The 142,826-nt window shown below is 49.0% G+C and overlaps 1 protein-coding gene across 5 annotated transcripts; it reads right to left on the bottom strand.

The window, feature by feature from the left end:
• Positions 1–58,672: 58,672 nt before the first annotated feature.
• On the bottom strand, positions 58,673–141,599 carry CPLX2 (complexin 2). 5 transcript variants are annotated; one of them, XM_063724411.1, is made up of 6 exons: positions 140,947–141,354; positions 132,130–132,297; positions 128,657–128,732; positions 60,047–60,165; positions 59,734–59,909; positions 58,673–58,968 (listed from the first exon to the last, which is right to left on the bottom strand). In XM_063724411.1, exons 4-6 carry the CDS (start codon positions 60,075–60,077, stop codon positions 58,771–58,773), a joined length of 405 nt encoding a protein of 134 aa, XP_063580481.1. In that variant the 5' UTR covers positions 60,078–60,165; positions 128,657–128,732; positions 132,130–132,297; positions 140,947–141,354; the 3' UTR covers positions 58,673–58,770. The 5 variants fall into 5 exon arrangements, with proteins under 5 accessions (XP_063580481.1, XP_054412239.1, XP_063580480.1 ...); XM_054556264.2 differs by lacking the exon at positions 132,130–132,297 and adding an exon at positions 128,333–128,392 and having other exon boundaries at positions 128,657–128,736; XM_063724410.1 differs by lacking the exons at positions 132,130–132,297; positions 140,947–141,354 and adding an exon at positions 141,405–141,599 and having other exon boundaries at positions 128,657–128,736.
• Positions 141,600–142,826: the final 1,227 nt, after the last annotated feature.

Raw genomic sequence — 142,826 nt, 5'->3', positions numbered from 1 at the left:
AGGCAAGCCAGTCTTGGAATAAGTTTGATCCTTTTTTTTTAAAATGTATGTATGTATGTATGTATTTTTTGAGATGGAGTTTCACTTTGTCACCCAGGCTGTAGGGTAATGGTGAGATCTTGGCTCACTGCAACCTCTGCCACCTGGGTTCAAGCTATTCTCCTGCCTCAGCCTCCCGTGTAGCTGGGATTACAGGCTCCCGCCACCACTCCTGGCTAATTTTTGTATTTTTAGTGGAGACGGGGTTTTGCCATGTTGGGCGGGCTGGTCTCGAACTCCTGACCTCACGTGATCCACCCGCCTTGGCCTCCCAAAGTGATTACAGGCGTGAGCCACCTTTGCCTGGCCTGAGATTGATTTTCTTTTTTTTTTTTTTTTTTTTTTTTTTTGAGACAGAGTCTCGCTCTGTCACCCAGGCAGGAGTGCAGTGGTGCAATCTCAACTCACTGCAACCTCCGCCTTCCGGGTTCAAGTGATTCTTCTGCCTCAGCCTCCTGAGTAGCTGGGACTACAGGCACGTACCACTACGCCTGGCTAATTTTTGTATTTTTAGTAGAGATGGAGTTTTACCCTATTGGCCAGGCTGGTCTCGAATTCCTGACCTCCAGTGATCCGCCTGCCTTGGCCCTCCCAAAGTGCTGGGATTACAGGTGTGAGCCACTGCACCCAGCCGAGAATGATTCTTAAGGAAGAGAGACAAGCAGAGATTCTGGGTCTAGCTAGTTGACCACTTCTTCCCTGAAGCCCATCCTATCTCTGGCTCCTCCTGATGCGGAAGTCATAAATCCCCTCTATGGTCTAAAATACGACCACAAGCCTCTCAGCTGACAAGTTAGTCTTGATGCTATTTGAATTCTGGTTCCAGTCAGCTCAAAAGCCAGGTCCATGGGATTTTCCCTCACCAGTGATTTGTTATATGAGTGATTACACTCTTGTTTTTTCTTAAAAAATATATTTTTTAAATTTTAATGGGGCCGGGTGCAGTGGCTCACGCCTGTAATCCCAGCACTTTGGGAGGCCAAGGCAGGCGGATCACGAGCTCAGGAGATCGAGACCGTCTTGGCTAAAACGGTGAAACCCCGTCTCTACTAAAAATACAGAAAATTAGCTGGGCGTGGTGGCGGGCGCCTGTAGTCCCAGCTAATCGGGAGGCTGAGGCAGGAGAGTGGCGTGAACCCGGGAGGCGGAGCTTGCAGTGAGCGGAGATCGCGCCACTGCACTCCAGCCTGGGCGACAGAGCGGGACTCTGTCTCAAAAAAAAAAAAAGTTTTAATGAAAACTTAGAGACATATACAAAAGTAGAATAATATCAGGTTGGTGCAAAAGTAATTGTGGTTTTTGCCATTACTTTCAATCTGTCAACTAATGGCAATGATCCTGATTTGAATCTAATTCAGACATCCAGTTAGAAACTTGACACCGGGCACAGTGGCTCACGCCTGTAATCCCAGCACTTTGGGAGGCCAAGGCAGGCGGATCACGAGCTCAGGAGATCGAGACCGTCTTGGCTAAAACGGTGAAACCCCGTCTCTACTAAAAATACAGAAAATTAGCTGGGCGTGGTGGCGGGCGCCTGTAGTCCCAGCTAATCGGGAGGCTGAGGCAGGAGAGTGGCGTGAACCCGGGAGGCGGAGCTTGCAGTGAGCGGAGATCGCGCCACTGCACTCCAGCCTGGGCGGCAGAGCGGGACTCTGTCTCAAAAAAAAAAAAAGTTTTAATGAAAACTTAGAGACATATACAAAAGTAGAATAATAGCAGGTTGGTGCAAAAGTAATTGTGGTTTTTGCCATTACTTTCAATCTGTCAACTAATGGCAATGATCCTGATTTGAATCTAATTCAGACATCCAGTTAGAAACTTGACACCGGGCACAGTGGCTCACGCCTGTAATCCCAGCACTTTGGGAGGCTGAGTTTTGCCATTACTGTCAATGGCAAAAACCACAACTACTTTTGCACCAACGTAATATAATGCACTTGTTCTCAACCAGGGTTAAGAGGGTGTCAAAAGGGGCAAAAATTAGTTCTTGGGGAGGGAGTGAATAAATCTTAGGCAAATCTCTAAATAAGATTCTTTTAAGGCCAGTCGTGGTGGCTCACACCTGTAATCCTAGCACTCTGGGAGGCCCAGGTGGGTGGATCATTTGATTCCAGGAGTTTGAGATTAGCCTGGGCAACATGGCAAAACCCCATCTCTACTACAAAAAATACAAATATTTACCTGGGCATGGTGGCGTGCACCTGTAGTCCCAGCTACTGGGTGTGCTGAGGTGGGAGGATTGCCTGAGTCTAGGAAGTCAAAGCTGCAGTGAGCAGTGATCACACCACTGTACTCCAGCCTGGGTGACAGAGTGAGACCACGTCTCAAAAAAAAAAAAAAATGATTAAAAACTAGTAACCACAATATTATCATGCCTAAAACATTAAAAATACCTTCTTAATATCATAAAATACCCAATGTTCAAGGTTTTTTTGTTTGTTTTTGTTTTTGAGACAGAGTCTTGCTCCATTGCCCAGGCTGGAGTACAGTTGCACAGTCTTGGCTCACTGCAACCCCTGCCTGCTGGGTTCAAGCGATCCTCAGCCTCCTGAATATCTGGGACTACAGGTATATGCCACCATGCCCGGCTTATTTTTTTGTATTTGTAGTAGAGAAAGGGTTTTGCCATGTTGGCCAGGCTGGTCTTGAACTCCTGGCCTCAAGTGCTCTGCCTGCCTCAGCCTCCCAAAGTGCTGGGATTACAGGCGTGAGCCACTGTGCCTGGCGTCAAGTTTCTAATTGGATGTCTGAATTAGATTCAAGTCAGGATTATTGCCATTAGTTGATAGATCTCTTAAGTCTATTTAACATAAAGTTTTCCATGGTTCTCTTTCTTTTTTCTTGCAATTTACTTGTTGAAGACACTGGGTCATTTGCCTGTAGAGTCTCTCACAGTGTGGATTTTGTAGATTGCATTCTTGTGGTATCATTTAACATGTTCCTCTCTGCTTTAATTTGTTGCTCGGCTTTTATTGGGGTATGGTTGATTGACAGTAAACTGCATCTATTTAAAGTGTACAGTTTTATAAACTTTCACAGATGTATACATCCACGAAACCGTTACCACAATTGAGATAGTGAACATAGCCTTTGTCCCAACGGTGTCCTTTTGACTGTCATCACTCCCCCATGGATGCCACCCTCCCATAAGAAAGCACTGTTCTGACTTGTGTTACTATAATTTAGTTTGCATTTCGTAGTGTTTTAGCTAGAATCATAGGATGTGTACTTTTTTGTCTGGCTTCTTTCACTCAGCATAATTATTTTGAGATTAATCTATGTTGTTGTTTGCATAAATATTTCATTCCTGTTTGTTGCTAAATAATATTCAACTGAATGGCTATATCATGATTTGTTGTTAGCCATTTGAATTTTTTCCAGTTTTTGGCTATTACAAACAAAGTTGCTCTGAACATTTGTGTACACGTTTTTACATGGATATGTATTTCCTTTTCTCTTGGGAATTTCCTAAGAGTGGAATGGCTAGATCATATTGTAAGCATGTGTTTAACTGCACCCACCGTGAGAGTGCCATTTCCTCTACATTCTCACCAATACTTGTTATGGTCAGTCTTTTTCACTGAAACCATTCTATTAGTTTGGTACAAAAGTAATTGCAGTTTTGCTCTCAAAAGTAATGGCAAAAACCACAATTACTTTTGCACAAACCTATAATATGTGAGTAATGTGTGTGTGTGTGTGTATGTGTGAATTCTAGCTCATTTGCTAGAATTTTAAAATTAGCTTGCTAATTTGTACAAAAAAAATGCTTCTTGATATTTTTATTAAGATTGTGTTGCATATAGGGATCAAACCTGGAGAATTGCCATGTTAAATATTGACTATTCTGGCCGAGCATGGTGGCTCACGCCAGTAATCCCAGCACTTTGGGAGGCCGAGGCAGGTGGATCACCTGAGGTCAGGAGTTCGAGACCAGCCTGCGAAACCCTGTCTCTACTGAAAATACAAAAAATTAGCCAGACATGGTGGCAGGTGCCTGTAATCCCAGCTCTTCGGGAGGCTGAGGCAGGAGAATCGCTTGACCCCAGGAGGCGGAGGTTGCAGTGAGTCAAGATCGTACCACTGGGCTACAAGGGTGAAACTCCATCTCAAAAGAAAAAAAAAGGACTATTCTGACCCAATAACCAGGTATATCTTTCTATTTGTTTGTCTTTGAGAGCTTCTTTCAGCAAGGTTTCATAGTTTAGAGTGTACTAGTCTTCTGCATCTTTTGTCAAATGTCTGTTTCAGATTTTTAATGTTTTATAAATGATATTTTAAAAAGTTGTAATTCCTGATTGTTTCTGGCATACAAAAATATAATCTGCCCTGGTCTACACATCTTGTATCCTGCAGTCTTGCGCAAAGTCATTTATTAGTACTAGTAGCTTTTTTTTGCATTTCTTTGGATTTTCTACATAGACAAATACAGTTTTGCTTCTTCCTTTCTAATCAGGATGCCTTTTATGTATCTTTTTCCTTTTATTACTGGCTACGAACTCCAGAACAATGTTTAATAGGAGTGGTGAGAGCTTGTCTTGTCTTGTTTCTGATCTCAGGAGGAAAGCATTCAGTCTTTCATCAGTAAGTGTGATTTTTTGTTGTAAGTGGTTTGCAGATTTTTTTTTTAATTGGGTTAGGTTCCTTTCTGTTTCTAGTTTTCTAAGAGATTTTTTCTAAAAAATCAGGAATGGGCATTGAATTTTTTTGAATGCTTTTTATGTCTGTGTAAGTGATCATATGGTTTCTGTTTTGTAGTTACTATTGTGAGTTAAACATTGATTGATTTTTCTAATAATGACCAACCTTTAATTTCTGACACATAGTCAGTCCAGTTGGTTATTATCCTTTCAGTATGTTGTCAGATTCAAATTGCTAAAATTTGTTTAGACTTTTTTTCCCTATCTGTATTTATGAGCGTTATTGATCTGTAGTTTTCTTTTCTCACAATGTCTTTTTCTGGTTTTGGTATCTGGGTAATGCTTGCTTCATGGAACAAATTGGGGGAATATTTGCTCCTCTTCAATTTTTTGGAAGAGTTTGTGTAGAACTGGCATTTTTTCTTCCCCTAAATATTTGACAACATTCACGATGAAGTGATGTGGACTGGAAGTTTTCTTTGTGGGAAGGTTTTAACTACAGCTGCAACTTCTAAAATAGATAAGGGGCTATTCCCCTTGACTGTTGCTTCTTAAGTGAGCTTTTGTAGTTTGTATCTTTCATGAATTTGTCTCTTTAATCTAAATTTTCAGATTTATTGGCATAAAGAGTACACAGTATTCTCTTATCCTTTTAACATCTATAGAATCTGTACTGATGGCACCTCTCTTATTTTTGATCTTGATAATTTTTATTTTCTTTCCTTTTTTCCTGATCTATCTGGCTAGAAATTTATCAATTTTATTTATCTTTTTAAACAACTAGCTTTTATTTTTATTGATTGTATTGTTTTTCTATTTTGTAGTTTACTGATTTTCATTCTCACTATTTTCTTTGATGATGATGGTGATGATGATGATTGTTGTTATTATGTGAGTCAGGGTCTTGCTTGGTCGCCCAGGCTGGAGTGCAGTGGTGTGATCTTGGCTCGCTGCAACCTCCGCCTCCTGGGTTCAAGTGATTCTTGTGCCTCAGCCTCCTGAGTAGCTGGGACTACAGGTGCATGCCACCACAACTGGCTAATTTTTGTATTTTTAATAGAAACAGTGTTTCACCATGTTGGCCAGGCTGGTCTAGAACTCCTGACCTCAAGTGATCTGCCCGCCTTGGCCTCCCAATGTGCTGGGATTACAGGCATGAGCCACCGCACCCAGCCTCTTTGTTTATTTTAAATTTAATTTCTCTTCTTATTCTAGTTTTGTAAAGGGAAGGTTGGACTCACTGATTTAAGATGTGATTATTTTCTTTTCTTCTTTTTTCTTTTGAGACAGGTTCTTGCTCTGTTACCCAAACCTGGAGTACAGCTCACTGTAGCCTCAACCTCCTGGGCTAAAGCGATCCTCCCATCTCAGCCTCCTGAGTAGCTGAGACTGCAGGCGCATGCCACCATGCCCAGCTAATTTTTAAAGCATTTTTTGTATGCTTTATGCTCTGTGTTGGTCAGGCTGATTGCTAATTCCTGCGCTCAAGTGATCTGCCTTGGCCTCCCAAAGTGTTGGGATTACAGGCAAGAGCCACTGCACCCAGCAGACCTTTATTATTTTCTAATATAGGCATTTAGTGCTATAAATTTCCCACTAAATGATGTGTTAGCAGCCTCCCACAGATTTTGGTATGTTGTATTTTCACTTTCATTCAGTCCAAAATATAAGTGTCTTTTGACTTTTTTCTCTGATCTGTGGGTTATTTTGAAGTATAGTATTTAATTTCCCAACACTTGGGGGTTTTCTAGAGATCTTTTTGTTGCTGATTTTTAATTAATTCTATTTTGGTCAGATAACACACTTTTTATGACTTGAATCCTTCTGAATTTATTGAGATTTGTTTTATGACCCAGAATGTGGTCTATCTTGGTAAATGTTCTATGTACACTTGAGAAGAATGTGTATTCTGTTGTTTTTGGATGGAATGTTCTGTAAATGTCAGTCAGGTCAAGTTGATTGATAGTGTTATTCATCTTCTATATTCTTGTTGACTTTCTATATAGTTGTTCTATTCATTATTGATGATATTAGAATTTCTGACTATGATGGTGGATTTTTAAATTTCTCCCTGCAGTGCTATCATTTTTTACTTCATGTATTTTGAAACTCTGTTATTAGGTACATAGGTGTTTAGAATTGTTATGTTGTTTTGATTAATTGTCCCCCTTTATTACAAAATAAACTTCTTTTTATCTTATAATAGTTTTTGCTCTGAAGTATACCTTGTCTAATATTAATATGGCCACTCCAGCTATCTTTGAACTGTGTTAACATGCTATATAATTTTCTGTCTCTTTACTCTTAACCTATTGGTGTCTTCATATTTAAAGTGTGTTTCTTGTAGACAGCATAGAGTCTGGTCCTGCCTTTTAAAAAAAATGCAATCTGGTAATTCCTGTATTTTAATTGGGAGTGTTTAGATCATTTACATTTAATGTGTTTATTAATATAGTTATTTTTAAGTCTGTCATCTTATTTGTGTTCTATTTTCCATCGTTCTTTGTTTCCTTTTTCCTTTTGTTCTGACTTTTTTGGATTAATTTTCATTTTATTTTTTTAAATTGACAAATAATAATTGTATATATTCATGGAAAACATAGTGATATTTCAATACATATAATGTATAGTGATCAGATCAGGGTAATTAACATATTCATCATCTCAAACATTTTATTGCTTCTTTGTTTTGGGAACATTCAGTATCCTCTTGGATTAATTTTTTTAATGATTCCATTTTATTTATTATTATTGTTTTTGAGACAGAGCCTTGCTCTGTTGCCCAGGCTGGAGTGCAGTGGTGCAATCTTAGCTTACTGCAACCTCTGCCTCCCAGGTTCAAGTGATTCTCGTGCCTCAGCCTCCTAAGTAGCTGAGATTACAGGTATGCACCACCATGCCCAGCTAATTTTTTTGTATTTTTAGTAGAGATGGAGTTTTGCTACATTGGCCAGGCTGGTCTCCAACTCCTGGCCTCAAGTAATGTGCCTGTCTTGGCCTCCCAACGTGCTGGGATTACAGGTGTGAACCACCACGCCTGGCCTGTGATTCCATTTTATATGGTGCACTATTAGTAAATTATTAGCTATAACTCTTTGTTTTGTTATTTTAGTAGTTGTTTTAGGGTTTATAAGGTATATGTTTATTTATCGCAATCTATCGTCAAGCAAGTACTATTATACAACTTCATGTACAGTATAAGCTTAGAATAATGTACTTTTATTGCCTCCTTCCTATTCTTTATACTTATTGTCATGTATCTTACTTTTGCTTGTGTTTTAAAATCCAGAATACGTTGTTAGTATTTTTGTATGGTCAATTTTATGTAAGGAGTTTCAAAAAATTTTAAAAAATTATATATTTACTTACATAGTTACCATTTTTGGTATTCGTCATTCCTTTGTCTAGAACCAGATTTCCGTCTGGTATTATTTTTTTCTGCCCGAAGCACTCACTTTAACATTTCTTATAGTGTGGATCTGCTGGTGATTAATTTCCTCAGCTTTTGTAAGTCTTTAGTTCACTTTCATTTTTCAATATTTTAACTATAGTGAAAATATTTTATTGTCAATTACATTGAGAATGTTTTTCTTTCAGTAGTGTAATGATGTTTATCCGCTGTCTTCTTGATTGCCGTATTTCTGACAAGAAATCTGTGCCATCCTTATTTTGATTTCTCTCTACATGACATGCCTTTTTCTTTTTTCTTTGGCTGCCTTTAAGATGTTCTTTTGCTAACTGGTCTTTACAAATTTGATTATAATATGTAATTTTCTTCAGTTTTTTTTTTTTTTTTTTTTGGTGTGGGTGTGTGCTTGGATTCTTTGAGCTTCTTAGATCTATGGCAAGTTTAGAAAATTTTTGGTCGTTGTTTCTTCAGATATTTTTTCTGTCCCCACCTCACTCCTGTTATTTGGTGACTCAAATTATATACATAATAGGCTGCTTGACCTTGTCCGACAACTCACTGATACTTTTTAAAAATTAATAGACTTTATTTTTTAGAGCAGTTTTAGATGTACAGAAAAATCATGCAAATAATTCCCATATGTCCATTCTCCCCTCTTCTTCCTATAGCTTTTTTAGTGTGATACATTAGTTACAATTGATGAACCAACACTGATCCATTATTGCTAACTCAAGTCCATAGTTTACATTAGGGTTCACTCTTTGTGTTGTACATTCTAGGTATGTTGACAAATGATGATATCATATATCCACCATTACAGTATCATACAGAATCATTTCTCTGCCTTGAAAAAAATCCCCTATGCTCCACCTAAATGTACCTGCTTCCCCTCTCCCTGAAAACCACTATGTTTTATTGTCTCTAGATTTGCCTTTTCCAGAATGTCATATAGTTGGAATCACACAGTATGTAGCCTTTTTCAAACTGATTTCTTTCATTTAGCAATACCCATTTACACTTCCTTCAGGTCTTATTATGGCTTGATAGCTCATCTCTTTTTATCCATCAATAATATTCTATTGTATAGATGTTTGTTTTTACCATTCACCTGTTGAAGGACATCCTGTTTGCTTCCACTTTGGGGCAATTATGAATAAAGCCATAATAAACATTCATATGCAGGTTTTTATGTAGACATATGTGTTCAACCCAATTACTTAAGTACCTAGGAACATGGTTGCTGGATTGTATGGTAAGAGAATGTTTAATTTTGTAAGAAACTACCAAATTGTCTTCTAGAGTGGCTGCAACATTTTGTATTCCCACCAGCAATAAATGAGAGTTCCTGTTGCCTCGGATCCTTGTTAGCCTCTGGTATTGTCAGATTTTTAGTCATTCTGCTAAATGGTATATAGTGCTATCCCGTTGTTGGTTTGATTTGCAATTTCCTAAGGACATATGATGTTGAGCATCTTTTCTATGTTTATTTGTAATTTATGTGTCTTCTTTGATGAGATGTCTGCTTAGATCTTTTGCCATTTTAAATTTGGCTTGTTTGTTTCTTATTGTTGAGTTTTAAAAGATCTTCACATATTTTGGATGCCAGTCTTTTATGTGTTTGGCAAATATTTTCTCCTACTGTGTGACTTGTCTTTGCATTTTCTTATCAAGGACTTTCTCAGATCAGAAGTTTGTAATTTTTAATGAAGTCCAATTTTTCAAGTATTTCTTTCATTGATCAGGGTTTTGGTGTTGTATAATAAAAGTCATTGCCAAACCCAGGGTTATTTAGATTTTCTCCTATGTCATCTTCTAGTAGTTTACATTTAGGTCTATGATTCATTTTGAGCAAATTTTTATGAAAGGTGTAAGGTCTGTGTCTAGAACCTTCCTCCTCCCCCGCCCCCACCTTCCTTCCTTCCTTTCTTTCTTCCTTCCCTGTTGTTTCTGCATGTGATGTTGCATGTCCACTTGTTTCGGCACCATTTGTTGAAAACACTACCTCTTGCTCCATTGCCTTTGCTACCCTTGAATTGCCTTTGCTCCTATGTCAAAGATCAGTTGACTACTTGTATAAGTCTATTTCTGGCCTCTGTTCTGTTCCATTGATCTATTCATCTATTCTTTTACTAATACTACACTGTCTTGATTACTGTAGCATTACAGTAAGTCTTGAAGTCAGATATTATTGGTCCCCTGACTGTTTTTCCTTAGTACTGTGTTGGCTATTCTGGGTCGTTCATCTTTCCATATAAATTTTAGAACCAGTTTGTCAAAATCCACAAAATAACTTGCTGAAATTTTGACTGGGATGGCATTGAATCTATAGATCAGCTGACATCTTGGCAATATTGAGTCTTCCTCTTCATAAACATGAAGTATCTATTTATTTAGATTTCTTTAATCAGTTTTGTAGTTTTCCTCATATAGATCTTATACATATTTTATTAGATTCGTAACCAAGTATTTTTTAATGCTAATATAAATGGTATTGTGTTTGAAATTTCAAATTTCAGTGGTTTGTTGCTGGTATATAGGAAAACAATTGACTTATGTATAAACCTTTTATCCTGGCAAGCTTGCTATAATTGATCATTGGTTCCAGTTTTCTTTTGTTAATTCTTTAGGATTTTTCTATATAAAAATCATGTCATCTGTGAACAAGGACAGTTTTCATTTATTTCTTTCCAATCTGTGTATATTTATCTCCTTTTCTTGTCTTAGGGCATCAGCTAGAACTTCCAGTACAATGTTGAATAGGAATGATGAGAGAGTACATCCTAATCTTAGGGGGAAGACATCCAGTTTCTCATCATGAAGTATGACAGTAGCTGTAGGTTTTTTATAGATGTTCTGTATTAAATTGAGGAATTTCTCCTCTATTTCTAGTTTGCTGAATTTTTATCGAGATGGAGGTTGGATTTTGTCAAATGCTTTTTATCCATTTATTCATATGAGCATATGATTTTTTTCTTTAGCTTCTTGATGTGACAGATTGTATTTATTGACTTTTGAATGTTTTTTAAAACTGTTCAGATACAGTGATGATTTTAATTGCATATGAAATTAACTTTGTTATCTTCAGGCTTATCACATCAAAGGTTTGCTTGCAAAATTGGACCTTTGTTCTTATTCAGTAAATCCATGTTACAGGATGAGCCAGGATTTAGATATGTAAATATATGTAACTTTTTAGCATCTTTCATTTCAAATTAGAACCACGTATTTGGGATTTACTGCTGTAGTCTCGTGATAATGGCTGACATGAGAAGACATTAAAAAAAATCCTGAAGTTATCCATACTTGCTATTTATTTAGTCTTCTTGTTTGGAATGAAAAGTAAATAATTCACAAATACTACCACCTAAGCACCTGTTTCAAATGAAACATCAGTCTTCAGCTGGCAAAATAATGTCTTTATAATTAAGGAAATAGCAGCAGAAAACCTATGCTAGTTGCTTTTTCCTTCCTGGAGAAGTTGACAGGATAACTGCAATCCTAGGGGCATCTCTGTGTTGAATCTGAGATGTGGAACAAAAAGAAAAGTGGCCTTTTCCATTCCAAGCCGTGGAGGTAATGTGTAGAGAAGAGACAACCACATTTCAAGAACAGAGAAAGTAACTGGATAAAAGAAGCAGGACTGCTCGCTTTAGGATACAACATAGAGATACTTGCCACGTCCCGAGTTCAGATTTTTTTTTTTTTTTTGAGATGCATATCAAAGCACCTAAAGTTCGAGAAAAAATGTTCTTCCTGTGATAAGGAAAAAAATGTTCTTCCTGTGATAAGGAACCTGCACTGGGGTTAATTTAAAAAGATGTCAGAAGTCGCAGAGAAGTGGTTCTCAGGCTTTTACGGAACACTCTCCTGTTTAAGAATCTGCTGATATTATGGACCTTCTTCTTTCTACAAAAATGTATAATTGTGCATAAAATTTCCAATAGTTTATAGTCCCCTACTTAAGACCTTTGCTTTAGTGTAGATTATTACTCCCCTCTGTAAGGTAGGGAAGAAAAATATTCCATTCCTTTCCTCTGGTCAGTATCTTTTTTCTTCTTGCACAGTCCAGCAGACACACTCGGCCTCCCAGAAACCAGCTGGCACCCCGGCCAAGAGGCCAGTTTGCAGCAGCGTGATCATTCCACCATCTTTGCTGCCGTTTGAATCTTGAACCAGCTTTGCATACCTGTAATAAATTCCATTTAGCCATGGCATGTAGTTTTTTAAAAATACATTGTTGAATTTGGTTTGCTAATGTTTTGCTGAAGATTTTTGTATTTATGTTCTTGAAAGATGTTGATCTGAAGTCTTCCTTTCTTGTAATTTGTTTATCTGGTTTTGATATTAGGGTAATGCTGGACTCACAGAATAAGTTAAGAAGTGTTCTGGAAGAGATGATAGAGAATTAGTATCATTTCTTCCTTAAGTGGTACAGTTTACTAGTGAAATCAGCTGGACCTGATGTTTTCTGTTTTGGAAGGTTATTAATGCTGGTTAAAGATAGAGGCCTATCAGATTGTCTATTTCTCTTTGTGTGAGTTTTGGTAGACTGTGTCCTTCAAGTAATTGGTCAATTTCAATTAAGTTATTAAATTTTGGACATAGAGTTGTTGATGCTCTTTCTCTTTTTTTCTTTTTTCTTCTGTGTAATTATGGGTAATTTCTATGTCTTCAAGTTCACTAATCTTTTCTTCTGTGATGTCTCATCTGCTCTTAATCTTAGACAATATATTTTTCCTCTTAAACATTATAAATTTTATCTCTAGAAGTTTGATTTGGGTATTTTGTATATCTTCCATATCTCTACCTAATGTTGAATTTACGGAGTATAATTTTCATAACTGTTTTAATGTCCTGTGATGATTTTTTTTTTTTTTTTTTGAAATGGAGTCTTGTTCTGTTGCCCAGGCTGGAGTGCAGTGGCACAATCTTGGCTCACTGCAACCTTTGCCTCATGGTTCAAGCCATTCTCCTACCTCAGCCTCCTGAGTACCTGGGATTACAGGTGCCTGCCATGACACCTAACTTATTTCTGTATTTTTAGTAGAGATGGGGTTTTGCCATATTGGCCAGGCTGGTCTCAAACTCTTGGCCTCAAGTGATCCATCCGCCTTAGCCTCCCAAAGTGCTGGGATTATAGGCATAAGCCACTGCACCCAGCCTTTCTTTGCTAATTCTTACATCTGTGTCAGCTCTTTGTTTGATTTATTGATTATTGTCCTCATTATAGTTTGTGTTTTTCACACCTCTATGCATGCTTGATAATCCCTGATGATTGAATGCCATATGTGAATTTTACTTTGTCAGGTGTTTAATATGTTTGTATTTTTATAAATATTTGCTCTGGAATGCAATTTACTTGGAAATAGTTTGATCTTTCTGGGGTCTTGCTTTTATTATTTGTTAGGAAGGTTTAGAGCAATGCTTAGTCTAGGACTAATTATTCCACATGACTAAAGAAAGACCCTTGTGAGTGCTCCACCCAATGATCCGTGAATTGTTCGATTTTACCGTCTGCCTGGTGTCAATAAGCTGTTCTTAGCCCTGTGTGAGTGCGAGATACTATTGCTTTGAATCCTTTCAGATGTTTTTTTTTTTTTTTTCCACATCCTCAGGTTTCTTTTATATTTTGTTTGTTTTAGAGATGGGTTCTCACTGTGTTGCCCAAGCTAGAGTGCAGTGGCTATTCACAGGCATGATCATCACACACTACAGTCTTGAACTCCTGGGCTCAAGCGATCCTCCCACTTCAGCCTCCCGAGTAGCTGGGACTGTAGGCGTGTGCCCACCATGCCTGGCCTAGCCTCAGGTATTTTTATTGCATACATGAGTTGACCAGTACTCTGCCGTTTCCATGAGGGAGAGACCCACTGCAGATTTCTGGTGCTCTCTCTCTGAGCAGTTACCTTTTCTCTGCAATCTGCTCTAGAAACTCTGCTTTTGTCTCCCTTCCTGGAGTGGAAAATCTTAAGACAAAAAGGAGGTCATAGGTAGATACCAAGAAGAACCTAGTAGAAGAAATTTCTTACTCTCATATGCATCCACAGGCCAATGGAGATATTCAGCCCCGGAAAGTAAAAAGAAGCTTGCTTTCCAAATGATTCATCAGTTAGTGTTTTCTTTCAGTGAATGGAAGATTTTAACACAAACAAGAGTTTGTAGGCAGACATTGAGAAGAAGCTCTATCTCCTCAATTTAGGGAGTCTGCTGGGATCTGCCTCAGTTCGCCTACCCTGGGTTATGGTTGGGAATCTGTTAATACGGTGATTGGGGAAAATTACAGGGTTTGTCTTATTTTGCATCTCTCAGAGATCACTGTCTTTTGTTTTTGTCTGGTGTCCAGTGTCTTGAAAACTGCTATTTCATTATTTTATTTATATATAAATATATGTATTTTATATATAAAATATTATATATATGTATATATATATTTGAGACAGGGTCTTGCTGTGTTGCTCAGGCTGGAGTGCAGCCGCGTGATCTTGGCTCACTGCAACCTCCGCCTCCTGGGCTCAAGCAATTCTTCTGCCTCAGCTTCCCAAGTAGCTGGGATTACAGGCGCCTGCCACCATGCTGGGCTAATTTTTGTATTTTTAGTAAAGACGAGTTTTCACCATATTGGCCAGGCTGGTCTCGAACTCCTGGCCTCAAGTGGTCCACCCACCTTGGCCTCCCAAAGTGCTGGGATTACAAGTGTGAGCCACTGTTCCCTGGCCTATTTCATATATTTTTAATGGTTTCTTGGTTGTTTTCAATGGTAGGATAAATCAGGATTCTGTTACTTCATCTTGGCTAGAAGCAGAAATTCTTTAAGTTTTTATTGTGAGAATTTTCAAAGATACAGAGTCGTTAAAAGAATGACACAATGATTATTTGTATACTTAGCACCTAGATTCAGGAACTGTGTGTGTGAGTGTGTGTGTGGGGAGGGGAGGTGTGTGTGTGTAAGCGTGCACGCCTGCCATGTTTATATATTTGCTGGACCATTTGAAACTAAATTGTAGAGGTATCAGGACATTTCACCACTAAATCACTAAATACATTCACCTAAAACCCCTAAAAATAAGGACAGTCTCCTGCGTAATCACACCACCAGTATCACACCTAAGAAGATGAAATCATTCCCTTTATCATCTGTATTAGTTATCTGCTGCTGGGTAACAAAATACTCCAAAACATAGCATTTAACACCACAAATATTTTTATCTCACAGTGCCAACTGTTAGAAATCTGAAAGCAGCTCAGCTGGATGGTTCTGGCTCAGAGTCTCTCATGAGGTTGCAATAAAGCTTCCAGTTGAAGCAGACATCTCCAGGCTTGTTCAGTGGCTGATGTCTGGAAGCCTGAGGTTCTTTCTCCATTGCCCGATCTAGTCTACCTGAGCATTGTCACAACATGGCAGATGCCTTCACCGAAAGCAAAGGATCTTTGTGCGTGTGTGTGTGTGTGTGTGTGTGTGTGTGTGTGTGAATGACAGTGAGAGAAAGAGAGAGAGAGCAAGTACCCAAGACGGAAGCTGTAGTCTTTTATAACTATTCACAGCCGTGACTTACCATCACGTCTGCAGTATGGTATTAGACACATAGACCAATCCTAGTGTAATGCAGGAAGGACTATGTATGGGTGTGGGGGTGGGGATCACTATGGCCCATCTTGGAGGCTGGCTACCTCACCATCTAATATCTGATTCATCTTCAAATTTCTCCAAATGGCCTAAAAAAAAAAAATAAAAAAATAAAAAACCAGAATCCATTGCATTTGGCTGTTGTATCTCTTTGGTCTTTCTAATCTATGACATTGGCTTTTTGAAAAGGCCAGTCTTCTAGAACATCCCACAGTCTAGGCTTGCTGATTATTTCCTCACTTGACTTGTTCCTCTATCCCCTGTATTTCCTATGGATTGAAAGTTTAGTCTACAGGCCTTTTAAATTCAGGTTAAACATCCTGCCAGGAAGATATAGCCAAAGCTATGTACTTCACCCGGAGGCATATGTCAGGAGGGATTGCTATTGGTGATGCTGTTTGATCATTTGATTCCAACTGCTTCTTAAACAGACTTTCAACCAGACTACCTGCTTTAAGCCCCATCTTCACGCCTCTTTCAGAGGTACTTGGTGCCTTCAATTCCTGAGGCCTTCTGGAGACTTGCAGTGCTAATCGGCCAGCTTCTGAGCTTCCCCACCAGTAGCCTAGGTTTCTGCTTCCTCTGGTCTGCTAAAACAGTTATTATCCATCTAGTTTTATTAGTTTTGTTGCTCTCATCTCCTCTTCTCACTGGAACCCTCTGAATACCTCCTCTAGGCATCTGTTCAGCTATGACTACATGGTTCAAATATTTTAAAGAAAGCTGCCTTTGGTTATATATCTTTTCATAGTTCCTGTTTAGAGATGACTGTCCTTTGGTTTTGTCCCAAACCAAACAAAACCCACATGTTGACTCTCATTTCGATGAACTCCGTGTGGTGGCCCTCATTCTTGGGTCAGGATAGCATTTTCCAGATTCACTTACTAAGATCTACAAAGGATTAGTAAATAGCCCTGTGAGGAAGGAATTTTAGGCTCCACTTTAGAGATGCAGAAATGAATAAGGTAAAGTCTCAACGTCAGTACATGGCAGAATCCAGATTTGAAACAAGATCTGCTTGACTCAAAGTCTTCGCACCAGAGTGTAGTTGCAGTGAATATCACTTTAAATAAATGGAAGCCACTTATTAGAGGTGTTAATCTCTCTCCGGGTAACAGGAATTTATGATTGAGCCATGAATTTGTGTCTTATTAACTTTGTGCTCTTGGATGAGTTTCTTTGCCTCTTGGAGCCTTACTTTTTTCACCTATGATGTAGGTTGATAGTACGTAACTCACAGAGGTTTCTTATGGGCTAAAGAAGATGCTGCTTGCGAACGGGTTTCATGTAGCATTCTAAGGATATAAAATACAGAACCTGACTTCCATGCCTATTGATTCCAGCCTGGAGATGGACATAAATACCACTGTGGGGACTGTGAGGGCTAGAGGCCACATGCTAGTTGCTATTGAAGAGGATGAGGGCAGCTGCAATTCCAGTTCTTCCCACACATGAGAGCTTGAGTCCGGGATATAGAGCTGATTTTCCAAGAGGAGCCAAAAACCTCAATTTGTTTATGAACTCTCCTGATTTTTAAATGTTGGCATCTAATTGAAACAGAAATCATGGGGACTAAACAAAGTTTTTGGCTGCAGGTAACAGTTTTGGCAGCAAAGCTCCCACAGTGCCAGGCTCTGTGCTAGGGTGGCTGGGGACAAAGGCAGGTCAGTCGGTCCTCCCTGGGAGGCTGCGATCCAGGGGTGAGAGCAGCCTTCCATGGAAAAGGGGTACTATAATAGGATTTAGTGAAATGGGATTTGACCCACATTATCCTTGAGCTCCTTAGGCGTGGACCTGCAGAACACTTTTTGTAGCTGAAATTGAAAAAGTAAAACAATTTGCAGCAGGCAGAGCGAATGTCTTGGGAAACGTTTCTAGGGCTTTCATGTCTCCTGAGGGCTTCCCCTATCTCATTTGAGTTATTTCATTAAATGAGCAATAATCCTATTTTCCTGGGCAGGGGGCACTAAGGCTGATAGAAAATAAGGGTCTGAGAGTCATACAAGCTGGGAAAAGGGAGGGGGCCAGCCTGGGACCCAGGCTCAGGTAGGGAAGGGGAATTGGGGCCTGACAATATTTGAACCCCTGATGTTCATACTGATCTCATTGGATCTTCCAGGCAACCATGTAAGGTCAATCTCATTATCCTCACTTTATAGCATTAACTGAGGCTCAGAGGGATGAAATGACTATTCAAAGACACAAACCCAAGACACTCAGGAAGGTAAAAAAGTGTCCATGCGCTCCTGAAATCATCTGCAAAATGTTTTATGTTTGTACTTGTGTCCATTTCCCAGGGTAAAGAGCCTAAAACTTTCAAAGGATTCTCAAAGGGGTCAGTGATTCTCAAAGATTAAGAGCCACTAATTTAAGCCAAGGCTTTTCTGATTCCAAAGCCTGTTCTCTGAGGCCCCCTCTGCCAGACTCTAGTTAAGAGAACGTTCTTAAAAGTCAAACTCATATAAAACCCAGATCTTACTAGCTGTGAGACCTTGTTTCCCCATCTATAAAATAGGGATTCAGCCAGGCATGGTGGCATGCACTTTTAGTCCCAGCTGCTTGGAAGGCTGAGGTGGGAGGATGGCTTGAGCCCAGGAGGCAAGGCTGCAGTGAGCTGTGATTGTGCCACTGCACTCCAGCCTGGGTGACAGAACGAGACCCTGCCTCTTTAAAAAAAAGGATTCATTTATTTCACAAATATTTTATTGAGCTCCTGGCTCTGATTCAGACACCATTCTAGGTGCTGAGGACACAGCAATGAAATAAACAGTGTCTCTGCTGTCATTATTCTTTTTTTTTTTTTTTTCGAGTTGGAGTTTTGCTCTTGTTGCCCAGGCTGGAAAGTGCTATGATGCGATCTTGGCTCATCGCAACCTCCGCCTCCTGGGTTCGAGTTATTCTTCTGCCTCAGCCTCCTGAGTAGCTGGGATTACAGGCATGAGCCACCACACCCAGCTAATTTTGTATTTTTAGTAGAGATGGGGTTTTTCCATGTTGGTCAGGCTGGTCTCAAACTCCCAACCTCAGGTGATCTGCCCGCCTCAGCCTCCCAAAGTGCTGGGATTACAGGCATGAGCCATCGTGCCCGGCCCTGTCATTGTTCTTATATTCTGTGGGAGGATAAAGACAACAAGCAAGCAGATATTTGCGAGATGGTGATAAGTGGTACGGAGGAAAATGAAGAGGGGTCAGTGGGATAGGGCATGCTTCAGGGCTGGGGCTAAATATTTTAGTATAGTCACAGAGTTGTACAGTCATCACCACTGTCCATTTTAAAGCATATCCATTACCTCAAAAAGAAACCCCATTCTTTTAGGCATTACCCAAGCCCCATAATAACCCCTCCACTCCTGCCCTAAGCAACTACTTATTTCTGTCTCTCTATGGATTAGCCTATTCTGGAATGTCTCATAAAATGGAATCATGTAATCTGTAGTCTTTTGTGACTTGAAGCTTCGTCATATAGTCTGGATATAAGAGTTTAAAAATCTGATACACAGTTTGCAAATATGTTCTCTCAAGTCTGTGGATTTTGATTTCCTTCTCTTAGCAACATCTTTTGAAGAGCAGAATTTTGACAAAGTCCAATTTATCAACTTTTTCTTTTATGGGTCATTCTTCTAGTGTTATAGCTAAAAAAATCTCTGCCTAATCTATGATCACAAAGATCAAAGATTTCCCCCTATGTCTACGTCTTCCTTTAAAGGTATTTTTTTCTAAAGAGAGACCAGAAATCTGTTTTCTATGTCCGACGTCTCAATTTGTAAGATTAAAATGAAACACATTAAAAAAACAAACAGACATGTATATGGGCTTAAAAAAACAAACAGACATGTATATGGGCTAGAAAAGGGCCATAGACTCTCAGTTCTCATATATTAGTTTATATTGCATGCAAAATTGCTTATATTTGGCCATTTTTGATCTATAAAAACAGCAGTTTCATGCTAATGGTCTTTGTAGGTTATTAAGTTGTAGGTAATCCAAGTGAGTCACAGGTCTGCATGGGTATCACCACTAAATCACTAAACACATTGGCCTGAAACTCCTAAAAATAAGGACAGTCTCCTGCGTAATCACACCACCAGTATCAAACCTAAGAAGATGAAATCATTACCTTTATCATCTGTATTAGTTATCTGCTGCTGGGTAACAAAATACTCCAAAACATAGCATTTAACACCACAAATATTTTTATCTCACAGTGCCCAACTGTTAGAAATCTGAAAGCAGCTCAGCTGGATGGTTCTGGCTCAGAGTCTCTCACGAGGTTGCAATAAAGCTTCCAGTTGAAGCAGACATCTCCAGGCTTGTTCAGTGGCTGATGTCTGGAAGCCTGAGGTTCTTTCTCCATTGCCCGATCTAGTCTACCTGAGCATTGTCACAACATGGCAGATGCCTTCACCCAAAGCAAAGGATCTTTGTATGTTTGTGTGTGGTCTGTTTGTTTATTTGTTTTCTGGTCGAGGCCCTTGGGTTTGCTGAGCCTTCCCTATTATAGATGAGAAGACCAAGCCCTAATGAGGGGAAACGTCTTGCCTGAGGACACCCAGCCATTCTCTGCTTAGATGCATGCATTATGAAACCCAAAGATCCTCTGGCACTGTGCTCTCCAAAACAGAACCCTCCGCAAACACTGTATTTGAGCTTCACATTTGAAATATGGATTTGAGCATTGTAATAAACAGAACAAAAACCCTTGGATATATTGCATACTAAATGTTTGCATTTGGAGATGGCCAGCACAGTTTCTTCAGCCTTTAACTCAGTTTTCAGCAAGTTTGACACTGAAGTTTGTCCTGCTATCTCTGTACAAGTAAAGAGGACCCTAAAAATTGCAAGCAAAGCAAGGTTATAAATACTGCTAGGATTTTCAACTGTTATTACTTGTTGACCTGGGATTTTCTTAATATATTTGCAATTTTAAAAAGTTTAAAAGTTTTGAAGCTTAAAGTCAGTGCTGAGGTTGAGACATGACTAAATCTGTCATCCATGATATCTAATTTATTTTTGTTTGTTTGTTTGTTTTTTCAGACAGTCTCGTTCTGTCACCCAGGCTGGTGTGCAGTGGTTCAAGCAATTCTCCTGCCTCAGCCTCCCAGGTAGCTGCGATTACAGCGCCCACCACCATGCCCAGCTAATTTTTGTATGTTTAGTAGAGATGGGGTTTCACCATGTTGGCCAGGCTGGTCTCAAACTCCTGACCTCAAGTGATCCACCCGCCTCAGCCTCCCAAGGTTTTGCGATTAGAGGCGTGAGCCACCATGCCCAGCGGAATTTCTTATTCTTTTTGATCTATCAAAACAACCTCATTGTTCTCAATGACTGACCTTATAATAAGTAAATGTTGTAGAACATACAGTGTCATTTTCCTTTTCCAGTAGAGGAAGATTACATTTCCCAGAGTTTCTTGCCTTTGAATGGAGGCCTGTGACTGGATGCTGAGGGCCTCTGGGATGTGGGTAGACATGGGGTTTGTGGCTTCTTCCCCTTACACAGAGGCCAGAGCTGTATCATGGCAGAAGCACAGATGGTGGGAGGGTGGGTCTCTGGACCACTGGTTGAGGGGTAGAGAAGATCTGCTAAGAAGAGTTCCCTGACCTGCACCCAACAATGACAGGAGCGAGAAGCAAACCTTTGTGTGTTAAGCCACTGAGATATTGGGGTTTATTTATTACAGCAGATTCTGGTCTATCCTGACTAATACTGGATCAAACAAACAACGTTTCTTGCAAATCAAAACCACAATGAGATACCATCTCACGCCAGTTAGAAAGGAGATTATTAAAAAATCAGGAAACAACAGATGCTGGCGAGGCTGTGGAGAAATAGGAATGCTTTTACACTATTGGTGGGAGTGTAAATTAGTTCAACCATTGTGGAAGAGTGTGGTGATTCCTCAAGGATCTGGAACCAGAAATACCATTTGACCCAGCAATCCTGTTACTGGGTATATACCCAAAGGATGATAAATCATTCTACTATAAAGACACGTGCACATGTATGTTTATTGCAGCACTATTTACAATAGCAAAGACTTGGAACCAAACCAAATGCCCATCAGTGATAGACTGGATAAAGAAAATGTGGCACATACACACCATGGAATACTATGCAGCCATAAAAAATGAGTTCATGTCCTTTGCAGGGACATGGATAGAGCTGGAAGCCATCATCCTCAGCAAACTAACACAGGAACAGAAAACCAAACACCGCCATGTTCTCACTCATAAGTGGGAGTTGAGCAATGAGAACACATGGACACAGGGAGAGGAACATCACACACCAGGGCCTGTCAGGGGATGAGGGGCCAGGGGAGGGACAGCGTTAGGACAAATACCTAATGCATGCGGGGCTTAAAACCTAGATGATGGGTTGTGATAGGTGTAGCAAACCACCATGACACATGTATACCTATGTAACAAACCTGCACGTTCTGCACATGTATCCCAGAGCTTAAAGTTAAATAAAAATAAAAATTAAACACAAATAACATTTCTAATAAAACACAGCTCTTATCTGTTCTATGTTTTGGGTTCCATGTATTGTTTATTGAAAAGTAAAAAAGTTTTCTGCTACAAAAGGTATCAAAATCAGCAATTGAGTTTGAAGTCAGAATCTTACAGGTGGGGAACTCAAGGGCTGGAGAGGAGAAATAACTTGTCCAGGGTCACATAGCTGAGGCAGGGCTAAAATCTCGCAGAGGGACATCTGTAGTTTTATCCTGTCCTTTCTTTTGGTAACAGCAGCTGTATTTCCTCATCTTCCTGCTCAGGCCACATGCTTCATGTGGGACTCATTCTCATCCCTCAGCTCCAGGCCTGGCGAATCTGTATCATGTATCACCCAAGCCTCAGTGATTAGCTTGAGGATGGATGCATGACCCAGTCCAGACCAATCACAGCGAATCCCTGGGTTTTTGCTGGAGCTGCTCTCCATGGATAGTTGAATCAATAGGATATAAGTCTGGAGCTACTGGGTGCTATCTCAGTATCTCTAGGTTGAGAATGCAACTAACACAGAGGAAAGCAGAGCTGAAATGTGGAGAGAGCCAGACGATGCTTGATGATGTTTGAGCACCTGGATCCAGCCATGCCTGAAGTTGGAGCTTTTAGTCACATGAACCAATAAGTTCCCTTTTGGTTTATGTCAGTTTTGACTGGTATTCTGACTTACACATACGGTTTTGTGCTTTTTTTCACCAAGGGACAGGAACTACTGTATTTTTCTGTTTTACTGATAAGGAAATGGAGGCTCAATCCATTTGTAATCCGATGCTTCAAGTCTCACCAGATTCAAGGCTTGATGACCTCTCTTTTGTGTTGGGAATGCCCCACACAGGAACTCTAGTTTGCTTCTGCCCCCTGCTTCCTTGCAGACACACTCTATCCTGTTTCACAAGGGGATGGTAAACACAATATCCACTACAGAGTAGGTGCTAAAACATTGCTGAAATGAAATAAGGAAAGAATTACCCTTTAAAAAAACGGTGTAAAGTGTATAATGAGGTGGTTCATCAAAAAATGCAAATGACTTAGCCCTAAAAGATACCAACTTCACTAATAATTAAGAAATACAAATAAAACAGCTATCATCTTTCACTCATGAGTTTGTCAAAGAGCTAAAGGTTTCCTGACAAGTGAGGGCAGGGAAATAGGCTCTTCCCTGGGCTGAGGCAGTAGGAGGGGAAGGGTCACAGCCTCTTTGGAGGGCACTGTGGCAATGTCTGTGAAATGTAAACAGTGTACAAGCCATTTGCCCTCCAGTTTAGAATGTATTCTACAAAGAAACTCCAACAAATATGCAGAGATGCAAGTAAAAGACTGTCCAGTAGAGAATTATTTTTAATAGCAAAAACCAAAACCGAAAGAAAACAAAACAAAACTGGAAACAAATGCCCACCAAAATGGGTCTACATGAACCCCAGTACATCCAAGACATGGAAAACATTTTAGCTGCGAGAAAGAATGAGGTAGCCCCAGATGTGTGGGGGTGGAAAGGTGCCCAGGGTATACCATGTCGTTAGAGGAGAACCGGATGTGTGATATGATGCTATTTATGCTGAAAATGAAATCTTACCAAAGTTAAGATGAAGATAAGTTGGGAAGTAGAATTAGGGGGTCAGGGGACTTCTGTTTTCAATGAATTAATCTTCTTTACAATTTGATTTTTTTAAATTATGAAAATATGCACCTTACTATTTGTTTACTCATTTGAATACCCAATAATGCACAAAAATTCAAAAGGCATAAGGTGGAGATGTATAATTCTGCAGTTCTCTCAACTATCTGATATAGAATTTATTTATTCCTGGCATGCATTTAGTGTATTTAGAAGGAGGAGGAGGAGAAGTGAGTGAGAAAGGGTGGAGGACACAGGCAGCGGCTGCTCTGCGATCGGCAGCTGTGGTCAGGTGTGGAGGTGGGCTGCCCTTTTTGGGGTCACTCTATCCTTGGTTTCCTGGCATCAGGCCTTCCTAACCCCGCTGGAGCACTAGTGAAGGCCTTTGGTGATGCCCTGCCCATGGCTCCTGGCTGTGGTTCTTCTAGGTCTGGGTCCTACCTCTCAGGGCTACAGGCAGTGAGGCACTGGAATCCCCCAGGACTGTCCCCCTTCTTGCCAGCTCCCCTCCAGCCAGGCCTGCCTGGCGGATGCCCAAACACTCATTAGGCAAGACAGGTCTGTAGGCAAATATTTATCCCTGTGCAGCTGCGGGCTTTGAGGAGGCAGCAGGTGTGGAACAGAGTCCTGTTTACCTGCCGTTGAGCCTGGCGGGTGCTGCCTATTTGCTGAGCTCCCTTCCTGGCCTGGCTCAGGTTAGGTGAGCTCTGCCCTCTTTCTCCCTCCTCCCTCTGCTGTGCTGTTCAAGGGGGCTAGTCATTCTTCCCACCTCTTTCCTGGGCTGACTGCTGCTTATTCTTGTGTCTCAGCTTCAACACTCCCTCTTCAGGGCTTCCCTGACTACCCTTACTCCAGAGTGGCCGTTGCCACGGCCCACAGTTCCCCACCTACCAGGTTAGTGTTGCTCTTCTCTGCTAGATGCCAGATGAGCAGAGATGGGGACAGTTTTGCTCACCACTGTTTCTCCAGCCCCTCCCTTAGGGCCTGGCACTCGGGAGGTGCTCCTCAAGTATTTGAGTGTCAGCCTGAATGAAGGCAGGCAGAGAGCCCTGCATGGGCAAAGGCACAGAGGTGTGACAGAGGGTAGTGAGGGGAGGGGGGCGGTGACGATGTATGGTGGGGAGCGGCAGGACTGGAGGCTGGAAAGTGAGGTGGGGTACTGAGCACCTCCCTGTCTTCCCCTTACTCGGAAAGCCTTTGAATGCCACATCTGGGAGTTCAGGTTTTATCTGGTCAGAAATGGGAAATTGTTGGGTAAAGAAAATGCAAATAATACAACCAATGAGAGAATGACAAGCCAGATCCTTCATGCTGAATGGTACATTCTGAAGTTCCTACAGTGGCCTGTGAGGCCCTACAGCATCTGCTGCCCACCACACCCCTTCCCCATCTCCTTCCCCTACTCACTGCAGCCACACTGGCCTCCTTGCTGTTTCCTGAACATCGCAGGTATAATTCAGCCTCAGGGCCTGCTGTGGTCCAACTGTGTCCTTCTGAATCTATGTTGAAACCTAATCCCCAGTGTGAGGGTATTAGGAAGGGGGCCTTTGGGAGGTGAGTAGGTCATGAGGGTGGAGCCCTCACAAATGGAATTAGTGCCCTCATCAAAGAGGCCCGCCTTGTCCTTTCCACTGTGTGGGGACGTGGTGAGAAAGTGCCATCTGGGAACCAGAAAGCAGGCTGTCTGTCATTAGACACCGAATCTGCTGGTGCCCTGATCTTGGACTTCGCAGCCTCCAGAATGGTTAGAAGTCAATTATTTGTTTATAAGCTTCCCATTTTATGGTATTTTGTTAGAGCAGCCCCAACAGACTAAGGGCCTTTGCACTTGCCATTTCTCTGCCCAGATGCTTTTCCCTTGGATATCATGGTTTATCTCCTTTCTTTGTTTGAACCTCAGCCTCCTATGGCACCTTACCAGAGAGGCCTTCCATGACACCATGAACAAAGGAGCCTCACCCCACGCCCCCATGCCCTGATCCTGCTTTATTTTCCTCTCTAGTATTTGTGTCTGTTTTACTTGTCTATTGTATGTCTTTTCCCCAGGGATGTCAGCTCTAAGAAGGCAGGAATATGTCATTTCTCTGGTTCCCTGCTGTGTCCTCTGAGTCTAGAACATGTACCTTTAGGCTCAATAAATGGTTGTAGAATAAATGAATGAATGACTGTGTAGTATTAAGCTAAGCCACCCCGGTCCTGGAATGATGTTAACTGTTGCTCACATGCTCTGTCCTGTTGTCAGATCCCACACACAGCTTTGAGCTCCTTTGCTCTGCACATCAGCCAGGTGGGGGGTGCAGGTCAACATTATTATCTGCCTTAAAAAATAATTATCAGTGGCACAAAAACATGATCAGCTGGACAGAAACCAAAATGAAATGCCTGCAGGCTCCTGACTTGAGCAAATCAGTTTCTAAAATATGATGTGCAGGAATTGTGACAAAGAGGGTGGAGTCTGCATTTTGAGGCAGGTTTTCCCTGTGTTCAATTCCCAGCTCAGCTATTTACTTGCTCGGTGACCTGGTACCATTCAGGCCTCTTCTGTGAGCCTCAGCTATCCCTTCTGTCAATGGAGATAATTATTCCCTTGAAGAGATCTAGTGAAGAAGGCATTTGGACATAGGCATTTCCTGGGCTGCACCATCTACTGTGTATCCTTTTTGGTGCCTGCATAATATTCCACCAAGTAGAGTCACGGGCTTTGTTTTAATCAGGTGGCTATTTCCAGACGTGGAAACAATAGCCTCTATTTACTGATCCTGCTAGGCGCCAGGCGAAGCACTGCACCTTCCTCATCTCTCCTTCAGTCCTCGCTGCAGCCCCATCAGGTGGGTGCTGTTAATATTTCCATTTTGCACATGAGGTTAAGCAGCTTGCCCAAGGCCACACAGCCCCCGTAAATGGAAGATATGGAGTTGAAAGCCAAGTTGTCAAATCCAAGAGCTTTCAACTCTGTGCTTTGGTGGGACTTTTGTCCCCCATTTTGCAGATGGAAAATGAGGCTTGGGGAGGCCAGCGACTTGCCCAGGGCAACAGCGAGCAGAGCTGGGATGAGTCGGAATCCAAGTCTACCAATTGAAATGGAGTCTCACTCTGTCACCCAGGCTAGAGTGCAGCAGCGCAATCTCGGCTCACTGCAACCTCCACCTCCTGGGTTCAAGCAATTCTTCTGCCTCAGCCTCCTGAGTAGCTGGGACTACAGGCATGCACTGTGACACCTGGCTAATTTTTGTATTTTTAGTAGAGATGGTGTTTCACCATGTTGGCCAGGCTGGTCTCAAAATCCTGACCTCAAGTGATCCACATGCCTGGGCCTCCCAAAGTGCTAGGATTACAGGCGTGAGCCACTGCGCTGGCTCAAGTCTACCAGTTCTTAACTTGTGCTTTCCTCCAGACCTACCTTCGTACCCTGGAACAGTATCCATGGGTCTCATTTTTCCTGAAGTGGGACAGTTAAGTGGCTGAGGAGGGAGTGACCCTCTAATTTCTGCCCCATACCTAGCTGAAGCCTTCAGGATAAGGAGAATAATCACTGGTGAGCAGAGGAAACCTATTTCTGCTCTGGAAATGGCTCTTCTCTCCCTTTCTCTTCCCCCACCTCTTTCTTTCCTTTCCCTCCCCTCCCCTTGCTACCCCCCAGAGTTCTGTACCAATTAATCAGCAGACAATGGAAGCTCCAGCTGGGACCAAGTGGGCTGGACTCATTAGCGTAGAATGACATTAATATCAAACATCTTTTGAGACAAATGCAATGATTCAGGGCAGACGCCTATGGAGGGCTGGCTCAGAAGCTGGTGTGGGTAATGGTACCGCGGTCCAAGACAGAGAGAACCGTGCATACGTGGGTGGACAACCAGGCCGGGTCCCCAGGATGCCTGAGGGGAAGAGGGGGCAAAGCAGCTCTGCCTTGGGCAGGGTCCCTGTCCTCTTGTGCAGCCTGACTTCTCCCTCCTCCCTGCTTGGGGGGCCTGCGTGGGTCACTGAGTCACTGAAACCCTGGGCACGCTGGAGAGGCAGTGGGGCATGGAGGCCTTCAGGGCTGGATGGGCTGGGGCCGGGTCCCAGCTGCAGCTCCTCTGCCCTCTCCCTGTGGCTCCAGCAACTCACTTCATGTCTTTGGGCCTGTGTTTCTTCATCTGAACTATGGGGTAATGATAGCTGCCTCTCAGGCTGGTGAGAGGATCATGGAATGAGGTGGACACATTTTGTAGAATGTGGACTAGAGGGGAGCGAAGGGCATCTTCACCATCTCCTCCTTCTTCATTGTTCTTTACCAAGTGGGGATAAATATCAAAAGTCTTCCTTTAGGGGCAACAGGAATCAAACCAGCTCCCGCAGGGAGCCTTAGAGATAGAGTTTTGCTTGGTTCCTATGCTCTTCATTTCTTCACTCACTCAGATATTCATTCATTGACTCATCCACTCACACGTGTACCGAGCACCTCTCACATTGGCATCGATGTGGCACTGGGGATAAAATGGTGGATGGGACACCATCGCTACCTCGGAGGGACTCTTCATCTAGTGAGGAGGCTCTTCCTGCCTGGAGGACACGCATGTGGTCAGCGAGAGCTTTGCAGGGGAGAGGCCACAAAGCTGTCCTTGTGGTTTAAGGAGTTTGCCAGGTGGCCTGGGGTGGGGCAGTAGGGACATCATTTATTTGAAAAATATTTATTGACTATCTACTACATGCCAGGCACTGTCCTCAGTGTGGGGACACAGCTGTGGACAGCAGAGATGAAACTCTGCCTTCAAGGAGACGGCTTTCTGGTGGAAGGTCAGAGAAGCCACCGAGCAGTGAGGGGGCAGTGACAGGGCTGCTGTTTCGTACCGGCTGGTCAGGACAGGCCTCGGCGAGAGACGCCATCTGGGCAGAGATCTGCAGGGGCGAGCGGAGTGGCCCACAGGGATACCAGGAGCAGAGGGGATGGCGGGACGCATTCCTGAAGTGAAGGAACTCTCTCTGGGCTCCTGGAAAAGCAGGACACCCAAGCTGCAGGGGAGGTGGGGGGCGTGAGGTACGACGGGGTGCGGGGGTGTCCCCGGTCATCTCAGGCTTTGTAGGTCTGGCTGCTGGAAAATTACAGGATGCCCAGTTACACTGGAATTTCAGATAAACAGCAAATAATTTTTTAGTATAAGTGTGTCCCACGCAAGTTTGCCTTTCTCTGAAATTCAAAAAAAGATTTTTAGTTCCTAATATCCCTTTCTTCTTTTTAAAACATTGTTTTAATTGACCAATAAAAATTGCATATACTTATGGCCTACAATATGATGTTTTGGAATATGTATACATTTATGGGATGACTAAATTGAGCTAATTAACATATGCATTACTTCCCACATTGTTTTTTTTTTTTCCTATGGTGAGAACACTTAAAATCTACTCTTAGCGATTTTCAAGAATGCAGTACACTGTCATTAGCTATACTGCCACAGCGTACCATGGGGTTCTTGCACTTATTCTCCCTAACTGGAACTTTGTGTCCTTTGACCCACAGCTCCCCAGTTCTCACTCCCTGCCCCTCAGCCTCTGGTAACCACCACTCTACTTTCTGCTTCAATGGATTTGGCTTTTTCAGCGTTTGCATGTCCATGTGAGATCACGTGGTATTTATTTTTCTGTGTCTGGCTTATTTCACTTAACATGTCCTTGAAATTCAAACCTAACGGGCATCCTGCCTTTTTGTTTGTGAAATCTGGCCACCCTAGCTGTGGCCTCCCCAAGACTTTGGCTTTACTCTGAGATGGAAGCCACTGGAAGCTTTGGGGTGCAGGAGAGATGGGGCGTGACCAGTTTTAAAGGGTCCTAGGGCGTGAGCGGACTGTGGCTGGCAAGGGGGGGAGCTGCTGGAGGTGGGAGGTGGGATGGAGGCGCCAGGAGGCAGTGTGCAGGTGCTGAGGGGAGTCAGTGTGTGTTTTGAAGACAGAGCTGACCCCATTTGCTAATGGGTTGGTTGTGAGATGGCAGGTGGGGCACATGGAGGACTCCAAGGCTTTTGGCCCGAGCAACTGATCAGATTGCAGGAGGATCCCGTGTGTGTGTGTGTGTGTGTGTGTGTGTGTGTGTGCACGTGTGCTTTTGGACATGGTTCAGAGATGCCCACTGGACAACCAGGAGGAGACATGCAGTGGGCAGGAGTTCAGAGAGAACTCATTCATTCGTCATCAGCTTGGATATCATTTAGAGCTGAGCACCTGCCCGAGGGCAGAGGAGGTGTGTAGGTAGGAAAGCAGCCCTACTCCAACATCTGCAGAGGCCTGGAGGCTGGAAGGCCCTGGTGCACACTGATGGTCAGGCCCAGGTAGTGTGGGAAATGAGACTGGCATGGCCTGGCGGCAGAGAGCCATGGGGAGTTCCGAGAAGCAGAGTGACTCCTCAGATGTGTGTGTTTTAGAAGGTGCCTCCGGGGCAGGGTGGAGGGGATGGAGCAAGGCCAGGAGGGCAGAAAGGGGACTGTGGCACCAGCCCTGCCCCAGGACAGCAGCCGGGGACTTGGTGGTGGGTGGTGCAGGGAGACACAAGGGAGGGTGATTTGTGTATGGCGCTGCGGACAGGGCTGGGCAGCAGGATGGATGTGGGGTGCAGGAGGACAGCTGGGGGCAGAGAGAGAGGCTTTTGTATTTGCCTCAGAGAAGTGCAGAGTGTCCCCACCCCACCCCACCCCCAGCAGCCCACGGCCGCTGTGCTTGTTAGCAAGGAACACTCCTCAGAGGGAACATATGTGCTGTTATTTTTAGGTGATTAGCCGCACGTCGTGGAGCGTTTGTTTGCCAGTCGTGGGTAAACAAAAGCCATTTGTCAAAATGAGATGTTCCAGCCTCGTCCTCCCTTCGGCAGGCCAGTCCCCGCGCTGTGAATTCCTGTTGCATCAGCAGCGAGGCTAATTAGCTCCTCGGCTCTTGAATAATAATGGCCACATTTACCGAGAGATTTCTGTGCACAAGGAGCCCTGCAGATGTGATCTACGCAAGAATCACAGGTGCATCTTATTGGCTCCAGTTTGGAGTGGGGGAAACTAAGGCTCAGGGAGGTGGAGCGGTTTGCTCAAGGCCCCACAGCTAGGAAGTGAAAGCTCTGACATTCTCAGATCTGAATGACCCCAAAGCCTGAGATGGGTGAGGGGGCTGCTCTGTTCTTCTGGAATATCTCCCCTTCCCCATCCTGTGAGCAGAAACTGAGCAACATCACAAGCAGCCTAAGGTAATTAGACTGTCATTCCTTGTATGGAGTTCAAATCTTCATTGCATCCAAGGTATCTGCTCTGTTTCTCACTTCTGAGTCCTGCACGTGCTAACATTTCCAATCTCTGGGCTTTGGACAGCCACAGTGAGTCTGAGGTTTGTTTCTGCCACTTCAGGTCTGAGTATGAGCTTGGGCAGGTCTCTGAGATGAAGTGTGTGGGGGCTCATTGGCCAGTGCTCCTGAAGTCAATACCACTGGAAGGGAGCGGAGAGGAGCAGGCTTGGGCAAAGGGGGAGGCTGACCTATGATGCTATCTCAGCAGAAGCCTCAGCTGGCCTGAGGATGGGATGACCCCTCAGGACTGTCCCCAGTCAAAGCAAAAGTTCGCGTACTTGGCACCCCACATTGGTGCCAATGACCCCACATTGGGTCATTGGATGTAGGCCTCCCTGGGAATGGAGCATGAGGGCTGTCAACTTTCTGCAGGCAGTACTCCCAGCAGCTGCAGAGCAGGAATAAAGGTGGGTGGCACCTTACAGAGTCTTTCACAGTCACCTCTTGGATCCACTTCATGTGAGTTCTGCGAGAAGCTCTTCTAGGAGGCAGCTTGAAGAGGAAAATTACTGGGATGAACTCCAGCCCCTACCTCTGAAGTTTTGGAGTCTCAGGGCTGCAACTGACATCCTCACCTGCTCACTCCACTACCCATTATAGACCACCTCACTCTCAGACGACATCTCTGTTGGTCTCCTGATTACCTGAGGGAACTGAGACCCTGGTCACTATGCTATTTTGAGGCCAGGGTTGCTACACTTGTCAACTTACCATCAAAATTGGGCAAGGGAGTACCAAGAAGCACCCAAGGGCATCGCCTGGATGTCAAACATACTCCTCCCAGACCCCATATGCAACCCCTTCTGGATGCCAGGATGCGACTCCTCTTCTTACCGCTGGCCCCTCGATGCAAGGACAAGAAACCCAGAGTGCCAAGGAGGTGGCTGTGCTTCGACTTTGAGGGACTCTGGCTGTGCCACCTTGCAGAAGTATTTTCTCTTTGGGAACAAAGACCTCTAAACTTACGGAACCCAGAGTTGAGGGACAGAAAGCACAAATTCTCTAAGTGGGCCACTGGACCACTTAAGCTTCTACCCCTAGGTTCCTAGACCCATGTATTCTGCCCAGTGGGGAGGCAGTGCCATATATAGTATTTGATTTGAAGTGATACTGCATCTTGGAGGATGGTACTGAAACCTTGTGAAGGCTTGTTTCTGAACTGGCATTGCAGCTCTGTCTTCAGCGGGCCATCACAATGCACCATCGGGCCAGCAGCTTTGGGGTCACGTGGTGTGCAGTATTACCAGTGGGTCCCTGGTCATGGGCCAGCCCACTCCCGCCCCTCCAGGGTTATTGCTATAAGATGGGCTGTTGAGTCAGAAGTGATGTTATGTGGCATCCTGTGCCAGTGAATCAAACACTTCATAGACCCTTGAGCAGAGAACCCATGGGCAGGAAAGGCAAATCTCTATCTGGAACTGGTCTCTATTTGTGATCTTTCAGGAGGGGGTCCAATGTAGTCATCTGCCACATGCCAAGCCAAACCAATCTCAGTTTTATCCTCTTCAGCTGGTGACATGGGAGTCCCCCATGTGGCCATTCGAATGAGCTGAGGCTGCTGGTGCCTCAGTGGGGATGATGTGGGGTCTGGGCTACCTGCCGTGTAGCTTGCTGGTGTCCTCAAGGCCTGCTCATGTTTGGCCCAGGATGTCCCCACCATGTTAGATTGATTGATTGGGTCTGGCAGACCCAGCTCATGACAGGCAGTTCTGGCTGCCTGATCACTCGGTGTCTCATGTCTGGGTGTTCTGTGTCACACGAGGGCTAGTAGCACAAGCACACCAGGACCTGTTTTCAAAAGGCGAATAATCCTTTGCTGCTAATTGTAATTCACTCCCAAATTCTAGGGAGTCTCCAGGACCTGTTTTCAAAAGGTGAATAATCCTTTGCTGCTAATTGTAATTCACTCCCAAATTCTAGGGAGTCTCCAGATCCTAAGGGATTCTCCCATTGGAGCTTGCATTCTTCACTGGCATCTCTTCCTGTCACTCACATGGCTGACACCATAGGGTCTGCTGAGTTCTATATGGTTCAAGGGATGGGGCTGATGGCTCCAGCAGCCTGACACTTTTGCAGAATCCTTTCTTGCTCTGGGCCTTGGCAGCCTTTCATGGCACTGGCATATGGGGTTGGAGCAGTATTCCCAGCTATGAAATATGTTGCCTCCAGATCTACCTATCAGGTGTTAGGATTTCTTCTTCATGGTGGGAGGTAAAAGATTAAATAATTTATCTTTGCTTTGTAGGTATGTCGCAGTATTCACCAGACCATTGAATTCCTAGAAATTTTACTAATGTGTTGGCCTCTCGCTCTTCAGTAGTTTTCTCTCTCACCCTTTGGCTTCCAGCATGCTAGGTACCGCTTGTCTATCTGCCTTATCAGCATGATGACATCAGTATACTGGATCAGTGTGATGTTCTGCAGGATGTCCGATGATCCAGATCTTTTTTGGATGGTCATGACAGAGCCCTGATGAAAATTGTGAATGTATACTGTTGTCCCTTCCATGTGAATGTGAACTCTTTCTGATTCTCTTTCTTGATTGAGGTGGAAATGAACATATTCACCAGATTGATGGCTTCATAACATGTACCTAAATTCAATTTTTTTTTTGAGACGGAATCTCACTCTGTCACCCAGGCTGGAATGCAGTGGCGCGCGATCTTGGCTCACACAACCTTCGCCTCCGAGGTCAAGTGATTCTCCTGCCTCAGCCTCCTGAGTAGCTGGGATTACAGGCGTGAGCCACCATGCCTGGCCAGTTTTTGTATTTTTAATAGATATGGGGTTTACCATGTTGACCAAGCTGGTCTCGAACTCCTGACTTCAAATGATCCACCAACCTCAGCCTCCCAAATGCTGGGACTGTAGACATGAGCCACTTCACCTGGCTCCCTGAATTCATATTAATCTTCTCTAGTAGCAATACCACACCTAGCAAGGAAGCTGCAATTGGGCTACTACTTGTCACACTTCTGGTAGTTTCCATGGGGAACAGACTGGTGAATTAAATGGGACTATAATAGGAATGATCATCCATGCATCTTTTAGATCTTTAAGAACGGCACTCATCTTTGCCATCCCCTGGGATGTAATACTGCTTTTTATTTGCCATTTTGGCCAGAAGGGGGAGTTTCAGAGGCTTCCACTTGGATTTCCCCACTATGATAGCTCTTACCTCACAGGATAAAGGGCTTGTGTCAATTACTAAGTATGTCAATTACAGTTATACATTTGGAGACCACTGAGGGTGGGACCGTGGACTGTGAGTAAGCTGGACCTAAGCTAGAACTCCATTTATCACCTGGCTCCCTTAGGAGGGGCCGTGCTAATGCTCTGGGTTTCCCCTTCCCCAGTACACAGTTATCTGAGTAACGTTGGGAAGAAATAGGGGAATCCTTGCTGTGCGCAGTCGTGGGGTTCTTCCTCCTGGGGACATGGGCTTTCTGTCAATCAAGTTTCCACGTCCAAGAACTTGCTGAGGGATGGACATTGGGGAAGGGATTTTTACTTTTTTTTAAATTAAGGTGACTGTCCTTAGCTTCCCAGCCATCCATCCTTGCCGTTTTTGATTATGCAGATACAGTAGTATCCTTGTTGGCTGTACATCTATGTGGCCCCTAGGGGTGCTAAGTTCTATTCACTCCACAGGTCTCTGTAGGTCAGGCTCCCCTGGCCTCCTCTTTACCCTACCACTCACCACAATGACATCTTCCTGCCTTCCGATGGTGCCATGGTCTGAATATTGGTGTCTCCCCAAAATTCATACGTTGAAACCTGATCACCAATGTGAGGGTATCAGGAGGTGGGGCCTTTGGAAGGCGATTGGGTCATGAAGGTGGAGCCTCATGAATGGGACTAGTGCCCTAATGAAAAGATGTCCCAGCATGCTGCCCTGCCTGTTCTACTCTCTGAGGACACAGTGAGAAGGCACCATCTATAAGCCAGAAAGTGGGCCTTCAGCAGACACCAAATCTACTTTGATCTTGGACTTCCCAGCCTCCAGAACTGTTAGAAATAAATTTCTTTATAAGCCACCCAGCCTATGGCATTTTGTTACAGCAGCACTAAGGCCGATGGCTTCTAGTTTTCCAAGGTCCTTGGGATCATTTCTGTGAATAAGCCTGGTTCTACAGTGGCAACTCCCCCTGCCAGCTCTGGTCCCCAGAGAGGAGCCATCACTGAATTTCTAAGTGATCCATTCCTAACAGCCTTGGGAAGTGGGTTATCATCTGGGTCCTGTGTGCAGCATAGGCCTCTGAGAGTTCCAGCCTTACATGGCACACACCTCCTCTGGTGGGCCCACCTCTCTGAGCCTAAGTGCCAAGGGCCTACCGTCTGCTCCGGCATTTCTCACTTCATGTTGGCCGCTGCTTTTTCCCATGTTTCTAGGAACCATCTGTAGTGAGTTTGCACCATCTCCTGGGACACTGGTGAGAGTATTAAATCCTGTATCCTGGGAGAGTTCTCCCAAGTTGATAAATACTCCCTTATCCAACCTTACCTTCTGACCTCCTTGAGGAGACACCCTTGGATTCGAGTCCCATGTTCCTGCAGACCTGTGCTGCGTAGGTCCTACAGCTCCTTTGGGGTATAGCCCCATCTTTCCTCACCAGGCTCAACATGCCCACAGCCGGTTGATGTTGTGACTTCATCCTAGTCATTGGCCTAATGACCAGGAGGACAGACGAGGCAGAGCCTGAGCCGGGGACGTGTTCTCTGGCTGGGGAGAGGCCTCTGCACAGTGTCCAGGCAAGGAGGGAGGGAGTGCCAGCCCTTAGCGGCAGGGGTGGCATTCCTGCAGGCTCAGAGGGCTCAGGGGATATAGAGAGTGCATCATTTGTAGAGACCTCAACCTAGATGTCCCCAGCCTGTGTGTCAGGGTTGTACTCTCTCTCTCTCTTTTTTTTTTTGGCAAGGGGTAGGGGGACAGAGTCTCGCTATGTCACCCAGGTTGGAGCGCAGTGGTGCGATCTCAGCTCACTGGAACCTCCGCCTCCCAGATTCAAGTGATTCTCCTGCCTCAGCCTCCTGAGTAGCTGGGATTACAGGCGCATGCCACCACACTTGGCTAATTTTCATATTTTTAATAGAGACAGGGATTCACCATGTTGGCCAGGCTGGTTTTTCATATTTTTACTAGATACAGGGATTCACCATGTTGGCCAGGCTGGTTTCTAACTCCTGACGTCGTGATCCACCCACCTCGGCCTCCCAAAGTGCTGGGATTACAAGCATGAGCCACTGTGTCAGGCCACAGGATTGCGCTCTCTTCTAACCAGGGCCCTGGCCTTGGCACAGTAGATCTGCCTTGGTTGGAGTTGCATCTTCTCTGGATCCTGAGCCTGGTTTCTGCTTTCTCCGTCCTCCTGGTGCAGATGAGAGCCTCTTTAAACGCCAACAGAAGGGCCTCTGGCTTTCACATTAGCCTTTAATTGCTGATTAATCACACTCAGCTTTTTGTTACTGTTTTCCAGATCAGGTGGGTTTAACAATAGCCACCCAGTTCAACTGTTATGTTACTTCCGCCCCCCCGACCCTCCACCCCCGTCTTTCTCAAATCTATCACACTGACACATCACACCAGTTAATGAATTTCTTTCACAAGTCCAGCATCCTTCATCACCTGGGCCAGGGGCGATCTGTGCCAGGCGTCTCATTGCCAGCTGAGCAGCAGGTGGTTCAGCTCCAACCTCTCCACCCCAGCGTCTGCTTTCCTGACTCATGTTCAGCACCAACTGTAACAGGTTGGGTTCCTGGAAAAAAGACTGTGATGAAGTTCAGCATGCAGGATATTTATGGAGAGTTAATTTTGGGATCAACACCTGTGGAAGGAAAGGGCGAGAAGCAGGACTGGGCAAGGAGGGAAGTCAATTTGCAACCCAGGATGGCAGCCTCTGCTGGCTTGCTGGGAGCTCCGAAGGTGGTAGGAGCCTTTGGAGCTGTCCTCACTGGAGCAAGAGGGCCTGGCCTTTGTAGTGCCATGTTGATCAGTCACTGGATGCGGGCAGTGCTGGGAACAGCGTGTGGCCCAGGTGAGGTGGCCCTTTCCTGTGGAGGCAGCCCTTGAAGGTGCAGATAGCTGAGGGCTGTCTGATGGTGGCACTTCCTACAGCTAGGGTAATAGGTCCTTTATTTCTGAAGGGGAACCTGGGTGGTGCATCTCAGTATCCACCTAACACCTGGGTTCACTTCTGTTTGAAATGGGGATAAATGTCCTTAGCTAACACTTGGTTAACTGATAAGGACTCGGCAAATGATAGCTATTACATACTTTATAGGTAGTTTTCTGAGGTTTTTTTTTTTTGGTTAGTTTGTTTGTTTTTTAAGACAGAGTCTCGTTCTGTTGCCCAGGCTGGAGTGCCGTGGCATGATCTTGGCTCACTGCAACCTCTGCCTCCTGGGTTCAAGTGATTCTCATGCCTCAGCCTCCAGAGTAGCTGGGATTACAGGGGTACCCCACTATGCCCAGCTAATTTTTTGTATTTTTAGTAGAGACAGGGTTTCACCATGTTGCCCAGGCTTGTCTTGAACTCCTGACCTCAAGTGATCCACCTGCCTCGGCCTCCCAAAGTGCTGGGATTACAGGCATGAGCCACCACGCCTGGCCTTTTGAGGATATTTATAAGTGATAAGACTTCAACTCAAAATAATATAAGTAATGAAAGGAATTTACTTGTTCATGCAGTTAGAAAGATGGCATCAGGAATGGGTAGATTCAGCAGCTCAAAGGATGTCCTCAGGGTGGATTGCATCTCCCTCTCCACACATATACACCTGTCTCTCCATCTCTAATTCCTCGGCATTGGCCTCACTCCCAGGCAATCTCCCTACTGAAGTTAAAGATTGCCCCCATCAGCTCCAGGCCTACAGCCTGCCAGCTCAGCAACACTGGCAGAAAGGTTGGGCCCCACACCCAGCAATGAATAGCTCTAGTATAAACCCCAGGGGCAGACACCCATGGGCCAGGCCTGGGACATGGGCTCATCCCTAGACCTGGGGGGATGAGGGCAGCCTCTCTCCATGGGAACTGGGGAAGGAGGTTTCCTGAAGGGAAACTGAGATGCTGTGAGCAAAATAAAGGAGAGCAGATGCTGGCAAAAGCCAGATACCACTTCCCTCCACCTGGGAGCCCTCGCCATTCCATCGAGAGGGCGAAGGGGCATCAGGCTGGTCGGCCTGCATGGGGGCGTGTGCCAAATTCAGGAATGTGGCTCACGTGACCGCATGTGACACGTGTCTGTGTGGCTGCCTGGAGACACACTGCATGGCCCACTGACCGTGTTTCTGGGGTACATCAGAGTGGGTCCAGCATCAAAGGGGCCCCAGCTTCCCGGGGAAATGGGAAAAAATTGGGGGGTCAGACAGACTTGGATGAAATTATGTGTGACCTTGGGGTTAGGCTTCTGTTGTTGCTGAGCCTGAGAACCCCGCTGACATCAGATCTGAAGAGGGGACCGGATTCTCCCTGTGCGAAATAAGTGACAGAGTGCTCATGAAGCCCTTGGCATGGGGCCTGGTGCACTGTTTGTTCTCAATATATTAAACATGAGAATATTTTAAGATGCATTCCTTGGCAGATGAGATCGCCTACTTAGGAGGCGGTGGTTGCCCTGGAAACGTGGGTTTCTCTGCACAAAGGGTCTGGGACCCCTAGGGACTGGGTTTGCGTCTCTGACTTTCCCTGGGGCAAGACCCCCAGGATTTTTGGTCTGTGTCGAAACAGCTTAAGCTGTTGATCTCTCAAAGCCCCGTCAGACAGTCACCGTCTTTTGGCCCATGGGTTCTGGAAACCTGGTTTTCTTGAATGACTTCTTGGCTGCAGATCCTTGGCTCGGTCAGCCCTGGGCAGTGAACCCTTGCCCCTGGCCCCAAGACTGAGTCCAGATGGACCACGAGGCCACGTCTGACTCTAATTTGTCTCAAAATCATTCCTCTGCCTGGCTTCCTCCATTCAATATGCATTATTAGCATCTACTTTTGCTGGCCCCAGTGTGAGGCCCTGGTGGTGGTATCTGAGCCTCTCCCCAGTGAAGGATAGATGGCTGACGACTGGGCCACACAGTGCTCCATGGGATGAGGCAGCAGGGAGTTGGGGAGCTGAGAAGGAGCCAGCCCCAGCCTGAGCCGGCAGTCCCTGGGTCTGTCTGGCTCTCAGGGGTGCTCTCTTTGGGCTGCAAATGTTTAAAAACATTTATCTACATTACCATTTCTGTACTATTTCATCAAATCTACTGTGACACTGATTGCAAGGTAAGCCTCTATTTTATCTACCACCAAGAAAATAAAGCTCACAAACTCTGACATCCAGCAATTGTAAGATGGCCCCCAATTTCAGTGATTTTAATATGTGAAAATATGTACTGCTTAGTGAAATACAGTAATTATCAACATTTAAACATTGGGAAAACAGCATCTCAGTTTCTCAGAAAGTTAAAAATAGAAATACCATATGAGGCAGCATTCCACTTCTGGGGATATACTCAAAAGAATTAAAAGCAGGGACTTGGCCGGGTGTGGTGGCTCACGCCTGTAATCCCAGCACTTTGGGAGGCCAAAGCGGGTGGATTACTTGAGGTCAGGAGCTTGAGACCAGCCTGGCCAACATGGTGAAACCCCATCTCTACTAAAAATACAAAAATTAGCCGGGTGTGATGGTGTGTGTCTGTAATCCCAGCTACTCAGGAGGTTGAGGCAGGAGAAATCACCTGAACCAGGGAGACAGAGGTTGCAGTGAGCCAAGATTGCACCGCTGCACTCCAGCCTGGGAGACAGAGTGAGACACTATCTCAAAAATAAATAAACAAATAAATAAATAAATAAAGCAGGGACTTGAAGAGACCTTTGTCCACCCAGGTTCACAGCAGCATTATTCACAATAGTGAAAGCACAGAAGCAACCCAAGGGTCCGTGATGGACACCAAATGTGCACATACACACATGGAGTATGATTCAGCCTTAGAAAGGAGGAAAATCCTGTCACGTGCTACAGCCTGGATGAAACTTGAGGACATGACGCTGCATGAAACAAGCCAGACACAAAAGGACGAATACTGTATGACTCCACTTGCATGAGTAGTTGGAGGAGTCAGAATCACAAAGACAGAAAGCAGGGCTGGGCGCGGTGGCTCACTCCTGTAATCCCAGCACTTTGGGGGGCCGAGGCGGGCAGATCACGAGGTCAGGAGTTCGAGACCAGCCTGACCAACATAGTGAAACCCCGTCTGTACTAAAAATAAAAAAATTAGCCGGGCGTGGTGGCGGATGCCTGTAATCCCAGCTACTCAGGAGGCTGAGGCAAGAGAATTGCTTGAACCCGAGAGGCTGAGGTTGCAGTGAACTGAGATCACACCACTGCACTCCAGCCTGGGTGACAGAGCGAGACTGTCTCAAAAAAAGCAAAAAAAAAAAAAAAAAAAAAGCAGAAAGGTGAGTGCCAGGGGCTGAGGTGAGGGGCGAATGGGGAGCTAGTGCTTAAGGGGCACAGGGTTTTGGCTTAACAAGATGAAAAGAGTTGTGGAGGGGGTGGTGGTGATGGCTGCACAACAGTGTGAATGTACTTCATGCCCCTGAAGTGTACACTTAAGAATGGGTAAGATGGGAAATGTTATTGATATGGATTTTGCCACAATAAAAAATAATGAGAAGACGTGTTTTAAAAAATCCAGCTATTTTACATTAAGCTCCTGTATTCTGGTTTCTTCTGAGTAACTGCAAACTCCAGCCACACAGGGCCCGCATCTCTGCACAGCGTTAGTCACCTGGAGGGGAGTGGGGCTTTCCTCTTCTGTTATCTACAAATTTTAATGTTTATATCAAATAAATAATACATCTTAGGGTTCAACAATCGAAACAATACACAACAGTATAGAATGAAATCTCCAACTCCTACACCTGCCACCATTCACTGGTCTCAGCCCCCCGCCACAAAGAAACGCTTATTTGAGTTTCTTGTGCATCCTTTCAGTTTTTTTTTTTTAATTGCAGGTAAAAATAAATATGAATAGATATTCCCTCAACTGTCTTTCGTTTATATAGGCTCTGTCTCTGCTTTGATACTTAATGATGCGTTTGGAAGAGATTTCCAAATCCATAGACAGAAGCTGGCCCTTCAGAAGGGCTGGGTTCTCCATTAAGGGGAGTCTCCCCACACGAGCTTTCTTTGCGTGCCTAGTAGGTTCCTGGGGGCATTCAAATTCAGCCTCTCTTATATGTCCCGGGGCATTCTTAAAGGGCGGGGATGCAGGCTGGGGCCGAGAGGGTGGGTGAATGGAAAGAGGGACTTCTGAGTTTCTCTTGGTGGTTGGCATGTGCGTACATGCTTCCATCTGGCGTAAAGGCTGTCGGGTAGGGGAAGGGCACACAGCCCAAGGAGCTCGCCTGAGAGGCAGGATGCAGAGATAAACAAGGTCCAGAGAGTTCATAGTTTTGTGGAGGAGAGAGCAAAATGAGGCAAAATGGACAAATATAAGACCAGAATGGAGGGTATGATCTTGGGTAAGTTAATTAAACTCTTTGATTTCTTTTTGAGACAGAGTCTCACTCTGTTGCCCAGGCTGGAGTGCAGTGGTGCAATCTCGGCTCACTGCAGCCTCCGCCTCCTGGGTTCAAGTGATTCTCCTGCCTCAGCCTCCCGAGTAGCTGGGATTACAGGTGCACACCACCACTCCTGGCTAATTTTTTATATTTTTTGGTAGAGACAGGGTTTCACCATGTTGGCCAGGCTGCTCTCGAACTCCTGACCTTAAGTGATCCACCCGCCTTGGCCTCCCAAAGTGCTGGGATTACAGGTGTGAGCCACTGTCCCTGGCCAGTTAATTAAACTCTTTACATTTCTGATGCCTCATTTGCAAAACTGTGATATTTTAGTCCCTACCTTTCAGGGTTATTGTGCAGATTAAATGCAACAACACAATGCCTGGCGTATAGTAAGCATTCATTCTATGTGGGGGCATGGCAGAGAGAATCTGACTGCTTGGAGGTGACACTGAATGGGGTTTTGAAGGCCAAGTAGGAGTTTGCAAAGTGGAGAAGCTGGAGTAGTACATTCCCTCAAAGGAAATAATGTTGGATCTCCTGGCTTGCTTTCAGGTATTAACCCTATGTTATATTAGCCCTAGAGGATGTAACTGAATCTCACACAGGTCAGGCATGCAGAATGCAGAACTGGGACTCACACCCAGTTCTGCATGACTCTGAGCCTGGTGGTCAAAGCCCGCCTCAAAATGAGCAAAATGAGCGCTTCTGTTCCCAAGACTCACTCCTGCTGCAACTCTGGCGCTCAAAGACCAAAACACTTGACTGCCACCAGCACTCAGCTCTGCTCTCCCCTGTGTGAACGTCCTTCCTAGGTGGGCCCTCCCTAGAAGGTGGAAGGAGGAACACTGGCAGCTCCAGACCTGTATGTAGCCATTCAGCCAGAGCAGAGGGGAAGGGAGGGGAGGGAGGGGCAGCTGCTTTCCCAGTGGTTCTTGTGAGCGTTTCAGATGGGATTCTTACTGGTCATAGCTGCTTCGTGGGATCATCCTTGAACCCATCCTGGTTCACCTTTGAAGTTGACCAGGGGAGCCAGAACAGGGGTTGAGAGTAGAGAAGGGTGGTCCCTCAGAATAATATTGGGGTTCTGCTCTTAGAAGAAGGAGAGAAGGTCAGCATGCTCAGCCGGTGTCCTTCACAGAACCCCAGAGGAGTTTGCAGCCTGGTCTTCAGGAGACAGAGCTGCCCAGTGATCTCCTTTGAGCCTGGGCTGAGAAAGGCACCAGGCTCCTGAGCTGGGGGAGGAGGGAAGGGCACACAGCCCGAGGAGCCCGCCTGAGAGGCAGAATGACCATCCTGACGGTGGAAAGCCATGTCAGGGTACAGGCATGGTCGCGGCGAGCTGCTCAGACAGGGCGAGGAGCGTTCCTGTCTCCTCCCCACACTGTCCTGATTGTGATCTGGAGGAAGGATGTGTGACGGAAGGATCTGAGCTTCCACAACTCACCAGCTTGAACCACAGCCTCCGCCTGACCAAGCCCTCAAGGGATTAGCAGTGATTAAGTAAGAGGAAGAAAGGGGTTTTAGAAATTAGTACCAACCCCTGGAGGGACAAAACCAGCCTAGGGGAAGCCAGAGAGGTGAGCTTAGTCCCCATGGCATCTGCTGACCCTTTGTGTAGAGAAACCTGTGTTTCCAGGGCAACCGCCACATCCTGATTGGACACCTCACCTTGCCAAGGAGTGCAATTGGAAACATTCTGCGTACCAGGCCCTGTGGCAGGTGCTGTACATACATGGTCTCCTTCCAGCCTGTCTGTGTGAGGGGGTATTGTTCCCATTTTGCAGATGAGGAAACTGAGCTTCTAGGAAACTAGGAGACTTCCACCATGGTCACACACTGGAAGGTAGAGAAGCCAGATTCCCCCCAGTCCATGTGACATACAAGCACCGTTTCTTCCACCCTGGGACCCCTTTTCTGCTGGAGGCCAGAGACCCAATTGCAGCCTGCAGCACCCCAGAAACATGGCAGGTGGGTGGTGCGCCTGTGTCCCATAGTCACTCAGCAAATATTCTGAGGACACTGGAACAGGAGGCACAGAGGGAGACTTCACTTTCTGGCCTGCGTCTCCTGCCTCCCTTTCTCATCTAAAGCAATTTGGGTCCCCATTGCTTCAGAGAGGAGGTGGGAGGTTTAGGAGAGAGCCGGGAGGAGTAGAATAGGCAGGGAGAGGTGGGGAGGGGCCAAGGCCCCAGACGAGGCGGGAGGCAGGGAGGCAGGGAGACAGCTTCATTAGCCTGTCCCCAGGGGACTTGGCAGCCAGTTATTAAATACTCCCTATGTTGAAGGGCTTGGTGGGAAGGGAAAAACCAACTGTGGGAGTTGTGTGTTGGGGGGGTGGGGCTTGGCTCTGCCTGGACTAGGAAACCCCTTGGTCTCATTTGATTGGGGGAGAGGTGATATTGGGGCTTCTCCAGGGCCTATACCTGTCACCATGGCTACCCCCTGGCAGCACAGATGTCTTGGGCATCCTTGGATGCAGGCAGGGAGCTGGATCAATGTCAGACCTGGACCCCATGGCCCGTCTGAGGGGCACCTCCATCCTGAGGCCTCCTTGGCTTCCATGGTGGGCGCTGGGGGGGTCCATTGGACACTCACACCCCGCCTTGTCTGTCTCTGAGAATCCTGCCATTTCTATTTGCAGTTTTGGGGCCTCTTCCTGCTCCCATATTGCAGACCATAGCATTTTCCCTTGTGCCATGTGGAAGGACATCTGTTAGGTGGCTCAGTTCCCCTGGCCTCTTCTCTCCCTGTCACCATGTGCTCCCCGGCCCATCGGTGGTGACTCGAATTCGTGTCTACAGCTCAGACCTCTCTGCTGAGCAGCTGTCTCCAGGGTGTCTCTTGGGGTGTTTCCAGGCTCCACAGACTCCTGCATTCTCCTCCTCCCCTCAAATCTGCTCTGCCTCTGTGGCACCTGTCTTGAGGAAGAGCACTAGTCCAGGCCAGAAAACTGGACTCATCCTCAACTCTGTTTCTTTCCTTACCCCCTGCAGGGATGTCAGCTCTCCAGTATCTCCCTCCGCTCCCTTCATCACAGCCCTAGACCTCACACCTTCCCTTCCCTGTTGGACCATTTCACAGTCTTCACTTTGGTCCCACTGTCTGTCTATATCTCTTTCCTGCCTGATATTTCCAGTGGCCCCCAGCCCTGTGGATGAAGTTGCCCTCCTTATTCTGGCATCCCAGGCCTGCACAGCAGGGCCCCCGCTGCAGCCTCTGCTTCCGCATCCCCCTGCAGCCCTTTGCACCCTCCAGTTCCCACAGGGGGCCGGCTCCCCCAGTCTCGGAGCCTCTGCTCTTGCAGCGCCTTCTGTCTGGGATGCCTGCCCCCCACCCCCGCCCCCTGGCTTTTGGTTTTCAATCTTAGCTAACTCGAGAGTCAGCTCAGCTTCTGCCTCCTCTAGGAAATGCGCCCAGCAGGTTTGGGTGTCTCTACCCTGGGCTCCCACAGCATCCTGCGCGGTCCTGTGTTACAGCACTGAGCATGCTGTGTCAGAGCCTACTGCAGATCTGGCCCCTGCCCCAGCTGACTGCCAGAGCCTGGAGGGTTGGCACTGGGGGCCTTGTTTATCTCGCTGTTCCTGGCATCCAGCTCAGAGTCAGGACTGTGCTCAGTGCTGATCCAGGGCCTCAGGGGGAGTGTTTGTTAACCACCCTGTTGAGTACCAGTATCATATCCGTTTCCCATTGCTGCTGTAACAAACGCAGTGCCTGAAACAACACAGTTATTCTCTTAGGGTTCTAGAGGTCAGAAATCTGACCAGACTCAATCTCACTGGGCTAACATCAAGGTGTGGGCAGGGCTGTGTTCCTCCTGGAGGCTCTCAGGAGGAGTCTGTTTCCTTGCCTTTTCCCGCTTCTAGAGGCCGCCCACTTTCTTCGGCTCATGGGCCCTTTCTGTCTTTAAAGCCGGAAATGTTGGGCTGCGTCCTTGTCACACTGCCATCACCCTGGCTCTCTTCTGCCTCTTTCTTCCACTTTTAAGGACATTGGTGTTTACATTGCACCCAATCAGATAATCCAGGATAATGTACTCTTTTAAGATCAGATGATTGGAAACCTTAATTGCATCTGCAGCGTTAATTCCTCTTTGCTGCATAAGAACAGAACATATTCACAGATTCCAGGCATTAGGATGTGGACATCTTTGTGGGGGTGAGGGGCGTTGTTCTGTCTGCCACAGTATGGGGGACACTGGAGAAGACAGAGCCCTGTCGGGGGAGTGACCATGCTCCACGGAGCTCCAGGAGTGGGGAGAAACCAAGGGCAAAAAGATGGTTGAGATCTGAGAGCAGGACGGTTTGATGTAGCGAAGTGCCGTTCTGGGAGAGCCAGAAAGAGCTTGCCTTCAGTATTGATCGGGTCTGCACACAACAGAGACCCAACCCAGATGGCTTTAAGTACAAGGGGATTTTACTGACTTACGGAACTAAAAAAGCCAGAGGGAGGAACTCTTCCAGGTACGGGTTGGTGGATGTTCAGATGATACCCCCACAGTTCCATTTCTCTTCATCACACATGTTTCCTCCTCATCTGGGATTGGCTTCATCCTCAGCCCACGTGAGATGACAGTGAGGCAGGTGGCACTCGTGCCTCCCAGTCCCCAGCTTTGAGTGCACCGGGGAGGAGGAACTGCGGTCTCAGCACATTTCCCGGCCCTGCCTTGCCCAACTGGGTGCTGAGTCTGGCTCCCAACCAATCACAGGACCAGGGGAGCACTTGCCAAAGATTGGATTGGATTTCCCGCAAATCATGGGTAGAGAATAGAGGAGGAGTGGGTTCCCAGAGGAAATTCTGGGCGCTGTTTTACCAGATGGGCGATACCCTCTACTCTGTCGTAGGGAGGCAGGAGAGGGAACACTGGGCTGAAAGGCGACCTGGATTCCATTTCTGGTTTAGCTGCTGGTTTGCTGCATGACCTTGAGCAAGTTACTTAGGAACTTCTCTGGGCCTCGCTGTAAAGCAAGGGGGTGAGGTTGGATGCTCTCTAAGGGACCTTCCAGCTTCAAAAACCTTACCACTCGGAGGCTTTTCCCATCTGTTTAGCCCATCTGTTTTCTTGTGCCTGTAGACACCAGTAGTAAAAATCCTTAGAAAACCCAGTGGGTTTTCTGTAGGGAAAGTTGTGGAGAGTAGAGCTAAGTTTGGGATTGGCAGCAGGGCTAGACAGGCATTAGGGAGCTTTGTTCTCTGCATGCGGTGCTGCTGGGAGGCAAGACCTGGGTTCATGGGAGAATTTGGGGCCCAAGCAAATGGTGGGAGACTATCACAACCTGAGGCTGGGTCTGCCACTAGGGTTAAGCCTCACTCTGTGCTTGGTGTCAAGACTGTGTGTGGCCAGGGTTGGGGGTACAGTGTGAGTTGGTGTCACTGTATGGCTGAGGTGGAGACTCAGCCTAGGCCTGAGGTGAGGGACCAGAATCTGCTCAACAGTAGGCAGGGCAGATGCGGTAAGCTGTTATATGGGGGAGTCAGGTGTCATTCAAAAGCCACTTTGGCCACACATGACTTCTTAAGCACTTATTATTATTATTATTATTATTTTGAGATGGAGTCTCGCTGTGTCACCCAGGCTGGAGTGCAATGGCTCAATCTCAGCTTACTTGAAGCAATTCTCCTGCCTCAGCCTCCCAAGTAGCTGGGATTACAGGTGTGCGCCACCACACCTGGCTAATTTTTATATTTTTAGTAGAGATGGGGTTTCACCATGTTGGCCAGGCTGGTCTTGGACTCCTCAGGTGATCTGCCTGCTTTGACCTTCCAAAGTGCTGGGATTATAGGTGTGAGCCACTATGCCTGGCCAGCATTTGTTATTATTTAGTAGCTTATAAATTTTACTTATTCTCTTGTTTCTTGGCCACTGCCTTTGACCAGAATGTTGAGTCTATGCAGGCAATGACTTTGTTCTTGGTGGCATTTCCAGCCCTTAGAACAGTGCTCAGCCATTGTAGGTGCTCAATAAATAATTGTTGAGTGACTAAATGAGTCACGCTGAGTGCACGCATCCAGGGGTGGCAGTGCTGTATGCCTTAGACTAGCAGTTCCCTGACTTTGCTGCCCATCAGAACCCCCTAGAGAGCTCTTAATTAAAAACCCCAATGCCTGGGTGGCTGAGGCAGGAGGATCATTTGAGGCCAGGAGTTCAAGACCAGCCTGGGCAACACAACAAGTCCTCATCTCTTAAAACAAAACAATAATTAGCTGGGTTTGATGGTGCATGCCTGCAGTCCCAGCTATTAGGGAGGCTGAGGCAAGAGGATTGCTTGAGCCCAAGAGATCGAGGCTGCACTGAGCTATGAGTGCACCATGGGGCATTCCAGCCTCGGTGACAGAGTGAGACCCTGTCTCTAACAAACAAACAAACAAAACAGTCAACCAAACTAACTAACTAACTGAAAAGCACCTCTGTGCCCAGCATGCACCCCACACCAATTGAATCAGATTGTCAAGGGGCCAGGGCCAGGCTTCAGTATATTTTGGAGCTTCCCCAGGCTAGTCTGTGCTGCAAAGTTTTAGAGCCACTGCATCAGACCACGTAAAGTACGAGAGGGGACATGCTACTGCAGAGGACACACATGGCGGCCGCACAGGTGCAGGAGGGAGGAGGGAGACCAGAGGTGTGCTGCAGCGAGGCTGGGGTTCTGGGCGTTAGGATGGAGACTTTGTGTCCTAGATCTCTATCACATTCTCTGGACACCCGCCATGGAGGTGATTACTCTGCTATCACAGAATGGATTTTGGCCAGGAGTCAAGAAGAGCTCTTGCTTCCCAGCTAAACGATGGCAAATCAATTTGAGGTCTTGGCTGGAGCGGCTGATTAGGGCTGGCAGCTGGGGAGGCTCAGGCAGGCAGAGCCAAGGCAAGGCTCAGCTAGGCCTTGGAGAAGGTGGCTGGCAGGAGCTGGGGGCCAGCGTTGGGGTCCAAGAGCCCAGCCTTCTCTCGAAGGGCAGGGGAAGCCTAGGTGCGTGACTGTCTGGGTTTGGGGGTGCAAGTTCTGTTTGTTTAGAATAGTAATATTAACAGTCTTAGTCATCATTTATTGAGAACTTGCCTTGTGCTGGGCACTTTAACACATTTTTGCCATGACTGGGCAGTGCAAATCTTATCTCTTTTTACGAAGGCCCTGAGAGATGAGATAATGTGATCAAGGTCAAATGAAGCCTGACTTGGAACCAGGTTCCAAGTGTTTGCTCATGATAGGCTGCTTGCTGTGTGTTGATTTGCATGTCCGGACTACAGGCTCCGGTGACCATGTCAGATTTGGGTCTGAAAGGCGGTGCTTAGCCTGGGTTTCGCTGTGAGGAGGCCCTTGGGAAGAAGGCACTTGCTGATGGCAGAAAGGAATGAGGAGATGTTTTCTCAATGGATGGATGAATGAAGGAGTGTTTGTTAACTAGAGGCTAAAGAAAGAGCTGCAGGTGTGCTGAGGTCTGCATTGCGATGTAGACAACCTGCAAGGGGGGGGGCCACTCCCCGGGGAGCTTCCCCCCAGTATTCGTGCCCTGTGTAGCATCCGCTCACGTTGAATCACAGCTAGTTGGTGTGGCTAATAGAATACTGCAGAAGGTATGGTATGTGTCTGAAGCTAGGTCATGAAAGACATTGCAGCTTCCACCTTGCTCTCTTGGATTACTCACTCTGGGGGAGGCTAGCTGCCATATTGCGAGGATGCTAAAGAAGTTCTATGAAGAGACTCTGGAAAAGAGGCCTCCTGCCAATAGCCAGCACCAGCTGCCAGTCCTGTGACTGAGCCACCTTGGAGGTGGATCCTCCAGCCCAGTCAAGCCTTCAGATGAGACTGCAGAACTGGCTGACATCTTGATTGCAGCTTCATGACAGACCCCAATCCAGAACTACTTAGGCCACTCCAGAATTCCTGACCCACAGAAATGGACAGAAAATAAATGTTTATTGCTTGAAGCCACTAAGTTTTAGGGTGATTTATTTATTTATTTCTATAGAAATAGGATCTCACTCTGTTGCACAGGTCGGAGTGCAGTGGCATGATCATAGCTCACTGCAGCTCAGCCTCCTGAAGCAATGCTCCCACCTCAGCCTCCTGAGTAGCTAGGACTACAAGTGTGCACCACCATACTCAACTAATATTTTGGGGTAATTTATTATGCAGTAACAGGTAACTACTGCAAATTGCTAAGTCTCTTTTGAGCTAAAATTCAAGAGCGCTTCCTGAAGGAGTCAGTTATTCCCTCTGTCCCCTAACTCACTTTAGCCCTTGCCTCTCACCTGTCTTGTGTTACATGAAAAGACAAAAGACAGATTGGTTTTTTAAATCCAGGCTTCCCAGTTTACTATCTGGATGACTGGAGGATTTTTATCATAACAAATTATTCTCCTTATCCTTTTCATTTCTTCTCCCTCCTTTCCTTTCCTCCTCTAGTTACTTTTCTTCATCAGTCTTGCTATAGTAATAGTAGCATTTAGTAGCAATGGCTGTCTTTTTTTTTTTTTTTTTTTTTTTTGAGATGGAGTTTTGCTCTTGTCGCCCAGCCTGGAGTGCAGTGGTGCGATCTTGGCTCACTGCAACCTCCAACTCCCAGGTTCAAGAGATTCTCCTGCCTCAGCCACCCAAGTAGCTGGGATTGCAGGCATGCGCCACCATGCCCGGCTAATTTTGTATTTTTAGTAGAGACAGGATTTCACCATGTTGTGCAGGCTGGTCTTGAACTCCTGACCTCAGGTGATCCACCTGCCTCGACCTCCCAAAGTGCTGGAATTACAGGCATGAGCCACCATGCCCAGTCGCTGTTATTTTTTAGGTACCTGCTATGTGCCTGGCACTGTGCTAGGGGATCTATGGGCATTATTTTATTCAGTTCCCTCAATGGCCCTGGTGGCCATGGTGGGCATTAGTATATATAGTCATTTTTATTATGTATTATTCTGTATGTATTATAATACATGATAATTTTTAAAAATAGATAAAACCCAGGCTCAGGGCTGTTGGATCACTTGCCCAGGATCAGATGGAAGGAATCAGGATTGAAGGCCAGGGTTGTCTGAGTCCAAAGCCTGTGTCCATTCCCATTTCACGCTTTTACCTGTGAGCCTCAGCTTTCTCATATGTAAAGTGGGGAGAATACTGACTTCACAGATTCCTGTGGTGATGAGGAGAGCAGGAGGCTTTAAAGTAATCAGCCCCCATGTGTGGCATACAGCAGGTGGTTGGTAAGTAGGGGTTCCCTTGCCTTCCCTTTTTCTCTCCTGTCTTAGTACTTTGACATAGGCTGTCTTGACCCTCATGCAGACAGGCCTATGCCAAGTGCCTCTCACAATGAGAGCAGCAGGGAGTTGATGTGGCCAAGAGCTGAAGACCCTTGGTCCTGCCCCAGGATAGAGTGGATGCCCTGGGTCTGGAGCCCACGGAGATGGTGACACCAGCTCTGACCCACCCACTGAGTCTGTGCAATGTGCTGGCTCTGTGCTCCGACGGGGAAGTGCCCTGCCTGGGCTCACCCAGAGGGGAAGGGCTGGAGCCTGCACTCATACCCAGGCCAGTGCCTGTGGAGACGCTGGGTGTGTAGCATTGTCTCCAGCTGGAGAATCCCAGCTGAGAAAACATTGTCCTCAGGGGGTATCGCATCATCTCTCAGATCAGGCAAGAAGCCCCAATTAATTACAAGTGCTAAGTGAGTGGTCTGGAAGCAGGATTTTGCAGTCAATTAAAGAGATGCTGGAGGAGGCTTCATTAACCCCCTAGTTCCTGGCAGCTTTTGGTTTAGGAGAAAGAGGGGAGCTGTCTGCCTAGAATGAGCTTCCCAACACTGTGGAGAATGTAAGCAGGAGTGTGCCCTCTACCTAAGATGGCACAGGAGGTTTTCCCGAATTGCATGGGAGGATGGATTTGACTTTAAATCCCCTTCCCATCCCAGGTTTCTTGATTTCCTCTGCTTTGATCCTGTAGTGAAGTCAATAGTCAAGTCATGGCTACATTTTGGGGTTCACCTTCCTCACAGCCCCAGCTGATCTTCCTCAACCTGCACATCTGATCATGTCATATCTCTGCTCAGTACCCTTCAGTGACTTCCCATTGCCTACAGGTAGAGTCCAAGCTCCACGTCCTGGCACCCAGGTTGAAGTCCCCGACCTCTCAGCCTTTCACGGAGAGCTCAATGAATTCACGCAGATACCCTCTGTTTCTCCATCCCCCACTCCCACTGCCCAGGTTAAACTACTTTTGTCTGCTCCATGCCTTTGTTCATGCCAGTCCCTCTCCTGGATGTGCCCTTCTTCTCCACCAGGCTGATTCCTTCTCATTGAAGACTCATCTCAGATGTAAACCCCTCCAGGGAGCCTGCACCATGATCCCAAGTTCACCGGTGGCACTGCTCATGCTGTGGTGGGCAGCTGTTCTGTTTCTCCATTATCTCTTCCTTCAGCACGTAGGTTCCTGGAGGGAGGGCTGTATGATTGGTATTCTTGGTGTCTAGCACATGGTAGAAGCCCAGTGAATATTCATTTTACCAGAGAGGATTAAGACTCTTAGGAGAAGATATTCAGGACTGAAAATGAGAGGATGCTGGCATTTACTGACCTTGCGATCCACTGAGTGGAGTGGAGAGGAGATGGAAGCTGAGGGCACGTATCTTGAGTGTCCCAGGCTGGGTTGTTTCTGGAGGTGGGCCCTGAGTCTTAGGAGGACAGTGCCTGGGGTGCTGGGCAGAGCACACAGGTGGACTCCCAGGGAAGCCACAAGCCCTTTTGTTCTCTTTCTCTCTAGTCCCCACCCTTAGAAGGCCCTCAGAGCCCAGCCTGGGGGCTCTGGGAATGACCTTAGTCTTGTAGAGGCTCCAGGAGAGCCTGCCATTGGCTGCTGCTCCAGCTCTGAGACATTTTCCTCTACCACCTGGGACCCTGTGGCTGAAGAGGTTTGGAGCTCTGGCTCCTCCAAGGCCCTGCTCTACTCCAGTGCTTTGTAGGAAAGGGGGAGTTTGCCTCAGTCTCTATGGTGGGCAGCCTCTAAGATGCCCCCAATAATCCCCTGTCCTGGTATTCACATCCTGTGCAGTCCCCTGCCCATGAATGTGGGTGAGTTCTGTGACTTACATCTAGCCAATAGAAGATGGCAAGGGTGACGGGGGAGTCACCTCCATGATTAGTTTATATAACAATGTGGCTTACATCTTGCTAGCAGACTCTCTCTGTTGCCTTTGTGGCTTGCACGCTTTGGTGAAGCAAGCTGCCCTGTTGTGAGCTGCCCCAGTGGGAGAGGCCCATCTGGCAAGGGCCAGGGGATGGCCTCCAGCCAACAGTCAGCCAAGAACTGAAGCCCACAATCCAACAGGAACTGAAGCCTGCCAGTAATCATGTGAGCTTGGAAGTGAGTCGTGCCCAGCTGAGCCTTCTGATGAGACCTCAGCCCTGGCCTGCACATTGACTGCAGCCCTGGCCTGCACATTGACTGCAGCCCTGTGAGAGGTCCTGAAGCAGAGGACCCTGGTAAGCTGTGCCGGGACTCCTGACCCACAGAAATGGAGATAATACACATGTGTTGTTTTAAGCTGCTGAGTTTGTAGTAACGATCACTAGCACAGCCTCCCATTGCACACTGAGCTCCCTCTGACTCAGAGAGTCCAGGGACCCTGCTACCCACAGTGCACTAACCCAGGGGTATGGGCAGATCTGGGAGAACAGGCAGGAGGGTGATGTCAGGACATAGAAGGTAGGGGATCAGGGTCTGCACCCCTCCCCACATTGTCTAGTAAGTACAAAGAGCCGAAAGAAGAGTGACTGTGGCTACCAAGTAGATGGTGCAGAGATTGATATCTTGGGCCCTGAATCAGCACTGGGGTCCCTGGCAACACACTGTGGGCCAGACCCTATGCTGGGTGCTGCAGAGGGATCAGAGCACAGGCTACCCTGCCCTCATAAAGCTCCCAAGTTAGTGAAGGAGACAGGTGCAGCAACATCTCTTTCAACAGAATTTGCAAAGCTCCATTCACTGAATGCTTGGCATGTGGTGCTCAAAGCATGTGCAGGACCCCATGTACTCTTCACAACAAGCGTGGAGATCGGAGCAACGCTTATCATCCCATTTCACTTGCGAGCAAACACTCAGAGGGGTTAAGTGGCTTACTCAAGATCACTCTGCTGGGTGACAGAGCCGTAAGCACATCCAGCACTGTCTGAACACTCAGACATGATGCTCTGTGGCTGTGAGCACAACAACAGCCTCTGCTCTGGTCAGGGGGAAGGGCTGGATCAGGGTGAGCTTCACAGAGGAAGTGATGTTTGAGCTGGAGCTTGAGGGAGCTCCAAGCTCCCTAGAGCACCAAGGAGGGTAAGGGCACCATTCATCTCAGGCACCGGGGGCAGAATATGCAAACACCAAGAGGATGGTATAGATGGGGGACTGGGGCACTTGGAGCACAGAGGTGGGTGTGGGTCTGATCAGTAGGTTGAGGCCACATCACACAGGGCCATTTGGACAATCTGGATGTTATCCTATAGGCAGATGCCTTCCTGTAGGCCTTTGGAGGGCTGTGGGCAGGGAGTGACATGGTGAAGTCTGCATTTTGGATGCGCCTTGGAGGCAGGCTCAGGGTGGCGGAAGAGGGTGCATGGAAGGAGAGGGGTGGGGGCTGGGAGACGATTGCGTGGCCATGGGAAGGGCCCAGCCAAACTGAGAGGATTGGGACCTAATTAAGGCAGGATATTAGGGTGAGGGTAAGGGTGGAGGGGGTTCCGGAACAGTTCTGACTCCTCACCAAGGCCTGGGAAGTGCCTGTGTCCGGGAGGAATGCTGAGTGGTGTCTTTTCTTTGGGACCCCAGGCTTCTGCACGTGGCCCGTGGGGAGGAGGTCTCCCTCAGTGTCTGGGGAATGAATGACAGGTTGCTGCCCACCGTGTGACTTGACAGCATTCTCAGGAAGCGGCACCCCGAGGGGCTCGGGGGAAGGGGTGTCAGAGATGGTGTGTGTGTGCACGGGGGGGTGGGGGGGTGGTCCATGGGGACCACTCAGCCCCTGGGGCTGAAGAATTGATTCTGGAAGGCAGGGAAGCAGAGTGATCCTGGAACCCCGAGCCCAGTCCAACTCTGGCTGCAGTTGATTTCTGGAGTCATCTCCATGGTGTCCTGGCCAGAAGCCAGGGTAAAATTGAAGATTTTCTGGGGCCTCGAGCTTTGTGGGTTGCCTCCTCCCTGGTGAGTCGGTGCCCCTGTTTGTCCCTGGTGGTGCCGATGGACAGAAGAGGACAGACAGAGAGCTGCTGTACAAGGTCTTTTTCTTTGTTGTCATGGTTGATTTTGTACATCTCAGCATTTGCATCATACAAAGGGGGGAGCAACAGCCATGGCTTTTGGTCAGGTTCAGGAGGGCTGAGGGGGTGCTCCTCCCCTCCCCCCAGGCACTGACACATTGAAAGGAAGCAGAGCAACAGTGACACAGCACTAATGTGGGAAAGGGGATCCCCCGCGCGGGCAGGATGGTCCATCTCACCTGGGTCTCACCAGGACTCCCTGCTCCCACCCAGGGCCAGCAAGAGCACCTCCCGTTTTCTCCCCAGTGCAGAGCGTGGGGTGACAGGAGTGGGACTGGAGCAGGGGACATTTGGTGGGAGGCATGTCCTCAGGCCTGGGAGCCCAGGCTGACCCCAGCCTCCCTGTGCAGTCAGGGGCCTGTGGAACCCTAGAGGATGGAGCAGGTGGACAGCAGGGGTGGGCAACCCTGCCAGCTGGGTACCAGGGCTATTGGGGTTGGGGGGTCCACCCCACTGTACTCTAGCCACAAGGCTGTGGGGTGGCTGCTTTGCCCACCAGCTGTCCCCCTGATAGGGGCTCTGGGCTGCAATACTTCTGTATCTTCCCTGTTCTCTCTCTTTGTCACACACACCTGGGATGGCATCTCGACTTCCTGATTCCATCTGGAGGAGTACCCTGCACAGCTTTGCAGTTAAGGATACCTTCTGGGAGCTTCTGGATTTGGAGGGGAGGACGTCCATGTTTGGAGATCCTGACCTGTCACCAGTGCCCAGCCCAGGGCAATCCACAGCTGCCTTTTTCCTTCTCTCTGGCAGCTCCTCCCAGGCACGGGAGCCTCGGCCCTTCCCTTAGAGCACACACGCTCACCTCACCTGGTGCACGCTCCCTTGAACCTCATTCTTTTTTCACCCATCTACAAATGATTGCTCCTTCCTATTTTCTTATCTGGGGGTTCTCTCCCTTGTGTGTCGTGTGCGTGCTGAATTCTGGGGCCACTCCTCCCCTGTGTTGCACATTCATTCCCCTCCCATCCAGTGGGTCACACACACCTCACCTCCCAGGTGATCCTGTGAGGATCCCACCCCTGCTAGAGCAACTCTCACGTATTCTGTGTACTACGTGCTCCACACAGGCATGGTCTCTGGGCCACACATTAGCTGCTCTCCACAGCCAGGTCTGCGTCAGTAATGATAGTCATTGTGTTCCCCTGGGCCTAAGAGTGATCACTTGGCAGTGGCTGGAGCCAGGTGTGTGCCAGGCAGAAATTTTCTCCTATACCCACCCCCAGGAAGACCTGAAGTCCTGCTGTCCCGGAGCAGAATAGAGGGGTCTGGGACATGGACCCAGACTAAACCAGCCGTCCTGGAGGGCAGGCATCAGGGTGGGGCTGAAAGCCCCAATCCCACTCTGGGAATACAGGGGGACTGCACTGTGGAGAACACCAGGGCAGCCCTCTGAGGGTCTGGGGTCCCTCCGGCCCACCTGGGGTATCTGGTTCGACTGGGTTCTCTTGCTCATCTGAAGCACCCTGTGCCTTGGTCTCTGCTACCTATCTGGTACTCTTTGTGTCCTGGCATCACTGTCGAGGTTTGAAGGTCCCTGTCAAGTGGCAGAGGGGGACCTCTCTGAACACTTGTGTCCAAGTGGGGCTCACACACTGGGACTGGGGAGGCCTGGGGCCCCTGGACTGGGGCCTGCCTGTCTCTGGCCCAGGACCCCAGGGTTCTTGAGAATGACCATCCTGCCCAGGATAACAGACACAAAGAGACAAGCAGACAACAGGGGTGCGAGGTGGCTCCCCATCACAGACACAGGCACAGACACAGACACAGGCCCCCTGGGGGGCTGGACACAGGGGCACAAGGTGGGGGCGGGGGTGCGGGGAGGAAGGTAGGTCCAGGGAGCTGGAGCTGTCGAGGCCCTGCTCCCCAAAGAAGGGACAGACCAGGGGACTTTTCTGGTTCCCTAAACATATGGATTGTTTTGTCTCGTGTTTAAAGTATTGCAGTCTAACTGATATGGCTTTACCTATTGGAAACGGACAGAGAAGACACATGTCTGTCTCTGAAATAAAAGCAGAATCCACTAAAATGGAAAACCTGCAGAATGCAAACTGGGGCCAATGGGAACAAGGGCTTCAGGGGCAGGCAAGTCGCCCCCTCCCTGGCCCCTGCTTTTGGGATAGGCCCTGGCGGGGGCCCAGCATGGCTTCCTGGGGCACTGCCTGGGTCCATCGCAGTGGGATTCTGAGGACCTCAGGCAGGAACCCCCCAAGGGTGGGAGGACTCTAGGCCAAGGACAAGGTCTCCCATTGGAGGTGGCCAACTGTGACCAGTGGTCTCAGCGCTGGGAAGGGACATCTTACCCACGTTCTTTCTCCCCAAGCACACATCCATGCACACAGCTGTCTTTTCAGACCCCCAAACATGCACACGGCAGCCTTCAAATATCTCTGAATTCTCTCAAACACACGCTTCTACAACACCTAACACATACCCATCACTCCCAGTACACACGCTGTTTTGAAAACACATTCTTACACAAGCTAACATGTACAGCCTCTAAACACATGAGATGGATAGCACACACATATGACACAATTTCAACCCAAATACACCACCTCAATCAAGCACACAAGGCTAACATACACAATCTGTAACACCTAGATATGACGACTACAACACACACAATCTCTGTTGCAGTCTCTGCCACGCACTATCATGCATGCATGGATACAGTTTCCTCCCTCATTTGACCCCTCTTCCCTCACCATCCCCACACAACTGACTGAGCAGAAAGCTTTGATAATTTGAATGGGGGACAAATGCCAGTCCCAGACGTCCCAGAGGAGAGTTTGTCCTTGGCCGATGAGATGAATGGATGGACGCCTTCTGTCAAGTGGGAATTGGCTTCTCACCAAAGGCTTGGGGCTTCGGCCAGGAAGGGTCCTCCTGGGGACCATGGGGCCCTGGAAGCACATGGACAGGACGGGGTGGGGAGAGGGGTGGATAGGAATGGGGGCAGCTTGGCCACACCAATGGGGGTATTCCCCATGGCATAGACCATCGCTGCCCGATGGCTCCAAGTGTTTTCTGGGGGCCTGGGCAGCCCCTTGACTGAGCAAGCTGGGCCCAGCCTGGCAGTGGGGGCCCAGGACCTAAGTGGGGTGGGGGTGAGGAACAAGGGGCTTCCCTACCTGGGGTTCCTCCACAAATGAGCTAAAGTCCACAAAGGATCCATTTGGAGGGACCAGCTTGGCAGGGGCCATGTCTCTCCAGGTGGGGGCTGGGGAAGGGGGTGCCCCTGGGCTGGGTGTCACCAAGGAGATGGAAGAAGGAGAGCCCCAGCCTCCCGCCCAGATCCCAGCCTGGCCAGACCCGGGGCCTCTCAGCCTGGGCCTTCCCGGGACAGGCTTCCCCTGACTCCCTTCCTCAGAGCCAGGCCACTCAGTGCCCCTGCCCTGACCTGGGGGCCCACTGAGGGTTAGAGGCCGAAGGTCAGCATGCTGGGCAGGGCTGGCATGTGTCATTACTTTGGCTGGCTGGGGACAGTGGTCCTTCTGGCAGTGGGGAGCAGGAAGGAATGTACGGGGGTCACCACACTAGCACGACCTTAGGCTTCCTGAGGGGGCCCCCCGGCCCCTGCTGGGGAAAGACTGTCCTCCCTTTTTCAAGCTACTTGGGAGTGGGGTGCAGGTGGATACCCTGGGATGAAGGGAGGTGTGAGGGAGAGCTGAGGGGGAGAAGCCTCTGGCCGGGGAAGGGGGGCAGAGGCCAACTGAGGTTTTCCCCTTCAGAATTGAGACTTAACCTAATAAAAAGAAAAGAAAGAACCAAAAAGAAGTAGTAACAGGTGGAGTGGGCTGGGGCAGGAGGCCTGGTTACTTCTTGAACATGTCCTGCAGCGGCCCGGGCAGGTATTTGAGCACCGTGTCCAGGATGCTCTCCTCTTCCTCCTCCTCCTCGTCCCCGCAGCCCGCAGGGATGGCCTTCTTGGGCCGGGTCAGGCTCCCCTCGCAGGGCTGCTCCAGGGCTGCTTTCTCCTCTGCTTCCTTCTCCTCCTTCTTCTTCAGCCCATACTGGGGAGGGGGAGGGCAGAGACGCGCATGAAGCGGGGCGGGCAAGGAGACAGCGCGAGTCTCATGATCATGCAGCACTGGCTGAGGTGGCCAGGAGTACTTCCCAAGCCTCAGTCCTGTCATCAGTAAAGTGGGGATAAGGGTGTCTTCCCTGTAGGATGGTGCCTGGTCCTCAGTGGGAGAGACCATACGTGGGGTTTCCTTTAAAATTAACACCTGCCCATCAGAACTTCCTGCTGTGTTGAAATCCCCAAAGATCTGAACACATGGCGTTTGCTCATATATTTTGAGCCAAATTTTGGTGACGAATCTGACTTGAACCAATGGAAGACTACTTCTAGCCTTTATTTATTGCACCGCACTAACAGACATGCACTGGACTGTCTGGAGTAGGGTGGCAGCCCCAGACCCGCTGGGAGGGACACCTGACAGCACAAAGTGCTTAGGACACTGTGGTATTTTTCGAACATTCCCAAATTCATAACTGCACTCATTTTTGGTCCCAAAGATCTGCAGTACGAAATGGTGGACCGTAGGGTCCACCCTCTTGGAGTACCTACTACGCGCATTCTCTTACTTAATCCCCAAAAGGATCCCTTGAGGGAGGTGTCCTTGTGACACCCATTTTGCTGATGAGAAGAGTGAGGCTCAGAGAGAGCTAGGGCGAAGGTGAGAGCTGGGATCCAGGGGAGCCCCAGCAGGGGCTTTCGCTGAACCGGTTTTACCCGCTTGTGGCCCTCCCCAGGGCGGGTGGGCGGAGCTGACCTTATCTCTAATCTGCTGCCGGACCTTCTCCCGCTCCGCCTCCATGCGCGCGTGCTTGGCTTTGCGCTCCTCCTCCTGCTGCCGCAGGGCCTCCTGCCGCTCCTCCTCTTTTTTCTGAGCGTCGGGGTCCTTCTCCTCCTCTCCTCCCAGCATCTTCCCCATGTCCTTGGTGGCCCCTACGAGGAAGGGGTGGGAGGGAGAGGGCGGGGTCAGCTAGGGGTCAGGGCTGGGGAGAGAGGGGCCGGGCGGGCCGAGGCCCCCTCCCACAAGGGTGGGACCCGCTGAGGACGCGCGGAAGGGCGCTGGACCTCACCTCCAAGGGCCTGCTTCATGACGAAGTCCATGCCGCCGCTTCTGGTTAGCGTGCCCTAGCCCACGGCAGAATTTGCATGCAGCGCTCCTGGCTGGCCTGGCTCGGGAAGATGTGACAATCTGCAGAAGAGAATTGGGAGTCAGGTGGGAGAGGCCTCTGCACAGGCAGGGCGGTGGAACTAGACAGACAGCAGCCTCACCCTGGTTCAGACACCAGGCACCCATCGCTCTGAGGTCAAGACCCAATGCCCTGCTAGAGGAAAAAGGAGATGGAAGAGAGCGATTTACTGGGCAGACACGTAGGTGCTGCCAAACAGCTTTTTGAAAGCGGTTTGGTCCCTATTTTAAAGCCTTCACCTTGACCCTATTGTTCAGATTTGATTGAAGCCAGCAGCATTGGAAAGAGCCTGGAACTTGGAGTCAGGCTGATCTGGTTTCCAACGCCACCGTCATTTCCTTATCTGCCATGGGACCTTCAGCAAGGCCCTAACCTGCTCGAGTCCCCAGTTTCCTCCTCTCTAAGCGGAGATTGGAGGGGGCCCAGCCTGGGCCACTCATCAGCCCATCAAAAGACCAGCCGGTGTTACTGCCCCAGCCAATCGGAGGCAGCTGAGCAAATGAGAACAGCCAGCTTGGATAAACAGATCCTGACTTTTGAAATTAGACAAATGGAAAATACGTTATTTTTATTGTAATGTACATGTAATTTTTATGTTTTATAGCTTAATATCGATTTTTATTTTGAATTTCACGTGGGAGTGTTGGAGACATTATAATCTTCTGGGGGCTTAGGGCTTTTAAACTACCTAGCACGGGCCTTGCAGGCACTCAGCAGACATTAGCACCCTACTCCTCTTCCTAAATCACCGACTTTCAGTTTTTATTATATTTTTTATTATGTTTTTGCCTCAGAAGGGTTCTCCAGATAAAATCTTAATGGGAATCTCAATATGCAAAATATGTAAAAGTGGAACTCTTCCAATGGAGGTGGTGGGGGAGGAAGAGCCTTCCACCTTGGCCTCCTTACCATCTTCCCCCTACATCCCTGAGAAGCTGAACCCTAGTGCTCTAACTTGAGATTTTCTTTGTATTTTAACCATTCAGTTCCACTGTTCTTTAACAGACACAGAACTCTTTTCAAGTGTAGAGGGGACATCCGTGAGCTATCCAAAGCGTGAAGTAGCTTCATGGTAAGCTGAGGCCAGGCCTGCTCCCCAAGGCCTTTTGTCCCACACAGCCTTGCAAGGAAGAAAAAGGGTTCCTGGGAAAGGGTGGCAGATATTGCAGCCTTGTTGGGTTCAAGGCTGGATATTGCAACCTGGCTGAGTTCAGGGACACTGGTTGTTCTTTGATAGATTTTCTTCATTTCTCTCAAGATGAGAAGTCATATCGGTAGACTGAGATTATTTCATGATATGGGGCCCAAGAGTTTATCTACGTGATCAGACCGTCTCATCTGATAGGTTGTTTTGGGAAGAGAAAGTCATGATGTGCAGGAAAAAAAAAAAAAAAAAAAAAAGCAAAACACAAAACAACCCAGGGGCTTTGGCATCAGACACACCTGGTTCAAAATCCAGGCAGCTATACTTACTGGCTGTGGGTCCCTGGGCAGGCTTCAGTTTGCTCCCTGCAAAATGGGGGAGTATTAAGGTCGCCCTTGAATGGATGTTTGAAGGAGAATGAATGATACCGGTCAAGTGCCTGGGGTGTTGCAGGAACTCATAAAGTGTCAGCCGTTGCCGACTACATATTTGTGGAACAAGCCAAAAAGGAACAGGCTTTCCATGCTTTCTAAGAAATGCAAGAGAACCCACCCTCCTAACCCCGAATTCTGAGTTTGGAGGTTGCTCAGCTCAGTCAAGATGTTTTCGTTCGATTTAATACATTGTGAAAAAACTTCATTTCTAAGAACAGGAAATGAACAATTTAATAATCAAGTGATTTCAGAAACTCTTGGGTTCCTACTCTGTGTTTACATAGAGCTCAAGGAATTACCAGGTGGCAGTGGGAGATGCAGGGCTCTAATTTGAGATGTTCCAAATTGGTGGGCAGGGCACCCGGGCTTTAGTTGCAGCCTCATCCCTAACTTGCTGGGTGATTCTGACACGTCTCTCTCCTGGATCAGATGATCTGCCAGGCCCTTTCTCCCATGCCTCTGTTGAAGCAGTCTGCAGCATTTGAACTGCTGACAACCCCACTGTACCCTCAAACCTCCTTCTCTCTTGGTTCTGTGACTCAGTTCTTTCCTGTCCCTGCTTCCCCTTACTGTTTCCTCTCCTCTCCTCTTTTCTTCTCTTCCTTTGCCTTTTCTGACTCCTCTTCTTCTTCCTGTCTCTTCCCCATGACTCTGACCTCAGCCCCTGCCTCTTTTTTCTTTCTAATCTTTCCCTGGGAGAACTCATCCATTCTAGGGGTTTTAGTGACCACTGACACGGATGACACCCAGACCTCTATATTCACTCATCCAGCAAGTATTAATTGAGCACCTACTATATTCCAGTCAATGTGTTAGGCACTGGGGATTTACAGGAAATGGGACAGACAAAGCCTTGCCCTCATGCAGATTACATTCTGAGGTATGTATGTGTGTATGTGAGTGTGGGGGTACATGCACACATGTGTAGGGAAATAAGCAATAAATAAGTAAAAAAAAAAAACAAACACATTTACCTTCTCCTGGATACCCTTTCCTGGATGTCTGTGGGCACCCCTCAAACTTAACATGCCATTTCTCTATCACCAAACTATCACCTTCTCCAGCCACCTCTGCTTGTGGGCATGCATTCATCAGACATTGTTTACCACTGCCACCCCTCCCCCGGTTTGCAAAGTACCTCTACTCACCACTGAGTCTTCTCAATGCTTACATCCCTGTGGCTCTAAGTAGCTTTTCTTCAGCCTGCTGGGATTCTTTATCTGAAATTCCCAAGTCTGCCCAAAAATCCTGCTGCCCAATCCCAGCATGGACCTCTGAGCTGTTAAGCAGTCTCCTGTTCACTCTGTCTACACTCTCCTAACCAATTCTCCTTTTCTCAAGGCGCAAACTACGACTGCCTCCTCCCTCTCAGCAGGTGACTTTCCCTCCACTTCATGGGCCAAAGTATAAGGGGTCTGAGCTCTGAGGTTAGGCATGCCTGACTCAGATCTTGAATCTGCCACTTTTTAAGCTGTGCAATAGTGAGTAATTGACCTAACCTCATTGATACTTGATCTTCTCTATAAAATGAGAATTATAATGCCACTTTGAAATTTTAGAAAACACATGCTGGGTGCTCAGTAAATGGTTGTAATAATCAAAACAATTAATGTCAGTGAGTGGGAGCTCCTGTAACCTCCCCTCCTTCTAGCTCCTGAGGAAGAAGTCCTCTCCTGGCTGAAGCCAATTCATCCACCTGTGCCCTAGATTCCCTCTCTTTGTACCTCACCACTCCCTCTTCCTCACATCTTCCATCCCTCTCCATATGTTGCTTTTATTCCCTCCCTTCTCTAACTCCTTCCCTAAATTCTGCGTTTCCCTTAATCCCACCCCTCTCGCTTTGTGATGAAGTGATCTCCACATGGTATCTCCACATCTTCACCTCCCAGTCAAGCCCTGCCTCTCTGTGAGACCAGAGCTCTGCTGCCTCTGCAGGAGCCCTGAAACTGCGGTAGTCAGTCGCCAGAGGCTTTCCCATTGCCAGATTCAAGAGGGTCTTCAGGACCGTCATCCTCCTCCGTCCCTCTGCTGAATCACATGCTGCTGCTGACTCCCTCCCCCCACCTTTTCCAGCTTTCTGGAATCTCCTTCTGAATTCCATGACACAGCACTCTTGTGGTCTTCATCCTACTTCTCAGATAGGTCTTCTCTCTCTTCTTTGCTGTCTCCTTTCCTTTCCTTTAAAGTGAAGATGTTCTCCAAACAAACTCTCCCCTCCTGCCTTTCCTGCTCCTCTGTCTCCCTTGGGAATCTCATCTACCCCTATTAGTTTAGTGCACTTCTTTAGCCACAGATACCTCCCTCTCTCTGCCTCCCCTCCCCCAAACCTGCACATTTAACTCTCTGCTGGATGTTGTCACATGGATAATCTCAAATTCTATCTGTCCAAAGATCAGTCTCATCCTGGCTTTCCCCACACACCCATATTTTTCTCTAGCATGCCTTGTCCCAGTCACCTCAACTGAAAACTCTAGAGACAGCAAATTCCTCATTCATTCATTCATTCATTCACTCAGTTGCTCATACTACAAATATTCCTTGAGTGCCTGCTTTCTGCCAGACACTGTTCTGGGTGCTGGGGCTGTGGCAGGGAACAAGGGAGTCCCAGCAGTGGTCTCATAGCATTCAGTTGGGCTGGGGAGGTAGAAGCTGGATAACAGATCATGCAAGGAATTGGTGAGTAAGATTGGGATGGGGGTGCAAAGGGAGAATTCCAGGGAGAAGTCCAGATGCTGTAGCTTTGCAATGCTGCCTATATCCCCACCCTCCACTCTCTGACTGCTGCTAATGCCTTGGTTCAGGACCCAGAGATTCTGGATTTATCCATAACCTCTAACTGTCTCTCCCTCAGCTCTCATCCAGCCTCCACATGGCCGTCCAATTAATCTTCCTAAAGGGCAGATTTGCTCATGCATACACACCCTGCAATGGCTCCCCATGGCCTTGTTAAACTGATGCGAGTCCTTGTGCTGACCTTCAAGGCCTGCACAGTCTAGCACCCGTCTTCCTTGCTGCTCGTGTGCCACCTCTTGCACAGGGCTCTGCTTAGCACGTATTATTTCCCAACAGATACTCTTTCTGAGAATACCTGGGCATTTGTGCATGCTATTCCCACAGCCTTGGAACCTCTTACCCTCATCTCTGCCAGTTCAGATCCTGGCTCCATCACTTACTAAGTAACCTTGAACAAATGACTCAATGTTTTCTCATCTGTGAAATGGAGACAACAACACCTATTCCCAAGGCTTGTAGTGAGCATTGAATGAGGTGATGCAAATAAAGTGCTCAGCCCAGTGTTGGCACAGAGTAGGTACATATTATCTAACATCACCGCAGTCATCATTATCATCATCAGCAGCACTGATTTCCGAAGATCCCTCTCAAGCAGCACTCCCTCCATGCAATTTCCCGGATCTCCTTGGCAAGATGTGAGGGCATCTTCCCCTTTGGAGACCTGTGGCACTTTCTGGAGCAGTATTGCCTGCCTCCAGTCATGCTCTCTTTGTCTGTTTGTCTCTTTGTCTTGCCCTTCCTGGTTACTCTGAGCTCCTCTCAGGACAAGACCAGTATCTTGTTTCATTTCTCCTGTCCCCAGAATCGGCTACATGTCCTGGTACATGGTAGATCCTGAGGACGTGTGTGCCGGGTTGAATTTAACGTGTCAACGAGTGCATGAGGGTGTGTGCGTTGAAAGCATGACCCCGTGTGTGCAACTCTGGACTTAGACATCGTGTGAGTGCGTGCGTATGTGCAGGGTGTGTGTGTGTATGTTTTGCCATACGCCTGCGGGAGTGCTGAGGTCCAGCAGGTTGCCGGCAGTTGAGGATTTGGGCCAGGCCGCCAGGAGGCGCTCCTTAGCGATTCTGCGGGAAGCCTTGGTCTATCCCTGCGCGGGAAGGGGGGTGAGGGTGGGGGGGTGGGAGTGGGGGTGGGGGGGTGGGAGTGGGGGTGGGGGGGTGGGAGTGGGGGTGGGTGGGGGATGCTGCGCTGGGGGAGGGGAGGCCGGGGGCGGCGAGGGATGCCGTCGTAGCACCAGGTTTCCGTACCTTCAGTGCTCCGGGGACCCAGGGCGCGCCTTCAGCTTCCTTCACCTCTCCGACTCCCTCCGAGCCCGTCCCAGCCCAAGCACCGACTCAGGCTCGACCATCTGAGCCCCTGGAGGTTTTCGGGACTGGGCCCCGCCATCTGACAAGCTGACTAGGGTACCTGCAGTGGTTGTCCTTATGGCTGTTTTTCTGTTTTTATGATTCAAGTCTGGGCTATGTTCACCGCAACTCAATTCAACACTCATTTGCTTCTGGCAGGGGACTACGCCAAAGGCAGTGGCAGAGACAGGGGATGTCACTCCACCCCCTCCCCCCGCCCCGTCCCCACCCCACGGCCCGGGATGGGAGACGCATGGGGGAGGGGAGGGGCAGCGGAGGATGGGAGGAGGTAGGGAGCCGGCTCCGGCTGAAAAGCGGAAGTGGCCGGGGGTTCCCGTTTCCCCGCCAGAAGAGAGGACAGGAACCCCGGCGCCCCTCTCCTGGACCCCCGCGGAGACCCACACCCCCAGCAGCTCTGTCCTGGATCTCCCAGTGGGCCATGGAGAGCGCCCCTTCCCCCAACACACATAGCTCCAACCCCAAGACCCGGCCCGGTTTCAAACTTTGCTGGGGAAGGGGGCAGATTGAGGCCCACGAGAACGAGAGCACAGAAGGGGTCGTTCCCGAAGACTCCAGGCGGCGGGCGTGCGCTGCCCAAGCCGCGGCTCCTCCCGGAAAGGGACAAATAGTCCCCTTGGTTCCCCATCCCCTGTCGACGTCTACGTTCTCCTCCCCTCCACCTGTGGTCTGTCCGCCCCCCTGCCGCCGCCCTCTGACTCACTCCGGGAGCACGAACTGTACCCCTGGGGGCGACTCCCTCCCCCGGGGCGAAGGGTGCTCCGGCGGGCTTCGGGTTAAGCACAGCCAGAAGTAGCTTAGATCGACGTCCCCCACCCCCGCGAGCTCAAAGTTGTTCTCTGGGTTCAGACTTGAGTCTCCGCCGCAGCCGGGGCGGTCCTGGCTCCGGGACCCCGGCCGTTCGGGCTCTGCCCGGAGTCTCCGGCTAGGGCCCAGGCTTCCCCTTAGTTCGCAGCTAGCTGCCTGCTCGCCGCCCCTCGCAAGGAGCTGTCCTTTCAGCACCAGGGAGAGCGCACCCGGGAGTGTCCCCTCTACCGCCTCTCAGTCCCCATCCGGCGCCCAGGCAGCCTTGGGGAGCTGTCCCCCCGAAAGCCGTGCTCCCCAGCTTCCCGAGCTGCCCCAAGGCCTCGAGGCGAGAGCCGGGACCCTGTTGCCCACAGCCCAGCTCCGCCCTCCCGGCCCTCAGCCAGCACCGACCTGGCGGTCCCTGCAACCGTCTGAGCCACTGCAGGGCTCCGGCCCGACTCCACGAGGTGGTTCCTTCTGCTATTCCAGCTCCCGCCGCCGCGTGCAACTCCGCCAGGCGAGCTGGGGCCGCGGCTTCTGCCGCGGGCGGCTGCCGAAGGCGCCCTCCAATCACGCCCCTCAGCCGGGCCCTGACGTTCTACCGCTCCCCTTCCAGATGGGAAATTCAAATCTCTCTCTCTCTCTCTCTGTCTCTCTCTCTCTCTCTCTTTCTCCTCTCTCTTTCTCTCCCTCCCTCCCCCCTCGTCTCCTCCTTCTCTCCCTCCCTCCCTCCCGTCTCCTTCTCCCTCCATTCCTCCCCCTCTTTTCTCGCTCCCCTCCCCTCTCTCCTCCACCTTACACTGTTCTCCTCCCCCTCGCAGACGCCCCTGCTGTCTCCCTGCAGCCAAACATCCTGGCCACAGCTCCAGGCCCACAAGCTTGCTGCTCCTGAGGAGTGGTGGGGGCAAGGGGTGGAGGAAGGGTTCCTTAAAGCAAATCTCAAAGTTCGCCTCCTTGGGAAAGCCCTCCTTGGTTTCTCCAGGCAGAGTGGTCGCACTTCTTGGGGCTCCCGCCACTCCTAGAAAAGCCCTTGCCTCAGCGACCCCTGTTCCACCTGTTGGTTTGCCTCTTGCCTTTGAGCAGCTCCAGGACTGGACCTTGGCCGGGTCATCTTTGCAGCCCCCCAGCACAGTGTCCAGCCACAGGAGCACTCAGGAAACACTGATGGAGCTTGTGGGCAAGACCCTCGCAGTGGGTCAGGAACCTCCACTGTGCACCCAAAGAGAGAAGACTGATGCAAAACTGCAGTGGACCTTAGGCAAGCCACTCGCCAATCCCTTTGAGATCTGATATCCTGTGAAGAATAAGGACTTCTCTGGCAAAATTTATTCTAGAAGGCCATTTCTTTTCCTCCTATGCCCAAGAAAGTAAACGGACTTCCAAGAGGCAGGACAACATCTCCTCCCACCCCCAGCCTTTCCTCTTCCCCTCACACTCATTTTTTTGTTTTGTTTTGTTTTATTACTCTCTCCTAATGAGCCTCTTTATTCTGCCTGCCATCTTTCGGCTCCCAATTGCTCCAGCCCGATGTGTAGGAAAATGGCTTCAGAGAGGAGGGGCCTTGTACAAGGCCTTTGAAAGATCTGCAGGAGTTTCACATCCATCAGGGTATGTCAGAGTGGAGATGGCTTCTCCTTCTAATGGGATGGCTTCCTTCCAAGGAAGGGGCAACAAGAGCTGCAGAAATGTGATTTTGTTCCAATGAGGGGGAACTTATCCCTTCACACACGATCACAGCAGAGGCCTTAAAGCAGGAGACCCCCCACAAGTCAGAGGCCATTGGTGAACCCATCCTCGTCACCTGGAGAATCACCTTCTGAAGTCTATGTCTGTTCTCCCCTTACAGGCTTGTGTAAGGAAGGCCCCTCCTTTAGGGCTGAGTTCCATGTTTAGCACTGTGTTGGGCCATCAGCATAGAGTGCTTATTCTTTATTTTTCTTCCCTTTCCTAGGGCAGATACTAAGAGGGGGATGGCAGTGGCAGAGAGGCTCTTTGATTAGAGCGACTTAGACTTTCCACTAACGCCTGAGGGGAGTTCTGGGCAGGGAGATCTGACATCATGTCATTTCAAGTGCACAGTCCTCCCCGTCCCGTCTTTCTTCATGTGCTTCAAGAACATGCTTAGTAAATGGGACCTGGCTGGCAGCACTCTGGTTACAATTGGGGTTTTTCCACAACTGGTATTGCTTTTGACATGGACTTCAACTGAGCTGGGCTACAAATCTAGTTGAGGCTTAAGGAAAATACTGAGCTCAGTTATGGACACCACACTTTAAGATGGACTTTGACAAACGTGAGTATGTCAACCTCGAGAAGGGGCTAGTTTGGTGGTGGGCACCTGGAAATCAGGTCAAATGAGGGCAGGTTGAAGGATTTGAGGATCTTTCACCTGGAAGAAAGAACGCTGAGGGGGCATTAACCCCTTGAAGGGCTGGCAATTCCTGCTTAATTTATAATTCCCCCGCTTAGTAATGTGCCTGGCAAAGTAGATGCTAAGGAAGTGCTTGAATGGATGAATAACTGTTGTAGCGGAAGAGTAGTACTATTGCTTTTTCTATTGCTGGCGATAGAATTAGGGCAATGGGGGAAAGGTAAAGGAAGCAGGCAGAAGCTCTGAGAGGAAGAACCGGCTCTCCATAGGAGCTGTCCAGCCATAGGACAGACTGCCCTGTGTGGGGTTATGGGTTCTCTATCTCTGGAAGATGGCAGGTGGGTGAGAGGCTGGTCCAGCTGATGGCTAAAGCCCCCTTTGAACCCAAGCATCTCTGAGTCTATAAAAAACTGCCTAAGCTGACATGAACTGTGTCTCACTGCAGAAAATCTTACTGGCGAATAGGAAGACAGCTCAGCCAAGTTTTGGTGACTTCATTTTGTTGCACAATAAGGGGTAAATCATGACACTTTAGCCATTAAAGGTGATGAAGAGATGAGTACCTGCTCCCTATTCAGTGTTACCAGCCTTGACATGCTTCCCAAAGGCCCTAATATTATTGAAAAAGTTGCTGAATATCATAAGCCTTTCCTAATGATTAAAATACTACTACTAATAGTGAATATTTGAGCTTGCATTATGTCTCAGGTGTTAACTTTGGTGCTTTATATAATTTACATTTTCTCATTTAATTTACACAAGTGCTTATGTTCAGGATGGGAAAGTTGAGGCCCAGGGAGATAAAATGAATGTTTGGCAGAGCCAGGGTTCCAGACCAGGCTTGCCTGACACTGAGTTCTGTGGTCCTTCCAGCACATGGGGCTGCTTCTCTCCTGACACATCCCACAGCCTATGGAAATGTAACTTTTGCTCTGCAGATATTTTTTTACATTGGCATTTATAGTCTTCCCTGTTCTCCAGTTTCTCACTAAAAGAAAAAAAAAAAAAACCTGCCACGAATTCACACCCAGATCGGGGTCCTCATGTCATGTGGGTTGCCAGCATTTCCTTCATCTCCTGCATCTCTAATCCAGCAGGAGTGCAAACAGGCCCAGCCGCAGATTCTTGCCGAGCCTGCTCTATAGACAGCTTCTAAGAGTCACCTGGTAAAATATAGATGTGGCTCTGCTTCAGGTGACTTATCCTGGCTGGAGCTGAATTTCCACTTTTATTTATAAGCCCCGGGGTCAGGAGGAGGGGTTCAGATTTGAACAGATTTGTAAGATGTTATGTATATGCCTTGAATGTTCAGTAGGAAGCCAATCAAGAGAGCTAATGTTAGTACTTTGTGTGAGGATCGAGGAACAATGTGTGAGGAATGACAACTGTCACAGACCATAAACGTGGTGATCAGTGAGAGAGCTTGCATAAGGCACCTGTCCAAAGGTCAGCCCATTTCTTCCCTGCAATTGCCTCAGCCCAGAGGGCATCCTGGATGCCATGTGGGAGGTGAGGGGGTGTCTAGGAAATGCCAGGCACCAGCTCTGATCTGGAGCTCGCTGGCTGGTCCTGAGCTTGCTGGGAGTTACGTTGGTGGGTGCAGGGAGACATTCAAATGCTCCAGACACTGGCTTCACATCCTGTCATTCTAGTGTAAGCCTGGAGGGGCAGAGTTGGTCTTGGTTTGGGAGGTTGGCCATGTGCCTGAGGAAACAGAACTGCGGGGGTGGTACGCAGAGAAGGGCTCTACGCCACCTTGCTCATCTGATGAGTGCCTTCCCTTTTGTCACTGACAATGGCCGGGTGCCATCACTTTGAGGGTCCCATCACTTTGAGGGTCCCAGTGTACCTCCTTCAACATGGAATGGCATGGTGTGAAGGCAAAACCATAAGTGTGCAATGGTGTATTTGAGTGCCCAGCAGTGTGGGACTGTGCAGGTGGGAGAGTGGCAGCACTCGTGCAGTGACACAGGCACTGTGTGTCATCATCAGTGTGTGGCAGGGCAGGCGTGAGTCTCTGACTCTCAGTGTGTGGTGGTGTTTCCCTCCCGATGGGATATGACTCCTATGTCAGTGTGTTGTTGGTGTGTGATGGTATAGACCTACGTGGGGTGTTATTAGAGTAGAATAAGCCAATGGCATTGTCTGTAAGGCAAGAGTACCACATAGAGCTGTGCAGGTTGTGTACTGCACAACCACAGAGGGCACCATTTACATAGGCTGTGCCAGACACAAAGGCTCTGGGGACGTGTCACCATTTCTGTATATTGGTGTATGTCTGAGTGTTGCTGTCAGCCAGGAATGCCCCAGGTGATAAGGTGTTACCATCAGTATGAAATGGTGTAGTCCTGTGTAACCATCAGTGGTAAGGCTGCAGATATGAGTGTGCCACAATGGGCTAGAACATGTGTCACTGCTATTGTGTAGGGCAGTAAGGGTGTGTGTGTGCAGCCAGGAGCGTGTCATTACCACTGGGCAGGTATGCAGGCAAAATGTGTCACAAATAGTGACTGACCCCTCCTTGTCTATTCAGCCCCCACTAGAGGCACCCTGATTAATCCAGCTTGCTGGCTTCTATCCCACCTGGGAAGCTGCAGAAGCCCCAGCACCTTTCATTCTTATTTTATTTTTTTAGATACAGGGTGTTGCTCTGTTGCCCAGGTTGAAGTGCAGTGGTACAATCATAGCTCACTGCAGCCCTGAAGTCCTGAGCTCAAGTGATCCATCTCAGCCTCTTGAGTAGCTGGGACTACAGGGGTGCACCACCAAGCCTGCTGATTTTTATTTTTTATTTTCTGTGGAGACAAGTTCTCACTATGTTGCCCAGGCTAGTCTTGAACTCCTGGCCTCAAGCAATCCTGTCTTAGCCTCCCAAAGCTCTGGGATTGCAGGCAGGAGCCGTGATATCTGGGTTCATTCTTCACTTTTCTCAGAAAGAGGGTACCAGGCTCAACATATGAACTCTGACTCATTGGTTGTGCGTGGAGTCCATGCGGAAATTCCTTGGGGGAGCCCCTCCCTATCCTAAAGCCCTGCCCCTAACTCAGAGCCTCTCTCCCAGCCCAGCATCTGCCCAGCAGCTCCTCAGAGGTCCTCTGCCAGCCTTCATCCCGTCCCACCCTCCCAGATTCAGGCACTCATTAGCATGTCAAAGCAGTCGTCTCCCAGCCCACACTGTAGCCCTGTATATCCCCACATGGTTAGCTCCCCTCATCCTGTGCTTTCCTGAAACCTTGCATTTTCATGTCTGCAAATCAGTCTGCAGTCTTCTTGCCCCCATCCTATCAAAGGAAGAATATTTTGGTAGTAAATCTTCCTCTCTTGCCTCTGGTTCTTTTTCCAACTCTCATTTATGACTTCTGTCTCCTCTCCTCCAACCTCAGTCCTTTCAACTCTTTGAGATGTGTTTGGATATCCCCGTCCATCAAGAACTCTTCTCTGATGGCTTCTCCCTAGAGCCAGCCAATGACCCCAGCCAAGCGTCCTCATTTCTGAGTCCCAGCTCTGGACTTGCCCAGGCACAATCAGTGTAGCATCAAAGTTTGCTTTCCATGCTCTCGAGAGGGTCCCACTCCTGAGTGTCTGTCCACCCTCAGGACGCTTGGTCCCTTTTCCTCTCCACCTGTGAAACCCATGCTCAGAAAGACACTTTTTACACATTAGAATCCTCCTTAGCCACAGGGAAGTAGAATAACAGAGTTGCAGGACACTAGAATCATGCAAAAGACCATTTTAGAATCACATTTAGAATCACAGAATTATAGGCTCCCTACAACACGATATGTCAAAGAGTAGCCCACTCCTACTCAGAACCACTGGAGTGGGGGACTTGTTAAAAAATTGCAGATTCTTGTGCTGCATCCCACATGGCACAAACCAAAATCTCTGACACGGAAGCCCGGGAATTTGCATCTTTTGCCCAGCTCCGCAGGTGTTTCTGACACATCGACTGGTTGAAAAACCCTTGCCCTGGGTCTATAAAGTCAGAGAATCATAAGATCCTGGACGCTCATCTTACAGAAAAACTGGATCGTGGAGCCATAGAATATTTTGGGATTCATGGAAGCTTCAGATCAACCAATTATACACATTCACTCACAACTTTAGCATCTTAAATTCTACGAATCTCAGTGTCAAGAATTGTGAAGTTGGAAGTGACCCTGGAGTGTGGAGTGTGATTTTGTTCCCGTTCTAGGAGGAATTTTTAGTTTCCAGGCTTCCTGTTCCTTTTGGAATGGAAAGCTTTTTCCCTTGTCCCTTGAACGACTGCCTCTATGGTGTCGCCTACATTTGTGAAGATAGATGTTCTTTCCATCTTGGTGCAGAGGCAGTCGGCAGAACCCCTGCATTTATGGAGTAACTGAGCTGGAAATGACTTTTACTTTCCATTTAGAACCAGCACACACTGGCCCACAAAACAGATCTTGCTTGTTGATAAAAATGAATTCAAAAGGAGACTATTGCTGTCTTGTTAAAGCAAGGATATTGGTTGAACATGGACAACAGAGGTTAATAAGCTTATGGGGCCTCTGGTCGAGGAAATGAAAGAGAGAGAGAGTGCCAAAGGGCAGAGGAATGCTACTGGAGATTGATAGACGAGTGTGTGTGTGTGTGTGTGTGTGCACACACATGCGTGTGAGTATGTGGTCGGGGGAGGGTTGGATGAAGGGAGGCACTGAGGCATGCATTAAAGAAATCAGTGATGAAAAGAGAACTTTCTGGTCATCTAACCCAGTGTCCTCAATTTACAGATGGGGAAACAGGGTGAGAAAGGGGAAAGGACTTTCTCAAGGTCACATAACGAGTTAATGAAACTTCTCACTCTAGGTAAGTATTCTTTTTTAGGTATAACTCAGCGCCCAGCTCCACACGTCCTAAATACCTCCAGTGTGCCAAGCGTTGCTTTAGGGACGTTACGGATGTCAACCCTTTAAGCCATATGACAACCCTATGTAGCAGGCATTTTTCACTCACTCATTCTCTTATCTAACATATATGGAGAGCCTACAGCACCCCAGGAGCTCTCCTAGGCAAAGGTGTACAAGAAGTTTCAGAGTTTCTCTTCCCCCACTTCGTTCCACAGTGAGAGTTGCAAATGCTTCACGGAGAGCTAACACACGGACCAATTCACACTCTCCAGATCCTTTCAAATCCAAGACTCTGTGATTTGAAGCACTCAGAAGCAAGTGGGAGACAGATGCCCGCAAACAGTCAGTGACCATACAACATGTTAAGTGCTGTCTTAGTGAAGAGGGAGCTCTGAGGAGGAGAATCAAACACACACAGCTTGCAAGCCAGATGGAATTGGAGGCTCAAAGCAGGGAAGGGGCAGGGGTGGCTGGCACCCCCGGCTCCTGATGCACGAAAGCTCTGGGGCCATCCAAGTCATCTCAGAGGTTTCATGGTGGTGGCAGCCATGGGCACTGGCCACATAAAGACAGGGAGTTAAATCTCACTAATCCTCTACCCCTTCCCATGGTGTGTGGCTTTTCCCTGAGACTGTGTCCTATTGGTGAAATGGGGGAGTGATCCCTACCTCCCAGGGTGGTTGTGTAGCTCTAATCAAACAATGCTTAGGAAACAGCAGCATAGCCTCAGCAAGTATTAATTCCCTCTTTCTCTCTAACACCCAGGCAAGGCATAGCATTCTCTTCTGGAGTTCAGGGCAGAGTAACCACTAGACAAAACCTCCTTTTATGATCCTCTTGCTCAAAGAACTCTGCCTCATAATCTCCCTGCATGTATTTAAGTTGGAATGAGAAAGAAAAGAATTTAAAGCTTAGAGGAAAATGGGGGAGATGGTTCTTCTTCTTTTTACCCCTTTTCTTGGCTTTCTCCTTGCCTCTCCTGCACATGAGGGCCTAGGATATTTGTGTCCTCCAAAATGGGAACTGTGTGAGGGAAGTCCAGAGGGGACTTAGACTTCAGGCCTAAGAACAGGAGGAATTTTCCACCCACAAATTTGAAAATGGCTGCTCTGGGCCACTCAACCTCCAGTTGTTTCTTCCTGGCAAAAAAACACAAAATAAAACAAAACTCCCTTTTATTTGGCAAACAAGAAAAGGATTGGGGAAGTCTTGGGAAGATGAAGCCAGGGAAAAGCTTAAAGGGCAGAAGAGGAAGGGATTTTCATCGACTGAGCCTCTCGTGGGGGAAGGTGATTCATAATCTTTATCTGATTTAATCCCCAGGCCCTCGCCTCCGTTACCTTAAATATCATTATCTCCACTTTATATTCAGAGAGGGATATTCAGACTCAGAGAGGTTAAGCCCTTGTTCAGGATAACACAGCCAAGAAGCAGCAGCAATAGCATCTGAACTTGGTGTGTCTCTCCAGGTGGCCACATTTCCTGAGGGAGATTGGGGGTTTCTAGAAGCCGAGCCTGGGTCTGCAGTTTCAAGGTAATTAGTCCCAGAGTTTGGGTGATCTTGCTAGGGCACCCTATATGGCGACCTCGCCATGGGCTGATCCTTGATGGGGCTGGGTGTTCTAGGTCTCAAGGTGACCAAAAGTGATGGAGCTGTAGGTCAGGGCTCAGAGCTGTGCCCTAAGGACTTACATAAGAAATTCCCTCTGGGGCAGGCCTTTGCGCACTTCCAATCAGCTTGGCTCAGCCCTGTTCTCAACACCAGCCTCGGACCACTGCTCCTGCCTCTGCTCTTACCTTCTTCTTTACTTTCTAACTGGCTTCCAGACCTGTAGGAGAATCAGAGCTTTCTAAAACACAGAGCTGACTGCATCACTCCTCTCCTTAAAACACACCATAGTCACAGCTTTTTGGCCAACTCCTTCCTCGTGTGGCATCGGCTTCGGAGGAGCCCACCTGTGTATTTCATTTGGACCCATTGGTGGTGGATCACATGACCTGGGCTGGACTGATCAGCACATCTGGTCCCCTGGGCCCCAGAGATCAATTGAGGGCACATGAGCAGAGAGGGTCAGAGAGACTCCATTCTGGGTCTTATACTTTTGTCTCTTCCCTTTGTTTCTTGTTTAAAGCCACTTCAAGGATCCAAAAGGATCCTAACTAATACAAAATCCTTTAATGTCTTCCCATTGCCTTCAGTATAAAGTCCAAGCTCTTTAAAATGGCCTTAAAGGCCCTTGGTGATCAGACTCTGACTGCTTTCTGCAGTCTCATAGTAGCCACTTGTGCCCCATCAACACCAGATGATTTACAGTTCTTGGATACGCCACAACCTCAACCATGTTTCTGAGCTTTTGCCCGTGCTGTTTGCTCTGGGTAGAATGCCTTTGTCTGCTCTGTGCACTTGGCAAACCTTTGCTTTGACCATCATGGCACAGCTAGAGCATAAAAAAAAAATGTAATTTGGGAAACAGGATGGAAGCACCCATGTGGAACCACCCATTCACCCATGTGGACCCCTTCATTGTAGCACTAAGCTTTATACTTAAGGTTGCTTTCTTGGCTGACTTCCCTACTAGATTGTGAGCTCTTGGGGGATGGGACTCACTGAAGAGGAGGGAGTCCTTTACTTAGCAAACACATACTGAGCATCTACTGTATGCCAGGGACTCATCTTGTTGCTGGGGATACATGGTGAGAAAATACACAAATTTCTGTCTCTTCTAGTAGGAGAAGTGGGCACTGCTCAAGCAAACACACCCAGGGGCAGGGTGCTTTCAGCAGGTGCTGGGCTATGACAGAATAAGACAGGGGCATGCTGGCTTCATGTCTCTGGGCTCAGAGCCCAGAGAAGGGTCAGGCCCAAAACAGGCCCCCTCAGGAAGTGGCTGTTTAATGAATGATTAAGGAACATCCCCAGACACCCAGGTGGCCCTCTGCTTTCTTTTATGACTGTTACTCAGGACTCTACCAAAACCTCTTTGTTAGTGACTTAGTCCTAGTTAGTGACTTAGTTCCAGCCTACACCCCCTCTTGAGGGGGTCACAGTTATATAAATGACACTGGGGTGCATCTGTGCAACACTCTCCTTTCCCAGTGGGAGCTGAACAAAGCAACATTCTCTTTGACTTCATAGGGCTGCTCTGTCCCCACCTGGGTCCAGCGTCAGGAAGCCGCTGTGCTCCCCTGCCTGACTTTGATCAAGGCTCTCCCCGCCTCCAGCTTTCTAGCCTTCCCTCTGCTGTCTCCCTTCTAGGCCTATTGCCAGCCCTTTGATCCTCTCTGTGACACTCCACTGGGCCTTTGTCTGGCTCCATTAAGGCGGTGAAGCGTCACCCTGCTTGGGTCACTCCTGTGCTCAAAGGCCTTCGATGACTCACCATTACCTGCAGCATCGAGTCCAAACCCAGTAGAGCCCCTCTTGATCTGACTTCTGCTTCTTTTTTCAACCTGTTTACCTCAACTCTTCTCCCACATAGCGCTCCCTGCTGCAGAGCCCTCCACACCTCTGGGGTGCCCTTTTTACCCTATGTTTGGTTGTCTCCTGCTGCTGGATCCTAAGCTGCTTGAGAGCAAGGGCGTGCCTTGCTCATCCCTGAATCCCCAACATCAAGCCCAAGGCTTTTTTGATTGTGGATGGTCAACGAATATTTCCAGAGGTAGAATACATGCCTGGCATTGCCCCACCTAGTTGGGGTTGAAATAACTTGTCTTGGCCCATGGCCTTGGAGGTCCCCATCTCAGGGGCAGGATTTGCAGACTGAGGCCACTTTCTGGATCACAGAGCATAATAATAGCTCTGGCATCCTTGTTTAAATCTTGCATTTGCCCCTTCTGAAGCTTTTTTTTTTTTTTTCGGATTTCTCACCCACACACATAACCCCATGAGTTCCTTCCATGCTCTCACTCTATCACTATGGCATTATGTCATTGGGATGTTTCTGGTGTAATTCGCTGTGGTCATAATACGTTTTTGACCTGTCTAGTGTTGCCTGGAGTTCCTGTCTTCTTCCACCCTCAGTCTTTGTGGTTTGGGTGGGGTTGACTCTATGTCCTACTGCCATGGGTGGGCATTAGATCCATAGCTAGCTAATTAGAGTACTGGATAGCCACCTGGCCATGGTGATTGGCTCTAGGATGTCAAGTGACACAAGCTAAGCCAATGAGAGTCAGCTCTGGGACTTTAGCTGGAACCAATAGGAAAGAGACTTTCCTTCCTTCCTTCCTTCCTTCCCTCCTTTCTTCCTTGCTTTCTTCCTTCCTTCCTCCCTCCCTCCCTTTCTCTCTCTTTCTTTTCTTTTCTCTTCTTTCTTTCTTTCTTTCTTTCTTTTTTCTCTCTCTCTTTCTTTCTTATTTCTCTCTCTTTCTCTTTCTTTCTCTCTCTCTCTTTCCTTCTTTCTTCCTTTCTTTATTTTTTTTGAGACAGAAGCTGGAGAGCAATGGCACAGTCATGGCTCACTGCCGCCTAAAATCTCCTGGGCTCAAGAGATCCTCTGCTTCAGCATCTGCAGTAGCTGGGGCTACAGGCTGGTCTTGAACTCCTGGGCTCAAGTGATCCTCCTGCCTTGACCTCCCAATGTGCTGGGATTACAGGCAGGAGCCACTGTGCCTGACCAAAAGGAGGCTGTATGTATGGGATTAGCAGGGCTGGCAGAATGTGGGACTGAGCAGCTGGTGACTGGTTTGCCACCACCTGGGGAGGGCCTGCCCGAGGGTGATGCCAATGCGGAGAAGCACACAGCTGAGAGAAGGGCAGGAGACGAATTCCTGATGACAGTGTGTGAGGGCCCAGGTCCCGGCTCTGCTCATGCACTTTTCAGTTATGTGAGCCAATAAATGCTGCCTTTTTACTTCAGTTGCTCTGAATTAGGTTTCTGTCTCAGCCACCTGGAAGGGACCTGCTGGAATCTGTAACTTTGGAGCTGTGTGTCCCCTCCTTCAGAAAACTTCTTATCAGGCAGGTCCGAATCCTGGGAAGCCCCACCATTTAATATTCTCACATTCAAAGAAGCTGATCTTCCTTTGTCTCTAAGCTTCATCTTGACCTACTACAAGCTGGTCCCCACGGTCACGTTGACTGAAAGAGAGGGAACTCACAATGGTGGTGCTTGCTTAAAGATTTGCCAAAGTCCAAACATCATAGCCACAGATCCCAGTTCATATCTCCACACCCCCTCAAAGATGCACATATTTTTGGCCAACAGCTCTGCAATTTCACCTTTGAGTGGCATCGGCATTCTTGGGCGGGTGCTATCTGTTCCTGGCAATTTGTCTGCATCTAGTTTGTCAACTGGAGTTGGAACATTTGACTGCAAGAGCAGTGCCTTTGGTGCCCTTACTTCCAAGAGACCATTTGGGAGCAAGGATTTCCCTGGGGTCCTTCTCAGTTGGGACTGGGGCTGTGGCTTCCTCAGATCTTCTGGATATCTCTTTTTCATCTCGGAGCTATGATCATCAAGCATCTTGCCAGTTCTTTATCTGGCCTCTTTCCATTTGATGCATTTGAAAGTCCTCTTATTCTTGGTCCCACAGGCCTTCCCAAGGTGACTTTCAGGGTGTTTTTGGACTGCATAATTTCAAGGCCGCTCTGCCCTGGCTACGCCTCCTGATTCCAAGTCATCAAATTTTAAATGTTTTCCCAAAGATGCTTTTTTCTTTGCAATAGCCTCTCAGATGTGTCTCCTTAGCTTGTTGTTGTTTTTGCTTAGTTTTGTTTTGGTTCCCACTGTGATGGTCAGACCATGCCAGGCTGTAGTTGGAGGAGGGCCCCTGTGTGCTAGGTTGGTGAGGCTCATGGAGGCTCCATCATCTTGTGATGCCATCAGATCATGTGCCTTCTCTGGTAGCAAGAGGGAGCTGTGTGTCACCAAGATTTCCATGCTGGAAAGTGATCCTTCAGGCTATCTTGTTTCTTTCTCCAGTTCTGCCCTCTCCCTTCCCCTGCTGCCCTGTGGCCAGGAGGCTGCCCCACATAGACCAATCAACAGGTGCCCTTGGTCTTCGGCTTTCTTGGGTTTTATCAAAGAGGTACTGGGAGGGATTAGAGGCAAGGAAAAGAGCACAGTCAGAGTGTCTCTTGGCTGAAAGTGGAGGCTTTTTTGCATTTTGCAGCCGGTGCCTATAACTTCGCAAGATCCTTCCATGCTTTGGCCCCATCACTGTGTCATTTTGTCACTGGGATATTTTTGATGTAATATGTTGTGTACATTTCCTGCTTGTACCCTCTAGGCTTGGCAACTGCTCCTCCCTCGACCCTCAGGTTGGAGGTGGTAATGGCTCCCCACTGACACTGGCCCCCAGGAGCTGTGCCATCCTTGTGGGATCTGTTCACGCTGCCCATGCCTTGATGCAGCTCTCCTCAAATGGGCCAGATAAAGTGGTCCATGCTCCCTGCCAGGATCTTCGTGGATTCACCAATAGCCAAATTTCTGCTCACCATTCATTGGCCAGGCCTAGTGCCTTGGGCCTGCCTGCTGCAAGGGGCTGGGAAGGGTGGTGTCGCTTGTGCTCAGAAGAGGGGTAAGTGGGTATGGTTTTGCTCTGGTCATCTCCACCATGGCACCAGCTCACGATTCCGAGTCCTCAGTATTGAGCACTTTGGGGCTCCAGGAGGGTCTCTCCAAAGGAGTTCTCTCACTTTCTATTATGTACTATTCTTCAGAGCTCTTTTCCCCGGGGAATGGCAGGAAGGGGCATCGGGTTTGTATCCAGACTTCGCCAGGCCCTCACTGTGTGACTTTGGGCAAGTCAGCTTTCCTCTTTGAGCCTAAGTTTCCTCATTTGCAAAGTGGGATATTGACACTTTCCTTGCAGGCACATTGCTGGGCTGAGACAGTGTATGCACAGGCCCTGGCACTGCTGGGAAGCACACAGCTGCCAGCAGCTGGAATCAACCATCACACCCATGTCTGGCAGAGACCAGCACCTTCGTGCTCACTTAACACTGCTCCCTGAGCACCTGCTCTGGGCCAGGCATGTCTCCGAGCTGGAATACTGGGTGAATAAGGCAGAGGAGGGCCCTGCCTAATGGGGTGTTTCTGGTGGGAGTGGACAGGCAATTAACAGACACAATGGCTCCCAACTTAGAATGGTTCAACTTACGATGTTTTTGAGTTTATAGTGGTGTGAAAGCAATACACATTCAGTAGAATCCATACCTCAAGTACCCATACAACCACTCTGTTTTCCACCTTCAGTACAACATTCAATAAATTACATGATATATCCAACGCTTTATTATAAAGCAGCTTTGTGGTAGTTGACTTTGCACAACTAGGCTAACGTAAGTGTCTGAGCATGTTTAAGGTAGACTAGGTTCAGCAATGACGCTCAGTAGGTTCAGTGTATTAAATGCATTTTCAACTTAAAATATTTTCAACTTATGATGGGTTTATTGGGACATAAACCCATTGTAAGTCAAGGAGCATCAGTGAATGGAAAGATAATTCAGAGTGGTGAGTGCACTGCAGAAATAAAGCCAGTTGATATGAGAAAAAGACAGGGCAGGGATGTCCCAGTAAGGCTCCTAGAGGTGACATCTGAGCCTGACCTGAAAAATTGGATGAGGCCCATGCTGAAGATCTGGGGCAGAAAGTGTGGCCTGAAGGATGCTCCCCTGAGCTGGGAGTGAGCTCGGCTTGTTCCCAGGACGGAATGGAGCCCAGGTGGCAGGGAATGTAATAGGAACTGAGTCCCAGGTTGTTTGGGACCTCATCAGCCCTAGTGAGAGGCCTGGATGCTATCAGACTGAGATGGAGGCCATTTGGAGGTTTTAATAAGCAGGTAGAATCCGTCGTGAGTCCCTAGTTCTGTTCTTCAGTCACCAGTTCTAAATTCTCTGACTGCATTTGTCAGCTCAGTTTTCTTAGTGAATTGCCATTTTTGGAGAACCAAGGTCCGCAGTGAAGGATCCAGGCAAGTTCCTTCCTCATTTCTGGGAAAGCTGAGGCCCACAGTCCCTGGGTCAGGCTGTGGTCCTACTGATGAAGACAACAGCCAACCAATCACACCCCAGCTGGTCCTCCCCACCCCCCACCTTCCTGAGAACCCGCTGTGCGCAGGCCCTGCACATTTGCCGCGTCCTTTCATCGGCCCACTCTTGGTGAGAGGCTGCCGTCGTCATCTCTGTCTGTAGATGAGGAAACTGAGGACCCAGTCTCTCCCGCTCCCCCCTCACCTCAGGACAGCTCCCTCTCGCATGCCGCAGCCCACACGGCATCCTGTAAATAACTGCATGTTCCCAACACCTCTCCTCCTTCTCCTTGGAAACCTGCTCTGTCTTTCCACTTGGGCTGCTGGGTTGTCAGATTCCTCGGCTTGGCTCCGTGCGGAGCGTGGCGGGAGCTCAGATGTTGCATTTGAAAGCCTGGGGCTGGGCTCCAGCTCGGCCATTCACTAGCTGGGTGACTGTAGGCAAGTCACTGCACCTCTCTGAGCCTCAGTTTCCTCATCAGAAGTGCAGGGGTACAAAAACCCATGTCTGTGGTGAAGATTAGATGAGGACTGTACAGAAGTCTCAGCTGAGTGTGAGGCACACAGTTGGGTGCTTAACGAAAATGAGTTTACATGAGCTTTATTTATACTACCTCATTTCAGCCACACAACCACCTTATGAGGTAAGTACTGTTGTTATGCCCATTTTACAGAGAAGGAGAGAGGCACAGAGCGGTCAGAAAACTTGCCAAGGTCACAAAACTAGAAGGTGCTATACCAGGGTTGCATCTAGGCTGTTTAATCCAAGAATTTGCTCTCTTAACCTCTCTGTCCTTCTGGAACCAGGATGTCTGAATGGGAGATGAGACTTACTCCATGGCTGGATGTAGGATGAGGTGGCACTGAGGGATTATTCTGCACTGTCCATGGTCATCCTGTGTCTCTGTGTGGTTGCTATGGTAGATGCAGGTTGTCCTATTTTCTCTGGTAGCCTTTCTTCCGTATCGCACCTTAATATTACCTTGGGGAACCACTCTTTCCCGTTCTCTGGCCATGTGGTTTGGATGGAATTGAATCTCCTTTCCCTCAAGCTCTAGAGATTGACATGTAACCCAAGCCTAGGATTTAGGGATGAACATGTGATCCAAGATGGTCCAGTGAGAGTCAATCCTGGGGCTCATCCTGGAAATATTAGAAAACCTCTCTTTCTGTTGGACTTACTGAGCTGGGAAAGCATGAGCCTGAAGCTGCAGGGTCACAGTGTGGAAAGAGCCTGCCCCAAAGGAAAGCCACGCCAGAAGAGGCGCTGATAGACAGAGACAGGCTGAACCTTGGTCACATTTTGTGAGCTCCTGGATCAAGCCCTTCCTGAAATCCAGGTATCTATCCTTGAATTTTTCAGTTACATAAACAAATACAACTCCTTTGCCCTTAAGCCATTTACATTTGTTTTTCTATCACTTGCATCTCAAATAGGATTGGCTGGCATTGTGCTAAGTAGTTCACATTTGTTATTTCACTTAATCCAGTGGGGTACTGACATTGTGATCATTATGCAGATGAAGGAACTAGGGCTAAAAGAGGTGTATTATATTGGCTGAGAGGTCATGGCTAGCACGTGGTAGAGCTGGGATTAGACTCCACACATTTCGACTCTGGACTGAACCTCGCCTGCTCTGCCTTATGGTAGAAGGCAGATGTCACCCCTAAATACTGTGTGTAATGTCTACTCTCCAGCTCTCATCCAGCTGCTCTCCCTGCCGACTGTCATGCCCTTTAATCCCCAGTTCCTCAGGAAAGAAGCCTTGCTGGCTACACCCTCAGACTAAGCTCTGTTTTCTGGTAGACCTTTTATGGCCTAATATAATTTTTCTTCTCAGCTCCACTGAACTTCAATAATTATTTGTTCCGGGTTTATCTCTTCTGCTGGGTGGGAGTCCCCCAGAGGCAGAGATGACGTCTGTCTGGCCATTGTTGCAGCCCGGATGCCTTGGCACGGTGCCTGGCCCATGGCCGGTACCTGGTAAATGTTTGTGGAATAAATGGATTGTGTAATTTTTTCGCTCCCACTGTGGCACTGGATCATGGTACACCTGTTTGACTGCAGTGTTGTATCACTCTGACACTGCAAAATTCGCTCTGGCTCTGCTGTCTCATAGGCTGCTGTGATCTTGGGATGTTTACTTATCTTTGTATACATATTTATGCTTTTCCTTCTTAACAGTGAGTTCTTTGAAGATGGGGCAGTGTCTCTGACCCCGCATCCCTTGAGTAGTGCTAATAACAATAGTAATAATAATACAAATAGTATGCTGATGAGTGCTTACCACCTGCCAGGCACGGTTCTAAGGCTTTGACGTGCATTGCTTCCTTTCATCCTTACATCAACTGTACTGCATGTAGCATTATGAGCCCATTACACTGAAGGGCAAACTGAGGCTCAGAAAGGTTACGTGGACTCTTTGTGCCTCCCCAGTTTGAGTTAGGGTTCTGTGTCATGCAATCAAGAGTCCTTGCTTTCCCAGTGACTTTATGGAGGAAACCTAGGCTGGGATGGAAGGCAGCAAGGGTGGCAGGAAAGCTGGGGTCAGCGGGGAGCTTTAAGATTGATCCAGAAAATGAAGGCCTGGCTGTCCCCGGTCAAAAGGAAAGGAGTTCTCACTGTGGAAGATAAAAGGAGAAAAGAGCTGGTCAAAGGAAGGAGGAGCTGTGACAAGTGGGGGCCTCAGGACAAGGACGCATGGGTAGGGGCTCAGAGGTGCTGGGGACAGGGCACCAGGCATGAAGCTGGAGAGCCTAGGCTCCTACCCAGCCTCAGCACTTTCTCACTGTGTGATCTGGAGCAAGGCACTGCGCCTCTCTGAGCCCACTTTGCCAGGCTGATGCCAGGCTTGAGATAACACCTGGGAATTGCTAGCCAGTGCCTGCCGTGGAGGAACAGGTACCATGAATGGGGTGCCATGGGCCAGGGGTGCTGTAAGCTCTTCATCTGCATGAACTCAGGGAGCCTCTCAACAGACCTAGAAAGTGGGCATCGCAGCAATCACACTCTACAGAGGGGGAAGCTAGGGAGGGAAGGGCAGCCGCTTGCTCAAGGCCATCAGTCGTCAGAGGCCGCTGAGATCTGTGCTCTGGCTGCGTGGTTCCAGAACTGCCCTTTCCTATTGAGTCACAAGAAGGGCTTGAATTTGGATGTCCATGAGAGAAGGGGCTGGTGCAGACAGTTGCTGACTTTGTACCATCTCCTCTTATGGGTCCAAGTTGCTATTTTCATAATTTTACCTCCGAGAGACTCTGCCCCTTCTCCCCAGCATTTCTCAGGGCACAGTAGACAGACATTGCAAGCAAGCCTGTGGGAACCTGTGCTGGAACTGAGGCTCAGAGACAAATAAGACCTGGTGCCCAGCTCTTTCAGCAGGTGACAGGGTGGGACTGAGGCCTGGAGCTCCTGACAGCCTCTGTACAACCCTGAAAGACGAGAGGCCAGGCAGCTCTCTGAGGAGGGGTGCTGGGGCCAGTTTCTCAGGGGTCCTCACAGCTGTTTCCAGGGGCACAGTGTGAGGCTGGCGCCAGGGCTGGCCCAGAATTGAGGAGCCAGCGTGTCCCCGGCTTGACTGGTGGAGTAGCACCTCTATGGTATTTGCCACATCTGCAAACCACCTATGCTATTTACTTAACATTTCTCTCATTTCATTCACTTGCAAAAATAAAACCCTTCGGTGCATTTATTTAAAAAAGAAACCTCACATGGGCACTTTAAACCAGAAAACTAGTATCACTTGCTATTAACAGAAGGTAACAATGCACATAAATGCAGTGAAAAGGAAACCCGTGTACTGTCTCCCTCCACACTGTTGGGCCTGGGCCCTCAGTCTGAGGCTAGCCTTCTGGTCAGGGAGGGGGCTAACATTAGAGAGTGCTGAGGACGTACTGAGACTTCCTCACAGACACAACTGGAGTATTGAAGGAGAACTGAAAAGCCAGCATCGATTCCTCAGTATATGACTTGCTGTTAACAGTGGTACCCACAGAACCACCTACAGTCACGGAGATGCCAATGCTTCCCTGGGTTTGGAAAACACCGGGAGACACCTTCATCTGCCCGCCCTGCTTTCTCTGGGGTCAGCCTCACTTCCCATCCCACCTAGCTGGTCCTTGGCCTCAGCTCTTCCAGTACCAGGGAGGCAAAGGACTTTTCTGCATGGTTGCCGGATGCACAAGACCCCAGGTTGAACCTGCGTTTCTTGTAGCCAAATGGGAAGAAGACACTTTGTCTCTCTGATCCTCAGTTTCCCTATCCAGAAAAAGGCAACAGCAATCCCCATTTCCAGGGCTGTTCAGAAGATTAAATGAGATGCAGTGTGTGAACGTATGTGCCTTTGCATGGTGCCTGGCTCGGAAAGCAAGAACTCCAGCCCTTTGGTGCTGATCTGGTCAAACCGAGAAACTATCTGAAGCCACCTCTGCCACAATTCCATTTTCTCTTTTGCAGGCTCTTTCTTTCTACCAAGACAGGTCAACAGCTATGGGTTCAAATCTTCTCTCCTCCATCCTTCCAGAGGCAGGTCAACTCTCAAAACCTCCGTTTGCTCATCGTTAAAATGGGAATAATAGAATCCCCTCAACAAGTTACTATTTGGGCAAGAAAATACTTTGTCATTGGTAAAGTTTCGTATTCCTGTAAGGACTTATTTTTATTATTGGTAAACACCTGGGGTTGGAAGGCTATCAGAGTGTTCCTGGAGTTGGACTGCCTACCCTCAGGGGAAATTATCTGAGTTTGAGCCCACACGAAAGACTTCCTGAGTTCCTGACAGGCTGTGCGCTGAGGTTTCTGTCATTGAGGGGAATATTGTGGGCTCCAGCTGGGGCAGCTTCTGTTTTTAGCTGGAATCATTGCTGTTCAGCCCCCTGTGTAGAAAAAAGAAACATGGTGCAGAAATAGCCCGTCCCAGGGGCTGCCCAAGAGAAGGGCTTATTTTGACTCAGGATGCTGCAGAAGCTGTGGCAGGCTTGTCAAAATACATCTGCCTCTTCTTGAGCAGCCCACGGATCCTCACACTCAAGCCAGGACCAAAGCGCGCCTGCCAGATGCACACATCTGGAACCTAGTCCCTGGGAGCTGAGGACAGCCCCGGCGTTGGTTCCAGCAATAACCACCTCCTAAACCCTGGAGGGCAAAAAGCAGATATCCTGTGCCAGTGGCACGAAGACCACCTTGGTCTTGAGACTCATTCATCTTGGTGGCCCCCGTGGCTGGCATAAGGCCTAGTAGCGCCTGGAGTGTGGATGAGGGAGCTTCCACAGCCATTCCTCTGTGGGCCTTGCAGAGGACCCCACAGTGGAAGTCATTACACCCATTTCACAGGTGGGAAAGCTGAGGTCTGGGCCATGAAGTGACTTCTTGTGGGGGAAATCTCCCTCCAGTCACGTGTTTCTTCTCCACACCCTTTTCAGCACCTCAAGCTGCACGTGCCTCTGCCTGGGATGCCCTTTCTCCTTGTGTGACTGTTTATGACCCAGGACACATGGCACCTGCCCTGGGCAGTCAGCCCCAGCCTCACTGGGCCTTTGTGTAGGCTTCGCCATGGCCCTTCAACCTGGTCCCGGCTGGACCTGACAGCTGTTTACTGGAGGAATGAATGAATGGTGCTGGTGTGTTTCATTAACGGGCTCCCCAGCTTAAACCAAAGGGGGCCACCTTTCAAACTGAGGGTACCTTTGAAGAGACAAGAAAGTGGGGTTTGTCTCTAGTGTGGTATAGCCACCTGTCCACAGGCTCCTCACACGCAAGATGCCCTGAGCCACTTTTTTATCTCCCACCAGAACCACCTCAGGCAGTGGCTCTACCATCTCTGTTGTTCCTCAAGCTCAAATCCCTGGTCTGCTTGGATGCCAAGTCTGGACTGCTCACCCCGTGAGATCTCTAGTCTCTCTGCCCGTACCACCTCCCTCCTGCCTCTGGTTCCTCAGGCCTTCCCAGCCCCACTCTGCACCACACACAGCCTCCTAGTTGTGTCTCTGCCTCAGCCTGGCTCCCTCAGCCCCATCATCACTCCCCCCGGCTCACCTGGTTCTGACTCACACCTCCTCGGTGAGCTCAGCTCTGAACACATCGCTCTGCCCCTGCTCAGCAATTCACCCTGTTCTATGGTGGCATTTTTCAAAGTGGATCTTGCAGACATTAGTGGGGGTTCTGGGAATGAGGGTGCCCTCGGTCAAATGAGTGGGGATTGCTGGGCTAAATGGAGTCAGACAGACCCCTGCAGGACTTCTCAGGGCCTTTACTGTGCTCCTGTGGATGATGATTTTCCGAGAGGTGACACAGCATGGGGCATTTCTAGAACTTATTTGATCATGCACCTTTTGATGTGGAACATCAAGGGGGTGTTCCAAGGAAGTACAGGTGTGTTGGCCAGAGTCTAGACTAGACCTTGACCTTAGTGGTCAGGGTCCTTCCCAGTGCGGCTCTAGTCTGCTCTGGCCAGCCGAAAGGAACCTCTGGAGGCTCCCTGCGCCTGTGCAGCTTTCCTGCCTCTGTCTCCCGCCCACTCATCCTCCTGCCAGACTTGCATTTTCCATACATCCAGCCCTTCCTTTTCTTCAAGGCACAGCCCAAATACCACCCCCTCGCTGGGCCCTGCATGGGCGACCTCTCACCCCAGGGCCCCATATCTGGCTGATGCTAGATCATCCTGAGTGTGACGTTGTTACAGGGAAATCTTTGAATCAACCCTCATTTGCTTAAAAAACAAAAAACAAAAAACAAAAAAAACTGTCACTTGCAAACTCCAGTATTTTGATCAGCATCAACAGCAGGTTCCTCACTCGGCCTGCGCCATTGCACTCATGTGCCTTGATGCCGTGGTGTGGCCCACTGCACAGACCGCACATTCCCAAGGATGACTTCTGTGTATGTGGCCCCTTTGGAGCACAGGGAGCCCCTGATTCAGTGGGAAACAGATGGTACCCAAAACCACATTTCTCATGCTCAGAGTCACACGGTCGTTCCCCTAAAGGGACAATTCCATTAATATTTGAGGAAGGGACTCATGTTTGCTGAGAGCCCACCTGGTGAGAGCCCACATGCCGTGACCCCAATGGCTGGAGCAAGGCAAGGAAGATGCTTCCAAGGGGAGATGGAGCCAGGGTCGGGGTCAGGGCCCTGCTGGAGCTCATGCAGCAGGGGAGCTATAACACTGAGAGGCTCAGGTGAGTCCAGCTCCAAAGCCTGGCTTCTCCCATGATGACCCCAACCAGTACCTGCGGCAGAGAGCTTCCCTCCAGGAGCCTCTCCTCTTCTCTCCCTGACAAGCCTTCCCATAGCCAGCGTGGTCCCCTGTCCAGCGTGGTAGCACCCCTATGCTCAGGGAGAGTCTCTGCTTGTGTGTTATCTCCCCAGCCATGCTGGGAGCCCCTCAAGGTCAAGTCTTTGTGCCTCTAACATCCAGTGTGGGGTTCGGCTGCATGCATGAGGTCCTGTGTATGAGATGAGGGGTCCATGTTTCTTGGCCTAAGGAAGATTCTGGGCCTTTGTGACATCAGTCCCAGGAAAGTGCACACGGAGGTCCAGTGTTGCGATACTCACCATCAGGCGTCCCTATGGAATCAGAGAGTGCACTACCCTGTCCTCACCCAAGGGTAGCCGGACATCCCTTTGAGCTGCTGGCTGGTGACAATGGACAGGTCAGTGCCACCCAAACAAGCAAATTGACTTGTGCTCTGTTTCCACCTGTGAAGTGTGGACATCGGTCCTGCACACACAGCAGCACTGGCTGGTGTTAAAAACACACACCAGCACAGCCTCCCGCAGCAGAGGAGGGATCCTGAGAAGTGTAAGTTAGATCACGACACACCTCTGTTTGAAAGTCTCCATTGGCTTAGAGGAAACCAGCACAGGTAGAATGCAATCCAGTCACTCCCTGGGCCTCTGAGGCCCATGCAAACTGAGCCGTCTCCTCTCTGCCCTCCTTTCCTTCTGCTCTCCCCGGCTCACTCTGCTCCAGCCACACGGACTCCCCGCCTTCCCTGGGTTGCCAAGCTTGTTCCTGCCTCAGGACCTTTGCACATGCTCTCTGCTGCCTGGAACATGCTCATCTTTGCCTGGCAGGCTCCTTCCCGGTATTCACATTCTGGCCTGAATGTCCCTTCCCCAAAGCAGCCCCTCTGATCGCTCTATTTAAAACAGGACCTCACTTCCTATTACACTACTCTATTTAATGGTTTTTGTAGTACTTGCCACTGTCTGCAATTATCTTTATTCGTTTAAATGTGTTTATTGCATCTTCTCAACTAGAATGACTTTTCTCTAGGAGTAGGACCCTCGCCCGCCCTTCCTGTGGCTCTGTCCCAGCACCGGAAATAGCCCCTGAGTCCTCTGAGTCTTACTCTGCCCATGCCTCCCTTGTGCTCTGTCCTTCAGTCACGCTGAACGACACCTTGCAATTGCCAGAAGACACCCTGTTCTCCCTTGCCTGTGTTGCACTTGCTTCTCCCTTTCCTGGAACGCCTTGTCCTCCTCCTGTCCCCTGGTTGACTTGTACTCCTGCACAAAACTCAGCTCAGCATCGCTTGGTCCAGGGATGCTTCCTGACACCCTTGGGTAGATGGGCCCCTCTGCAGCCGTCTGTCCCTCCTTTCTGGGGCCCTTCATCATGCCTCAGCCTTTGTACGTGCTGGGGATACTCCTTCCTCTCCCCTACCAATTGCTGTGGCTGGCTTCCCTGCCCCCCCGCCCCCCTCAGATCTCCTTATAGGTATGGTGGGCTCTGGGGAGACTTCTAGGAGTTTCCTGCCTGGACAGGCTGTCTCCCATCTCCTGCAGTGTCTCTTTGCTGCCAGCCTGGGGCTGTTGAGGCAGGGCTGTGTCTAAACATCTCTTTTGCCCCAGGGCCTGGCACAAAGCAAGCATCACAGATTGTTTGTTGAATGAATAGCCGTGACCATTAGCCCTGTGATGAAGCTGTTAGGTGAGGGACTTGGAACAGCACTGTCAGCATCAGAGGCCATACAACTCGCTGGCAGCTGAGAAAGCTTGAACCTCACGGGGGCACTGCCAGACATGGGGGTTGGAGGAGAGGGGCTGGGGTCCCAGGCAGTGTCTCTTGGTGCCTCTGCCATGGTGGCTGTCTGACTAGCAGAATCGGGGAAACCAGGGTTAACTCCGTTGTGACTGGCACCATGTAGTGGAGCCTGTGTGTGGTCTGGGCAGGTTCTGCAGCCGCCTTCTCATGCCCCCTGCGGGAGTTGTGAGTCTCCAGCTAGACAGGACCTCCTATTCTCTCTAATCCTGCGCTGGGCTGAGGCGAGGGCAGTAAGATGCCCATCTGAGGCTCAGGCAAGGTTCCTGGAGTATCTGTAACTCTGATGGAAGAGCGCTGGACTTGATGTCCTACAGACCCGGCTTCAAATCCCAGCTTTAGAGGCGGCTCTGAGTGGGCCACACGTGCTGTGAGCGAAGGCACCTTGTGATGGACTAGGAGCCTGTCTGAGTTGCTCTGGGGATGCTGATGGCCCTGGGGTTGTAGGTGCAACCTGTGTTGGGGGTGAGACCTCGGACCCAGTCCCTGCTTCTCAGATTGCCTTGGATCCTGAAGGGCTCCGAGAGGGGGCCTCATTTGCAAAGTTTTCCAGGCATGGGCGCCGCTCGCACTCCCCCACGCGGCTCCTCCAACTCAACCTGGCCTGTGCTGCCAGAAGAATCTTCCTAAAATACTCCTCGCATCACAGCACTCCCCTGCTCAGAAACTTCCTGCAGTGGCCTCACGTCGCCTGGGACGAGGCCCCCAAAGCCCTCCTCGGCCCCACGCCTCTTTCTTTACACACCCGGAGTCCAGGCTGGGGTCTCCCTTTTGTTTCCTTGATGCCACCACCTCGTTGATTCATCTCAACACCTCCTAAATAGGAGAAGTAGCCTCCCTGCACTACATATGAGGAGGCCGAGGTTCAGAGAGCTTGATCAACGTGCCCAAGGTTGCCCAGCTTGGTCTAACTGCCCCTGGAGACCTTCAGGGCCCCTGAGCCTGGCTAGGCCTGCCGGATGGAGTTAGCCTTGCTGCTTTGACTTCCAGCTGTCAGGCAGCAAATCACACTCCAGCAGCCCTGGAGGGATTCAGTGCAAAAGCAAACTTTTCAGACAGAGAAGACAGAGGGCCAGCTTACAGGCATGGGGCAGTGGCATTGAGTTGGGGGGCTGAGGCAGCAAAGGCTCCTAGAACAGCTTGGGAAGAGAGCAGGCCAGGGTCAAATCCCAGTTCTGCCACCTGCTAGCTCGGACAACTTGAGCAAGCCTCTTTGTCCCTCTGAGTCTGGGTGTAGTCATGGATTTGCTGTGGTATACAGTAGTGTTCGATAAATGCCCAGTATCTGGGGATGGTATGCAGTTGGTGTTCAATACATGTCCAGCATCCCAAAAAATCTTTCTTTATCTTTCAACCTAGAAGATTCCTCAGAGACCATTAAATCCACCCTGTTTTCATGTTACAGATGAGGAAATTGAGCCTCAGGGGATGGAAGTGACCTGCCCAAGGTCATACAGGCAGAGGGAGGTGGAGGGAGATAGAGTCTAGGTCCTCTGACTCTCCATGCAGCCCTCTTGACTCTTCATCCTACTGCAGGCTGACCACAGGTGCCCTTGAGCCCTGGGAACCTACAGGGCAGGGAGAACTGATGTGCCATGCCTGTCCTGTGGACTCACAGACCAGGAATCGGGGTACGGACTGGCTAGTGCTGCGCCTCACCCCCACCCTTGGGGAGGACTTGGCCAGGCAGGGGGGTGAGGGTGTGTGTGTTTGTGTGTGTGCATGGCCAGAAGTGGAGACCTTCCAGCCAAGCCTCAAAATGAAGGAAGGAAAAGGCCACAAGTGCAGTGTGGGCAGGAGGGTCAGAACTTAGTGCCCTCACTAAGGTCTGGCCCTGATTGATTTCAGGAGGTGAGGGGACAGGCCATCTGCATCTTTCAGATTGCTGGGGATGAAGCCAGAGGGGTGGAAGCCAGGAGGAACACAAGTGACTCCCCTTTCCTGGGACCCAGGCCCACCCATCCTGGGTTTCCCTCAAAGTCCTGGGATTCTAGGAGAAAACTTTGCCCTTAGCAACCCAAAGGCCTGGGTGTAAATTCTGCCTCTGTTATCTGACAGCCATGCGACCTTGGGCACATCACTCATCCATTCATCCCACGAATATCCCTCCGGCTCTTTCTCTGTGCCAGGCAGTGTGCCAGGCCCGTGGAACCAGCACCAATGAGTCCCCGCCCTTAAGAGACTCACAGTCCAGTAGGAGCAAAGATACTACCTAAGCAAGCAAAGACAAGATAATTTCAGGCAATGCTCTGAAGAAAATAACACACAGTGAGGCAGATGGGGGCAATTACTCTAGGGGGAGTGGCCCTCGTGAGGAGGTGACCTTTGCCTGATGGGATAATCTGCTAAGGAGAGCAAAAGCAGGTGCAAAGGGCCTGCAGCAGGAAAGAGCCTGGTGGTGCTTTGGAGCAATAGACCAAAGGCCATGTGGCTGGAGTATGGGAGCAGGGGCAGAGCTGAGGAAATGAGGCTGGAGACGCCACAGGAGCCAGGTGATGTGGGGCCTTGTGGGTCCCAGAGTGGGCTGTGGGTTTTAGTCCAAGAATAGTGGATCCTTGTAGGGTTGTAAGTACAGGAGGGACATGTGTGATTCCCTTTTAAGGAGCTTTCTGGTTTGGAAAAGGTGTCTGCTGTTGACTCCCACACAGAGTGGTTGTGAAGATAAAATGAGAAAACATACAGGAGAGTGATCTGTTGGCCACAGAAGCTGCAGGCAAGTGCTTCCATGGGCACGGAAGGCTCTCTTGGGTCACCATCTGGGCCTGCCTGGGGCTTCCCCTTCTAAGAACTGATCCTTGTTAGGGAATGTTCTGGGCAGAGGGGCAGCCAAAAGCTCACAGAGCCTCAGTTCTGTAGCTATTCTGGTGTCTTCCATCCACCCTAGAGGCTCCTGCATTGAAATCTGCTTTCCTGAAATACAATCCAGCCCGCGACAAAGACTCATCTTCCCAGCCCTCGGAGTTTACAAACGTGCTGTTTGGTCATCCTCACAATGTCCTACATCATCTGGTCCCTTCCTCCCCCTGCAAAGGCACTTTTGAAATCCATGCCCTGCTTTTTAAAACTCATTCACGTTATTTCCACTTCACAGGATCCCTCTGTTCCTGGAGTTACCGCAAGCTCCGCCAGCCTCCGGCCCTTTGCACTTGCTGCTCCCTTGGCCCCATGGCTATTCTCTCTGTTCTTCATATGGCTGGTGGTTTCTTTTTCAGGTGGCCGGACAAATTCAGGCTGCCTCCCAAGAGAGACCTTCTCTGACTTTGCTTATACAACAAGCCACCCTCCTTGTCACAGCTGACAATCTCTGTTTTATTTTTTCCATCTGTCCCCTTGTTGACTCTCTGTCTTCTCCCGCCAGACAGAAGCCTCAAGAGAGCAGGCTCTTGTCTGTCCCTATTGGCGTACACAGTAGCAGCTCAGTAAAGGTTTGTTGAATGAATGCATGACCAATTCTGTGTGGTAGACACTGATTTTCCTGATGAAGAAACAGAAGCTTCTTGCCTTTCTGGGTGCCTCCATTTCTGTGAATGAGCCCCTGTCTCCATCCTGCTGCGAACATTCCAAACTGCCAGGCAGCCTCCGGCGGTTCCTCTTGGCGTGTTCCTTGGCCTCTGGCTGGGCATTGGTGATTCCCATCTGGGCAGTGCCTTCCGTCCGCCAGATGGTCCCTAGATAGCATTGCACAGAAACCCCACCCCTTTTAATGAAGATCATTAACCTTGTCCTACAGGTGAGGTGATGCTGGCGTGGGCTCGAGGGTCATTTTTGGGTAGGCACACAGGTCTTCTGCCCTCAAATCTGCCCCACATGGGCAAGGCCCCAAATGAGGAGGCAGTGAATCAGAGAACTCTGTGTGGTGGGTGAAAGGAGGTCTCAGAGGTAGGGCTGGGGCCTGCCCAGAGCTCTGTGCTCCTGGGAACCCTCCCTACGGTTAGCTTGCCCAGCCACCTGGCCCAGGGCTATAGCAGGTAACAACGACCTTCTCTCCTGAGGCTTTCCCCTCAGTTGGAGGAACCCAGGTGAGAGGAGCCAGCACCTAATTTTGAAGGCACCCACTTGGCTCACAGCCTGGCTCACATGGAGCGAGAGCCTGGGCCTGACCCCAGGCCCTGCCTGCTCCCTCACTCACCCTTTGCTGGTGAGGAGTGGCCTCCCCGACCCAAGGCTTTCTCAGCCCTTTAGGGGTGATGGTAGGGATTGGAGTTCCCTTGTTCAGGGGCCCCATAAGCAGGGGAGATCCTGCATTCATTTACAAAGATGTGAGCAGGAAGGAGGCCACGAGTGTGCCTTGGTGAGTGTGTGTGTGCGTGACTCTGTGAGCATGTGTTGTGTGCAACATGACATGGTAAGCATGCACACACGTGTGCCTGGTGTATGCGTGTCTAGGTATGCATAGCACTGTGTGTGTGTGTTGGGGGGGACAGTCACACAGTAAGCACATGCAGGTGTGTGCACGTGTGAGACCACAGTGTGTGTTCCTTGGGAGCCAGTGTTTACAGCTTGGGGCTTTCTGGCTACTGCTTTGAGGCCCCATCAAAGGCTTGTGGGGAAGGTAGAGCTCGAGAGAGGGGCTGGAGGAGGCTGTGAGCCAGGCCAGCCTGTTGTCTGACTAGCTGACCCCGTCTGGCTGCCTCAGAGACTGGCTCTGGACCCTGGGTGGCTGCTGCTGTCTGCCTGATCGACTGGCCCTCCCCGTACCCGCTGACCCTGACTGGCTGGCTGACTCATCTCGCTGGGCACCTCCTTCGCTGGAAAGCCTGCTGTAATCCTAGCTCAGCCTGGGGGGGATGAGCTGTTTAAAGCTATGGCTCCTGATTCCCAAGGATGAGGTAGGGAGAGGGGTCTCTAGACTCATAGTTGCGCCAGGGCCTAGAGGGGAAACGGTGGGATGTGCTCTTCAGAACATGGGCGCCGGCCCTCACCTCTAGGGCCTCTGGTCTTTCTTTCCTCAGTTTCTCCCTCTGTGAAATGGTTGTCACGAGTTGGGTGTTTAGCCAGAGAGTCTAAGAAGGGCAGGGTTGGCAGATGCCAGGGCTCAGGAGAGGCTGCCTAATACCCAGAGGCGCAGGCCTGTGCTGGGGCCACTGAGCAGCTGTCCTGCGAGTGCAGGTGGGTGAGAAGGGCCTCGGAGGTAGAGGGCCTGGCTGGGGCTGGGGAGGAGGATTAAGGGAGCCCTGGAGTGCAGGCCCCATGGCCGTCCTTCCACAGGGTGCTGGACTCTGCAGAGATGGTGATGAGGGTCCCCACGGTACCATGTGTCTTCCCAGTGAACTCAGGGAGGAAGGCACAGTCAGGAAGCAGGGCCGTTTGCTAAAGCAGCTGAGAGCTGGGATCATTAGGGAAGAGTGTGGGGTTTGCAGTCAGGCTTCATCCCGATCTCTGTAACCTTGAGCAGGTCATGCCCACTCCCCTTGTTTCCGTTTCTTTAGGAGGAGATAATAATAGCATCTTTGCGTATGATTAGAGCACTGCTTCACTAACAGGGACATGTAAAATGTCTAGTACATAGTAGGTGCTCAGTAAGTGTCAATAGTGGGAGTCATTGAGGAAATGATTACCACCTACTGTTTTTGGTTGAAATGTGGCCTTATGGCCCCCATCCTGCCGGCACCCACAGCTCTGGGCAGCCTGCTGTGCCACTGCTTTGCTATCTCCTCCTCTGGGCTCCCACCATACCAGCAGTGTGTGCTCTTTCATGGCCCTCCATGCTGGACAGTCATTATCTGCTTAGATCTCTGTCTTCGCTGCAATTCTTAGCCCCTGGAGGGGAGGGCCTATGGGAGGAATGCTTGTGGCTGATTGAATGGTGTCTGTCTGTCTGCTGCATTGAGCAGCGAGTGCTAGGAGAGTGGGGTCCAAGAAAAGGTAATCAACATCTATTCAGTTCTTATTGGATGTTTTCACTTTATCTCATTTCTTACTAAAACCTTACAAGGTGAGTCTCATACCCTCATTTTGCCGAGAAATTTGAAGCTTATAGAAAAAAAGACTTGTCCAAGGTCACTCCCACCCGGGCAGGAGGATAGCTGGGATTCCCATTCAGTCTCTGCTTCTAACCACTGTGCCAATCTGGTCTAAGGCAAAGAAGGGAGACATGGCCCTCCCACGCATCTGAGAGCCACTTCAGAGGATGCCTCTGTGTGAGAGGCACTCATGTGTCCCTGCTGGTAAGGGACCTTTATCCTCTGAGCCTGCAGCGTGGAAGAGACTTGGGGGTCCCTGGAATCTAGGTCTCAGACATAGGGTTCTTGCTAGCAGGAGTGCACGTTGTAGGGTAGTTGAGGAGTGGGGCAGGTGTACCCCACGTCCCCTGCTCTGGTTGCCTCTATTCTAGTTTCAGGCTGTTTGTGATGTGCACTTCTCCCGTGTGTAATGTCCTCTTCACAAGCGTGACTCTCCCGAGTGCACCTTTGTGCTTTGTTGTGTGCTGGTGCCCACGTAAGCCTGTGTGTGCACCTGCTGGGAGCTTGCACAAACTGCCCTTCTGTTTGGGCATGAGTTCTGACTATGCATCTGAGTGTCTGTCTCCGTGTTGAGTTTGCAGGTTTTGGGGGGATGTATGTGGTGGTGTGGGGAACTGGAGTGGGCTGAGGTGTATGCTGAGAAGCTCACCAGAGGGTGTGTATGGGAACTGGAGCCTCCAGCAGCCACTGTGTTAGACTCACCTCAAGGTCTTTGCCTCTTGGATTGAAGCATGAAGGCCAATGCTTTCCTTGTTTCTTCCTTCAAACATTCCTGGCACAGCCCTTCATAGTTAGAGAGTTCTCAGTTCAAATCTCAGTTTCCCCAACTGCGGTGTGGGAGGCTGGTGAGTTACCCACTTTCCTGGGCCCTGGTTTCCTCTGTGAGATGAGGATAGTCAGGCTGCTGTGTGGCTTGCAGAGGACACCTGTGTGCCCAGCACAGAGGAAGCTCTTTGAGCTGAGCGTGCTATAAAAAAAAGTCTTGTCACACCATGTGCTGGCCCACTCGCTTTCCCACATGTGTGCAAACAGGGGATGTTTCCTTGACATTTTTGCAAGACAATCTCCTTGCTTCCTCTCCATGCTTGCCCTTTTCCCTGGCACCAGCTAATACAGAGGAGGTGAGACCCTGTCAATCCTGCAAAGAATTTCATGCCTTTGCATTAGGAAAACAGTGCTTGAGTGGGCTTTCTCTATTTTGCCCTGAGAGGGATGGTGCTGATTTTTCATCCTCCATGAAAGGAATACTTGACATTGAGTTCTTAAATGAAAGAAGGAGGCATCTACTGTTTTAAAATGAATGGGATACACCGACTTTTAGAAGCCATAGGCTTGAAAATCTAAGTTGTGAATTTGTTTTGCCTTCTTTTGGCCTTCTCAGGCAAGGTCCACCTGGTGGTGGAGTTAAGATATTGCAACCCAGCTCTATTCTATCTTGCTAAATACCTGAAGAAAAGACCCAGATTAAAACTTCTCCAACTCTTGTTTTATCACATCTATTATCTGTAAAACACCTATAACTAGCTTTTTAAAGCTATTTTAATTTTGGTATAGTGAATCACTAATTTTTAGTTACTGAGGTTGGCATTTTAGTGATTATTAAGCATTTCTGTCAGTCTTTGAAAAAAGAACATATGTTTCATGCTTTGAAGATCTCTGAAGACTTTCCTTTAAAAAAGAATGGGCATATATTGTAATTCTTTTATGTCAAAGGATATGTGCTGTAGAAAAAAAAATCACTTTTGTTCAAAAAAGAAATGGAAAAATTTGGCCTTTCTGAGTGGTAAGAACGACCTGTCACTATAATATACTGTATGTTTACATTTTATTTAAATTTAATCTCTTATGTACAGGGTGATAACCTTCCCCCCAAACAACAGTGATTGCAATTGTTTTCTAGAAACTTCTTTAAAGTGCCACATTTGGCAGTACAAATGAGTTTGAATGTAATAGTCCAGAGATTTATATATAATTGGATGTCCTAAAATGGAAAAATGTGTCACTGTGTCAAGTTACAGTAGCTTATGTTTTTCAGAGTAATTCCAATGAACTTCCTAATTTTGACAGTAAATGTCATTTAATAGTGTACTTGCCATTTGCGCCTCACTGCAAAATTAGTGCAGAGGATAAAATAATGTTTAATGTAATCTTGGTTTTACCTTGTATGTTTTACATTCCCAAAACTCTACACCTTTTAAAGATCACAGATACATTGCCAAACATATCACCTTAAAATTGTTTAAGGTTGAGGCCGGATGAGGTGGCTCACGCCTGTAATCCTAGCACTTTTGAGAGGCCGAGGTGGGCGGATCACCTGAGGTCAGGAGTTCGAGACCAGCCTGGCCAACATGGTGAAACCCCATCTCTATTAAAATACAAACATTAGCCGGGCGTGGTTGTGCATGCCCGTAATCCCAGCTACTTGGGAGGCTGAGGCAGGAGAATCGCTTGAACCTGGGAGACGGAGGTTGCAGTGAGCCGAGATCGCGCCACTGTACTCCAGCCTGGGTGACAGAGCAAGACTCCTTCCCAAAAAAAAAAAAAAAAAATTGAAAATAAAAGTTGTATCATTCTTTTTTGAGGGAAAATTAAAAAGAAAAACATGCTTAAGGCTGAATGTGGTGGCTCCTGCCTATAATCCCAGCTACTCAAGAGCTAAGGTGGGAGGAATGCTTGAGTCCAGGAGTTCAAAGCCAGCCTGGGCAACATCATGTGACCCTTGTCTCTAAAAACATTTTTTAAAAATGTTTATGGAGTGCCCCAAGCATTACGCTGGGTTTGTTGCCGGGACAACCTTCCTTGTGTTCTCTGGTCAGACAGCAACCTCATTTCAGTGCTGACCTGCTCTGGGTTACTTGCTCTTAGGAGACAGAGCCAGGATTTAAATCTTAGTGTCCCAACTCCAAGTCATCTCCCTGAAGAAAGCTATTTTTCAAGCATTTTAAAGAAATGGGATTCTATTTTTAGTTGCATTTGATTTGGAAGCCAAATGGGTAAGAAAGTTAGAGCGAAGATGCACTGGCTGCGTGAGTGGTGGGGGGCCTGGAGACCCCTGCCTGGGTCTCCTCATTCCCTGAGGTGGCCTATGAGACCTGATGTGGAATCTTAGGACTTCAAAGAATTAGAAAAGCTGGAAAACCATGTGGTCACAGCCTCCAACTCCATAAGAAAGACCTGGCTCTGAGGCTTGGGTGAGGGGGCAGCCCAGAAACCCCTGGGGAAGTATAAAGATGACTGCTGAAAGACAGAAGGGGGGCTGGGCGCGGTGGCTCACACCTGTAATCCCAGCACTTTGGGAGGCTGAGGTGGGTGGATCATGAGGTCAGGAGATCGAGACCATCCTGGCTAACACGGTGAAACCCTGTCTCTACTAAAAATACAAAAAAATTAGCCGGGCTTGGTGGCAGATGCCTGTAGTCCCACCTACACGGGAGGCTGAGGCAGTAGAATGGCATGAACCCAGGAGGTGGAGCTTGCAGTGAGCCGAGATTGTGCCACTGCACTCCAGCCTGGGTGAGAGAGCAAGACTCCATCTCAAAAAAAAAAAAAAAAAAAAAAAAAGACAGAAGGGGTGAGAAATGCGAGCTACAGCTGCCCTCCACGCAGGAATGTAAGGGTGGGCAGCTGACGGCGCCCTGTCTCCCCCAGGACCCATTAGGACGCTCCCTTACGTTGGCAAAATTCCCCGGTCTATGTTTCCATCTATTGCAACCATTTCTTGGGGAACACATCTCTGATTTCTAGATAAATGTTGCAACAAAAATAGGACTCTACCACCCAGAAGAATCTTTGAGGTATATCATAGTTTAAAAAATACATTTACAAAATTGTTTTCTAACAGCCTTACCATCACGAGCTGTAATTACCTTGCTTATTTGCTTATTTTTAACTATTATCTCCCTCTCTGACTAGACTGCAAGTTGCATGGAAGCTGGGACCTTCTCTGTTTTGTTCAATGTAGCATCCCAGTGTCTGGCCCCATGGCTTGGTAACACTGGGGAGGCTGACCCAACCAACAGGGAGCATCATGTACATTTTACAGATAAGGAAACCAAGGCTCAGAGGGGTTGGGGGTTGCCCATGGCCAAGCAGCTGGTAGACAGCCAGGACACCATTTGGACCCAGCTCCCAGCTTTATCGTTAGCTGTGGAACAACAATGAACTGAATGAATTTATTCACCCCACGCCCATCCAGCTGAATAGAGATGGAAATTGCTCAGGCTCTGGCAAAGGTCTTGCACAGTACGCCCCGAATCCATCTTCCAGCCTTCTGGTCCAGCTCCTTTCTGTCTGAAAGCCACCCGTCTGTCTGCAGAATGGGGACACAAAGACAGGGAGATCTCTCTGGGGCCTGGGGAGGATTAATCAGCAATTAGTGTGCAAAACACTTTCCAGACAAATGTTAAGTATTATTAGTATTTAAATTCAGTTTCATCTTCCCCTGCAGCCCGAAGACAAAAGGGAACAGATGGCCTTGGCTCCAGGTGGAGAGGGGAGGGTGGGAAGTTTTCAAGGCTCCAGTTTCCAATTAGCCCCTGCTGCCTGCTGTGGGAGCCGTGCAGAGACGCCCCGTGGGGTTGCCCCGAGGCCTTTCTTCAGAGCTAAGTGAAGGTCAGGGGGAAGCACAGCTTGGGGTCTGAATTTCCCTTTCTAGCCCCGTGACCTTGACCAGGTCACAGCTCCTCTCAGAGCCTCAGATCAGTGAGACCACCTTGCAGGCGTGGAGAAGGGAGTGAATGAGACCAATGGTGACCAAGCCTTGGCCCCGTGCTTCCTTTCCCCCTGACTCCTTTGGGATACCCAAGTTAGGGTCTAGTTTCTTCTAGAGAGGTTTTCTTGAGAATTGAAACTGCCCTGGAATGTAGCATCTTGCAGCTCTGATCTGAACACAGCTTTGGCTCCGCCACTTGTGCCGCTGCCTGCACTCTGGGCCTCATGTTCTTTATCTGTAAAGTGGGTGTGACATTGGCACCTGCTCTGCCTGCCTTGCAGGGCAAGGATCAGCTGGGATGATGGCTGCTGGAGCTTTATAGACTGTAAAGGGAGGCATGGATTGAGAATGATTACTACTGTTTTTATCTTGTTTTCTGTGCCAAGGCCTCTATCTTTTGGACAGAGGATGGGGTAGTTGAAGATGGAATGCTTATGCAAAACCCCTGTGTAACCCATCCTGGCTGAACCTCAATTCTGGGCTTCCCCAGAAAGAGGACCCCTCTTTCCAGATGACTTGCAGCTGGTTGGACAAACCTAGTGAGAATAGCAACATCTTGCCACCCTGACAATGGGACAACCCCAGGAGAGTGGAGCTGAGGGGTGCAGGGAGCTGGCTCCCTGTGGACTTGATTAAGAGCCTCATTCCAATCACCTGAGTGACCAGGAGCACGAACCAGTGCTTCACCTTATTCTTTTTACTTAAGTCAGTTGATATTTTATTTTATTTTTATTTATTTATTATTTATTTATTTATTTATTTATTTATTTTGAGACAGAGTCTCGCCCTGTCCCCCAGGCTGGAGTGCAGTGGCACGATCTCGGCTCACTGCAAGCTCCGCCTCCCGGGTTCACGCCATTCTCCTGCCTCAGCCTCCCAAGTAGCTGAGACCACAGGCGCCCGCCACCACGCCCAGCTAATTTTTTGTATTTTTAGTAGAGACAGGGTTTCACCGTGTTAGCCAGGATGGTCTCAATCTCCTGACCTTGTGATCTGCCCGCCCCGGCCTCCCAAAGTGGTGGAATTACAGGCATGAGCCACTGCGCCCGGCCTTTGTGAGGATTTTTGCATCCGTGTTCATGAGGGATATTGGCCTGTGGTTTTCTTGTAATGCCTTTGTCTGGTTTCGGTATCAAGCTAATTTAGCTGGCCTCTTAAAATGATTTGGGAAGGTTCCCTCCTATTTTCTAGAAATATTTTGTGTAGAATTGGTATTATTTCTTCCTTAAGTATTTGGTAGAATTTACCAGTGAGGCATGATTCAGATTTTTGATGCTATAAATTACTTTTTTAAAAAGGGAGCTGTTTTGCTGACTATTCCTGTCTTATGCATTGATTGAACTATTTCCCAATGTTGTGTTTTCCAACCTTTTTCTTGTTTTAGCTGCTCCAGGCTCCAGTAACTGTAATATGATCTAAACGTATGTGATGGTGTGGCAGTTTTTACTTTTTCAAAAAAAATCAACACATTGTTTGCAATCTGTTTAAGATAAATTAACAAAATACCGTGAACTTCAAACATATCTTAAAGTCAATGTATCCTGCTTGCCTTCACAGCCTCAGCTCCCTCTCCTTGCCATGTCCCCATCAACCCTGTGGTCCTGCCCCCTGGCCTTTGCCCCTCCTGTTGTCCCTCTCTGGAGCACTCTTCCCCGACCCTGTCCTGGCTTGCTCCACTGGGATTTTGCTTCCACAAAACTTTTGTTTGTTTCTTTGTTTTTTGAGAGGGAGTCTCGCTCTGTCGCCCACGCTGGAGTGCAGTGGCGTGATCTCAGCTCACTGCAACCTCTGTCTCCCAGGTTCAAGCGATTCTCCTACCTCAGCCTCCTGAGTAGCTGGGACTACAGATGCTTGCCACCATGCCTGGCTGATTTTTTGTATTTTTAGTAGAGACGAGGTTTCACCGTGTTAGCCAGGATGGTCTCAATCTCCTGACCTCGTGATCTGCCCGCCTCGGCCTCCCAAAGTGCTGGGATTACAGGCGTGAGCCACCGCACCCAGCTCCACAAAACTTTTCTGCATTTCCCAGGTTTACGGTGACTCCCCCTGCTACCCCACCCACTGTGCTTCCTCCCACCCAAGCATGAATTGCATTACATTGAAGTTGTCAATGTCTGTCTCTTTCCCAGACTGTGAGGTCCTCGAGGGCAGACTCTGCGTCTACTTAGTCCATTGTTAGATTCCAGCTCTGAGTGCAGAGCCTGGCACCCGGGCCCTGGATAAACACTTGCTGAGTGAATGGACGTTTCTGGCTATGCGCGACCAGGGTCACAGCAGTAGTACCTGCCTGTATCTACACATCTCTGGACCGTTTCTGAGCAGTGTTTGCATGCAGGGTTTCATTTGAATCTTCACAGTAATTCGGTGCAGTTGGTGTCATTACCCCATTTTATATTTGTGGACATCAAGGCCCAGAGACACGTAGGAACTTTCCAAGCTACATCAGTGGCAGAGCTGGCATCCAGAGGCAGGCCTTCCTGACTTCAAATCCAGGGATTCCCTGTGCATCTCAGTGACACGCCAAGATGCCGTTGGTTTGGGAAATGTAGGATTTACCCTGAAGCAAAATCTTGTGTTAAAACAGCAGCCAGAGAGGATGTTTCAGGGAGGAACGCTGAGCCCACAGGGGCTGGAGCCATGCATGGAAGCTAAGTGCCCTGCAGGAACCTGGGCCTCCAGGTTAGATGGGTCCCCAGCTCACCAGGAAAGGGGATGTGAGGGAGGAAAACCAGAGGCAGGCAACAGAAGGTAGGTAGCAGCCAAGCCCGCGGTCTGGGCAGAGTTTTCAAAGAAGGGGCCTGGCTATGGCAGGAAGGGGCGGAGAGAATCCCCTCAGTCTGGGGACTGACTGATTTTGGCTGTGGAATCCCTCTCCAGCCTCCCATCCCCACCCCAGATCCTAACTGCTAAATTCTTCCAAACCATACTTGTCCAATGGAAGTGTCAAACAGTGTTTCTCAAAGAGGCCTGGAGTGGGATCTAGGCTTTGGGCTGGAGCCTTTGACCTATCACATACCAGGCCCCCCCATTTCCATTGCCTGGCTAACTTTCTTCCTCTGGTTTCAGCTTAGATGTCTGCTCCTTCAGGAAGCTTTTCTTGACTCTCCAACTTGGAAACGAGTCCCCTGTGTCCCTTGTACAGCCCCCCATGCTTCTTTGTATTACAGACTTGAGCACCCTAGAGGCCCTCTGTGCGTTCGTGTTTCTTCACCACGAGTTCTTTGGGGTCAGGGACTGTACTTTCTTCATCTCTATATCCCAAGCAGCCAGCCTTTCTCATCTGCAAAATCAGGGTGGCAGTTCCTAATCACAAGGTAGACTATGAAGCCTCCATAACAAAAGAGATTTCAAAAAACCCCAAAGCGTTGTGGAGGCCATGCAATGCAGATTAATCCTTTTTTCTTTTCCTTTCTTTCTTTTCTTTTCTGTTTTTTTTTTTTTTTTGAGATGGAGTTTCGCTCTTGTCATCTAGGCTGGAGTACAGTGGCGTGATCTCAGCTCACTGCAACATCCGCCTCCTGGGTTCAAGTGATTCTCCTGCCTCAGCCTCCCAAGTAGCTAGGATTACAGGCGCCTGCCACTATGCTTGGCTAATTTTTGTATTTTTAGTAGAGACGGGGTTTTATCATGTTGGCCAGCTTAGTCTTGAACTTCTGACCTCAGGTAGATCTGCCCACCTCGGCCTCCTGAAGTGGTGGGATCACAGGCATGAGCCACCGTGCCCAGCCTAATCCTTTTCTTAGCTCACATTAAAGAGGCAAGCAGAGTGCTAAGGGCTTCATGTGTGGGGCCTGCCTGGGTCCTCTCCATGCACGTTCCCTTCTTTTGGTCTGAGCATCAGAGTTTCAGGAAGAGGTGCTTTCTTGGAAGGCACATAGGGGCCCAGTCTTGACCCCTGAGTTTCCTGCCGTCTCCAATTTTAACCTCAAACCTGCTGGGTTTGGAAGATTCCTTGGAAGGGGAGGTTTGATCCTACTTTCTTTGGCAGACAATCTCCCTACTGCCTTGGGTCCCCAAGCTTGTCTGGCATTTACAAAAGAACATAACTGAAAGCATCACAGGCCCGTTAAGGAGACAATTATAGGCAAAAGAACAGCAGAAGCAGCAGTTTCCAACGCCCATGTTTCTGGTTGTGAAGGCAGGCAGCCCAGCCTGGCAGAAAGAACCCACACTCATCACACAGAGCTGGTTTGGCTCTCAGCACTGTGTGGAACCTCAGGTAAGTCAGGTCATCTCTCTGAGCTTCAACTTCCTTTTCCAGAAATGGGGCCTTCAAGACTTAACTCTCTGTGTTGTTGCAAGCATGGTGCTCAGTGAGCTTTCATGGTCTTCTGCATTCCTCACAGCACGGAGCACAGGGCCAGGCACATAGGAAATGACGAGCTGTGATTGGTTGATGATTAATTACCCCCATCTCCTGCCTTCAGACATGGAGACTATGCTCAAAATTACAGCTTTATCTCCCGTACCACTTTCAGGGCCAGGAACCTTTTTGGTGGCTAGGACATATTTGCTAAAGGAATGAATAAATCCCAGATGGTGGAAATAATAGGAGCACAGACAAGAGACATGGAGGGCAGAGCCAGCAGAGTCCTAGGGTAGACCAGGGAGGAGCTGGACCTCTTTAGAACAAAGTGTCAGAAGTGGATAAGTTGCCTTGGCATAACTCGTGCCCCCAGCTTAGAAGGTCCTTTCTCTTTCAATGTCTGACATACCTGTTTGTCTCTTAAATCCCAACTCAAATATCACCCATCTCCTCACTAGCTTTGTTTGACCCTCTCGGCAGAATCAGTTGCCTCTGCCTCTGTGCTGCTTTGGGATTCTCTCCATGCCTCCGTTAGGCATGTTTAATCCCATGTCATAGTTTTTGGTTGACCTATCTGACCTCCTGCCGAGCTGTGGGTATCTCGAGGGCAGGGGTCATGCTTGGCCTCTCTTGGGATCTCTGCGGGACCGGGGCTGGGCAGCTGGTAGGCTTTGTACATGCTCTGCCCCAACAGCAGACTATGGTTTGTTGAATCATAGTCAGTGTTCTGCTCAGAGCCCATAACAGAGACACTTGCGTCAGACACGTTTCCCCTCTCAGCAGCCAAGTCAAAGCCCAGGGAGAAGATGGGCCCTGTTGGTTCTCACCTGTGTCGGGGCAGGAGGGAGCAGCTTTAGGCCTTGGGAATGGAGCCTGAATGGGGTGACTGAGTAGATGGGCCCTGGGAGCCAGGAAGCAAATCTGGGTTCCAGTTCTCTCTGCAGCTGACTGGCCTTGAGCAAGTCCCTTCCCCTCTCTTAGCTACGATTTCCCCTTCTGTGACTTGAGCAGTGGGGAGAGAAGGGAGGGAGCTGGAGAGAGCGAATGCTCTTCCTACTTCTAAAATTCTGCCCATGTATTTCCAGGGTTTCTGGGAGACTGACAGACACACGTAAACACTGATGCATACTCACACCCACACACATGCATACAGGAACAAATAGATTCAGATGTACCCAGACACACACACACATACAGAGGCAAGCTGACATCAGCACACTGGCTTTCACAGACACAGAGACGCACTTATGCCTAAATGTCACGCCTGTATAGGATATGGAGACACTCAGCTGCCATGAGCACACACGCGCACCCCCAGCCATGCTCACAATCACACTGACACAACTGTGTGAGCACGAACACACGCACGTTTCCCTTGGGCTCTAAGGCCCCTTCCAGTTGGTAATATCGAGGCTTGCTTGGAGCAGACCCACCTGCTTCCCCTGGCAGGTGACATGTTCCCTGCTCTCCCTCCCAGATCAGGGCTTCTTGGCTGAGCTGTGAGCAGAGTGAACGCTGCCCCCAGCCCACAGGGGTGAGGATCTGGAGGGAGACTCATCTCCCAGGTTACTGCCTGCGGATGCTGCTTTAAAAATAGCTTCCTGCTGTTTCCAGGAAAGCTCTGGGGAGTGAGGACTCCAGAGACTGGATTGTGCTCATCCCTTGCCTGCCTGCAGAGCTATGTATGAGGGTCCCTCGAAGAGACCACCAGAGTCCTTGTTAGTGCCGCATGGCCTGTGGCAAAGAGGAAGAGGCTAAGGGTGGCTGGACAGCTGGGGGTGGGGTGCTTCACCCCTAAAACTCCCCCTCCTAGAGGAGGGCTGCCTCGCTTCACTCTCCTGTGTGGGGGCATCACACACCTCCAGGGGTGGGGAAGGAGACAGGCATGATGGTTCATACCAGGGCTCTGCTGCTCCCTGGCTGTGTAACCCTGGGCAAGTTGCTTCATGTCTGAGCATCAGTGATTTCAGCTGAAAAATGGGGCTAATCATCTCTTCCTCTCTCGTGAGTTGTGAAAATTCAGCCACAAAAGATCCCATCATTTCCCTCCTGCTGCTGGGCTGTGCTCCCCTGGGGGCAGGGAACCAGGGCAGCTCTGCGGCGGCAGTGCCCTCCCTGCCTGTCCCTCTGCCCACACTGCCCTTCACGTGCCCTTCCAGCTCTCACTGTTTCTCTTCTGGATCACCTGGCACCACACAGTTCTGTTTTCAGAACCCCAGAGAGCACGGAGGGCCACAGCCACGCTGGTGGATGAGAGAGACTGCTAGGCAGTGACCTGTGACCAGCTTCCACCAATAGCAGAAGGTTCAGCGGCTCTGACGGTGCAGAAATTGGCTTCAGTGAGGCCCTAGGAGGGAGGGAGGATCTGGCGGCTGGTGGGGCCCACTAAGTGTGTCATCAGCTTACCCCGCATCCTTGTGAATCCTGTGGCCCAGCTAGGTCTGTGTGAGAGTCCTGGGCAGGCGCTGCCTGAGTAGTGAGGGTCAGGACTGCATCTCTGGCTTTGTGTCTTCCTAACCGTGTGATCTTGGGCACAAGTTAAAGCCTCTCAGTTTCTTCATCTGTGCAGTGGGTCTTCTGCTCTCCACATTACAGGGTCATATCAGGGCAGACAAGGGGTAGAGGATGCTTTGTGACTCTGTGTGGCCAGAAGTTTTATTCCCCACTCAGATGGAGATATAGGGGTGCGGAGACGTAGATTGATGGAATCCTTAGGTAGGAAACAGAGGCTCAGAGAGGGCAAGTGCCTTCTCCAAAAGACCCAGCAGAGGTTCGAGGGAAGGTGAAGCTCGAGGCCCACCTAGTCCCCTCCATCTTTTGGCAAAGAGTGACAGCGGGAACTGGGGTCAGGTGTGGCTCTGGCTGACTGTCCTGGCAAGGGGGCCCTTCCTGGGGGAGCGGGGCCTTCTTCCCGAGGTGAGCTTCTGCGCATCCCCAGGGAGGGAGCATGGCTGAGCAGGTGGGCCTGGTCCAGTGCCCTCTCTGCAACTTATTTACCAGCTGGCTTCAGACAATTGCTGGCCTCGCTGAGCCGCAGTTTCCTCCCCAGAAGTTGGGGATGGTAATGCCTCCCTTGCAGGGCTGTTGTAAAAATCAAACGCAAAAAGCCTTAAGGCCGCTTATGGAGAGATCTGTGAGAAATGCACTTCTCAGGTCCAAGGTGTTGGGATCTGCATCCGCTTCTGTGGCTGCCCTTCAGGATTGAGGGCTAATAATGGGGACAGGGAGATGGTGAGGTGGGAGAGGCCCAGTCAGGTGTGTTTGGGGGAAGTGTGTCTGGCTCCAGTGGTTAGTTTCCTCCCCCAGACCTCACTTCTCCACCTGTCAGATGGGGGAGGCATCCCCCATGGCCATGAATCACAGCCTCTCTAGGAACAGAAGGCGCAGACAGAAGCTGCCTCACACCTGTGGGTTTGGTGGGCTGGTTTGCTCAGGCTCTGGAGCCTCGAAATATGCACGGGGCAGAAATTGCCTGAGTGTGCAGAGGCAGGTGTGAATATCTGACATGAGCAAGGCAAAGTATTTAGAAGAGGAAGACGCTATTGGGGTTATCTAGGTCACTGAGGCTCAGAGAGGGACAGCGCCTCACCCAAGGCCACAGAGCAAAATAGTGTTTGAGCCAAAACTCGAACACTGTTCAGCCCATAATTCAGGAATCTTCTAGTTGGAAGAGGCTGAGGTCATTTGGTCTAACTTTCCACCTAAGAGTCCCTGTTTACACGCTTCCAGGAATGAGGAGCTCACTAGCTTATACGGCAGTCTATTTGTTTTGCAATATCTCTGGTCTCTAGATATTTATCTTCCATATTGAGCTAAAAAATCTATTCCCAATCACTTCTACTCTCTACCCTCTAACATGCGTTGCTTCCACATACAGATGCTGGGTAATAGAGATCACATGCCCCCTAGTCTTCTTTCGTCCAGACCATCATTCTGCAGCTCGCTGTTCCAATAGAACAGTTTCCAGACCCTCACCCTCTTAGTCCGTGAAGGGACCACCACACTTTCTCAGGACCCAGATCCAGATTTCCAGAGAATAAACCATGAAACTCCCAGAGGCTGCCTCAGTGAGGATGCGCAATAGATATTAGGTATTTTTATCAGTGAAGACAAAATTGACTCAGAAGTAAATGGTGAATTTTTAAAGGTCTTTTCAATTCATGATTTTCATGTGAGGCGGTTAATCTAAAAGCAAATAAAAGCATCCGAATACCAGAAAAAACATACGCAGTGAAGTGTATTTTTTGGAGAGTACGTCTGACTCTACTAAATTATCCGGGAATTATACCTAAAATAGACTCCATTGACTGTAAACTCCTTGGGGGCAGAGTCTGGGTCCTTCTATCACTCTTGACAGGCAGGGCTGGCCAGGGCACGCAGGAGGCAGATGGGTCTATGAATGAATAGTTGCAGTTGGTTTTTTTGTAAATGTGCACAAGGTCAAGTGCATCTCCCTGCTGGTTAATCTCTTGGACTTATTTATTTATTTATTTATTTTTTGAGACGGAGTCTCACTGTCACTCAGGCTGGAGTACAGTGGCGTGATCTCAGCTCACTGCAGCCTCCACCTCGCGTGTTCAAGCGATTCTCCTGCCTCAGCCTCTGGAGTAGCTGGGATTACAGGCGCTCGGCGCCCACCACCACACCCAGCTAATTTTGTATTTTTAGTAGAGAGAGGGTTTTGCCATATTGGCTAGGCTGATCTCGAACTCCTGACCTCAGGTGATCCAACTGCCCCGGCCTCCCACAGTGCTGGGATTACAGGCATAAGGGACTGCACCCGGCCATCATCTCTTGGACTTTAAGGTGTGTTGAAGAGGCCTGGGTATGAAACCATAATATGGGTGTCAGATACTGGAAAGAAGAGGGGTCACTCTGCATTGCCCTCGGCTGCTATAGAAAAGCAATCAAGCAACGATTGCCCTTTATTTTAGAAAGGGTATCCCCATTTCCTCTGGGGAAGCTGCTCCTCCCCCAGTCTCCTTCAGTGTGGTTTAGTTGAGGGTGAGGCCCCACACTGGTCTTCCATAGAGGGCACATGACCAGGGTTTAGGCCAATCAGTGTAGTCCACTCTCTGGCTACAGTGATTGGTGCAGGGAAGGGCATGTGACCCAAAAGGGGCCAATGAGACTCAGTTCTGGAACTTTTGATGGGGCTGTTGGAGCCTCCTATTGCTGCGGCTGCTGAGCTGTGGGGATGTAAGTCTGGAGCAGCAGAAGCCACCCTGTGACGAGAGCTGGCCTGGACACAGAGGAAAGCTGAGCCAAGACAGGGAGAGAGAATGAGGTTTGCTCTCCTCATTCGAGCTGCGTGATCCAACTGTAGGGGAAAGCAGCATCCCTAGAGCTTCTCATTACACACACCAACACATTCCCCCTTTTGCTGAAGTCACTTTGAGTTGGATTTTGCTCACTTGCAACTGAGTGTGTTGACCAGCTCAAGAATACAAGTAGTAAGTTTTCTCTTCAGTTTTGAGGGAGTAGGTGATGGGAAGCCCTCCCTGTCCAAGCTTCCCTGGGAGCCTGGGTTGGCCTGGGCATTGGTGGGTCCTCTCTCCCCACCCTGAGCAGGGTAGAGGGGCCAGTAGGGTCCCCAAAGCAAGTGCCATCCTGGGAGATTCCTTTCTTCGTCTCCTTCCCACATCCAATCAGCCACCAAATCCAACCCATTCACCCACCACAAACATCTCTCCAGCCCAGTTGAGGGTCCATCTGATTCCTGCTGGCCTATCGCTTTTGCTTGGGAACATCTGCTTCCAGTTTGGTTCTCATAGATATCTTTCTTAAACACTAGTCCCACCCCAGGTATGCTCGTGCTGTGGCCATGACCAAAGCAAGGAGTCCTTTCGCACTGGGAATAGCCTTCAAGGCCTTTGACCATCCTGCCCTACCTTTTGTCCATCCCCTTGTATTCAAACAACCTGGACTCCTCCTTAGAATGCTCTCATGTGGTCCCATCTTTGCATCTGTCTACACTATCTGAAATTCCCCATTTCTTACCAGACTCAGCTCAAAGGTCCGTCTTCTGAGAAGCTCACCTCACCCATACGATCTTCCCCACTCAGTCAGTGGCGCCCACCGTGGGCTCTTGCAGCGCCCTTCACACACCTTTATCACAGCCCTCTAACTGCGTGGTGCCCCTAGTCAGTGCTCCTACCCTGTCTCCACCAAGCCCTGTGCATCCCTGAGTCTCAGCCCAGCCCATGCCACTGGCACAAGCTTCTGATCTGCTGAATTCCTGCTGAAGAAATTGCTTAGTGCCCCACCCCAGTTACCAGGTTTTTTTTTTTTTTTTTTTCACTTATTCATTTAAAACCACTTCCAGGGGAAACCAGAGAGTCAATTACTCCACCTCCGCCTGGTCCAGAAGGAGCAACTGTGGCAAGTCCAGCAGGGTCACCCTCTCTAGCTGCTGGGAGCAAGATTTCCACTCCAGCTTCTTTGGCTGCCTTGGGGAAATCAATGGAGTTTCCAGGAGTGTGATGGGAATGGTCAAGCCATCTCCTACCCAGCGATAAAACCAGATGTGGAAGCAGATGGTGGTGACCAGGAGAGCATTCAAGCTACAGGCAGAGACCCTCGTCCCACTCTCAACCCTTGTCTTAGAATTACTGGACCAGAGGAAAACAGTCCCTTTAACTGAAAGCAGAGGAAGAACAGGGTAAAGTTTTCCTGAACTACAGCCCAGGAGATCCCCAGAGACAGGAGCAATCAGATCTCACACTCTGGCTTCTGCCAGCTTGGAAGCTTTTTCACTAGAAAAGGAGGGAATGGAGCGAGAGGATGCCATTTCTAAGTATTGTGCCCCATTTTCTTTCTTTTTTTTTTTCTTTTTGTTTGTTTTTGAGACAGAGTCTCACTCTGTCACCAGGCTGGAGTGCAGTGGTGCGATCTCAGCTCACTGAAGCTCTGCCTCCCGGGTTCAAGCAATTCTGCCTCAGCCTCCTGAGTAGCTTGGACTACAGGTGCATGCCACCATGCCCAGCTAATTTTTGTATTTTTAGTAGAGACAGGGTTTACCATGTTGGCCAGGATGGTCTCGATCTCCTGACCTCATGATCTGTCTGTCTCGGCCTCCCAAAGTGCTGGGATTACAGGTGCGAGCCACCACGCCCGGTCCAGTTTGCCAAGTTAAAGCTTCTCTGGCCCCTAGTTTCTGTGCCCCATTTTCTTTAACCCCGTTTTCTTATCCTCCACCATCACTCAGGCCATCAGATGCTATCCCAGTTCCTCAGAGGAGGGAATGGGGGCTCAGAGGGGTGAGATCATTAGCCACATTCACACAGCCGGTGAGTGGCAAACAGAAATGCCAATCTGGTCTGAATGATCTCCTCGCCTCCATCCTAGCCAGGCCAGTGAGGTGGAAAAAGTTTCACGGTCGGTTGGACACACCTGCTGGAATCCTGATCCTTCACTTCCCAGCTGAGTGGATTATGTAAAATCATGGAGCCTCTTTGATGCTCAATTTCTTCCTCTGTGCAACGGGAATGTCAATCTCAGCCTTCCGGGTTGTTGTGTGAGAACAAGGTGGTAGACCCTTTCTAGTGGGTCTGGCGCATAGTAGGGGCACAATGAAGGTGCTGGCTCTCATGGCTTCTCTTTCTCCTGCCCTGCTCTTGACTTTCAGGTCCCCTGCTTGGCCTGTTTCACTGCCAAGTTCTAGGTCATTTGAAACTGCAGAGGCCAGGCCTCGGCCTTTAGGTCTCACTGATCCTGTGGCCTCAGGCAAGTCCTTTTGCCTTTCTGGGCCTTGGTCTCCTCCTTTGGGAAATGAGAGAGACTTGGGCAGGATCCCTGGTCCCCAGCCTGGGGTTCTTCTATCTCTGGGGTTAGGAGAGGGCATTTTCTGGCAGCAAGGTCGGCCTGCCTAACAATATTGCTTGCTATATTTCTTAGCTTTGGGTTGGAATGACATCACCTCACCTCGTGGCTTACCTCTTGCTGATCAAAGCTCTGACTGGCAGTTAAGTGTCTTTGATTAATAAAAAATGGGGAAAATGAATTAATCATGACTTAAATGCAGCATGTTTGGGAAACAGAATCTTTAAAAAGTCAAATCCACTGAAGTCAAGAGGGAAAGAAAAAAAGGCGTCCTTGAGGGTGAAAGGTTGGGGACCCCTGGAGTGGATATCCATAGAGCCCTCCAATTGTGCACAGGGGACCTGTATGGCGGGCCCGGGGCCTGTGGGTGTTGGGGACAGGAGGATCGGTCCCTTTAAGGATCCTCTCCTCCCCACCAAGCCCCAGGCCTGTGTGGAGGAGGACATGCATTATTGAAAGCGCATTTCAATACCTATTCACTCTCCTCCTCCTCCTGTGGGTGGCAATCACAGTTTACATAATCTGTCTCTCTGTCCTCCCAGGCAGCTGCTCCCTTCTGGCTGAGTGGTTTGAGGAGGGGGAGGGAGGGGAGAAGGAGAGACATTAACTCTGTGCTGTCACCTCAAGTAGTGGCCAAGCTGCCATAAAATGAAGGAAGGAAAGCAAGCTCTGACATCACACAGCCCTGGGTTCAAGTGTCACTTAGGTGCTGTCTGATTTTGGTTCCCCCACTTTGCCGCCTCCCCTGTAACCTTGATCCACTCCACTATAGTCTCTGTGTTAATAGCTCCTAAACCTCTGTTTCCAGCCCAGACCTCTCTCCCGAACTTGGGGTTCATCTATCAACAACTTGAGGGGCAGCTCTGTTTGTGTTTACAGGCAGTTCAGACTAAGCCCATTCCAAACTGATCTCACCAGTTATCTCCGAACAATTCATCCATCCATCTATTTATTCATCCCTTCATCCACTCATTATCCAACCAATCGTCCATCGTTCATACGCTCCACCACTCACTCATTCATTCACCCGCCCTCATCTATCCTACCATCCATCCATTCACCCATCCAGCTGTCTGTTTTCCATCCATCTCACCACTCATCCATCCATCCATCCATCCATGCATCTATCCATCCATCCCTCCATCCATCATTTACTAAGGGTCTGGCATTTGTCAACATTGGGTGTACAGCAACAGGCAAGACAGGCACTGACTTTGTCCTGACAATACTTAAGTCCTGTGAAGGAGACAGACAAGCAAATAGAATAGTATAATAAACACGAAAAGTATGGTAATGGGGGAAGCATAAGGTGCTGCTAGAGCACAGGTGAAGCACCCAACACATCCTTAAGGTATTAGAGAAGACTTTTTTTTGAGGAGATGACACCTGAGAGCTAAGAAGGCATGAGCCTGTTCCTTTCCCTGTGTTTCTTGTCTCCATTGCTCAAGGAGCTTGATTCATAACAACCATTTCCCCTTCTTTTTGTAACTGTGAAATGGCCCCTCTCTGGGAAGATGTTCCCCTTTCCCACTCATGGTCCTGATGGGTTGGGTGGGAGGATCCCATCATTAACGGCTCCGTATGATAGCGTGGGACCCAGGCCTGGCTATGGGAATGGGTTAGGGCTGAGTCCACTGACGTTCAATCACAGAGCTTTGCTGACACCACTGGGATGGGTGCCCGATTTTCACTGGAGTTGCTTAGCTGATAGGAAGGAGATGGCTGTGTTCCCACTCTGCAAAGGAAGGCCTGCCCAACATGGGGGATGGCAGTGGAGAGATGTAGAAAGATAGAGTGTTGTGGTCACCGTCTGAAGCCCTGGGGCCAGGTGTGTCTGACCCAGCAACATCAGACTTTCCCTTTTCCCTTTAGGCCATCTTGAGTTGGGTTTCTGTCACTTACAGTCTAAAGAACCTCGTTAACGGTAAAGACTGTCATTTACAGTAGGAAGCGTCTCCACATCCTTTTTCTCATTGGTTTATACAATAGCCCTAGGAGGCTGTTTCCAGATGATGAAATGAAGGCTTAGAGAGTTGAGTCACTGGGAGGAGACCCTGGTCTGTCAGACATCAAAGTCCACATGGTCTACCAGGGCACCTTGGAGGTTAGGAAGGAAGGATGCTGGAGAGTGGGACTTAGACTTGGAGAAAAGGATGGAAGGAAAACGAAACTGAGGACAAAACTCAAAAGTATGTCTTGTGGTCTGTGAAGGGACAGGTGGGGAAGGAAAAAGGTACAGATGAAAGAGAAAATGAAGTAGAAGGTGGTGAGATCGGTAAGGAAGTGAGTCAGAATCAGAGAACTGTAAAGTGAAAGAAAGATGACATTCAAATTCCCTACGTTCCAGGCAAATGAGCTGGTCCTTGAGCAACTGTCCACAGGAGAGGCCCAGAGTCAGCCCACGTTTCATTGCATGATCGTATTTCAAGGTGACTAAAAACGTCACCTCTTCCTTGAAGCCCTCAGGAACCCTCCTACTCTGCAGCCCCCATCAGTGTCTCCTTTATCACACCGGTCACTTTTCAGCCTCCCCATTTCACTTATTTAGGTACATGACTCATCTCTCTTGCAGGGAAGTCCATGTCTTACTCATCTTTGATTAGACCCAAGCTCCTCACCTCATGCCTGCACCCAGTAGGGGCTCGGTGCATTTAAAAATACATATATTTATTTGAAGGAAATGAGTGTCCTGATAAGAAGTAAATTTAGGGCCGGGCGTGGTGGCTCACGCCTGTAATCCGAGCACTTTGGGAGGCCAAGGCGGCGGATCACTGGAGGTCAGGAATTCATGACCAACCTGGCCAGCATGGTGAAACCCCATCTCTACTAAAAATACAAAAATTAGCCAGGCATGGTGGCAGGTGCCTATAATCCCAGCTACTCAGGAGGCTAAGGCAGGAGAATCACTTGAACCCAGGAGGTAGAGGTTGCAATGAGCTGAGATCGCGCCACTGCACTCCAGCCTGGGTGACAAGAGCGAAGCTCCGTTTCAAGAAAAAAAAAAAAGAAAAAGAAAAAGGAAGAAAAGAAATTTGGGAGAAGGAGAGTAGCAGGAAGTTGGAGAGGGGAAAAGCGAGATGAGGCACAGAGACAGAGAGACTGAGTCAGGGAGGGGGTGAAGGAGGGAGAGAAGGTGGAGGCCCGAGAAGGGAGACAGAGTGTCCTGCTTGCATAGAGCTGAGGGTCTCTGCTGGCCCTGTGTGGGGTTCAGTTGCCCTTGCCCCTGGGGATGGGGAAATCATCAGGAAAGGACTCAGTTTGCTCAGGATCCAGTAGGATTGGGAGGAAGAAATCCTATGGGGTGGGAGGGGAGAAGCTGGTGGATGGAGGAAGTGCCAGGGGTCAGGAGCAGCCAGGATCTTCTGCCAAATCCTGGGACCACCCCCGGGAGGTCTGCAGTGTCACTATTCCCTCCAGGAAGAGCCCAAACCAGAGAAGGACACACCGTCCCCGGCAGCGGGCCTGGGAGTTCGTGACTCTGCTCTGGGACTGAGCGGCCTACTGCCCGTCCCTCTCTGTTATAGCTTTCTCCATCATCTCCACGGCCCTGAGCACCATCCAAAGTCATCCTGTTTACCATGTCTGTCTATTTGTTTATTGTCTGTTTCTCTCAATGCAGAGAAAACTCCATGAAGGGAGGGAGCTGGTGGGCCTCTTGGTGCCTAGCACAGTGCCTGGAGATGCTCATGAAATGCAGCGCGGATTAAGGAGTGGAAGGACAGGGCGGGTGAGACGGTCACATGGGCTGTGTGTGGTAGGGGGCGGAGGGCTGCTTGGAGGTGGCGTTGATGAAGCACTTTACTAACCACAGCTCCTAAAATAAAAGCGTCTGGGCTCTGAGATGAGAGTCCTTGAGAGGAGAAAGGCCCTTCTGGGACTCATTGTGTGGCTGTCAGCCTGAGTGCGGGCAGCTGCGGGGAGACGAGGTGATGCGGGGAGGGAATGCCGTGCCTGGCCCACCACACCTGCTTTCAGGCAGTGAGGAACCCGCCAGTGGCCTGTTGTGGCTGCATGAGACGTGAAGAGGCTGACCCTGCTACCCAGGGAGAGGGGGCCTGGGCAGAACAGGGAGCCCCGCTAGTCATAGAAGTGTCGGGGGAAGGAATGAGTGTGTGCCAAGTAAACTAAGGGCTGCATGATGCCAGCCGCCCTGCTGGGCACTGCATCAGTTTGCCTCAGTGATTTCTCCCCACGAGGCCCAGAGGAAGGAATTATTGAAACAGGTAAAGAGCCTAAGGCTCAGGGAGGTGACATGACCAGTCTAGGGCTACATGGTGGGTGGTGGCAGAGACAGGAGCTGACCAAATTGGCTCCCTTCACACAGTCTCAGGTTGGGGACACTCACCTCCAGATGGCTGCTCACCTCTGTAGGGACTTCTGGTGTGATGCAGAGAGAGGAGAAGGAAGGGGAGAGAATTGGGGAGAGAGGTGGATAATTTCCTTTTCTGCAAAATAAGGAGTGAGATAGATGTTCTTGTAGCTGCTTCTTCACCTTCCTTTTGTTCCCTTCTGTTCTGTTCCTCCCTGGGCTACCTGCTTCAGGCTGAGAACATCCCAGCTGTCCTCTCAGCATCCTTTGTGAGACCTTGAGCAGGCCCTTCACCTCTCTGAGCCTGGCCATTTCATCTGTGAAATACTGATAACACTTTTGACCTGTGAGGTCAAAGGGTGACTGTGAGGAGTGAAGAAGGCGGAGGAAGCCGATGAAACCTGGTACCTAAGAGATGCCCCTGGTATCAGCCAGAGGTTCCAGGACACCCACTTCCAATCCCAGACACTCCACTTGGCTGCCGGAGATAACTTTCTAAAATGAAAGGCGGCCCTTGACCCTCCCTGTCCAGGGCCTTGAATAGACACTTTGGGGAAGAGGATGTCCAAATGGCTAGGAAGCATATGAAAAGGTGTTTAACCTACTCGTCTTTGGGGAAATAAAATTTTCAATGATAACCACTCCACATCCACCGGAATCGCTGAAATGGAAAAGACGGAAAATGCCAGATGTTGGTGAGGGTTTGGAGCTCCTGGAACTTCCACCAAGTAGCTACAGTAGGGAATGTAAATTGCTACTATCATTTTGGAAGAAACATTTGACAGTATCTGCTAGAGCTGAACCCGCATCTCCTGTGATGCAGCGACTCCACTTCTTGGCATAAACCCCCTAGAAATGTGTACATGTGTTTTTCCAAAGACACGTGCAAGAATCTTCATGGCAGCGCTTCTCCCAAGAGTCTAAAGCTGAAAACAACCCGAATGGCTATCAACACTAGAACTGCATTTTATTCTAGTCCCACGATGAGATTTACTGCAGCAATGAGAATGAATGACAACCACTTGCAACAACTCAAGAGACTCTCCAACGTCGCTGAGCGGGGGTCCAACACGGCGTAATTTCATTTATGTGAAATTCAAAAACAGCCAATGAAACTATGAAATTAGAAGTCGGGGCCGGGCACGGTGGCTCATGCCTGTAATCCCAGCACTTTGGGAGGCTGAGGCGGGCGGATCATGAGGTCAAGAGATTGAGACCATCCTGGCCAACCAACATGGTGAAACCCCATCTCTACTAAAAATACAAAATTAGCTGGGCATAGTGGCGCATGCCTGTAGTCTCAGCTACTCGGGAGGCTGAGGCAGGAGAATCGCTTGAACCTGGGAGACGGAGGTTGCAGTGAACCGAGATCGCATCACTGCACTCCAGCCCAGGTGACAGAGCAAGACTCTGTCTCAAAAAAAAAGATCGGGACAGCAGCTCCTGTTGCAGGGAGGTGGGGACTGGAAAGGGGAGCAAGGGGAGCAAAGGGAGCTTCTGTGATGCAAGTTTCTGTGTCTCGAGCTGGGGAAGGTTACATGGGCGCGTTCACTTTGTGAAAACTCACTGAGCTGTAAACTTATGTTAGGAGAACTTTATGAACATAGGTTATAGTTCAGTAATTTTTTTTTCCCCGAAAAAACAAAAATGAAAAACAACTCGCCCTTCCATGGCTTCCTCCTAGCCTGGGACAGGGTCTCTGCTCTGTGGCTGTCTGCAAAGTCCTTTGCTGCTGGATCAGCCCACCTGTCACCACTCCCTGCTCAAGCACTAGAGAAAGGGGTGGGTTTTCCACACAGCAGGCTGATTTTCACCTCTGTGCCTTTGCCCATGGTGCCCCTCTAGCTGGCATCCCTTTTCTCCCCACTTTCTGTTTGCCTCCTCATCCTTCCCCTCCCTAGTGGGCCAGCTACCCCCACTCTGAGCTCCCACAGCCCCCATGGAACTTTCCTTTATCTGAGCAATACTCAAATGGTTTCCATATTCTCATCTACAGGCCTGCCCACACTGCCAAGGTCAAAGCCTCGGATTCATTTCTTGCCGTTATGCTCAGCCGGGGGCCGGGCAGGGTGGAGAAACAGGGAATGCTTGCAGAATGAATGAAGGAAAGTTTGCTCCTATTTGAGGCTCCTGTTTTCCCCTCTGTGGCTCCCCACACTTAACCCTAGGTTGAACCTCCGTCATTGTCCTGTGGCAGTCTTCCTGAGATTTCTCTTCTATGGGACAAATGTCCCCAGTCCTGATCCTGTCTCCCATGTGTGATGGATTTCTCTGTTTCTTGTTGTGAACCAGAAATGGATACACATTCCTCTACCCTGATCCCCTCACCTCCTTCATCCTCACTATACTCAGTTCCCATGCACAACTCCTGAGGGCCAATGCTGTGATTAGTCAGCCAGGTGGGGAAGTGAGCCAGGCACCTTCCCCTCAAACCCTAGTCCCTAGGGACATCAGACCCTCTCTTCACAAACATCGTGGGAGTAATTTAAAAATGGAGCAAGATGCTCGGGGCTTGCAGGGGGAGGGGGGCGGTAGGAAGAGTAGTGAGCTTCTTGTCATCAGAGGTATGCAAAGAGGAACTGGCTGGCTGCAGTCAGGGGAGGTTGGACTCAGTCCCTCTCACCCCAGTGGGGGAAAAGGAAAAACAATGACATCAATTGAGGTCATACAGTGCATTAGGACATTACGCATTAGAGGCGTAATGTCAGAGACTGTGCACAATTGTTCAGGGAGGTAGGTGTTATCCTTGTACCCATTAGACAGGTGATAAAACTGAAACTCAGAGCGGTGAGGGGTCTTGCTAGGTAGGAATTTGACTTACTAGGAAAGAGCTGGAATTTGAACCCAGATCTTTCTGGCTCCTAAGCTTCTGCTCTTTCTAGAGCCATCTAAGATCCTGTGATTCCATCCCAAAAAAACATCTGCGGTTGTGATACAGCCTGAAGCAAGCATGGCAAGTGTCGTGGAGCCCCCAGGAGTGGGGCCCACTGACTTGCCATCGGCCATGGTCTGCCCAGGGCTGTCAGAGCAGTGAGGGTCGGTATCCCCGAGTGCACTGGCGTCTGAGCCCTTCCAACAGCTGCAGTCACTCTTGGGTCACCATGGATACCACGTAAGATGTTGAAGGGACCAGGTGGCGATTTCTTTCTGAACAGTTTGCCCATTGGCATTTGACCTCTATTTTTCCATCAACTTGATTTTCATTTGCTAGTGTTTACTGATTGGAAAAATAAGGAAAGGTGGAAAGCTCAGGTTAATGAAATTCTCTCCCCACTCTTTTCCCACTTTTTAGGATGTGTCGAGTTAAACATGCAATTTAAGAGGTTTTTTCATGCACCAGCCATGAGGCACCTCTGGTTCCCGCTGATGCTGGCAAGTTTCTGTGTCTCGAGCACCTCTGGTTCCTGGCTGCCTCTGCCCCACCCACAGCCCAGGTCCTCCTCTTGGACCCCTGGCTCCCCAGCACTGCCAGCGGCAGGTCAGGGCTTGTGTTGCAAGAACATGAACTCGGTGAATTCTTTCCAGCCCCTGATGGTGAGATAGGTCATGTGACTAGTTTTGGCCAACGGCCTGTGAAAAGAATCAATCAGTGTCACTTCTGGGCTGAGGTATTAAGAGTGACTGTTGGCTGGGTGCAGTGGCTCGCGCCTGTAATCCCAGCACTTTGGGAGGCTGAGGCGGGCAGATCATGAGGTCAGGAGATCAAGACCATCCTGGCTAACACGGTGAAACCCCGTCTCTACTAAAAATACAAAAATTAGCTGGGCATGGTGGCGTGGGCCTGTAATCCCAACTACTTGGGAGGCTGAGGCAGGAGAATCGCTTGAACCCAGAAGCTGGAGGTTGCAGTGAGCCGAGATTGCACCACTGCACTCCAGCCTGGCGACAGAGTGAGACTCTGTCTCAAAAAAAAAAAAAGAGTGACTATGAGTTCTCCACTCACTCTCTTCCCCTGCTGCATAATGGTGGAGCCAGCCTGGATCCCAGAGTCACCAACTGGAAGGACGCTGCCCGGAGAGCTGCTGGCTCCACAGAAGACATCATGTTAAGGAGAAACAAATCTTTGTTGTATTAAGTCACAGCAGGATTTCAGGATTAACTTGTTGCCACAGTATAACCTTGACACCTGCAGTCCCTATAGCCCCCTTCCATCAATGCCACCGCCCTTCATGTGTGTCAGGCATGATGCTGGGCACAGAGGTAACAAGAGACAGTGGGTCTCCTCAAGGAGCTTACAGTCAAAAAGCAGCAGACAAAAACAAACGAACTTGTGTGCCTCCAAGTAACACAGAGGGTCAATGCTGTGACAAAAGGAAATACAGGGTCTGTGGGAGTCCAAAGAATGGGTGGCAATTCTTCAGCCCAGCAGATCCTTTTCAGCCCTGGGGCCCAGGATCAGACTTGCCCAGTACCCTTCCCCTAGGGCCCCCAGCCCATCGGAGGACCCTCACTGCAGCAGCTCACCACCGTACTCAGGTACAGCAGACCACTGCTCCCAGACTGGGATGGTGACGTTGCTCCATTCAGAGTAGGAGAAAGGAGGCCTCAGGGATGGTCCCAGAGAGTGAAACCTAGGAGACCACAGTGCCTGGTACTCCCTGGGATCCTCCTGGTAGACATTTGCTGGTTTGAGCTGCCCAGAATCCACTCCTCCTCCTTTTGGTGACAGCCCTTTGATTTTGCTTTTGGGAACCACGCCTCCCTCATGTTCAATCTTGGAAGCAGTCCCATCAAGCCGCCATGCTTTGGGCTGGCCGAGAGGAGGACACGGGACCCACGCCAGGCCAGCTGTCTCCCTCCTGGGGCTGTGACTCATGAGCTGAGTGATGCAAGGAGGAAAAAAGCGGCTGTGGCTGATGCATCCCAGAGGGGACCTGGACAAAACCGGCCTCAGGTCCTGCTTCCAGACCCCTTGTGCAGCTTTGGCTCTGGTCCTGTCCTGAGCCCTGTGGCCAGCTTTCCCTTTGGTTCTGGGTCCCATCTGATAACCTCAATAACCCCCTTTTCTGTCTGAGTATGACAGAGTTAGTCTCTGTTGCTTGCTATCAGTGTACCCTAACTCACACCCAGCCCCTCTCGAAGGCTGCTGTGAACTGTTTAGGTTCACACCTGATTCCCTGAACACCAGGCTGACACGGGCTGCCTCTTCCTGTCCCTCAGCTCCTTCCTGCCCCCGCTGGATAATCCAAGTTATGATCAACCACTGGACCACGGCCTCTAATTAAGACTCCCTTCTAGATGTAATCAACCTTGCCAGAAACCAGAGGCCTAGAATCTGTCTCAGATCCACCCTCTGGTGGTAGCCCTGACGTCACTGACTGCTGGCCAGGCTGCTGTCCTGGTCTCTGCACTCCCGGCTCAGGCAGGAGGCTCTGGGTCACCTGCCCAGCAATCTCCCTCCTTCTTAGGATGGGGTCTCCTTTGCCCTCCCCAGGACGAGGACTGCCCCGGAGGCTGTGGTGGGGCCTGGAGACATCCCTGCCTCTGGGCCCAGCATGGGCTCTGGAGCCATGGAACCCCTTGCAACACCTTTGCCAGGTTACTCTTGCCTCGGTCATACACCACCTCTCTCTATTTTCCTCATGTACATTTTGCATTTACTATTACTCACTTTATACTTAGCAAGAGTAACAGATTCATTTTTTGACCTTTAATACATATATTTGAAAAGAGAACATAAGATCCTTCTCATAAACAGGAATGCAGTATCCTGTTCTGTAAATAGAAGGCCATGGTAAAAAACAAATACATGGAAAATAAAACATCGTTATCCACTTCCAGCTAGTTACTGTTGCCAGCTGAAGTCTGAGCCTCTTCCTTGGAAAGGAAATCAAGATGGTTAAGGAGAGGCTAACCTTCAATTGAGACTCTCTCCTTGATGTAATCAACCGAAAAGGCAGTCATTCTCTCCCAGTGCTATTTAATTTGTGCCTGAATAACTCTTCAGATTGTCTCATGGATCTCCGATGGTCTGTGCCCACTTTGTGGGAGATGCTACCTCAGCAGCCTCGGACTGCTCTGTGCGCCTGTGGGCAGCTCCCTGGCCACACTTGACCACTTCTGCCCATCAGAGCTGGATCCATGGCTGCTTGTCTCATGCCCACCCCACACTGTTCCAGGCCGACTAGGCCTGGGCCCCTACTTTGTCCCAGGAAGCTTTGTTTTTGTTTTGTTTTGTTTTTTTGAGCATGGTACTAGGTTCAAACACCCCAGGGAGCTAAAATAAAGAGAAGGATATAAGAACTAACTTTTTGAGCCCTTCTTAAGTGACAGACACTGTGATTGATGTTTACATAGATTCTCTCAATTTCCCCCAAATTTCAGCCATTCCTGTGCCACCTTCATGATTTCTGCCCTATCACTTACTTAGTATTTCTCTTTAAATTGATTTGCCTTTTTAAAAAGATCACAATTTTATTTTCAGAGGAAATGCCATATTATTTTCATAAATCACAGTTTAGTGTGCTGGTTATATATTTCTAACACGCATCACTTGCGAGCTATTAAAATAATAAATGTTCATCTGTATACCACCTAAAGTCATCTTGTACAGCATCAATCAATCACATGTGTGCCAGCCTCTGGGAGGTACCAGGGCCTCTTAGCTGTGCTCACACAGCCCTGGGAGGGTGGCTCGTGGCTGAGAATGTGGAGGCTCAAAGGGACACTTGTCCCAAGTCCCACTGGTGGAAAGGGATGGGGCTGAGATCTGGACCCAGTCTGCCTCCAAAGGCATAGGCTCTTTCAATGCCAGTACTTTCCCAAATGCACTTTTTAAAATCAAAAGAACCCTTTAAATGGAAAAATTTAGGAGGAAATCCAACATGTACAACAGATAAAAGCGAAGCTTTTGTGGTTGAAATGGGTTTGGAGGATCTAGGGCTTCTTCTTTGAGGCCTTCCCTTCCCCAAACCCATCCCATAATGGGCCCTGAGAACCTTCTTAGAAGCCCAGGATACTGAGGAACATTATTTCAAGCCCACATTGCACCACCCTGTCCCTTGGCTCCATTTAGTGCATTTTTTTTCCATGAGCCAAACTCCTGAGGGGCAGCTTCTGGGTCTATGTTATTTTTTCTGGCTAGGCATCTCTACCTTGGAACTTGGCCACGTTGAAATCTTGAAATTTTCCATTTTGCCATCTTGAAATCTTCCACTGGCTTTCTAAACCTTACTCTGACCTGATTATTCACTCATCAAACACTGATGTCTATAATCTGTACCCAGATTTTTAGGGGGTACAAAGGGGATGATAGGAATGGAACATATTTCCTTTGGTGGGTTCCCAGACCAGTGTGAGAGACAGACACTGGTCAAGTGCAGTAAGCGTGTGAGCGGCCCCTGCTCACCTGAAGCTCACTGGTGTTCTCATTCCTATCTCCCTCAGGTGCTGGCTGCATTCTGTGGTGGGCAAGGCCTGGGATGGGGCTGGCCAAGGGGCCCAAGCTGTGCTGGCTGCCCTCCGCATGGTGAGGCTAGAGGTCTTGCCTGATTTCCCAATGTACTTTCTGGGTCATTTTCCCTTCAGCAAACACTGCCTGACATAAGTCTAGAGTTAGAATCACATCTCACTCAGATCCCCAAACCCTCGCTTCCATGGGAGGACCCGCTTACAATGGTCCCAGCATCTGTAGTATGAAACTCTGCCTGGTTCCCAGCCTCACCCTGTCTTCTCTCCTCATTGCTGAGTCTAGTTGACCTTCCAACCTGGAGGCCATCCTCCCACTGTAGTGGGTACCCCAAAAAGATCCTTCTATGCCAGTAAGAAAGGCATCTATTGCCTTAAAAATATGAAAAGGTCCTGGAAGAGTTCCAATAGATTTTAAAGATTCCTAAGGGACATTTAGCCTTGTGGTGCCCCTTGACTGAGCCAAGACTGCTATCCAGCTCTTCAGTGCTGACTATGGCCCTGGTCCTCTCTGAAAGGCCTCCATCTTCGGAACACTCTATAATGTCCCCAGAACATCACCTGTGAGGTCTCCCCTGTGCTATGAGACCAGCCAGGTCTTAGCTAAGTCCAAGTTTCAGGTAGCTTCTCTCTCGGTGGCCCCAAGAGTTGAGTCCACCAGTAAACTCAGAACAACTCAAGTCAATTCAAGCCAAGTCAACTCAGATCAACTCAAGTCAATGCACCTCATCTTCACAACATGAACATGTGCTGTGGACCTCTCTGCCTATTCCACACCACCCTGAGCCAGGCTCTAGCTGAGAGAAAGGCAGAATCCAACAATAAAATGACACAGTCTTGATTCTCAAGGAGTCTTCTGTCTTGAACCCAGATTCCAGACTCAAATTTTTTCTTGAGCTGAGGGAACTCCTTGCACCAGGGGCTGGAGAAAGATCCTCCTTTCTGGCCTGGAGACAGGCCAACCAACAGCCTAATCCTGAAGTTTGCTTCTCAAGACTTTTCAAACCACCCTTCCTGGGTAGTATGACTTTGTTAACTCAGATTGCAGAGTCAGCTGGCTCCTCCAGCTTTAAGATCTGGTTCATATGGGTCCTGAGCCAATCATTCATAATCATTCATTCATTTATTCACAAACCTGCATCGAGCACTTACTATGTGCCATCCACCTTACATATATTATCTCATTTAATCCTCAGAGTAATCAATGTGAATGGAAAACCAGTAAGGGGCCAGCTAGACTTCAACTTGGCCCTCATTCCAAAGCCCGTGCTCTTTCCATCTCATCCCACTGCCTCTTAGAACAACTGAATAGAATCTATAACACAGGCTAGAGATCACTGAATGCTTAAGCCAATACATTCTATATGGAGGGAAAGAGTGGATTAATGAATATTTTATGTAAGACCAAATCCCATCTGACCAGTTTATTAGAACTCTTTGAGAAGTGAACTATATGGGGAGATAAAGTGAGACTTTCACAAAAAGCCTTTGTCAAGTTTCCATCCCAAAGCCTATTAATAAAATTGATTCATTATAGAATTGGGCAGAGGTGGGTGGTGAGTGGGAGGGAGTCTATTTTTGCATGGATAGAGAACTGGCTTAGAGACAAGAAAGAGAGGGTGGAGATAGATGGGTGCTTTTCCAAATGGGTTCCCCAGGAATTGGTACTGAGTTTGGTCTTATATAACACTCAGTACACACGCATTGAGCAGCCAGTGTGTGCAGGTCTTGCACTAAGCGCGGGGCTGGAGTACCCAAACAAGCCGGAGTCAGCTCTTGTCCTGGAAGAGCCCAAAGGTGCAAGTGCTCAGTGACATCTCCAAATTTTGGAAGATGAGAAGCTCCTCAGTGAGAGGAAATGCCAAGACATTGGAGACAAAACCTGAAGAAGGTTGCTGGGAATGTGGAAACCCCAGACAGCAGCCAGAAGGTCTGGGCTTTAGCACCAGCTCTGTCCCCGACTCTCTGTGTGACACTGGGCCAGTCCCTGCCTGCTCTGGGTCTCAGTTTTCTCTCCTACACAATGAAGGAATTGGACAAGATGATCCCTAAGGGTGCAAGGCTCTGGATGGAGGAGAATGACTTACACTAGGAACTGGTTATGAGGAAATCTGCATTTCCTGTGGCCAAAATGTTCCCTTCTGTCCCTGCCCTGTGATGGGAGGCCCCCCTCCCACCTCTCATTTGTGAACAGTGAAGACGAGGCAGAGAGCCATGAGGTCTGTGATGCTGGGACTCGGAGCCCAGCCTGGAATTCCTCAGTGGCATTCTCTGCGAATGACTCAGCATCATAAATAGCTCCCATCTGGATGAGCAACGATATCTATAGCGATCGAGCGATCTCTATATCCACATACACTCTCTCTGTGCAAATATGTGGCTCACTGTATGCTAAATACGAGGTGGCCTGGAGACGTTCCTTCTCTTAAGAGACTATTTGGTATGAAACTCAAGACTGTTTATTTAAAGAAACAAGTTTACAACTATGCACACTGGATTACTGGTCGTGGGTGGTGGGGAAGAGGCGATGTGGATGAGGGATGCCGGGTGTGATCCGAGCTTGGCCGGCCACCTGGAAGAGGAGCTGAGGTTGACTCCTCCACCCGTAAGATGGTTGGGATTCTGGGCTGGGGAGGGGGTGGCATGGGGGCTGTTGAGCTCATCAGTGCGGGAAGCCGTGGCTCAGCAGAAAAAGCACAGGATCTGACAGTGACAAGAGAGCCAAGTGCCAGCCCAGCCCTGCCTTTCCATTCATCTTGGGTAGTTCATCAGTTCGTTCATTCATTCATTAAACATGTACCAAGCACCTACAATGTGCACAGGCCATTGGGATACAGACATGAAAAAGCTTGGAATTCAGCCTTAGCTACCTACCGGCTGTGTGTCTTTAGGCAAGTCCTTTCACTCTCTCAGCTTCAGTTTTCTCATCTGTAACTGGGGATAATAATATCCACCTCAGGTTTTTTGGGGAGCACTGAATAAGGCAATGCACAAGAAAGTGCTTCTCTGTTGTAAATGGCTCTGAAAATGCAAGGTAAACACCATTCCATCACACTGCCCAACTGAACCATCTCATTCCATCTTAGGACTGTTCTTGGCAATCACAGAGGGGAAGACGTGCCCCCTTCATTAGGGCTCCAGGGGTGAGGGGATGCCCTGAACACTATCCAGGGCTTTAGTGCTGAGCAGTGCCCTTACCTTTGCTTCCTGGCAGAGCTGGGATGCAGGCGCCTTCAGTCGCTGAGCAGAGCAGATAGCATGGCAGGGACCACACCTTCCTGGAGGAGGAGAGAGGAGGTTGAGGGCTGAGAAGAGAGCTTCTGGAGGAATTGGCTTGCTGAATGGGCATGGATCCCCAGACCCCAGTGAAGGCATGCCCTCACTTCTCCGGAGGCCACCACTGCTGCTCTTGATTCCAGCAAAGGGCTGGATGGGATGGGACCCTGCCTGGCATCAGACCAACTCCTGGCCCACCTCACCCAATCTGACAGTAGTTACTCATCTTGTTCACTGGTGTGGGTAGCACTGTACCATTGACCGTACTTTGGTGGTAGTACCATTGACCATACTTTTCTTACTTAAATGTGATTTCTGATTGGTGTAAAGGGACAGGATTTATCATCAATCATATCTAGTTTTGAATTCCAGCTTTGGGGATGTCCTCTCTGAGCCTCAGTGTCCTCATCTGTAAAATGGGATGCCTAATATTACTGGCCTCATATACTCAGTGCTATATAAGTGCTTGTTATGATTACTGTTGTTAAATAAGATCACGTCTGTGAAGATTTTTTTTTTACACTATAGCTCCTTAAATTTTAATTACCTTCCTCTGCTTGATTCTAGGGGGCACCATGCATTCCGTAAAAGGCAAGGGTTGGCTGTTACATGACTTTGTTTCCAGAGCTCTGCACAGGGCCAGGCAGATTGTAGGTGCCAGTAAATAACTGTTGACTGAGCATCGTGACAGGTTTGCTAGATTTGGTATCACATATTTAGGATGAGTGAGGTCGATGTTCCATCCTCATTTGATAGATGAGAATACTGATGCGGAGAGGGGGAGATGGTCTGCTTAAGATCACACGGGGGTAGGTGTGGAGCTGGAATTCTTCTCTCTCCAGCTCTTACTCTCTGCTGCAGCCAGGCCCCCACTGGGCGGAGCACCAAGGCCCCAGCAACTGAAGGGGCTGCAATGTCCTCCTCCCAGGACAACCTGTCGCCTCCTCCCCCAGCTCTCTATTTCCTCTTCTTTTAGTAACCATAGCCCTGCTCTCAGTGGCTCCAGGAAGCAGATACTATTGTCTCACTTGCAGAGGTGAGGACTAAGGTTGAGAGGCATGAACGATTGGCCCAGATCAGGGAGACGGTATAGAGTGAATCAGGGCTTCCCACAGGGATCAGCCGACTCCAGGCACGGTTACCTCCTAACACAATCCTCAGACCCTCCACTTCCCTCCCCTCTTCCTTTGCTGGAATAGGAGCTTCTTGGGGCCGAGCCCAGCAGTTTCCCCAGAGCCTGGCATTTAGCAGGACTTGATAAGTATCTGTTGAGTGAATGAATGAATGAATGAATGAATGAATGAATGAATAAGTGGGTGAATGACTCTGCCAGGCCGTGTTCTAAATGCTGGTGACAACTGCAGTGAAAAGGGCAGGCATGATCCCTGCTCTCAGGGAGCTGACAATATTTGAATTTAAAACTAGCAACTGGATTAAAAACAGGGCAGATGTTCCTGTTTCCAGCTTGCTGGGGAGGGAGAAAGGGTGGGCACCTGTGGGCTGCAGCCTGCTGTCTGCCCAGGGCACGAGCACCTGGGAGCAAATGGCATCTTCCCTGTCCTTAGGTGGGGCCACCTGTGTGCAGGGACAGGAGGCTGGCCTTTAAGAAGGGAAGGAAAGAAGGAGAGGTGGTACAATTCTGTGTTTAATGTCTACCTACTGCTCAGTCTCAAACAGCTAGCGCGTCATCTGGCACATAGTACGTGCTTAGTAAACTTTTGTTCCATGAATGAAGAGTGGGCAGAACACATGTTGGGATGACTTGGGTCTAGGAGGCAGGGAGAATCAAAAGCGTGAACTACTAGAATTATTACGACTTAGAATGGAGCGGCGTTCCTTACAGAGCCTTTTCACACACTAGTCATCCTCCTGTGCAGATGAGGGGCCCGTTGAGCACACACTTGCTGGTGAGTGCTCTGTGCCTCTGTGCTGGGCACCGGCGGTGTTGGTGTAAACAAAACAGCAATGCCACCACCTTCAGTGTATTTACTGTGTGCCAAGCCCCCACAGCCACAATCCTTAACACTCCCGCTAGCCTGGCAAGGCCAATGTCATAACCCCTACCACACAGAGGATGGCACGGAGGCCCAGAGAGGCCTTGATCTCGTACGGTGGAAACCCGTGAGTAACTAAGTAGGTGAATGACACTGCCGAGGTCTCTTGTCTTACTCTAAGAGTGAGACATAAAAACTTCATAGCTGAGGCTGGTCGCAGTGGCTCATACCTGTAATCCCAGCACTTTGGGAGGCCGAGATGATGGATCGCCTGAGGTGGGGAGTTTGAGACCAACCTGACCAACATGGAGAAACCCCATCTCTACTAAAAAAAAAAACAAAAAAAAAACAAAATTAACCGGGGGTGGTGATGCATGCCCATAATCCCAGCTACTCGGGAGGCTGAGACAGGAGAATCACTTGAATCCAGGAGGCAGAGGTTGCGGTGAGCCAAGATGGCACCATTGCACTCCAGCCTGGGCAACAAGAGTGAAACTCTGTCTCAAAAAAAAAAGTTCACAGCCGAATGGGGACATGAGCAGGAAAGCAGATAGTTAAGCTACAGTGTGTCACCCCCTCTAACACAGGTTTCTCTGAGGTGCCTCTCTCTTCATCACCTTAGAGAAGCTGGGAGGGCTTCTCTGAAAAGGTGAGTCTGGAGCTAAGGACTTGCAGAGGCCAAGTGGGCAGTGGGGCAGGAAGGACTTTCCAGGCAGAAGGAACAGCATCTGCAAAGACATGGAGGATGCGTGGTTTACTGAGGGAACTGGGAGGAAGGTGGCTTGGCTGGAGCCTCAGGGCCAAAAAAAAAAAAGACTGGCAGGTTGTCAGAGCCAGTTTAGAAGGGGCCTTAGAGGAGCTTGGGCTTCACATTGAGGGTGATGGGGAGCCATTGCAGGGCTCAGCTCTGCGCTCTAGATCCTTCCGGGCACCTCAGGGGCTCAAGGATGAGAATGGGAGCATGAAGGTGGGGAATCTGGGGTGCTCTTAACAGGCTGTGGACAGGGAACTGTGCTAAGGTGGTGGCTTGGGGTGGCAAAGACAGGAGGAGTAGATAGCAGGACTCAGGGCTTGATGAGGTATGGAGCTGAGGGAGAATGGGACTCAGCCTGCTGGCTTGGGTGTGTGTGTAGCGGTGACATGGGCATCTGTGGCAGTCAACCCTCTCATCAGCTGACCCACCCTGTGGAGTTGGAGGTCCTCTCCCAGCCAGGAGAAAATCGCTGTGGCAGCTCCTAGTGCCAGTTCCAGCAAAGACTTCCCCTACCACCTGACTGCTTGCAGACCGTGTCCTAGCAACCTTGCAGCCCTCCCCTTGGCAACGTGAGCTCCTCCTTTGACTGTGCTGGAAGGAAAGGTGAGGCTGGGATGCCCCTTGACCACTAGACCCGCCCAGGGAACTTGCCACTTGCAGCCTGCCGGGCTCATCAGGTGGAGGCTGGCCAACCAGGTGAGGGAGGTGGTCTGGACACGGAAAGCCTTGGGAGCTGTGTTCTGACCCCAGAGCTGACGCTCTGTGTGAATGATCTTGGACACGTTTTTCCTCTCCACAGGTGTCAGTTTTCCCTTCTGCAAAATAAAAAGGGATCTCTGCAGTCTAATGCTGTCTCATCCCATTTTTGATATTTTCCATGCTTATTGCTTGGATTCTCTGTTGCTGACACAGATTTTAGTGTCAGACTCCAGGGATTTAAATCCTAGTGGACAAGTCACCTCATCCTTGAGTCTAGATTTTTTTTGTCTGAAAAATGGATATATCTTATGCTTACTCAAAAGAGTTTTTAGGGCTGGCTGAAATGGTGTCAACTGAAATGCTTTACAAATGGCAAAGAATAATTCATATGAATGTTATTGATTTCATTTCATCACATGGTGTATGCTTTATTGAAATTCATTGACCCACCACCAGCAGCGGCCACAGCAGCAAGAGTTTACCGAACACTTACTATGTGCCAAGCATTGTGCTGAGTGTTTTCCTAATATTACAACAACCATAGAAGCTACCTATAATTATTATCCCCATTTTACATATGAACAAAATGGAGGGCTCGGACAGTTAAGTATAGAAAGAGCTTGGCCAGGGTCCCTCGCTTCAAAACTTGCTGGTTTAAAATGCATGAGGTGTCCACCTCAGGACCTCTTCTTACATCTTAGGTTTTTCCTCTTGTCTGAAGTCAGAATCTAACAGGGTTCAGTAGTCAGGGGAGTAGCACCAACATTTAGTGAGCATCTTTTATGTGCCAAGAATCGACCAAGCTTTCAGACTTAAACGTGTGTGTCAATCACTGGGGGGTCTTGTTAAAATGCAGGTTCTGATTCAGTGCCTCTGAGATACAGCCGAGATCGTGCATGTCTAATAAACTCGTAGCTGATGTTGATGTTGCCGGTGTGTGGACCACACATTGAGTAGCCAGGCGCTAGAGGACTTTAACCAGTACCCTACTAAATCCTGGTGACTAAGTTTTATTAGTTCTGGGTTCAAAGATGGGGAAATTGAGGCTGGAGAGGCAATGCACCTTACTAGGCTCCCAAAGCATACAAGGGGTGGGTCTGATCCTACACGGCACCTTAGGGTATAGGCCCAGTATCACCTCCTTGATGTGTGATCCTTTCTCTGGGTTTCTGTCTCCACAGCCAAGGCAGGCAGTGTTCTCTGGGGCCCCTACCAGGAACAGTTTCTTATTTTTGGTTCACCATGAGCAGACTGGCTCCTGATACTGGCTCCTAGTGGGAACAGGGCTTGGCCCAGGCAGTGTCCCTGCAGTTAAGCAAATGTCTTAGGGCCAAGATTAGATCCTGCTTATGCACAATTCATTTCACCTTCCTCACCTAATCCCTGCTCTTTTGTATCCTGTCTTTATTTAAAATTTTGATATTTTATTCATCATGGTTTTTTTGCATTAATTTAAAAAAAATTGCATAGAAAGTTATTTATCTTAATCAAGTTTTCAGCATCCCCTTAAATTGTGCACCAGAGGCAGGTGTCTTACTGGCCTCACCCCAGTCCTGGTGGCCTTATGTCATCTCCCTCCCCCTGCATCCTCCCGGCATTAGGATGCTGCCTGCAAGGCACTGCAGCGCCCACACGGCCGCCAGCGCCAATGGATTTATTTCCCAGCAGGTGAGTCCTGCAGATGCGTCACTTGGCCTGCCCCTTGGCTGACCTGCTCTAGAGATGGCAGCAGGGACCGTGGCCTGAAGGAGGGCCCAGGGGATCACTCTGACATGGGCTTCATCCCATCCACCCCTTACTGGCTGAGTGACTGAGGGAAGTGACTTCATCACAATTTAGATCATGCCACCCCTCTGTCTCCCAAAGAGACTCCCCCAGCCTTCAAGGCCCTGCCTAACCCAAGCCTCACAGCCCTTCCGTTCTCACCATCTGTGACTCTCCTCCTTGCTCACTTGGTTTCTGTCCTGCAATCTTGTCAGGTTTGTTTTTGCCCTAGGACCTCTGCATGTTCTGTTCCTTCTGCCTCCACGCTTGTCCCATAGGCAGCTTCTCATTCAGATGCCAGCCCCAATGCCTCTTCCTTGAAGCCTTCCCTGATTTAAACAGCCTCATCCTCCTTGGCACACTCCTCTTTTACTTTCTTCCTAGTATTTATATGGCTTGGTGAAATGATTTTGTTTACTTGCCTGGCTTCTGTCTCCCAGTAGAAAGTGAGCTCCATAGAGGCATGGTCCTTGTCTTCCTCTTCACTGTCTCTCCAGCTTCTAAAACAGTTATTGGCTCATACAGCTGCCCAGTGGGTATTGACGAATCAATGAGCCATTCCTTGGGCTTCAGTTTTCACATTTGGGAAATGGGATGATAACCCTAACCCACAGTGTTATTGTCACAATTGAAAGCACATTTGGGCCGAGCACGCTGGGTGGCTCATGCCTGTAATCCCAGCACTTTGGATCCCAGCAAACGGATCACCTAAGGTCAGGAGTTCGAGACCAACCTGGCTAACACGGTGAAACCCTGTCTCTACTAAAAATACAAAAATTAGTCTGGTATGATGGCGGGTGCCTGTAATCCCAGCCACTCGGGAGGCTGAGGCAGGAGAATTGCTTGAACCTGGGAGGTGGATGTTGCAGTGAGCCAAGATCATGACACTGCATTCCAGTCTGGGTGACAGAGCGAGACTCTGTCTCAAAAAAAAAAGAAAATAAAAAAAGAAAGGAAGGAAGCACATTTGTTGAGCATCTGGTATGTGCCTGTCATTGTGCAAAATGACCCAGTGGGCCCTGGCGGTATTACCCCCATTTTATAGATGGCAGGACTTGCTCAAGATCCTCCTGCTAGGAAGGGTCAGGGCTGAGGCTGTCTCCTGTTGGAGAAGCACCTGGCCCCATGCCCTACTCTGCAGAGGTGTTCCTGACATGAGAGCCAGGGCTGAGTTCCTCGGAGCCTTTTGCCATTTGCTGCTTGAACTGCAAGACCCTACTGGCCCGCCTGGCTGTCGCAACTTCCGACGAGTCAGAGACAGGAATTCTAATGGCTGGTTTTTGTGGAACACAAAGGCCTGCCTCTTGCAAATGTGGAGATACATTTTCTCCGCATTGGCAATTACTGCACTGAATGTCTGAGGAACAGTTTTCATCTGCCAGGCACTTTACCAAGATTAACTTCTGAACCCTATGCAGCAATGCTTGTTGCAGATTGAGGGGGCAGCAGGGAAAGTGTGGGCAGTGGTGTCTTTGATCACAGGAGAACCTAGGATTTGGAAGGGCTTGAGACCCCACGTCAACACCTCTGGAAGTCTGGTTTATTTTCCTGAGACTGGTTTCACCATTGTCCTGAAAGCACTGAGCTTCTAGAGGATTCAAGGTTTCTGATGTTTCCTGGCCCACTTGGCTACCAATTCAGCAATGTAGTCCACAAATATTTTCTGAGAATACCCTAGGCATTATTCTAGACTCTGAGGATGCAATGATGGGACAAAATATATACCGCCTTTGTTCTCCTACAGATATTAACTCAGTGGAGGAGCCGGAGGACAGACACTCCTGCCAGTAACTGGCTGTGTGACTGTGGGTTAGTTCCCTTCCCTCTCTGGGCCTTTGGATTTTATCTTCCTCTCTACTCTGAACGCCCCTGCTTAAAAGTCTTCAATGGCTCCCATTGCTTACAGAGCAAGGTGGGCATCTCTGGCCTGGGATTCGAGGCCCCGAGCCGGGCTCTAGTGGACACTTCTTGGCATGTGCTCCCAGCTCGCCCATCTCCACTTTGCTCCGTTTTTATTTAGAATACTCGTACTCATACGGCACTTTCTGAGTGCCAGGAATGTCTGAGTGCTGCACATATTTTAGCTTGTTTAACTCTCACAGAAATCCCTTGAAATAAGTCTTTGGACTCTCATCATCTCCACTTTAAGAATGAGGACATCGAGTCACACAAGGGTAAACAACTTGCCTAAACCCACACAGCTTCTCAATGGCAGGGCTGGGATTTGAACCCAGGCAGCCTAGCTCCTGGGCCATGCCCTCCACAGCTACCACACACTACCCCTTGGTCCACCTGTGCAGCAGCCTTACCACTCTCTTTTCCCAGATACAATCCCACATCCATTGCCCACCTCCATGACAATCCCACATCCATTGCCCACCTCCATGAAGTCTTCCCTGATGCTTCCCAGGCTGACTTAAATCTTCTTTTCTCTGTTCCCACAATGGCAGCCCTTAGCATGGGCTACTGTTGTTCTTGCTTGCCTATGGTCTCCTCAGCTGAATGCTGACCACCTCCGGGTGGAAGAGGCTGTGTCTCACCCTTCCTACCTCAGTGCTCAGCCCAGCACCCCCATATCATCCACTCTCCACACAGCAACAGAGGCATTTTTTTTTAAACCCAGTTTTTTTTTTTTTAACACTCCTCTGCTTAAAGCCATCTGGCTACTATCTATTACATTTAGAATAAAAGCCTCAATCCTGACCGTGGCCTAGAAGGGCCTGCATGATCTCCTGTCTGCCCGCTCCCTGCCCCTGGCGGCTGCTGCTCTCCCCTCACTCACTGCACCTCCCATCTGTCCCCATGCAGTCCAGGCTCACATTAGGGCCTCTGCCAGAGCGATTTCCTCTGCCTGGAGTGTGCTGCCCCACGTTGTCACATGACTGACTCTTGTTATTAAGGCCTCAATACCATGTCACTAGTTCACACAGGCCTTCTCTGTCTGTCTATTTTCACATTTGCTTTTCAATTGTTATCAATGACTGTGCCTACTGTGAGTCTGTAAGCCCCATGAGAACAGAGATTAGCAGTGCCTTGTTCTGCTGTATCACCATCACTTGGAATGGTGCCTGACACAGAATAGCCATTCAATGAGTAAGCGTCTTGAAGGAAGAGGAGATGCTCACCAAGTCCCTTTGGGATCTTACATATTGCAGTTCAACTAGGCCCAAATAATATAATGCATCTAAGTCAGTCTCATCCCAAGCTGATAGCTGGGATAATTTCACAAGCTGGGATGCCCTATCTTGATCACTTTTCTATGTCTGGACTGCAATCACACTCCCAGACCAAGGCACTTTTTTTTTTTTTTTTTTTTCTGGAGACAGAGTCTTGCTTTGTTGCCCAGGCTGGAGTGCAGTGGCATGATCTCAGCTCACTGCACCCTCTGCCCCCTGGGTTCAAGGGGACTTTTATTGGCTTTTATTGGCTTTTAATGGCTGAATTCCTTTCACCAAGGATGCTAAGAGCTCTTTGCATGTGCTCTCAATTATCTACCTAAGACGGGGAAACTTGTGAGACACTGCCCTCCCCATTTGATAGTCAGGGGCTTCCTTGAAAAGTGGAAAGGCTGACTTGCAGAATCAGAGCCCCAGAGCCCAGTCAGGACACACATACCCATCATGGCCATCACATTTCATCAGTAATGGGGAGAATTTATGTTCCCAAAAGGCACAAGAGCTCTGAGTCCTTCCAGGGCCTGAGCCAAACACTACTCATTTAGCACCTCCAAGGAGCTGAGGTCTGTAACTGAGCTAGGTGTGCAGCCAAATTCAGGGTAAATCGGAAAAGGAAGGCCTCATATGCATCTGGTTAAGGCAGGCAGGGCTGGCAAAAATCCACAAAAATTAGATCTGGGCTTCTGACTGTGCAGCCTTTTGCTAATGAGAACTAAGGGGCCAGCTGGGAGATTAGCACAGCAGCCAGAAAGAAGGTGCCGCCAAGATCAACTTACTTAGAAAGTATATGGAAGGGGCTGGGTGGGATGGTTCATGCCGTTAATCCCAGCAGCATTTAGGGAGGTGAGACAAGAGGATCACTTGAGCCCAAGAGTTTGAGACCAGCCTGGGCAACATAGTGAGACTCCATTTCTACAAAAAAAAAAAAAAAATTAAAAAAATAGCTGGGCATGGTGGTGCATGCCTGTAGTCCTAGCCACTTGGGAGGCTGAGAAGGGAGGACCCCTTAAGCCCAGGAGTTTGAGGATACAGTAAGCTGTGATTACACTAAATATATATATATATATATGAAATTTGCAAAGGGATCTCAAAGATCAAGACCAACTGTCATACATTGCCATCTTCTTGAGAACCAAGAAGTGTATTTCTTGCCCCGCTTCCTTTTCCGCCTTCCAGCCTCTTTGAGCTAGAGAAGAAAATGGGATCTTAAGTTTATGAGTTCAAAGATCTTGGTTCTGGTCTCTGCACCATGGAACTTTGGGCCAATTTCTCCCCATTTTTTACCCCTCTCTTCCTCATTTGTAAAATGTGGCTATTGGGCGCGATGATTTCCAAATCAATGATTTCCATAATGCTAAGCTTTCTAGCCTTAGGAGCTCACGATTCAGATTACTTTGAAAGGGAAGCTCTTGCTTTTTCTCTGTGGGGTTTGATTTGTCTTTAGTTATTGGTCTAAAGCCCGGTGTAGGTAGTGGACATGAACAATTCCGGCATGGTAAAACCTGTTGAGCGTTGATGTATCCCTTGTTTATTTCTGAAACAGTTTCTTTTAATGCATGTGGCTCATCACTATAGTGTGCCTTCTCAAAACATTCTGCAAAGGACAGAAATGTACAGAATGAATTGAGGTAGGAAGGTCATGCTTTGAGTTAGTGACTTCCAAGGCAGTCCAGTATCTGAATGGCAGAAGTTGTACTGATGTTAAAATTCCTCTGTATGAAATGATGTGATGTCTTGGGTTTGCTTCCAAATAAGTCAGTGTGACTGTGTGCGCATGTGATGAGAGTGGATGTGGGTGTGTGTGATGAGAGTGGGTGTGGGTATAAATGAAACCAAATTGGCCAACTGTTGAAGCTGAATGATGGGTATGTGGGGGGTTATTATACTATTCTTTCTATTTTTCTAAATATGTTTGAAGTATTCCATCCATAAAAGGCTCTTTGGAGACTGGCTCCAGCCTTTCTCTCCACTCTCATCTTTCAGTCCACATCCTGAGGACCCTCTGGCACAGTGACATTGCCTCGGTGGCTGAGACTTCACATCTCTTGGCCTTGACACACAGCTCTGTCTGCCTGGGGTCCTTTTCCTCGTCTTTCCTTACAGTTCGTGACTCCTGCTTCTGAGATCCCACAGCCCAGTTACCTCGATACTTATCATAACATATTGCAACTGTTTGTTTTCTTTTCTGGCCTGTGACCTCCTCAAGCTACTTCTCTGCCTCCCCAGTGCACAGCCAGTGCCTGGTATATAATAGGTCCCCAGTACAAGTTTGCAGAAAGGATAATAGCAGTCATGGGATCTACCATTTTTTGAGCATTTACTATGTGCCACGAAGCTCATTACATGGCTCTCTCATTAAATTCTCATCGAAGTGGGTATTATTAATCTTCTCATTCCTCTTTAATAGCTGAAGATAGTCTCAGAAGGTCACTTGCCCAAGGTCATATGCTAGTAAGTAAACCACACTGCTATTCTCCTTGCATCTGGGATTTTAAAAGACTTCTCTATGAATGTTATGCAACAGGCCCAGGAGTTAGAGAGCCCGGGTTTTAGGCCCGGCTTTGCTACTAAATTGCTGAGTGACCTTGGGCGAATCACCCCTGCCCCCTAGGCCTTGTCTCCCGCGGAGACAATCAGTGATCTAGAGTGTCACGTGATCCGAGGGCCCTCCCAGCCTCAGCTCTCAGAGAAAAGGTTTCTCTTCCACGTATGCTTTCCTGCCGCGGAACTGGCTTCCCTGTTTGGGAACCTCCCGGCTTCACAGACGCCCTCAACCTTTTTTCTTGCTAATTGCAACCTCCCAGGTCTAAGCCGAGTTCGCAACCTGCTGTCTGGGTCGCCCCCTCCCCCCTGCCTTCTCTGCGGTCTGGGATTTCTCTGGAGGTGGGGGCGGAACCCGGGGCATGAGGGAGAGAGGGAGCCTGGAGCTGTCCCGTTCGTGAGGCTTCCCCGCGGCTTCTCAGCCCCCTCCCCCTACGGAAACTCAGCCTCACACTTTCTAGGGATGTTCCGGGGACAGCCGGAGTCCGTGATTGCAGCTGCCAGCCGCGGGCTTCTGTGCAGGGCTCTTGGAAGTCCGCGATTCTGAGCTGGGATGGGGTGGGGGTCTGGAGGGAAGAAGGGGCGGCGCACTCCTTCCTCCCCGCCGGGACCTCAGCCTAGGCCCAGCCCGCCTAGCGGAGCTGGGACCCTTCTGTGCCTGTTTCCCCTCTACCCTCTTGTCCACTCTTAGCTGGGCCCCGCCATTGCACTGCCAGGCCTCGGCGGGCGGCAGACCCAAGCCGGAGACGCGCGGCTGTGCTAGGCCCCCGCCCAGCTCGCCGGTGACACCGCTCTGGGAGAAGCTGAAATCCCCCGATCGATGCGGCCTCACGCCACCCCCAGGCGCGCTGCGGGCCCCAGACCCGCGGCTTTGTTCGCGGTTCGCGGTGCCGCCGGAGAGAGCTGTCCGCCGCCGCGGTGCTGGCGTTGGGAGCGGCGCGCGGGGGCGAGGGACGGTCCTTAGCAGCCGCGCGGAACCCGGGCGGAGGGTGCAGAGGAGCCCGCCCGGCCGCCGCTGTCCGCCGCTGCGGTGCTGACCCGGGAGGGACCCCGTGCGGCGCGGGAGCTGTCCCCGAGGTGGTGCTGCAGCGAGAAGCCCGAGGCGCCCTCTGCCTCGCCCCGGAAGAGCCGCCGCGGCTGAGAGCTCTAGGGAGGGGGAGAGGCCGGAGGAAGCCGCCTTCAGGAAGCTCTCGAGCGCGGGGCCTGTGGCCGGGGTCTCTCCGCCAACTGCTCCCGCGGAGGAGGGCGGCTCAGCCACAGGGAGCGAGCGCGCGTTCTACGAACCTGTTGGAGGCTGCAGCTCCTCCGCGGCCGACCAGGGCGCCCGGGACCGAGGTTCTGGCGCGTTTCTCCCTCCCCCTCTTCCTTGAGTCCTCCGCCGAGGCGCTCCCTCCTGCCTGGGCTAGCACACGTGCACGCGGGGGGCGCCAAGCCCCGTTTCTGTCCGCCTCGAATGTCTGCCGAGCTGCAGGGCACAGAGCCCAGAGACCTTCCCCCCAAGGGCAGACCCGCTCCCAGGGAGACCCAAGCTTCCCGAGAAAGGAGGCGGGGGCTGGCGGTGGAGACGAGAGAGGACGCCAGCAGAGGTGGCCGTGAAATCAAGGAGACATGGGAGAGTTCCCACACAAGCAGTTCTGCCCTGAAGTCCGAGGACTTAGGGGTCTGCCACTAGGGCATCCTGACTTTGAAATATCTCTCACTGTCCATTTCTGTGACCAGTAACCAAATGCAGGTCTACCTACCTGCTCTGTTGCCAACTCCACTCACTGGCCTGACTGCCGCTAGTACTTCATTCCAGTCTGTCTTTTACCATGTCCCAGAGAAAGCTCTCTAAACTAACTTTTTGACGAGATCCTTCACTAGCAAGACAAGCTACGTGCCAATCATGACAGAGGACCACTTATTCTGAACAGGCTCACCCCAGTGCCTTAGCACCTGCACTTCCCTTTGGCTGAGACTTTTCCCTTCCTTACTACTTATGCTTTATCTGCAAGTGAAAGCATCCTCATTTTCCATGCAAATTTTCCTGGCCCCTAAGGCACAGTCAGTCACCGCCTCCTCTAGGATCCCCCAGCCTTTACAACCCTCCACTACACTTCTCATCATATTGTGTTACTCATGCACCTCTATCCTCAGTTGCCAGGCTAATAAAAACCGGTTCCATATTTTATGTTTCTCTGTATCTTCATCTCCTAGCATGGTGACTGGCAGACAATAGAGGTTGAGTTATATCTGCTGAATAAATGTACACATGAGAAGCAGAGGGCAAAATAACTTCCTTTTCTTCATGTAAATTGCTCATTTGATTTCTATTTTTTTTTTTTTTGAAACGGAGTCTCACCCTGTCGCCCAGGCTGGAGTGCAAGGCATGATCTCAGCTCACTGCAACCTCTGCCTCCCAGGTTCGAGTGATTCTCCTGCCTCAGCCTCCAAAGTAGCTGGGACTACAGGCGCGTGCCACCACACCCGGCTAATATTATGTATTTTTAGTAGAGATAAGGTTTCACCATGTTAGCCAGGATGGTCTCAATCTCCTGACCTCGTGATCCGCCCGCCTCAGCCTCCCAAAGTGCGGAGATTACAGGCATGAGCCACCGCCCCCGGCCTGATTTCTATTTTTTGAATCACAGACTGCGAAGCTCCACATACAACATCCCTGCCCAACCCTCCTGCCGCCTCGTGACCCACTCTCTCGGCTCAGTAATTCCTCCTACAATGGCCTCCATTTTGTACCAAGGTGTTTTGAAAGTTTTTTTTTTTTAATTTTATTTGCTGTTTTATTTGCTTGGGACCCCTCATCATCTTGATCTCTATATGGCTGAATACTTGTCATTTGAATTTCAGCCCAAATGTCACCTTGTCAAAGAGGCCTTCTCTGGCCACCTACCTAATGCTTCCTCCTCCAATCACTCTATAACATTACCTGTTGCGTTTTTTTCTTTTCTTCTTTTTTTTTTTTTTTTGTAGTACTTATTACTCTCTGAAATTATTTTATTTATATGTTTACCTGTTTATCATTCACTTTCCCTGAACTAGAATTCAAATTCAACCAGAGCAAGGATCCTGTCTGTCAAGCTTACTGCAATGTTCTCAGTGGTTAGCATTCTGAGAGAAACCGAACTTACACCAATGCACCAATAGTCCCTTTCTCCTTGGAAAGGCTT

This window comes from Pongo abelii, chromosome 4 (assembly GCF_028885655.2).
Source record: "Pongo abelii isolate AG06213 chromosome 4, NHGRI_mPonAbe1-v2.0_pri, whole genome shotgun sequence".
Lineage (NCBI taxonomy): Eukaryota > Metazoa > Chordata > Mammalia > Primates > Hominidae > Pongo > Pongo abelii.
The sequence above is the reverse complement of the archived record's forward strand: the minus strand, read 5'-3'. Positions and strand labels throughout refer to the sequence as shown.

Coding starts and splice junctions, on each gene's coding strand:
- CPLX2 (XM_063724410.1), bottom strand. CDS start 60,077: ATGGACTTCGTCATGAAGCAGGCCCTTGGAG. Junction 59,910..60,046: donor CATGAAGCAGGCCCTTGGAG/GTGAGGTCCAGC, acceptor CCTTCCTCGTAG/GGGCCACCAAGGACATGGGG. Junction 58,969..59,733: donor GGCAGCAGATTAGAGATAAG/GTCAGCTCCGCC, acceptor CCCCCTCCCCAG/TATGGGCTGAAGAAGAAGGA.